This window comes from Sphaerodactylus townsendi, linkage group LG05, assembly GCF_021028975.2.
Source record: "Sphaerodactylus townsendi isolate TG3544 linkage group LG05, MPM_Stown_v2.3, whole genome shotgun sequence".
NCBI lineage: Eukaryota > Metazoa > Chordata > Lepidosauria > Squamata > Sphaerodactylidae > Sphaerodactylus > Sphaerodactylus townsendi.
This window is the reverse complement of record NC_059429.1, coordinates 43302602-43446780: the sequence shown is the minus strand read 5'-3', so window position 1 is coordinate 43446780 and position 144179 is coordinate 43302602. Positions and strand designations below refer to the sequence as shown.

General features: G+C 42.6%; 2 protein-coding genes across 5 annotated transcripts; both read right to left on the bottom strand.

Annotated features, from left to right (window-relative positions):
• Positions 1-19199: 19199 nt before the first annotated feature.
• On the bottom strand, positions 19200-35401 carry GFI1 (growth factor independent 1 transcriptional repressor). Its single transcript, XM_048497639.1, has 6 exons — positions 35287-35401; positions 34701-34892; positions 28515-28921; positions 27728-27865; positions 24651-24816; positions 19200-21593 (listed from the first exon to the last, which is right to left on the bottom strand). Exons 1-6 carry the CDS (start codon positions 35399-35401, stop codon positions 21415-21417), a joined length of 1197 nt encoding a protein of 398 aa, XP_048353596.1. The 3' UTR covers positions 19200-21414.
• Positions 35402-55326: 19925 nt separating this feature from the next.
• Positions 55327-132892, bottom strand: EVI5 (ecotropic viral integration site 5). Of its 4 annotated transcripts, XM_048496508.1 has the most exons (21): positions 132733-132859; positions 115754-115971; positions 109011-109200; positions 108021-108245; positions 106379-106453; positions 102335-102460; positions 101617-101760; positions 101270-101359; positions 101060-101157; positions 100300-100360; positions 98626-98679; positions 95142-95174; positions 94470-94616; positions 87829-87963; positions 85072-85212; positions 84340-84498; positions 81177-81323; positions 80569-80664; positions 74132-74227; positions 59044-59053; positions 56317-56603 (listed from the first exon to the last, which is right to left on the bottom strand). In XM_048496508.1, the coding sequence occupies exons 2-21, from the start codon at positions 115900-115902 to the stop codon at positions 56554-56556; spliced, it is 2226 nt and encodes a 741-aa protein (XP_048352465.1). In that variant the 5' UTR covers positions 115903-115971; positions 132733-132859; the 3' UTR covers positions 56317-56553. The 4 variants fall into 4 exon arrangements, with proteins under 4 accessions (XP_048352466.1, XP_048352467.1, XP_048352468.1 ...); XM_048496509.1 differs by lacking the exon at positions 59044-59053 and having other exon boundaries at positions 55327-56603; positions 132733-132891; XM_048496510.1 differs by lacking the exons at positions 59044-59053; positions 94470-94616 and having other exon boundaries at positions 55327-56603; positions 132733-132892.
• Positions 132893-144179: the final 11287 nt, after the last annotated feature.

Here is a 144179-nt window from a genome sequence, read left to right as displayed (position 1 = left end):
GAGCATAGTCAATGTCACAGGGAGGCTTAGGTTAGCACTTGCCAACTGATGAAAGCAGCTGAAGGGCCTACTTGCAGAGGTGGCTTCTTGTGAGGGAAGGAGAGAATCTGGAGCAATCAGTACTTCTACCCCTCCTCCTCCCACTTTCCCATCTTTCTCTCAGTCTGCTGTCTGAACATAGTATTTGCTCCTGCACCCTTGGGAGGTTTTGGTGTACTTGCTGCCAGATATAGGACAGGATTGCCTGTTGGGAACAATGGGAGAGCCCTGAAGGCCCACTGGATATAATGGGAACTAGGGATGCCAATTGACTTGCATGGTCTCCCCTGACATATATCCCAGCACACACATACAAAAAAAACATTGCAGTGAAAATGCAGAAGGGATTTTGGATAAGGGTCTCTGGCCTGCAAAATGAAATGCTCTTCTCTAGGAACAATAGCATGAGTTTTCTGAGACTGGAATGACAGCTCCCGGAGTAGAGTGGCAGTCTGGGAGTAGCACAAATGGTCTGATCCTGGAATGACATCCTGCGCAGTGGAATGACAGCCCTTGGGAGTAGAAGAAGTGCTCTGAAACGGGAATGACAGCTACCAGAGGAGTAGAATTCTGGTACCTCTGCTTATACTTTTGATGGTGAAAGGTTGACACAGAGCTGAGATGGCCTGGTGCTACTTGGTGAAACTCTAAGATTTGTACATAAAACAGACTGAGATTTTCTGATACATTGTGCTTCTAGGATTACTAGCATCTGAGATTACATTCTGACTGAGGTAATTGCAAATCTAAAATGAAATCCTGAGAAAATTATTTTTTAAAATAAAATTCAAAATCTACTGACTTGAGCAGCCCAATACAAAGGGGGGGAGGGGTGGTTCAATGGAACCAGCGCAAGCTTGTGTGTTCGTGTTTTCTCTCCCCACTGGTGCAGTTTTCAAATGCACCAGCAGGCTGGGCAAACTGGAAGGCAGGCAGGTACTGTAGACATTGACACCACCCAACCCAGAAGGGAAGCTGGAATTCCAAGCTGAGTTGCTGCCCACTTGGATGCCAGCAGAGGGAGTGGGTGGGCTAGGGCATTCCCAGTGGTGGAGCTGATTATAGTTATAGTTAGCTCACATCTGGGCTTTTGTTCCATAGGGTGTTTCCCCACTCACCCCGATCCCCCCTATGCCGCGCGCCCGGGCATCCCCACGACCCTGCACTCTGCGCGGGGTCATCAATAGGCGCCATTTACAAGAGCACCAGGGATGCCGCGTGCTGAAGGGGCACGGCAGCGGCGGGGCGGCTGTGCTGTTGCTGCCCCTGTCGTGGGGAGTGCCGGGGGACTCCGCGCTACTTGAGGAGAGTAGCGCGGGGCTTAAGGTAAGTGGGGAAAGGCCCACAGTCTCCGAGGCCGATGCCCTGGATTTATGCATTCAGAAAGGGTGGAGGAAGTTTATTGAGTACCTAGCTCATAGTTAGGGGGTAAAGAATAGCCGGGGAAAGCAATGGCAAACTACCCCACAAAAGTGGTTTGCCTATAAAATCACCGCTTGCAGTGGTACCCCAGGGTTGGATACGACTGAAGGGGAAACTTTACCTTTACTTTAAGTCCATCCATTTAACCCCATGGACAGCTAGTGGCTGGGGAGGGTTAGGGTTAGTTCTCTGGGTTTACTGGGTGAAGCCTGTTATGTGGTGCCTTTGGGACAGAGCAGTAGTGGCCATTGCTGGCCTCCTGGGGCTACTGGATTGGGCTGTTAGTCTTTATAAATACGACCTTTGTCTGTTGCTTCTGTTTAAATATTTTTAGTGAACTAGCATAGCCCACACAATCTAATGTTTACATTCCAAGTGTGAACAAAACCTAAAAACGAACTTCCTAAATTATAAGAATCTAGAATAAAACTATACAGTCAATATAAATGCTTTCTTCAGCTATCTTAATATAAAATTGCTGCTCGAAAAGGCAACAAGATACAGTAGCACCTTGAGCTGTAATTAATCCCACCTCAGATTAAGCTTAGGTTATACTACCAAGGATATACTTATCACTGTGCATTTGATGAATTTCCAGTTCCCTTTATTTACTCACCTGGAAGTAGACACGGCCTATGAAGAAAAAAATACTACCAGTGTTATTCTCTTTCCTGGGGCTATTTGAGAATCTATGTCAATGGTTCTCAACCAGCAGGATGTCCTTCTCTCTCCCAGAGGATACAAAACACCTGAAGGGAGCCTACCTAGGATACACTCCTGAAGGTGATGGAGCTTTCCCTCCCACCCACTCCTCATCTGGATGGATCTGTATTTGGCCTATATTGGATCTATACTGGACTTGTGTGGAAGGTGACACCTACTACCCCCTTATACCAATCTGAATTTGGAAAAGAAAATCTACAGTCAAACTTTTCTAGTTCTCTTCTCCTGCCACTCTGAAATTAATTTATTGATTTTTGCAAGCAACAGCAGGCTGCAATACAACGGCATGTGAGAATCTCTGCACCTGTGGAAGAGATTGTTAGTGTTGGAATGGGAGTGGGCCGAAGGTGGAGTAAGTTCAAAACAGGCCCAAGTGAATCATGGGTGTTCAAAGAGACAAACTTTACCCAGGAAGTCCCAGGATTATATATATGTATTTAGCACACTCGTGGGCTCAGTTCCAACTCTGATTGAAAGCTGCCAAGCTCTGATAAAGGCCCTTTGACTTGTCTTATATCTCGAGAACTCCATAAACTGTCTGCAGTTTCATGGACAAATATTAACCTTGTGAACCAACTGACTGAAAATGTTTGGTTTGCACCAGATGTGTCGCGTGGTACATCTTTGAAACATTAGCTAAAGGAGTGATTTGGGAAAATAAAGCACTGGGTGGATGTGTTTACTTTGCAGAGCTGTTTGCATTATATTCATATCCAGAGATGATGACTGGGAATTATAACAAATAAAAATCTAACCCTAACTCATAGTTAGATAGAGTGCAGGGGAGTTTCGAAGGGTAAGGCGTTTTTGAGCAAGGAAGAAAATGCAGAGATTATTAATAGAGGCAGATTCTTCTTGCGAGGCGGCAGGGGAGCTATTGAGATGGTGCTTTCATGAGTTTCAACGTAGCTTACACATACATCAAAATTGCTTGGTTATGGTATGCTTCAGCCCTTACTTAAACATTCTGCTAAATATATGGAAGGAAATGATTCTCACAGTTGTATGAGACCACATGCCAAGTGGAAGTCCACATGCAAAGTGGAAATTCTGCAGATAGGACCTACGCGCACAGCTCCTAATATGTGAAGGCACAAACTTACATGATATATAAACTGAAAATAATGTAGTTGTGACAGACTGCACAATAAAGTAGAGATTTAAAAGTGCAAATCCGTCAAGATGCTATCACAACAGAATGGGGGCGGGGGGATGGGAAAGCATCCTGATTGGGCAAGTTGACCTGCACTGTGATTGATGGAGCAACTAGCTGACTCAGAGTGGGAGGAGGTATCTCTTTGAGAGGAACAGTTTTGTAAGCTTTTTGAATTTAAATTCTTGGGAGTTAACATCAAGTCCCTTAACAACATGTGTTAAATATTTACTCTGAAGGAATTTTAGTCAGGAATGGATCAGACTTGAAATATACTGAGTTCAGTGTGTGCTGAAAGCAGATAATATACAGACAGGAGAACTGGGAGTTTAATTTAGTGGTCAAAGCTGAAGACGGAATAGCAGTGAGCCTTTCCACAGGTGGCCATAATTAAAAGGGAAAGGGTCGGGCACCATGGCAGTCAGCAGCTCCACCCCATGGGTGAGCGAGCAAGTAGGAGTGCGTAGCAGTGATAGAGAGACTGCCTCCCACGAGATTCTTCTTTCCCCTCACATGCGTCTTTCTCCCAGCCAATTAAGCGCAGTGGCTCTGAGGTCATGTGGGTGTGACTGGACTGCCTTCAGTTCTCATTTGGCTTTCAGTCACCTGTCCCCATTTGAGACCTTTCTTTGGTCGACAAGGTTTACCCTTTCTATGTATTGGCACCTCTCTCTCTTGGTGAGTCATGGGCCCCTTTTCACACATGCACTTTCAATCCACTTTCAATGCACTTTGCAGCTGTGCGGAATAGCAAAATCCACTTGCAAACAATTGTGAAAGTGGATTGAAAGTGCATTACTCTGCATGTGCAGAGTCTTGTTTTTGGTCTTGTTTAACCTTCCCATGAAAATAATGGTTACTCTGAATATTTTTTTTATAAAGTGGAGAGAGAGAGAATTTAAACAAAACGTTGTGGTTATGAGTACACAATGCATTACTTTAAAAGAAGGGAGGGAGAGAGAAACTAAAAAAGTTTCTTTCCACCCTTTCCCTTCCTGGATCAGATGAGCAGCAGTGAGGGGAAAGTAAGAAGGCAGCCAATCTAAAAGAGGGGGGGGGGGGAGAGAAATCTGCACTTTTAAAGAATTTTCTTTCTACCCCTCTAGTTCCTCTTCCCTTCTCATTCTAGATCAGAGAATCAGCCACAACAGAAGAAAATAAGGCAGCAAATTAAAAACTAGAAAGTGGAAAGAAGGGGGAGGGGAAACACACTCAGCCCAAGTAGTATGAACAGTGTGCAAAAAAGGAGAAAGGTTAAGGACAGTTTAGTAGTAGTAGTAGTAGTAGTAGTAGTAGTAGTAGTAGTAGTAGTGGTGGTGGTGGTGGTGGTGGTGGTGGTGGTGGTGGTGGTGGTGGTGGGGAAAAGCACCTTTCCCACAGTGTTCATTTGACACATAAATTTGGGTTCCTGTGGCAGTCACAGAGAACAACTGTTTACTGTACTTCTCCTCTAGGAACTGTAGCTCTATGAGGTATTTCAGAGACCCCCTAGAAGGTTCAAGGCCAAATGGCTGTCCCCAAGATTCTTTGGAGGAGCAAAGATAAAGTGGAATAATACCAAATAAAGGTCTCTGGTGTGGACCTAAAACAATGCAAAAATATGTTATTTCTCCCCACAGTCCTTCCATGGTCGTCCCCTTGGTTTTTCCATCCCATCCCATTCACCTATTTTTAGTTTCCAAAGGGGGAGAATTAACTCCGAATCTGTTTGGTGGGGTAGTTAAGAGCAGGTGGACTCTAATCTGGAGAACCGGGTTTGATTTCCTTCTCCTCCACATGTGGTAGACTCTGGTAAACCAGCTTTGTTTCCCCACTCCTACATTCCTACTGGGTGACCTTGGCCTAGTCACACTTCTTCGGAACTCTCTCAGGCCTATCTACTTCATAGAGTGTCTGTTGTGAGGAGAGGAAGGGAAGGAGTTTATAAGCCACTTTGAGACTCCTTATGGCTGAGAAAATCCAAACTCTTCATTTGTAGCATCCAGTTTGCACATATTTTGCCCAGGTCCTTTTTTCTTTGAGAAGCACCACAGAGCACAGAGCAATATTTTGTAACCTATGCAACCTTCAAAACAAGACATTTCTGAGCATATTGTTACTATTAATCAGTGTTAACAGTGTCCTGAAGAGACCTCCTCCAGCTCTTCCTTCAATAGCAATAACATAATTTAACAGTTTTGCTTTCCAGTCACCTTGCATTTTCATCATTAGTCACAATTTAATATTTGAATTCCTTATGTGGAAAAATTAACTTTGCCTTGACTGGAATTTTTTCTCTAAGCTGAGCATGTAGTTACTATGGTGTTTTCTCCACATCCAGTTTATTATTTCCTGTGTGATTTTCTATCCCATGCAATTTCTCTGTGTTGTGAGTCAATTTGCGGTGACAAAACAGTTTAGTTTGTTCACTGTCAGGTGCCGGGTAGCAGGGGGAGGTTCATTAACTTCATTTCCTACAGGTTTAGCAATCTCCAAATTGATTTTGTGGGCAGTGTGATTGCTTGGCTGTCCGTTTGTCTCCTTTCCTTTGATTCCAGTCAAATGGTGATATGTTCTAACCGTGTATTTCCTTCCCAGTTTCTTCCCCTATCTAGGTTGCATCACAGAGCTTGAAGATACTGTGTTTTTATTTGCTTCTCTAGTTTTATTCTTTCAGGTCAACCAACCTAATCTAGCCACCATCCAGCATTATTGACCCCAATACCAACACAAATATACATGACAAACCTCTCCAGTTGTGAACACTGTGGCATATTGTTCCCCTTTCTATCTTGCCTTTTGGATGTCTGTTTGAAACATGAGATACCAGTGTTTCTTGAATACATCAACTACCCTGCAGATAAAATGGCTCCTTTTCTTCTGAACCCAGTCAGATAATTGAGTTAAAATAAGCCATGGTTTTTTGTATTACTTCTAATCTGAACCAATAAATCCTATTGCCTATATTGTAGGCCAGGTCATCTACTGTTGTTCCATAGAAAAATCAATTTCTTGTTATTATGAAGAAGAAGAAGAGGAAGAAGAGTTTGGATTTATATCCCCCCCTTTCTCTCCTGTAGGAGACTCAAAGGGGTTTACAATCTCCTTGCCCTTCCTCACAACAAAAACCCTGTGAGGTAGGTGGGGCTGAGAGAGCTCCAAGAAGCTGTGACCAGCCCAAGGTCACCCAGCTGGCATGTGTGGGAGTGCACAGGCTAATCTGAATTCCCCAGATAAGCCTCCACAGCTCAGCGGAGAATCAAACCCGGTTCCTCAAGATTAGATACACGAGCTCTTAACCTCCTTTTCAAAAAATCTTGAATATATCCAAAAGAGACTTTTCCTCGTGGCTTTCTTGGCTCCAATGTGTGGAGAGAAAAAATAAGAGGAGGGGAGAGAAAGAAAGGGGAATTGGCTTGCAGGAGAGAGAAAGAGAAACAAGGGGGATTGGCTTAGGCGGAGAGAAATAGTGAAGGGGTGATTGGCTTGGGGGAGAGAGAAGGAGAAAAAAGGGATTGGCTTGGGGAGAGAGATTGAAAGACAGAAACAGAGAGATAGGATGAAGTAGCGGAGCAAGGGGTAGGAATGACAGCCATGGCTAAAATGGAAAAAAAGAAACAGAGAGAAAAGGAATGGCAGGAGCAGAGAGGCCACTAATTGCCTCTAATTCACCTGGAATTACAACTACTCACCAGATGACAGAGATCAGTTTCCTTAGCGCAAATGGTTGCTTTCAGGGGTGTAATGCCCATTGGGCAAGGTGGGCAGCTGCCCAGGGCACCACCTTGTACGGGGCATCAAAATGCACGGTTCATTTTTGGGTATTTTTAGTGGTTTTCCATTTTTGGTCTGCAGGGGGCGCAGTTTTTAAGCTAGCGGCACCAAAATTTCAGTGTATCATCAGGAGACTGTTCTTATGCTACCCCCCCCCCCCAAGTTTAGTGAGGTTTGGTTCAGGGAGTCCAAAGTTATGAACTCCCAAAGGGGGTGCCCCTATCCCCCATTGTTTCCAATGGGAGCTAATAGGAGATGGGGGCTACAGTTTTGAGGGTCCATAACTTTGCCCCCCCCGAACCAAACTGCACCAAACCTGGGGGTATCATTAGGGCAGTCTCCTGATGAGACTATGAAAGTTTTGAGACTGTGCCTTCAGAAATGTGCCCCCCACCAGCCTGCAATCCCCATTGACAGAATGCAGAAAACTCAATGCAGAACAAAGATTCTTGGGCAAATTTCTGGGATGTTCCTGCAGGGGGTGCATTTTTGGACGTTTCAGCACCAAAATTTCAGGGTATCATCTGGAGACTGTAATGATGGCACCCTCCAAGTTTGGTGCAGTTTGGTTCAGGGTGTCCAAAGTTATGGACCCTCAAAAGGGTAGCCCCATCTCCTTAGTAAAGAATGGGGGTGGGGCACCCCCTTTGAGGGTCCATAACTTTGGACCCCCTAAACCAAACTGCACCAAATTTGGAGGATCCCATAAGGCATTTCATCCCTGGCAGTGTGGGGATGTTGGCATCCCCCCTCCACCTTGAGCTATGCAGGCCCTCGAGGTTTTTCCACTTTGCAAGTGAAACCTGACCTCCCTGCGGAAACAACTTTTCCTGCCCCAGCACCGCCCCCCCCCCAAGGAGTCAAGACACAGCTGCGGATCTTGCAATGAGCTGAGAGGCATGCCATCCCTTGCCCAGGGAAGGGCTTGGTCCTCTGGCTTCAAGCTGGTTTCTGTGACTTTGGTCTTGTGAAAATGTGGGGTAGTCCTGTTTAAAAACAGGGTATGTTTTCTGAGATGTGGGCACCTGGAGGAGCTGGGCAGGGCTGGGAGCAACTGAGGAGGGGGGGAGGGCTGGCTGTCCCTGGCCTCAGCCAGCCCCTTCCCTGCTTTGGCCTTGGGAAAGGAAGGCAGGAGCACGGGACTGGCTAGGCGCACCGCCCGCAGAGGGGCGCCCGGCATGGCTGGGCTGGGAGCGACAGAGGAGGAGGGGAGGCACAGAAAGCATTGGGCGGGCCAGAATGGCGAGGCAGGAAAATACATTAGTTCTGCCTCAGTTCTCCTCCCTTGGTGTTTGCACAGCAGCAGGGTCACCCAGGGATATTTTAAAAGTATCACCTTGCTAGCGATTTTTGAAAGTCACAGAGCAAAGGCAATACAGTGGGGCAGCGCCGGGGCAATAGACACGCTGCTGCTCTGGGAGCCGTGAGGAATCCTCAAATACACAGGTATATTCCCTGTGCTCACACTGGTGGGTGCAATTTCGCTGTGAAAAACTGGCCTAAGAAGCAGCATTAGCGAGTGGAACAAATGGGCATCAAACAGCAATACAATGATGTAAATATCTGGTATATTGTTTTCTGTAATTTCTTCAGCTGCTTTAGTTTCAAGGGAAATATCAATGTAAGAGAATAGTATAATCCAGCTTTAAGTTCCAAAGTGACTTGCAGTATTTTTCCATGTTTTCCCCTGGAAAGCAGAAATGGTAAGGAAGGATTCAAACCTACAAATCAGCACATCTTTCATTTTGGACATTCTCGTTTCCTCCACCCCCTTCTTCATTGCACTGAAGAAATTGAACACAAGAATATTAGAGCATTTGCCACCACAAAGTACTCCTTTTTTTATGAAAGATTTTATTACCAGCACCAAGTTAATCTTTGTTAGACAATGAGTGGCAAATGTGCCCCACATGAGGTGTGCCTGTCGTTTTTATAGATATGAATGACTTTTCTTCCAGCTTGATATTTGCTCTCCGTATGTATATAACAAGCAGGTGTGATAAAGACTTACTGGGCACTCTGAGAGCCAGGCTAGATTGGATGCCAGGAGACACATGAACAGTCTTCTAAACTGCTCTCACTCCCACCCCTTTCATTTTAATCCAGATGGATGGGGAAGCTGTGAATTTGATCAGAGCTGTAGTGGTCATTTAATCCTTTCTCTTTGGCCTGGTCATATGATCAAAATGGGGGGGGGGACTCTGATGTTTTACTACTTGGGGGAGGAATTGAGTTCATTTTGTGCTTGTGTGTGCCTTATAGGCAAGAAAGCAGTTATAGGCATCGTTTTTTTAACAAAACTCTAGCCGTAGGAGACTCCCCACAAGCTGCTCCATGCCATTCGGCTGCTCCTTCACGTACATCTGCATTACTTCCATTTTACAATCACTCTCCTGATTGCCCATCAGTTCCTAGGCTCAATTTACAGGATTGGTGATCGCATACAAAACCCTTCAAGGCCTTAGACCCCCATATCTACAAGATCGCCTGTCTCCCTGTGCACCACCCCAATAGTTTTGCTCATTCACCTCTTCTGCAGGTGCCAACCTGCAAATGGACAAAATCAACCACTACCCTTACACATGCCTTCTCTGGTGTGGCCCCCATATTATGGAACAACCTGCATGAGGAGGTCAGGAAGATTCTCACTCTCTTGGCTTTCCCCAGTGGTGTAGCTATAACAGGGAAGGGTGGAGACAAACGCTCCAGGTGGGCTACCTTGGGTCATGGGGGGGGGGGCAGAAAATCACCCCACCCCTCCCCCCTCGGCCTGGCCCTGCCAGGCTGCCCAAGACCACCAGCACACCTAAAAGCAAGTGGGGCATGGGGGTGGGGTGCAGCCTGGGTCCAGGGGGGCCCAGCAGAGGCCTTCCATCCCTCCAGCCACCCAAAAAGACTAGCCAGGTTCCCTCCCCCCTGCCCTAACCCTCCCCCACCCCTAGCCACCCCTTGCCACACTCCCCCATCCCTAACCACCCCCTAACCACCCTCCCCCACCCCTAACCACCCCCTAACCACCCTCCCCCACTCCTAGCCATCCCTTCCTATCTCCCCCTAGCCATCCCTTGCCACCTTCTCCAATCCCTACCCAACCCTTGCCTCCCCACCCCCACCCCTCGCTCAGCTTGCATAGTTCTGAGATGTGGTGATTTTGGGGTGACTTAGTGCAAAAATCATAAGGATCCACAAGGATCCATGTTTTCCAAGCAGGTTTTTGCACCACTGCAGAGCCATGGAGCATGGGATGCATGATTGTTGTGTTCAGACATGTGGCCAGGGGCTTGGGCTATGATTTGATGCTGATTGGGAGGGGGGGGGGCTTAGTGCAAAAATCAAAAGAATCACGAGGATCCATGCAGTGCCACGAAGCATGGGATGTGTGATCATTGTATTCAGACATGTTGCCAGGGGCATGAGCTGTGATGTGCTGGTGATTTTGGGGGGACTAAGTGCAAAAATCAGGAGGATCCATGAGAATCTGTGTGTTTTAACCATATTTTTGTGCCACTGTGGTGCCACAGAGCATGGGATTCAGAATTATTGTGTTCAGACATGTGTCTAGGGGCATGAGTTGTGATGTGCAGGTGATTTTTGGGTGACCAAAAATGAGGATCCATGGGGATCCATGTTTTTCAAGCAGGTTTTTGTGCCACTGTGGCACCACCAAGATGTGTGATTGTTGAGTTCAGATGTGTGGCTAATGGCTGGAGTTGAGAGGTTCAGGTGATTTTGGGATGACAGTGCAAAAATCATGAGGATCCGTATTTTTCAAGCAGGTTTTTGCTCCACTGTTGCGCCACAGAGTGTGGGATGCATGATTGTTTTTGTGCTGCCTGTAGACTAAGACATATTCTATAGTTTCATTTCATTCTAATGCAAAAATCATACAAATTCATGAGGATCTGTTTAAAATCATCTGGATCCGGCTTTTAGCCAATATTGTGAGTTGGAGCATGTTCTATAATGTGATGGTGTCTTTGAGATGACCTGGTGCAAAAAAACTTTGGTCATGGTGGGGGAGGGCGGCTGCCCAGCATAAAACTTAGATTTTTGCCCTGACTCCATTTTTCCTAGCTACGCCTCTGGATTTCCCCAAATTTTGCCAAACTGAATTCCCCAAATTTTGCCAAACTGAATTGTACAGACAATAGAATTGTACTGTACAAAATGATTCACCAGGTTATTTAGATAACTATCAAGAACTGTGGTTTTTACTACTGTGTTTAGCTTGCTGAAACTAGGATCCTATTATGTAATTTTTGCATATTTTTTTTAGGGTTGCCATCCCTGGGTTGGGAAATACCTGGATATTTTGGGGGTGCAGTTTGGGGAGTATGGAGTTTGGTGAGGGAAAGGACTTCAATGCAGTATAATGCCATAAGAGTCCCCCTTCCAAAGTGACTTGATCTCTGTTGCCTGGTGATCAGTCATAATCCCAGGAGATCTCTAACCACCACCTGGAGGTTAGTAAACCAAACCACTCTGCAGACAAGGCTTACACCTTACACCCTTGTAAAAATACAAGGTTTGTTTCAATGATGTTTATAACATAAGAATATTTAAGTTTGTTTACAAAATGTGAAAATTCAGATGAACTTATTAATTCATACATCAATGTTCAGCTTACCGGTAGTAATTAATATAAAAGTATAGCAAACTGATTGTAAACCAAAAAATTGTGACGTGGTCACTTTAAATCATTTGTGAATCCTTACAAATCCAGCACATTTGCTTTAAGCATCACAGAATATGAATAGTAATATTCCTACTGGCTAACAAAACTCCAGTAGGTTTGGTCTTGGGATTCCTTCGGCTTGATTGCGTGCATAAATATTTGCAAAGTGTTATACTCAGGGAATGACAAAAACAGAAGCAATTGAATTTCTTTTATAGTGAGGTGAGATGCAGCACAGACAGGAGCTATAATACAAATTAAATACAAATAATTACATATAATACAAATTAAATAATTAAATCTGATTAAATAATATCAATAAGACTTCAGAGAAAACCTATCAACACCACCATGTTTATAGTTTCTGACTGAAACTAAAAATATTATAATGGAAAAATGTGCAAAGATTAATCCTGCAGCCAAAAAAGCCTCAATGGATGCCTTAGGAAACTCTGAAAATGGGTAGAGATAGATGAGAATCAAAAGTAAAAGGTGACAGAAACAGAGGCCCCTTCCGCATGGCCCAAATATGCCGTGTGGAAGGGGCCACTGTTTCTGTCACCTTTTACTTTTGATTCTCATCTATCTCTACCCATTTTCAGAGTTTACTAAGGCATCCATTGATGCCGTCCCTAAGGCGCCGTTCGCACAGGCGGCGCTGCTGAAAGGCAGCAGTGCCGACCTGGCTTCCCTCCACCTCCCCCAGGGTGGCATCAGGCCGCCCCAAAAAACCTCCCTCCTGGAGGGAGGTTTTTGAAAAACACCGTGTTCCCGCCGGCGCGCTGCGAACGGCACCACCGGGAACACGCTGTTTTCCCCGTCGTCCCCACCTCACCTCGTCATCCTGCGTCGCTCTGCCGGACTGCTGAGACCCTCCCTCGCTGTCCTCCGACCCCTGGAGGTCGGAGGGCAGTGTGGGCCGGTCTTAGTAGTCCAGCAGGGCGATGCAGGACGACGAGGTGAGTGTGGGAGGGATGGGGAAGAGGCGGCTCCGTGCGGAGCCGCCTCTCTCACACCAGCCTCTGCGGGGGCCACTCACACGCTCCCGTGCGAACAGCCCCCACCCCTCCACCAGCAGGATTCCTGCCGGTGCAGGGGCACCCTTTCTGCAGTGGAGAAAGGGCCAGAATCAAAAATCTAAATGCAGTGTTCAAGTGACTCACACAGAGAGACAAAGAGAACTATTGTACTAACCAATGTAAAGAAATAGAAGAGAACGACAAAAAAGGTAGAACAAGAGATTTGTTCCACAAGATCCAAGAAATCAAAGGGAAATTTAAAGCATGATTATTTAAAGCATGATTAAGCATGCTGAAAGATCATCACAAAAATACATTAACAGAATAAAACAATATAAAGAAAAGGTGGGAACAATACACTGAAGAACTACACAGAAGAGGTGAAAGGATAACAGATTTCTTCCAAGAAAATTTTTTTTTGAAGAAGAACCTACTGTTTTATGAAGTAAAGTGAAAGCTGCACTAAGAACAATTAGGAGAAACAAATCACCAGAAGCAGATGAGATATCAGTGGAACTATTCCAAGCCTCAGAAATTGAGTCCATCAAAATATGCCAACAAATATGGAAAACAAAACAATAACCCACAGACTGGTAGCAACAGTGGTATAGTGGTTAAGAGCAGGTGTACTCTAATCTGGAAGAACTGGGTTTGAGTCCCATCTCTGCCACTTGAGCTGTGGAGGCTTATCTGGGGAATTCAGATTAGCCTGTACACTCCAACACTGCCAGCTGTCTGACTTTGGGCAAGTCACAGTTGTTCAGAGCTCTCTCAGCTCCACCTACCTCACAGACTGTTTGTTGTGAGTGGGGAAGGGAAAGGAGTTTCTAAGCCCCTTTGAGTCTCCTTTCAGGAGAGAAAGGGGGGACATAAATCCAACTCTTCTTCTTCTTCTTCTTCTTCTTCTTCTTCTTCTTCTTCTTCTTCTTCTTCTTCTTCTTCTTCTTCTTCTTCTTCTTCTTCTTCTATTTACTTTCCAATTCCCAAAAAAGGAGACATCAAAGATTGCTGCAACCACTGGACCATCACGTTGATTTCTCACATGAATAAAGTGATGCTCATAATTTTACAACAAAGATTGTTACCATATATTGAACAAGAAATGCCTGATGTTCAAGCTGGATTCAGAAATGGAAAATGTACTAGAGATCATATTGCAAAGTTATCTTGGTTTTTGGAGCATTCAAGGGAATTTCAGAAAAAAATCAGAGAGGCCCTTTCCGCAAGACGTGCAGACCCAAAAGCGAAGAAACTGACCTAGAGGCGGTGGCTAAAACACGCCCCAGGTCGCCATTACAGCACAAATGCTGCGTTGCAGCAGCGCCGCACCTGACTGCGCTCCTCCCTCCCCCAGGGCGGCGTCAGGTGCCGCCCTGCAAACAAACTAACCTCTTTAAAAGGTTGTTGTTGGGGGGAAAGCTGTCTTCCGGGCGGTCGCAGTGCAAAACCACACTGCGGGGAACCGCGCTGTCTCCCTGCCCGTCCCAGCTCACCTTGTCCCGTGGGTCGCCTGCTGGCCCGTCGAAGCCCACGCCGAGCAGCTGTCCTCCGACCCCTGGAGGTCGGAGGGCAGCGTGGGCGAAGCTTCAACTGACCAGCAACGGCTGGGACAAGGTGAAGTGGAGACGGGCAGGGGGAAGAGGCGACTCTGTCGCGGAGCCGCCTGCCGTTTGCCGGCCTTTGCTGAGGCCACCAGCATGCGTTGCGCATCTGCGAACGGCCTTCGCCTCCACGCCTTGGTGCGAATTCTTTTGCGCGTGATGAGGCTGAAATGTGACACGTGCGGAAACGGCCAAAGTGCTTCAAAGATTACAGGAAAACTTTTGACTGTATGACTCATGTAAAGCTATTGTTAAAATAGAATATGGAGAAACAGAATGGCAAGGGTATTAGACAAGGATATATTTTATCTTCCTATCTCTTCCATCTGTATGCAGATCATATCATAAGGAAAGCTGGATTAGATTGAGATGAAGGTGGAGTGAAAATTGGGAAAGGAACATTAACAATTTGAGATTTGCTGATGATATTACATTACTGACAGAAAATAATGAAGACTTGAAACAACCACAGTTGTAAGTGTCAAAGCAGGACTACAGCTGAATATGAAGAAGAGAAAAGTAATGACTACTGGGGAATTACTCATCCTTAGGGTAGAAATGAGGAAACTGAAATTGTTCAAGACTTTCTATTTTTTGGCTCCATCATCAAACAAAAGGGAGACTGCAACCAAGAAATCAGAAGGAGATTGAGACCAGGAAAGACTATACTTCACTCACATAATTGGAAGGCAAGAGTCACTAGAAAAGACATAAATGCTTGGAAAGGTTGAAGGCAGCAGGAAAAGAGGAAGATCCAAAATGAAATGCATTGACTCTATAAAGGAAGGCATGGCCAGCAGTTTGCAAGACCTGAATAAGGCGATTAACAATAGGATATTTTGGAAGAAGAGTAGAAGGTGGATTCCACATGGGCCAAAAACAGCGGTGCAAAAACGTTGTGAAAATGGTGTAAATCTCTTTACACCATTTTCACACCACTGTTTTTGGCTCATGCGGAATTTGTCGAAGAGTTGGATTTATATCCCCCCATTCTCTCCTGTAGGAGACTCAAAGGGGCTGACAATCTCCTTCCCCCCCCCCCCCGCACAATAAACACCCTGTGAGGTGGGTGGGGCTGAGAGAGCTCTGAAAAGCTGGGACTGGCCCATGGTCACCCAGCTGGCATGTGTTGGAGTGCACAGGCTAATCTGAATTCCCCAGATAAGCCTCCACAGCTCAAGAGGCAGAGCAGGGAATCAAACCCGGTTCCTCCAGATTAGAGTACGCCTGCTCTTAACCACTACGCCACTGCTGGCATTGATTCACAGGGTTGCCATGAGTCAGAAGCAACTTGACTTCACTTAACACAAAAACATATATTTAATTAATCTCCATACCTCTTCTTTTGTAATTCCTTTTTTTAACAAAAAAAATGCCATGACTCATTAACCTTCTGGTAGCATTTGTATAGTTCTTAATACACAGGACAAAGTATCCCAAAGAACAAGTTTTCTCATTTATATAAGCTTTACAGTAATTGGGAAAAAAACTCACAGATTTTATTGGCATTATTTTAAATCATTTTTATTGTGTAATGGCTGGTTTTCAAGTAGTAATACACATATTTTTAACTTTAAAATATCTTCTGCGCTGGAGAATCTGGCAATAAACATATTTCATCAGGCTATATTCAGTGGCCTGATCATTTGGTTTAATCATTTGGAGTTGGCAGTTGTTTTGCCATATCCCCCCGCCCCCCACCACCACCCAAAATTTTTTTTACAGTCCAATTATTATTAATTTTGGAGATTTACATAGGGAAAAGTCACAGATTATGTCAAGAGCAAGTGATAGCATCATGATACAAAAGATGCCATTTTTGTTGTGGTTCCGAATTCATCTAGTCCTCCACCACCACAGTCCTCTACCCATGTTTTTTTTAAAAAATCAATCAGGTGAAATCCACCTTGTTCTTCAATATCTTGAATCATGATAGCTCGGCACACTTGATAGGTAATTCAATCATTGTTGGCGTGAATGAACACAAGCTCAAATTAGCTCCTGAAAGGGTTAGTCTTTCGGAGATAGCTCAGCCATTCCACTCTTCTGTGGGCCTAGAGCTTTACCAACTGGCTAGCTGGAGGGGTTATTAAAAATTCAGCAAGAGAAACAAAGGTGTACACTACAGCATCTCCTGTTACCCCTTTCTTCAGTTACTCTGGCAGACAAAAGGTATAGAACCTGCTTCATGAATAATGAGTCACATAATATGTCCAATACATTTTTAATGCAACTAAGTAATAACATTAAGAAAGATATTTACAATCTTCAAATTCACACTGTTAACAGTCTTAATAATTTGTTTTGATTGCTTGCTGGGGAGATTATTAAAACATTTCCCTCAGTTTCACTGGTTGAAACAGACTTTTTTTGCTTTCTTTTTAAATCTGTCCTGTCCCCAAGTCACATTAGTGACCAAATTGCTTGTCACCCATGCAGCAGCTTTGAAGCAGGCAGCTAACTGGCAATCTAAATGCCAAAGACTTCCATTCTTATCTGAGATGAGGACAGGTGGGCATTTCTCATATGATCCCTGCTTGAAAAGATCTTGTGTGAAATGGGTTTTGAAAATGCTATGTCTGACAACATTTACTGTGTATTTGTGTGTAGGAGGGTGGGGGGAGCACTTGTCAATAGACTTGGAACTTTCTGTGACCTGAGTCATGCCATATATCTTGTTTTTCTACCCAGAATGTGGTGGGGCCTCAGATCCCCATGTAGATACTTCAGACATTTTAAAAGTAGAGGCAGGGAATGGCAAACCACCTTTGAACATCCACTGCCTTGAAAACCTTACAGGGTCACCATAAGTCAACTGTGACTTGACAGCACTTTCCACCACCACCACCACCAATTTTGTGCTAAGTGGCTGATGGCCCAAGTTTCTCTAGAACAAGATAGAGTCTTCATAGGTGTGCTCCAAAGGAGCTTTATGATACAACTGAGCAAGCAAGAAGTTGTATGAGATCGAACAAGATTTTGTGGTAGTATTGTCTGTGTTGACCCCTCCACGCTGTACCACTCCTGGTCCTGCCATCCCTGTGGTCTGCCATGCAGACTGTGAATAGATGTTACAGTGGATAACACCTGTAGTTTGTGAGTTTCAGGTATGCTGAGTGAATGGCTGGCTACAACACCTTTAAAAAACCTGTCTATATCAATATTTTCTGAAGGCCAATCCACTGTTCAGAAAAACTCTGTGGTAAAGCAATTCTGCACTTAACTTCAAAATGCTACAGGAGATCACACTACTGAATATTTCCTTACATTTTAAAAAACTACCCTGTACATGGAAAATAACCTTAGAATCCATACTTCCACAAGCAAACAATGTTCAGCCAAGGGGTCTGATGTATCAAAAAGACTGTACCCATAAAATTATCCTGAATGTGTGAAAGAAAGCATTAAAAACCTTGGCCCTAGATCAGGGTTGGGTTTTCTCAGTTTCCAAAATATAACAGAATATAACATATTCCACGGAAATGAAATAGAATCTTTTAAACATTTTGACACACTGAGTTCTTCTGATCTTACACACCCACCCATATGATGGAGGGCTAGAAAAGCACTTTTTTGGCGTTTGCTGGATTTGGTTCCAGAGATTATCACAAAAGCAAAGTATGCCATCAGACTCCACTAGTTAAATAGTGCACCAAATTGGGTTACACTTTGGATCCAGAATTGCTTGTCATGCTCATTATTTTTTTAAAAGGAGCAACTGGAAGTAGAAGAAGTTTCTGCCGGGAATGAAAACTGAGAGGAGCCAGACAGCCCCACACTCTCTTCTTGAGTCAAATTACATCAACCTGCATCAACTTCTTCAAGTAAAGCAAAGATAATCAAAACGTGTGATCTTCCCGTCGTTAGATGTCTTCTCCCTCTCACTTAACAATATCATCTTGGTATGCCTGAAAAATCTTCTTCCCTGCAACCTATAAGTTTTTGCAAAAGCCACTGAAGAACATGTAGACAGCAGTGTCAAAGAACAATATGTGCGGAGGATATTAGGTCATTACTTTTGTTAAAAAATTCTGCTCCACCTGTGGAGCAGTTTTCATTCCGGCTTAGGCCCATTCTGAGTGGTTTTGTTTTGTCTGCATCGTGCCAAACACCTGTCAGGGTGGTGACTGCCAGGGGGCAGACTAAGAGCAGCTTGCGAGCCAAGTGGCCCCTGCAGTGCTCACAGCATCACAGAAGCTACTCGGCCCAGATTTTTCTTGACCACCAAAAAGGCTCCAAAGCAATGGCCCACCAGGAAGTTTCCTGGTTAGTTAAAGGGCCAGTTCACCCCACTTACTGCAATGGGGACACTTGTATGAAGAAGGCGCTTTTATACTGTTTGGCAAATTTTGGCAAGCAAATGCTGTAGAAACTGATGAATAGCACTGACATTTCAGAAATATGTATGACAAAAAGTAATACCACGTTGGTTAATCTGCTCCCTCTCTATCCTCCTCCTTGCACAACATCAATGAACACTTGTATATTTAGTAGGAGCCCTTTTTCCTGCTGTGATTTTATCTGTTTGCATGAAAATGAAAAACATGTTTTGGAAGTCCAGGAAGAGACTGCACACCCCTTGACTCACAGATCATGCTCACGTTATTTTTGAACACCATGCGTGACTGAGTTATGTAACATCAGTGCACACAAACTGGGTACACGTGCACAAAAAAAGCTATGCACACTAATATCTATGTCAATGGAGAAATAAACCCCATTGATTTCAGAGTACAGTATTTCCAAGCAAGTGTTTACAGGATCATGGCATTTGTTTAGTTAAGAATTTCTATTGAAATAAATACTACTTCTGATTATCCTCAGTACTTTATTAATTTAAAATGTTATTTCAATAAATATGTAACAATGGACATAAGACACACTGTAAAATCTAAATGAAGGCCTTTAAACTCCTACTGATAAAATAAAAACATATTATTTTTCTCTGCCATTGAGGTATGCACAGGATTAATTAAGGCAAATTCATACTATTACACACTCATCGTAGTTCCTGGGTCCATCCAAGCACAAGACCATTTCAGAGCAAATAACCCAGATATTCACACCAGTGTATTAGGAGTTCAGCTACTTTTCACCAAAGATGCATTCCACTAGCAGAATCACTTTCCTCTGATAGGAGGAACCTTTTCTTGATGCATCTCCTCTACCAGAACTGATCTGTGGGCTCCAACCCACATAGAATATTATTGACATCTTGGAACGAAAATCAGTAGTTGTCTTTAAGTTTGCCTTTTTCCACTCAGTGGCAAACCACATTCATTTCTAATCAATCAGGTATCACTTGTTTCATGTCTGGCTCTTCCTTTTGAGTTCTCCATAGATTGTTCTCTATAAAATAGTTGCACATAAAGGCCATATACACACATAACAACCAGTACTTTACAAAACCGACAAAAACTCTTGGAAGACACCATAGAAGGAACAGTGACTTTTTCTTGAAGAAAATTCCTGACTTAAAGGGAGCTATTAAACATTTACCATAAAGTGTGCGACTGTAAATAAACTTCAGAGGAGATGTGAACAGTTTTGGACACTGTGTTTGTAAAAACAGTCCATGGATGACTTAGGGTACTGCTGGAATCATACCCAGCCATTAATTGCTGGTTGCTATATTATTCAGTCATTAGACTAGGTAGTAATTGTTATTAGCTTAGGTTGGTCCATATAATGCATTGCTGACATAGCCAAGGAGCTCTTTCCATAACAGTCCCAAACCTGGAGCTCCGCAGCCATTTGCTCAGGGCACGCCTGGTAAATTGCCTGATAAAAGCTGCTGATGTTCAGAATTTGGAAGGGAACACTACAGTTCTCCATTCCAACCACCAAAGCCTAAGAAACATCTAGCAATGCAATCCTATGTGGAATGACAGCCTACAAGGTCTGTAGACTGCAATGGACCTAGACGAACAACTCTACTTAGGATTTCTCTGACAATTCTACTAGTCACTGCTCTGCCTTAGTAGTTGCTTGACAAGAGGTTCAAAATATCCACAATTCTTTGTCACAAACATTCAATGCCAATGAGCTTATGAGTGTTACAGCAGAGACTGCAGTGATGGTGAAGCATAGACACACACTTCTGGAGCTTATTAACTTCTCCTATTCTTCCCACAGCGGATGTCTCCATGCCACAGAACTAGGAAAGGCTCAAAAGCCCTCTTCGGATGAGGCTTCAGCAAATATTTAAACCTGTGTAAATACATTCAGACTGTTGCTTCTGATGTTGCCTTTCCCTGCCTAGTCAGAAATGTGCCATAGACAAACCTCTTGTTATACAGGAATGATTGAATGCAAGTCTGAAACATACATTTGGCCTTTTCTACCACTGATGCATGTCTGATTCTTGCCTGATGTTCTGAGCACTGTAAAAGTAAAAGGGAAAGATAAAAACTGAACCTACTATCTCCTCTGGCTCCATGCCCTCTGAAAAGTGAAGCATTTGCCACTGAAATGTGGGAAGGATTTGCATTCTCAAAGGAAATGGTGAACTAGAACCTCTATTATTATGTTATACAAAAGCAAGGCCCCCTTGTTCTGCTGTTGGTCAAATTGCTGTTCAGTGTTTACTATTATCTCATGTAGTTCAGGTTTCCCACAAAATTAACATAAAACAACAACACGTCTAACTAGGAAATTCATGAAACAAAAGGACTTTCTGGTTCGCAGAAAGGCACCAGGTAGCTTATCCATATAGGGATTCTGGGGTTTAAAGGTGGCAGGGAAGGTTATTGTTTCCAGTGTTTAATTGTAAAGGAAGAAACACAGAGAAATAGAGTCCTTGCCCCACCTTTCTCTACACTTGGCATTCTGCTTTCCTTCCAAGGTTTTTCAGTTAAGTTCTCTAAGTTCTGCAAGATGCCGGCCAGCCAGTTTTCACTTCCTGCTTAGTGAGATTATGGCAGGAAGTGGCTGAAGGGCCAAACTACCAGGGGGGCAGGGTAGCCCACCAGGAAAGAGAGGAAGTCTGCTCACGTAGTGTTCTTTCTGTTTTGAGATCCCCCATGGCTCTCATTTCAGTCCATGCTGTGTCTCACGATGTCTCCGCAAATCCACTTTTCTCTGGAAACCTTTCCCACACAGATCACAGCCAAAGGGCTTGAAACCGGTGTGTTTACGACTATGGGTGATGAGATTGGAACTCTGGCTGAAAGCTTTGCCACACACTTGGCATTTGTGGGGCTTCTCACCTAAGGATGAAAAAAAGACACTTTAGCATCCCTAGCAAATTACCCTGAAGAATAAAAACAAAGTGGAGGAAGGTCAAGTCATGGTATACCCCTCAGAGCCTGTCTTCGGCCTGGATAATTTACTAAATAAATAATGAACAATTGCTACTAGGCGCCTATGACACTCTTGCAAGCATATTCTATTAGGGGCTCACAACAGCACCTGATTGTAGAAATGATGGCATTTTCCCAGGTATAAAACATAGAATATTTCTTGCTGGGAAAATGCAATATTTTTACAGCAAAAATGCAAAAGAATAACAACAGCAGTACATCTAAAAACTGGTTTCTGGAAAGGGTTTGATTTAGGTTATGACTTGTCCAAAGTAATTAAAAATTACATTCTAGCTATAGATCACATTTTTTATCCTGGTTTTTCTCACAGGAACTCAGGATGGTATATATGGTTTCCCTTCCTCATTTTATTCTTACAATAGCCATGTGATGTAGATAAGGTTGCTAAAGAATAACTGGCCAAAAGTGATTCAGTGAACTTGATGCTATGGTAGTCACTAATCTAAATCTTCCCAGGCCTATTTCAACACTCTAATCACTATACTAGAGCAGCTAATAGGTGGATTACCTTACTCTTTCTTATTTTTCAAAGAGCCTAAGCAATAGAAGATAGGTAAGGACATTTGCTTGGGAACCTCTTGGACTGGATGTTCATATCTATTTCTATTAAAAAATGCATCCTTTCAGAAGAATTGGATGTGCATCATAATGAGGATTGCGCATCCATATGACATGATCTGTGCATGTGCAGGTAGTCAAATTGAAAAACTTGAAAAATGTTGAGGGGACATATAAGGACAGGAGAACCCATATGATGAGAGGGCTGGGGAGGAAAGGAAACCATGCAGGGTGGGCCAGGAGCAGGAATATAACTGCCAACAGGTCTGGAGGAAAATATTATGTCCTTTGACTAGAGGTTTAATGTTTGGAAATGAGTGGGTGAAGTTTTTCATGGCATGGGGCTGGGGAATATTACTGTCTGGTAAATGAAATCCCATTAATGGCATATGATACTAGCTCTGTTAGCAATCCTAGCCCCAAAGGGAAGGCTATGGGACTCCACACATATGCAGAACTGTATTAGTTTGTGAATTAAAGAGTGAATCCCCAAAACAATCTGAAGACTGAGCATACTTATTGTCCGAATGCTGAGGGCAGAGGAGCAACAGTTAAAGGAGACTGGAAGAGGGAGGCAGAAAGTGTCTAATCAAAACCCTAACTATTTGTTGTACAAGGGTGGGGAAGGAATAAATGTCAAAGTACTTTTAGATTCATGGCCATTTTGAAGCTAAAACCACCCCACTAGGGATATTAATTAATGAATCAGGATCACAAGAAAAGCACATACTCCAATCTTAACTGTATACCCTTCAGGACTTGTTCATTTGTATAGAGATGCCAGAGCCCAAAAACAGCTTATTGTATAATAAAATAGTAGATGAATTTGAGAGTGCCCAACCCCAGCTCCCTCCTATCAAGCCTTCACATGTAACATGAGAAAGGTTTTTATAAAAATCCTGCCTGCACTACTTTGCTTTCCTCGCCCAGAATCGCTGCCTTCAATGGTTCGCAGCAGTTGTGTTACACTACTGAGCTGCTGAGGTTTGGGGCGAAATGAGCAGGAAGCTATTTATCTAGGTCAGCAGTCTGCATTATTAAGCTATGGGCCAGGGGAATTTCCCTACTGCTTGTGTCCTTACCCCCATCCCACCCCCTATGATTCCTTGTGGTCTCACAACTTATGAAACATAAAAAGCAAATCAAGTTCAAATAATTATTTTTGCCCCTCTCTTGTGCTTCACCTTTTTGCAGCATGAGTCAAACCCTTTGCTAATGTGGTATCTGAGGGACATTCCCCACTCCTTTAGTAAAGTTCTTGACCTCTCTGTAGAAATTAGGAGTACTTTCCACCTTCCCTTCTGAACATGAAAGCTGGACCCACATTGTAGTTACACACATTTTTCAATGCAGGCCTGTCCCATTCACAAGTGAACCTCCCTTGTCACCTGTTTCTCTTAACCCCTTGCAGTCCATACTCCGAAGTTGGAGGGTGGGTTTCAGGCATCCTTATTTCGATGCACACTTTTGGCCCTTTCAACAGCACCCCCACAAATTCTGCTATACTCATCAATGAGTCAGATGTGCAAATCTGGCCCCATCTTGTGTACTTTGGGTTTTTGATATGGATGCTACAGCAGCCACATAGAAGCAGATTTAAGTCATTTTTCGTGGCTATTATCATGTACTGAGCCCTTCCTGTGGACTGGCTTACCAGACTTGTGGTCACTTTCTCCATACCATGCCCACAACAAAATGCTTGCATGGGCATGGCTTCCCTTGCCATGTAAAAAAGTACCATATGGTAATTGTCACAAATTTTAGATGGTAGTCACGTGAAATGAATTAAGAAAAGGAAAAAGAGTTTCACAGGAAATTGAAGGCTATAGTCCTGTTCAGCCACTATGATTTTGGTGCTCCAACAAACATGTTGTCCATTATCCTTGCGATATTCATGATCATCATCTTTTGTGAATAGGATAACTCATTATTTTACAGCTGACCTAAAGATGGAAAATACATGCATTGTGCTGTTTGCATAAAATGGCGATTGTGTGAACTGAGAGTGCTGGACGCTATACAATTTCCTCTTATGTATCATTGGATCACCAAAATCATAATAACTGAACAGAACTAACAGATATATTTACTGTGAGTGGCCAATTATATGCTGGTGCTCTGCCATGCAGCAAGGGTATGTTTCCTTCATGGTAGAGTTTTCATTGCAGACGCTTTGACACTTATGGCATCTCACATTCTGGGAGTCCCATGGGAGTCACATTCTGGGAGTCCCAAGGTTCCTGAGAGCAAGTCAACCCCAACGTTTTCCCTTGGTTTGGGGTTTCCAAGTTCATTTCATCAGATACAGCAAGGCACAATCAAGGAAAATAGATGCTCATTTGTCCAAACAGCAGTAGAATGATCTGAGAAGAATACTGAGCTTACCGGTATGGATAAAAGTATGCTTCTTCATGTCAGATTTCTGGTGAAACCTCTTCCCACAGTACTGGCATGGATAAGGCCGGGTATCTGAGTGAATTAGTAGGTGGGTGGACAAGGTGGAAGATCTCTTGAAGCTTTTACCACAGATTTTACAGTCAAAGCTGCGCTCCTGTGGGAAGAGAAAGGACCTTATACAGTTGCACAAGATGAAGAGCTATGCAAGTGGAGCATTAATTCTCCTCCAACAACGAGCCAATAAGACCACAAAGGTCAACAATTAACATTACAGACACATACTTCCTTTTACTTCCAAACTGAAACCTCATACAGTTGTTTGGCAAGTTAAAAAATGGTTCTCAGACTGATGTACCTCAGTGTTCTGAGAGCCAGTTCACACGCCCATGCCTTTTTATCCGTGGGTTTGCTTCAGAGATGCAGTATTTTACTGGCCCTTCTCCTGTTTTTTAACAACATGAAGAAATTTAGCAAGCAAAGCTTGTCCCGGCATGGAGCTATGGCAGTGAAGGTTCCTGATAGGAGTGAAGGAGCCATTTTCTATGGTAAATGGTCAAGAATCGCAGGCTGGAACACTTTTGGAAAGGATTTGAGCCGAGACATGTAGAATTAAATCCTGAAACAAGTTTCAGAACATTCCCAAAACTCATCTACTAAGCCAAAATTTCTTATACGTGTAAGTTCATGGTGACTTGCACTGCTCAAGTTGAACAAACATAACAGTCAGCTCCAGCTGAAACTCTAGTTTTGTCCTCCATAGGGCCAGTCTGCTCCCTGTTTCCAGTTTCCAAATGACAAAGGCACAGTGACCATATGCTAGAGAAAATGCCTGTGCATTTAGAAACTGCACAGAGAAGTTCTGCAAGCACAGCTTGTCGTATGAAATAGTGCCATTCCAACCTGATGCCACGATACACAAGATATGCGGGAAATGTATTAATCCAAGAGATTAGGTAAAAGTCCCGGGCTGCACAGCTCTTCTTCAGCGTGATGTATGATGCCTCAAAATGAATCACAATAAGCATCTATTTAGGCCAGCATGGTATCTTCAACAGCAGTCAGACTGGTGATTCAGGAAGTTTAAATGCAAGGCATAATCACAGTGACAAACCCTGGTTTGTTCACAACCCCATCTTGTACTACCTCTGCATACGGAGTGGACCCATTTTAGCAACCATTAATTCTCCTCAAAGTTGTCTAACCCATGATAACTACAGATCATCATTTCATCTGGTCTGCACAAACAATGCAAATTATGAAGATAGGATTCCTTTTGCAGGCTCTGAACCTACTGCCAGTTTAGTTATGGTAACAATGTTGTTGTGGTTTGGAAAATCATTATTTTACAAAATTCACATTAAAACAAGGTAGAATGTAGAAGAGAATGTAGTTTTCCAAGTGATGCTAACATTCTAGCCATTTTAAGTGTTAACTATTGCATTTGAGAGCAATGTAAGCCTCATTTATTAAAACTCTGAGTATTCATTACAGAGGCAGCCAATGATTCTGGGGCCCTGATCAAAAGTCCAAGATGGGGCCTGAGAGTCACTGGTACCCACCACCAGGGATCCCCTTCTGGGGATGAGCAAGAGGAGGTCCTCAAACTGTGTCAGGTGGGTGGGAATCATCATCAAAAGTTGGCCTTGGACGGAATGGGGATAAGCGATCAGTGGCAGGCCAAATGGGGCAGGCATGAGGAGCTGTCAATATGAGTAGATGGCCCCAGCCCCAGATTGGCAGTGGTGGGAGCCTACCCTCCCTCCCTCCCCCCCACCCCCGCACAGCCTCCTGAGTAGTTGCCCCTGTTGCCCATAGGCATAGTCCCTGGTTCATCACTTTAATTCAGTTTAAAAGTATAAAGAGTTTATAGGCAGCTGCCATTTATGTTACCAACACAATAAATCAAATCAAAGTGAATCCCTTTCCCCTTTCAATTAGCACTGTGATCTCCCAACACCCTACCCTCATCTCCATATATACTCTTTAAAAATTGCATTCCAGTTTCAACATTTTTTAAAAAAATTATCTTTGACTACAACACTTTGTGTTTATGTACCCACCTGTATAAAACTTAAAAGTTTAGATGTTTTTAGAAGTTTTAGACAGAAGAGGCCTCTTGACCAAAGTTCCAATATAAATTGTCTTTAATGTTCTCCCACTTAGCAAAGCTGCTTAATCATTGGCCAGGTATTTTCTCTATCTATGACAACATCAGTGGAGCTCAGTTGCCCAACCAGGAATCATATTTAAATACATGCGTATCTACAGAAATGCAAACACATACTTTTTCTTTTGTTTTCACCCTGATGCTCCAAAGTAAGTCTGACTAATTTTATGCAATAAGCAAGTTCTCAGCAATGGCTCGTTGGTAATAGTTGATTCACACGCTCAAGCTTTAGCCAACCACAAGATAGCTGTAATTATCATAGGAGGGGAATGAGCCAAAGTCTTTCAATCTGCAGTCTTGGCAAACTGCAAAGAAGTTTGTTGACATTTTCCAAAAGGTTAGGTTTTGTCACTCTTCATCTTGCCTATGAGAAGTAAGCATTCCTCCATACTGTAGCTTTATGAACTTGGCAACTTCTATATTAAACTGATTTGCCAGTAAGTGAATATTATATATAAGAATTTCTTCCATACAGAAATCAACCCAATTCCACATAGTGGTTGTCCCAATGGACAACCTCCTCATCAGTGCTGCAAGGAACATGATGAAGACTCTCCTTGGCCCCTTCCACACATGCAGAATAATGCACTTTCAATCCACTTTCAATGTGCTTTGCTGCTGGATTTTACTGTGCGGAATAGCAAAATCCACTTGCAAACAATTTTGAAAGAGGATATAAGTGCATTATTCTGCATGTGCGGAAGGGGCCATTTTGACAAGAATGATGCACATTTTTATGAGGTCTTCAAATAGTATGCCCCATGATACTCCAGTTCTTCATAGAGGTGTAGCATTGAAATTTAGCTTGGCTCTTTAAGGGCTCTCCTCCTACTTCAATTACAATTAGGCAACAAAGGAATGAAAGGCCCATTACTATGTCTCCCTGTGGCATTCTCACCTGTGAATGCACAGCTTTATGCTGTTCCAAGCTAACTGCATGGCCAAAGGTCTTGCCACACATCTCGCAAGCAAAGGGTCTGGTGCCACTATGTGAACGACGAACATGCACCTCCAGGCCGTGAGGAGTGGAGAAGACCTGATAAAGGCAAGGCAGATAAAGAATATGGTGATTCAGGACTGAAACTTAATAGTGGATTCTGACACTAGGATCTTGGAAATGTCAGAAAGAAAATTGCTCTTCTTACTATTTCTTTATTTCCACCAAAAGGCAATAAAGAAGTGCTCTGCTGGTGGTGGTAATGATCTTTTGACTAGTATTTATTTGCTGCTAAATATACAGGGTTTTTGTTGTTGTTCTTTGGAATTGAATGGAGAAGTTTTCTTGTTTCATAATCGCAATGTATTTTGTTATCAACACCCCATTGATTCCGGCCGTGAAAGCCTTCGACAATATATTTTGTTATGTGATACTCTGAAGGATCTGTGAAGCCATCTAGCAGAGATTTTTTAAAAAACAAATAAATAAATGGTTTACATTGCATTGAGTTTCTATGAGAAAAGCTCTAAAATATTAGTGCAAAGAATAAAAAGTACAAGAAATCCTTCTAGACCTTCTCAGGCAACATGATCAAACAAATAGACCAGGGCAACTAAGGTGAAATGCCTCAAACACCCCTATCAGAAGCCTCTAAGCCAGACCTGCATCTTCCTTTGCTCAGCTAAAGCCAAGTCTGAGACCAGGCTCAATCTAGTCTGCTGGGGTGGTCATAGCACATAGTTCCTACCTTACTGCATTTGACACACTTGTAGGACCCAGTGCTGATCAACAGAGGGCGACAGAGGAGCTCTGATTCCAGCTTGATGCCATTGGCGTTTTTCTCCCGTTGGAGTCCCGGTGGGGCTTCTACATAGATTCCAGGGGTAGCTGCTGGCCGGTCAAAGAGTCCAGGGGAGCTAAAGTCACTGTAGAGTGCCAGAGCTGAGGTGCGCTCTGTTCCATAGAGTGTGGGTTCAGATCCCCGCTCACAGAAGAGACCAAGGGATGAGTTACGAACCAGAGTTGGGCAGGGCCTGTAGTTCTGTACCAAATGTCTCAGATCTGAACCTCCCAGGCTACTGCATGCATAGGGTTTCATGGGCAGGGGAAAAGGAGTTGCCTCATCCAAAGAGGGGCAAATGGAACGTTCAGAAGCTGTGGAGACAAAAATTGATGAAACCAATGACTGGAGCTCACAGTGTATTCAGCATTGCTTGCATTCGTCTCCCAGCTGTTCTTACCTCTGAGGATACACAGTGCTTTAGAGACATCTGACTTCAACAGGGGAACACTGGAAGGTGATTATTCTGAGCCGATATGATTTTATATTACATAACCACCATTTCCCACACTATAATTTCCAAACAACTCTTGCTATCTTCTAGCTGTTGATCAATTTGGCATCTGCCAGACCAATTATTTCTATTTAGGGGCTCCTGCCTTGCAGAATGGGCTCCCTGAAGAAGTGTGTGGAAGCACTATAAAATGGCTTATAATGGGGTTTAAGCTTCAGACCTTTTCCTGGGGAGGACAATAATGGTGTTTTACTGTGTTGTGTAGGTTTTTAATTTTTGGAATTGTAAGCCAGCTTGAGCCGCAGAGGAAAGGCAGAATATAAATATTTTAATAAATAAGCGTACAAACATGCAAGTGATCTTTCTGGTACATCTACTGTGTGAAATAAATGGAAACATATTAATGCATTAATAACCCACTGTGTTGTAATTACGGTAGTCTAAACGCTTCATGAGAACAAATGTACAACAGTAAAAATGAAATCTAATGTAAGGCAGCTGGCAAAAGTACTGAACAGCAAAACTTCCTATTCACACATTTAAACAACCACTTTCCAACATCCCACTCAAACCAGATCTACACATATTTCCTTAAGTTTAGTGGCTTCAAATAATGCAACCTTAGATGTGGTCTGTAAATGTAGGTTGTGTATCAATTTTGCTCTGCATGCAACAGAAACTGATTTCAAATGCATGTTACATTGTGCTGTTACTAAATATTGGAAATTAAAGAATGATAAGTATGGAATTGGGGTTTTTTTTCTGAGACAAAACTGCAACGTTTGCTTTTCTCATAACTGTTTGTCTACATGATTACAACTGCAATCCCAAAGGCACTTTCCCCATTAAATAAGATGGGACTCTTGAGCCGAACTGCTGAGGACTGTTCTATAGCTAGACAATTAATCCCCCTCATCTTTTAGATGCGTAGTAGTAGGATTCTACTGGTTTGAAAATGTAACAAGGGGAAGTAGGCGTCTGCCATTTTGGTGCCACAGAATGTAAAGTTACAGGAAGATCAGTTGGAGTTCAGCTGTTCTGGGGGGAGGGCAGGGCACAGTTTACTTTTGAAACATTCCCCTTGTCTACAGCCAGCTTTGGGTAGAATCAAATGGCAAAAACCTTCACTGTGTATTGTCTCAGATTGCAGGTGAGTGGATGTGTGAGTGACTAATATAGGGGAGGGGGGAATCACCTGGGAAAAATAGAACAGTTAGAAAGACCTGCTCTTTTCCCTTGTCCCACAGGACATTCAAACAGGCAACTTCCCACCTGCAAATTGACTGTGCCCCTCCAGTAATCCCAATGACATGAGGCAAAATCAGGAAAGCCTTGACCTCTACGCCCTGTGGTTTGACCTCCAGAATAACTGGTGGGTAAATGAGACAGGATGCTCGTCTAGATGAACCCCTGGTCTGATCAACAGGGCGTTCTCATTTTTATTAGACTTTGCAAGTATTTTCCTGTCATACATTTGTGCTGATATGTTTTGATGATTTCACTAAAAAGGCTTTGGTGGTTTCTTCATTTCCAGTTAAAGTTACAAGGAGACAAGACCCAGAACAGTAAATACAGGGAAGGTTGTGTTTAGCCCCACCGTGGCTATCAGTGCTGAGGCAGCATTTTCAGTAAGGAGCTGTGTATCCTTTGAGATTCTATCCTAATCATTCCTGCAGGATGCTTTGAGTTAACAGGGAAAGATTCAGAGGCTGCGTTAGTGGGATTCCATAGGAATTAAACAGGATGTGTCATTATGAACCCAGATACCACTCCAAAAGAATGTTGTGCCTGTATTTTAAATAATAACCCAGTTGCATATTTTTACATTAAATTGGGCAAATATATTTCTTTGTTTATGTACTTGATCCCTATTCCCGTTTAGTTGGAAGTGCATAAACAAATTACTAGTGGCAATTTTTAAAAGAAGATGTTAAAAGTCTTCCCTTCACTGATTATCTTGCTGCCTTAAATGTTGCCTCACATTGTTGTTGGATTCTGCAATCCCCTTCTACAATCCCAGCCTAACTGCATTTTTGGTCTTATTCAAATGTTACTGTATCTTGTAATTTGTTTATGGAATTACTGACAAGTTTTTTTTTTAATCATAGTTGTAATCCACCTTGGATTCCAGTGACAAAGATAAGACTATAAATGAAACAACAACGTGGCTTTGAAATTCATTCAATTGTTTAACTTAAGAGAAAATGAGTAAATTTAATTTCAGAGAAGAGAATTTGATTTAAGAGAAAATGAGTAAAGGACAAAAGGGGGGTGGTGCCAATGCACTATTTTACATGTTTTAACAAAAATCTGGCCATTTAAAAGAAATATTTAAATGCCCACTTAAAGGCAGGTGTTTACACCTGCTTTAGCTTCAGGAGTGTAGCTTCAGGCTCTCCCAGACCATGTGGTAATTTTAGCAGGAAAAAAACCTGTATAACTCTGCATCTATGCAACTTGACCTAATTCAGCATAAGGTGCTTTTGTCATTAGGTTGTGTATCCATAACTGGCCTAATAAAAGCAGAGATGCCCTGCCCACCAAGCAAACTGGGGCAGTCCATGTGAGGTAGCGGTTTTCAAAAGATAAAGGTAGATCTCCGTGCAAGCCCCAGATCATTACTGACCAACGGAGTGCATGAGTGCATCGCAACGTTTACAGGGTGGTTTGCCATTGCCTTCCCTGGCCATCTACACTTTATCCCCCAGCAATCTGGGTACTCATATACCAGCCTCTGCAGGATTGAAGGCTATCCTTGAGCTGGCTACCTGAAGCCGACTTCCTTCAGGATCAAACTCAGGTTGTCAGCAGAGCTTTGACTGCAGTACTGCAGCTCACCCCTCTGCAACCCCCCCCCCCACACTGCATCCCCTGTTTCTTTTAGTCGGGGAGGGGTGGGGCAGCCTTTGGACGATCTGCTTCAGGCCCTCAGACATCTTTGAACATCTCGCAATGAGTGTCATCATTTTCTAGCCGCCTATCGAGTTTTGCAAGTTCCTGGTCCAGGAGAGAAGCTGAACTTCTCCCTCCACCCCTTGAAGAATGGAAAAGGTCAGGCTACACTCCAGTCGCATCTTCCACCCCAAAGGCATTCAATGGCACCTACTAAGAACGCTCAGATCTGTCAGCAATTTCCACTTCAGACCACACTGAAAACAACTGATTTTTTTAAATTGCAAACCTCCATTCATTTTTTTTTGTCCTGTGAAATTGTCTTTGAGGGTGCCACCTGGCTGCTGGGGTAGGAGAAAGAGCATTGAAGAGGGAGCGGCTCATGCTGGAAGTTATGGAGGACCAGCCAGTGTTGAGAGAGAGAAGGGCGCAGGATAGCTGGCAGAAAAGCAGAACAGGACCAAGAAACAAATCTCCCCAGTCAACACTCCCGAAGGAACACTCCCGAAGGAATCCCTTCCCACTGCAATAAACATCCTTCCCGCCTTAACAGAGAACATACCAGGGTGATAACCTCCAAGGACATGGGCAGTCTATTGGACCCTTGTTGACTGATACAGGGGTGAGGGAGGCTTGGTTGCCGGGAGACTCCCGGGACCTTGGGTCCGGTTCCGCGGAGGAACTGGAGCTGTCGAGGTGCTGAATCTCTTCTCCTGCCATCCTCAGCATGTAAAACACTGAAAAGTCAATCCCAGTGCATGGGGTGGGGTGGGGGGGGTGGGGGGAGGGCTTCTCCCTAGCAAGCTCTCCATCGCCCAGGGCTCTTGGCGTCCCTACACAGTGTTGACTCCGGAGGCAGGCGTCTCTCTGCCCGCTTAAGGTGTTGCCGAGAGGAAGGCTCCCATTTAAACGGGCTCAGGCTAGCAGTAGCAGTGAAAAATGAGATTTTCTTGAGCATTCTTCTAGGCAAGCAAGTCCGGCTATCTGCAATGGTCAGGTGGCTACGAATACTAAGCGCTCTGTGTGTGTTAGGCGGGTATTGCTGGGCAGGGTGCCTGCCCTGTATGAGCTGCAATCTTACACGTAATTGGTGGTTGTGTGCTTAAAAAGGCACTTGTCTTTATTGCCATTGGCACTTCCCCTGTTTCTTTTGCTCCTTTGCTTAGAGAAGAAGAGGTCCAGGGGCGTTTGGAAATAAAACGAACCACAAGGCAACGCACTCCTCCCTGCGCCTCCAAAGGGGAATGGGGAAAGACCGGGGAAGTTTGGTGACAGATCTATTCCCCGGGGTTTGTGGGGTGTGGGGCGGAGGCGGAGGGAGGGAGGGATTCTTGCCTCGGCTGTAGGCAGCTGAACTCCTGGGTCGCCCTCTGCTATCTGAATGGGAAGGACCCAGCCGTCCAGAATCTCTCGGGAACACTTCATGTTATCAATTGATCCTTGTTTCCTTGCTGGGATGCCTCTTTAGAGAGGCAACAACATATTTCCCTACCAAGTAAGTTATGAAACTTATGGGAGAGAGAGAGAGAGAGAGAGAGAGAGAGAGAGAGAGAGAGAGAGAGAGAGAGAGAGAGAGAATTAGCCTGACTGGACTCTTCATCCTAATGTTTACATGGCTTTTATTTCTTCTGATGGACATCAAATTGTCCATCCATCAAAGAATAACGCTCGCTGTTTAGCAGCAGCCGGAGTCTGCGCATGAAATATACACAAGCCGTGTAGTAGTAATAGTATTAATATGTTAATTCTTACTTCATAGGACTACATTTTCTAGTAGAAGGCTATGAAAAAATAATGCTGCAATTACAAAAAAACAAAGACATGGTTCTGCTGACTTTCGTTGCCACTCAAATGGGCATTTCTTTCTACTTCTCGAGCTTTAAGTAATTTTCCAGACCGATTTTTAAAAAAAACATCTTTTAAAACGCATCTTTTTTAATGAAAGAAAGCAGATTTTGTCTTTTTACAAAAGAAAGCAAATCGTCGCCTTCAATCAGGGCGGTGTTTTTGAACGCGATGGTGGCGAGGCCAAGCGAGGCTTCCTTTCGGGTCCGGCCACATCAAAGGCCAGCCGAGGCAGCCAGAAGCGGCTCCCAACTCGAGGTGTCGCCAAAAAGAAGGGGACGGGAGACCTGCCCGGGAGGGGCTGGTGGAAAAGGAAGGCGCCCCCTCGACGGTTTCTCGTTTTGAGCGGAGAAAGAAAAGATCGCCGGAGCCCCGTCAATTGGCTGAGGACCCCCCCAAACGCGGCTGTTCTCCCCCTCAAGGCCGAATGTTTCAGCTAAGAGCGCACCACCTGCACGCCCCGTCTGGGCGCTCTCCCAGCTGTTGGTGAGCCCGGAGGCGCCCTCCAGTTTCTAATTACAGGTCCAACCGACGTGGTCTCCGTCCCCTGCACACAACGCATAGCTTTTGTCGGAGAAAATCGACGCTGGGGACAGTTTTGGTCGAGAAAAGCGTCCCCGCCCCCCAAAGAAGCCAGCCCCTTCCGATTGAATTCGAAGTCGTCGTCGTTGCCCCCCCCCCCCCCAGTAGCTACTAAAGAGTCTTGTAAAGAAGCCGGATTTTCCTTAGATCCTCATCGCCCCCCCCCCCCCAAAAAAAAAACTCTTGGCATGGTGGTTCTTGTCAATCTCTTAAGTTTTCTGAAGGCGGCCACCACTTGCTTTGGACTGGTGCCGTCTATCTGGGCACGTCTGAATGCCAGCTAGCCAGCCGGCCGACCCCCCTCCCCGAGTGACCCCTACCTGGCGAAGCTGAGGGCGACGGCGGCCTCCAGAAGTCCTCCAGCTCGGCGGCCCTGTCGCACAAGCTGCCCTCGCAGCTGGGGGGCGAGTCCGAAGTGCCGTCCGTCGCTTCGGGCAGCTGCGCATCCGGGGAGAAGCGGCCGCGGGCGGGCTCCGGCGGCTCCGGATTCATCTGCCCCGAAACCTTCGTGTCTGTCCGGAGAAAGAGACCGGGAGGAAGCGGGGGCTTCAGCGGCGCCGGTGGTCCTCCCCGCCCACCAGCCGCGGGCGCCAAGAAACCCCCAAGGACAGCCCGGCCTCTGCCCTAGGACCAACCTGGAGCCAACCTCCCTAGGAAGCCCTGCAGCCCCAAACCCTGTCTTGGCCCCCTCCAGCAAACCGCATGCCCCCCCCCCTCCTGGCCGCATAATGGGTTGACTCTTCTACACAGGGCGCGCCAACTGGACTCCCCACCACCCTCACCCCCTCCGGCCTTCGGAATGGAGAACATGCCAAGCAGTGGGTGATCCCCTCTTTGGACTAGCCGGGAGAGGGAGGGGGTGTTCCTTCGCCCTCCTTCCCCCTACCCCGGAAAGTCTGGGCTCACCTGCGCAGATCTGGGCCAGGAGGCTGTCCGGGCTGAGGCCGCCCTCCCCGTCGGGAGCGCGGGGCTGGTGGTAGCTGTGCGCCTTCTTGCTCTTCACCAGGAAGGACCTGGGCATGATGGTGCCGCGCGGGGAGAGGCAGCTGCCGCACCGCCTTCGCTCGGTCCGCGCCGTCCAGCCCGCTTCGGGAGCCCTTTCACGCCCCAGGCCGGCTGCAACGGATCTGCGGAGAGGTTGGACGAGCCCGGGGTTAGGGAGCTCCCGGCGGGGCGGGGGCGGGGGCAGGGACGGGGAGGAGGGCCAGAGGCGGTCGGAGAGGCGGGACCGCCAGACCGTCCACCAGGTGGCCCAGGCACAGGTGGGCTGGGCCGCCTGGAGCAGCTCCGTCTAGCCTAGCCCCGGATCGCGCCCCCGCGGGATGAGGGGAGGGGGCTGCGATGGCGCTGGCGCTGGCAGAGGAGTCAGGTTTCACTATGTGTGTGTGGGGGGGAGAACAAATCTTATTTTGAATGGAACCAAAAGCAACCCCCACCCCCACCCCACTCCAAAGACACGCTGGGGGACATGAAGCGACCCTTGACGGCTCAGGCGGGACAAAGCGCCCCGCTTCTGAGCTTGCCCCAGGAAAACCCTGCCGAGCGTCTCATGTGGTGGCTTTCGAAAATAGCGACCTCACCCTGGCCACTCTCCTGCGCCCAAGATGTCGCCGCTCTCATTCACAAAGGTGGGCTTGAGACGCAACACAGGCAAAGAAGCCCAACACCCCTCCCCCCCCCGCCACCCGCGAAGGCCTGACATGGCCAGCAAGGAGACCTCAGAAAGGGGGGGGGGGGGCAAATGCCACGCCGGAGTCAGAAATAGTTGCTTGTTTGTCTCTTATCCTTTCCCGGTCCCAAACTCTGGACCACCCCGCTTGGGAAACAGTTCTGTGTAACCCCAAAGCTTCCACCCTTCCTTTTAAACGCCGCTGTGCTTGGTCCAGATGACTGCGTGACTGTCGCTCAGGGGAACCCACACGGCTGCTTTGTCACCCAGGGAAAAAAAGCCAGAGCCAGATCCTGGAAGAGGGACTAAAGGGTGGTAGTAATCTGGAAGGGTAGTAATCTGGTTCCTTTGACGCAGCAAACGCAAAAGGGCATAATGAAGGACTCCGTGTAGTCCAATGCAGAGATTGCTTCGTCCTCCTTATGTGTGCTAGTTGGCCCAAGTCGCTTCCAATTAGCGATCCTGATTAATGGCCTCCTAAAATCCTGGCTCCGGTCTTGCATAGTGGAGGCGGTGGATTCCTTCACTGTCAGTCAATCGCCCTCCTCGTGAGGAGGTCTTCCTCTTTTCCTGCTGCCTCCAACTTTTCCCAGCATTATTGTCTTTTCCAGTGACATAATGGGACCGAAGTAATGGGACAGTCGTTTTTACCGCCTAGGGCGGGTTCAAACTTGATTTGATCAAGAACCCACTGACTTGTCTTTTTGACTCCAGACATTTCAAGGAAATCACCTTTCTTCCCATTACTTTTCCTCATCGTCCAACCTTCACACCCTTTCATATTAATGGGAGCTACTGCATCATGAGCTGTATTGATCTTGGTCTCCCTCGACTAAGTCCTGACAGAAGCATCTTTTCTTGCTCTTTCAGGGCTGCCCTTCGCAGTCTCAACCGCCTTCTGATTTTTTTGGATTGTACTCTGCCTTCTGGTTGGTGATGGAGCCCACAAATAGAAAATCTTGAACAATTTCGATTTCTTCATTGCCTGCCTTAAGAGTTGAGTAACTCCCCAGTAGTCATGACTGGTGTCTTCTTGATATACAGCTATGAGCCTGTTTTGGCGCTTTCCGGTGTGTGTAACCTGCCGCTACAGCCATTTCAAATCTTCTCTATTTCCTGCCACTAATGGGGTGTCATCTGCATGTCTCAAACTGTTAATATTCCTTCCACCAATTTTCTCCCCACCTTCATCACTCTGGCGCCCCAGGTGTTCATGGACTACGATTCCCATCATTCCCAATTGGCCATGCTGGTAGGGGCTGATGGGAATCGTAGTTCATTAATCTGGGGCACCAGAGTTGGACACCCCTGAATCTAATCAGGTTTTCCTTATGATACGTTTGGCATAGGGGTTGAGCAGGCAGGGAGATATAATACATCCTTGTCCAATTGGAAACACTTTGTCCAGTTGGAAACCATTCCGTTTCTGCATTTTCTGTTCTGACAGTCTCATAACTCTGCATAGGACTGCAGGGTTGGCAGCAGCACCTAATCTCCAGCACTAAGATCATTGAGCACTGAGCTCCACTGAAGTAATTTTGCGCACGCACAGGTGCATAATCTACACTTCGATGCTAACTATGGTGAATGCCCAGTTTATATCACAAAAACGTATATTGGAATAAACTTTGGTTGTCTTTAAGGGGCCATTGGATTTTTGAGCATTTTGGTGGAATCCGCCTCCAACTTTAGGACTGAGCTATTAAATCAGTTAACCGAAATTCGAATTCATTGGCCCCCAAAATGCGAAAGAAAACCGGGGGTTGGATCCCACGGTTGCAACTCGTTCAGGAATAAAATGTAACGGGTTGGGGCTACAAATCTAACTCTGTGGTGCTCAGATTTTACCGCTATGGGTGCGGTCCTGTTAAAGCTAAGCAGGTGCAAATGCTTTTTTTGTTTAAGCGGGAGAGAGGGAGGGATGCGCTGTGCATAAATCTAAGCGAATATCAACAGAGATTAACTTTGTGCCGGAAGCTGCCTGGTTTGCCTTTTCCGAGGAACATCAAGACGGTCTATATCCTATCATGCAAATCCCCGCCGCGTCTGGGGAACTGCAGGCCACTGTGGGAGCCCGCCGGCACTCGGTCGCCCGCTTCTTGAAACAAACACACCGAGACTCCGGTCTTTCCCGTGGGGAGCGGGGAGGTTAAAACGGGAGATCTCCCGAGAGACAAACGCCAACCCTCCCCCGGTCCATAATCAATAGGAACAACCTCCCCCCCCCCCGCCCTCCAGGCCCGGGGCGGGGCGGGGGGGGCTGCCGACGCTTTTGTATTCGGAGGGGCTTGTTCTGCGCAATTGGAGGCCTCCTCCTCCAAGCGACTGGTTTCAGCCCCCGGGGTTGGAGTGCGTCATGATGATGATGATGATGATGATGATCGAATCCCCCCCTTAAGGACGCCTACTAAAGATCCTAAACGCAATAATCCAACATGAGAAATCCGAACAAATGATGGCGAGCCCAGCAACTGCGATCCTCCCCCCCCCCCGCTTCTTGACAGACTGTGGCGGGCTGGGATTCTCTGGGGGGGCGGGAAGGGGGCTTGGGGATCTCCCGCGGCCCAAGAGGGCCCCTCCCCCTTCCCTGAATGAAGCGTGGTCCTGGGGAGGTGGGGGTGCCCGGTTGTCCCAGTGGGAACTGCGCGGAGGAGCCGCACCTGGCGGGCGCCCGGGGGTGGGGGTGGGGGGCTGCCGCTCGAGGGGGCCCCCTCCGTTTCAGCTCCTCTCAGGGAGAAGCGTCCTGGGGCGGCGTGCCTCCCTCGCCTGGTTCCGCCGGCGCCCTTTCTCCCGTCGAGGGGCCCGCCGCGCGCCCTCCGCCTCCGCCGGCTCGGCCCGGCCCGGCCCGCCCGAGGGAACGCCGCATTGGCTGGCTGGTGGCCGCGGCTGCCCCTCCTCCGTCACAATGAGTGGATGAGCCCCCGGCATTCGCCCCGTCTCCTCCGGAGCCGCTCAGGGCTTGCTGGCTGGACTCGCGGAGGCGGCCGCCTTCTTGCCCTCGCTGCCCGGGCCTTCGGGGCAGCCTTGAGAGAGGCGGAGCCCCGACGGGAGGCCCCTGGGTCGTCCCAGCTTTGCCGAGAGGCCGGTCGAGGGCCTCCCTCCAGCGAGCGGAGCGCGGGCGGGCGGCGGGGGAGGCGTATTGCCCGCCCTGTCGGCCCCTGCTGGACCGGACCAGCATTCTGGGGGGGGGGGATCTCAGTGCCCCCCTCCCCGCCGCCGCCGCCCTTTCAGGAGGCTGGATTGCCTCTGGCCAGGGAAGCTCCACCGGAGGCGCCCCCCCATCCCCTCTGCGAAAAGGGCGACACGAACTCCCGGGCGTGGGAAAAAAGTCTGCCGCGCCCCACCTGCCTCCCAGTCAGCCTGGAGAGGGAGCCCCGGCAGCGGCCAGGGAGGGAGGGGGCAGGCGGGCAGGGTGGCCGGCCGGCCGGTCTTGACAGACGGTGCGACTGGGCAGCTCCGGCCTCCCGCTCGCTGCCCTCTGCCCTCCGACGAGGAGAAGTACAGGGCCGGCGCTCAAGGCCAACGGGGCGGGGGGAGAAGGGAGGGTTGCCTTTGGCTCTCTGCATGAATCCCTGGTCTAGCCAGGGAGGACTAGCCAGGGCCGAGCCTGCTCAGCTTCCCCCGATAGGCCGACCCATCCGGATCAGGTCCCGTCGACTGCCCATCGAGGCTTCAAACAAGAGTCCACCCGGCCGCCTGCTTCCAGTTCCAGCACGTGTGAAGGCCTGAGGTTCCCCATTTCTCACTCGGGTGCAGAGACCGTCAGTGCAGGGACTGTCTGCACGCCGAGAAGCGGGTTTGACTTGGCCCAGTCCCACCCGAGGGTCCTAAAGCGGGGCGGCCCTGAAGAAAGCGGGAGGCCGGGCACCCCCCTACCCGGGACGCCGCAGAGGAGAACGCGGGCGCATGGCCACGTGTGCACAAGCCCCCACGTGTCTTTCTGCTCCGGCCGAGAGTGAGCGAGGATGCGGCGTCGCCAGAAGGCCGCCTCCCGCTCCCCGAAGTGAGAGCTTCACACCTGCTCCAGATTGCGCAAGTCTGCCTGGGGTTTATCCCTCCCCCCGTCCCGTCCCGTCCCGACAGACACAGACACACACACACAACCCCTGTGAAGGGGAGAAGAAAACCTAAAACCAAATGTTCACGGCATTAGCTAACAACCAAGTGAATATCCCAGGCAGGCGTTGGCAATTCGGGGGGGGGGGGGTGTGCGTGCGCGCGCGCGCAACTACATTTCTTTCCACCTGCTGACGAGGGGGTGGGGAGGTGACTTAAAAAAACAAAACACCCTCCTTTGGGCGGCGGCGGCAGTGGTGGCCCCCCCCCCCCCCGCCCTTCCTCTTGCCCGAGTTGGGTCTGTCCTGCTTCGATCCTGGGAGCCCCTCTCAGGGCCGAAGCTGAAGCGTGGAGATAACAGCCGGGACAAGTGTGAGAAAACGGCTTCCCCAGCCCAGCTGCCGCGCAGACACACAAGCACACACACACACACACACACACACGCAAGAAGGGAAGCACTTGCTCAAACGTGGGTGGGGGGACCCGAAGTCAAGTGCACCAGCGAGTCAGCAAAAGAGTTCAGGCACCTCCCGTGCACAGCTCGCTAAGCTTGTTCCAAAAAGGATTTTCATGACATGCACGGAAGGTCTGAGAGGGCAAGGGAGGCGGAACCAGTGGTGGGATCCAAAAATTTTAATAACAGGTTCCGATGGTGGTGGGATTCAAACAGTGGCACCACCGCCCACATGCACCTCCAGTCCCTATTGGGCAGGGTAACCCCTTCTCGCAACTCAGAAAAAAATTAGTAACCACTTCTAGAGAAGTGGTGAGAACTGGTTGGATCCCACCTCTGGGCGGGACCCCAAGATCTGCTGGCCAGGCTCCCACCGCCCCACCCTGCTGGGCCTGCCATCCTGAATGGGCGCAGGGATGTCTCTCTGGGGCTCCTGCTCTGTGGGGAGGGGGGAGACAGAGGGACAGCGCAGAAGCTGAAGGGTGCTGCTACCCAGGGAGGGTGCTGCAGATCTCCCTCGGAGGCTTCTCCCACTTGCCAAATCAAAGGCTGCTCTCTGGCCGCCCCGTGTGCTCTCTGCCCTCCCCGGACTTTTCATGACAAAGAAGGCAAAGGGAGGGGGGCAGTTTCCACCTCTCTCTCTCCATCCATGTGATTGGGGGAGGGGGCTCCACCCAGCTATACAAATAATGCTCCCCCTCTAATGCCTGGTGAGGGAGAAACAGCAGCATGGTGCCACTATCCCCTGATCTTGGCAGCTAAACACAGTGAGGACTTGGAAGAGTAGACCATCAAGAAACTGCTTCTCAGTTGCCCTGAATGCCCCTTGATGGGATCAGCCTAAATCGGCTGTGACTTTCCAAACTTTCCACACACACAATCCCAGCTGAGCAAAGACTAGCTTCTCATTCGTGATGGGGTAGGTGAAGACATTGGGGCTTGAATCAGGGATAGGACATCTTCTCTGTATGCAGAAGGCTCCAGTTTCAAACCCCCCCCCCATCTCTAGTGACAAGGGTCTGACAGTGAACACTTTAGACATGTTCAGGAATTAGCAAGTGCACCTAGCTCCAATGTGGCAAGGTACCAAGAATAGGGGGTTTTGTGCTCAGACCCTGGCTTCCTCCCAGGTTCTGGAGTTTTCTGATGGGAAGGAAGGTCAATTTCACCTGCTGGCACATTCAGAGCCATTAGCCCAGCCAGTGGGTGGGACCCAGAGTCGATCCCTCCTTTGCCCTGGAGCAAATGTGAGCAAAGATTACTCCTTTTCGCCTCATTTGTTGCTTCAGTTCTAGAAGGCTGAAACTCTAAAAGGCCATAAGAGAAAGGGACACATTGCTTACCATGAGTGGAAGGACGCAGCTGTTCTTCTCCCACTCCTGTGCGGCCCTCTCCTCCTCTTTGCCTCTGAAGAATCGGTGTTCGCCACTGGACTATTCGCTCTCTTTTCTAAACACCCTTTCTGAGCTCAGCCCCTGAAACCACAAATTCCACTTCCTGAGCGTTAAGGAGGTTCTGCTGCAGCAACAACATGGCTTTAAAAGTTGCTTCAAAACCCAACCAAAATCAGCTCCCAGCTCCCCTGGCATCCCCTGCTCTCTCCCTTCAGTATCCCTTTCCCAAGGTGTAACGGCCAAGGGCTGGGGTGAGGGTGGGGGGATCCTCTTTTTTTGCTATGAAACTAGTTAGTTTCCACCAGCAAAAAAGATCCAGCCAATGCTGAAGCAGGCAGGCAGCAGAACCAAATATTCTGAAGACCTGTGAGATAATTGGTTGCTATTTCATTGGTTTCTTTGGCCTCCCAGATTGTTGTAGGGATTATATTGCTAAACTTTTGTATAGAGAGAACACAGACAGTCTAACAGATGTTGGGGCCCACTCCCCAAATGCTGGCAAATGTGTATATATTGATTTGGTGGTAAAGCTATAAAAATAAACTCAGTAGTGGAGGACTTGCTGTCTTTTCATGAGACTCTTAGAATCTGCCAGTTCAGGCAATACACCTTACTTTGCTTACAATTGGGAGAGCAAGAAAGAAGTTGCCTTGTGTTAAAGCTCCAAAATAGATTAAACTGATTAACTGATTGTGTCTTTCCTAGGCCTGTTCTGTGTATGCAGACTTAGAAGTGTGTCCCACTGAGATTCTTGAAAGGTTATACCCTGAAAATCTTCTTGGCCTCTAAGGTGCCACTGGTCTTGAATCTAACTGTTGTACTGTAGACCAACATGGCTGTGAAACTATCCTCTTTTGGAGGTGCCTTAAAATCTGACTAGTGCTTGCCAGCACTCCAGCAGCTATAATTATTTATTCATAAAATATATAGGCGGCTGCTCTCCAGAGATCTGCTCCAGGCAGATCAATACGATTTTAAAGAAAACAATAATAAAATTATCAATATTAAAACAAGCAATAAAACAACAGCGTGCAGCCTACAATGATGCAGTTGCCAGGCTAGAAGCAGTTTATACAAACAACTAAAAAAAGAGGAAAAAGCCTCGGGAAATAGAAATATTTTGATTTGCCACCTAAAGAAAAGAATGGTAGATGCCAGGTAAGCCATAGGAAAGAAGGTTTGCGAAAGGTGAGGAGTCATTACTGGTACTTGCCTTACCTCTGCAGGTGGGGGCGCAGAAAGAAGAGCCTGGAAAGAGGATCTACCCCTTTCATTTTGTGGATACAGTGAGTCCAAATAAAATGTGAACCAAAAAGGATCTGGATCTAGAAAATCCAGCTCACATGTGACATTAATAATACCATTGTGCTTCCATAATGCTATTTGTGCACATATGTCAATGTGGCAACTATGGAACAGAAAACAAGAGATGGGCAATTAGAAATGGTACATTCCAGTAAATTTGATCATGGCTCACCGACAGATGATGGAAATGAAAAGAAAATGTCACTGGAAAATGGTCCAAAATAAAATCACACCTCCTTCCCACCCTGTGTTTCATCTGAATTATATACATCAGAAGTGGGAGGGAGGGGCAGTCAATTTAAAATAGGTAGAAATGACTGGAAACCTGAGTGGTCAGGGATGATGTCTCCCTGAAATCACATGTTTTGCTTTAATGTTTTGTACCTTTAGTCCCAAATATATACAATACTAGCAGCCAGGGCACCTGTGCTTTGCTATGCATACTTCATCACAGGCTGTCTATGAATTTCAGGGTGACATTCAGCATACTTCTTTACAGCCTGTTTGTGAACTTTGGGGTGACATGCAGCATATTTCCTCACAGTCTGTCTGTGGACTGATGGGTTTGTTTTCAAATAGGTTCACATGCATTGTGGAAGGCAGTGTTAGAGTGGTGCACCATGGTGAAGGACATGAAGCTGGCTGTGTTCGTGCAGCATGTCTGTGGACTTTCGCGCAGATGGCTAGAGATGAGAAGTTAAAACAGTAAATGTGTAATAACTCGAGTAAAACTGAATATTTTGAAAAATCCTTTCTTAGTGACCACCTAAACCACATAATGAACCGGTGTGCCAAATTTCAACATGGATCAGAAACAAGAGTAGTGGAGCAGTTAAAGTGTGATAATAGGATCTGGAAGATTCCTCACTCTGCTATGAAAGCTTACTGGGATACCTTGGCCTTGTTTCTCAGCCTAACCTACCTCCCAGAGTTACTGGGAGGATATTATAAATGAGGGAATGTTTTAACCTGCTTTGGGGAGAAGAGTGGGGTACAAATGTCTCAATAAGATCGCTTGTGAGGTTCCTAAGCAGTAAAAACTTTCCCTGCCAAATGAAATCACAGTGCAGAACAGACCTTGTCCTTTGATAAGGAGAGGCAAAATCTCCCTGATTTTCGCTTTAGGTTATTACTGTTTTGTTCTTTTGGCATCTTGGACCATTTTGGGTCTGACCTGGCACTACTGTGGAGATGTCCCCCTCCTTTTCTGCCTTTGTGTGTGTATACATATGTGTGCAAATGCTGAGGACCCATGCCCTTAACCCGTGCCCAAATGCACCTGTGCCCTTAACTGCAGATAAATTCTGTAAGTTCAGTTTCACTCTCACTCAGCATGGAGGTTGGAGGCTAGAGAAAGGTTTGCCCACAGATTTTTAAATACACAAGAGTCCTGGGGGAAGAAAGGAGGGAATCATAAAGCTGAGAACTGTAGAATTTAGAGCAAAACCCTCTCTGGGCCTCCTAATAACTTGTTGTGGAAAGTCTACAGGGATAAACACACCCAGAGGCTGAAAATACCTTGACACCCACCTAGGCCTCCAGGCTTGCTCACTTCCCTTGGGAATTTAGGTAAAGCTTAAATTTGGAAAAGGTGGGCGGGTTTCTCACTCGTCTCCCCCCCCCCTTTGCCTGGAGGATTCATGACCACTGGGGGGGGGGGGCTGAGGAGGGAAAGAAAGAAATCAAGTATCCTAACAGAAAGAGAAACCACTTCCTATCCAAAGCTGCCCCTCTTCTCCCCCTGCCAATCCTTGGAGGAGGGAAGGGCAATTTGGTAAATCTCCCAAGGTGCCTGCGGTTTGTGCAGCCTGGCCAAAGTCATCACGGCTGCAGTGACAGAAGGGAAGGGATGTGTATGTGTGTGTGACACATCTCACTGAGTGAGTGTATCCTTGTGACTACCCCATTTTAGCAGAGCTTTGCTTCGCTCCATGCATGAAATCACACCACCTGTAAAATTAGAAGGGCTCAAACCACAGACCTCACCATAGTGAAAGAAAAAAAATTCCATTAGCAGCCCTGGTTCCTCTCCAAACAAGAACACAAGCTTGGAGGAGGGGGAGGGGCCGGAGTAAAGCACGGCCATTCAGCAAACTACTAGAGCACAGGACAAGGTTTCCCCCCATATCCTGAAGCCACCAATGCAACTGGCCCTGTAAGTGCTGTAGGACAGGCAGAAAAGCCAATAGGTTGAGCTTTCCTTGTTCTTATACCTCCATACCCAGAGAAATCAACACCCATTTATTTGCTTAGATATTGACCTCCCTGTAGAATTCAGGCTTGCTGGGCAGCTGTTAGGGACACAGGCCTCCTGCCTAGGATGGGGACAACAGGAATAAGAAAAGATGATCCAGCATCGTATTCAGCTAAAAGGAGGCACCTTGGCTCAGTGGAAGAGTGCATAAAAAATGGCCAGGGATCAAAGCTCTGCTATGTCCAGATCTGGTAAAGGAAAGCTTCCCCTTATGCTCAGATAAAGAGTGCATTAGTCTTTCAAACGGCACAAGGTTCCTGTTTATTTTTCCTGCCTGAAGGCATGAGAAGTCACTTCAGGACTTTGTATACCAATTATCTTACATTACTAATTTTTTTTAAAAAATGAACTGTTTGGTGAAAGTGATGATGAAATGCATAGAATCATATTTTCAGCTTAGTTTATTATAGCAGATAGGTAACTGTGTAGAGCTGTAGCAGCCAATAAACTGGAGTCCAGTGCGACCTGAAAACTATCAAAATGTATTCCAGTATGAAGGCCCCTTCCACACATGCAGAATAATTCACATTCGATCTACTTTCAATGCACTTTGCAGCTGGATTTTACTGTGCAGAATAGCAAAATCCACTTGCAAACAATTGTGAAAGTGGATTGAAAGTGCATTATTCTGCATGTGCAGAAGGGGCCATGGTCTAGTGCAGTGGTGGCGAACCTATGGCACGGGTGCCAGAGGTGGCACTCAGAGCCCTCCCTGTGGGCACGCGCAAACAGAGTGCCCTCCCCCACCTCTAGGCTGGCCTGGGCCACTGGGCTCAATTATTAGCATTAAACCTAAGACCTAGTTTTGGGGAAGCAGTGTAGGTAACCCTGTTAAGCGCTGTTAAACCCCACTGATCTTCATGCAAAGAACTAAAGCGTGACCCTTTACCTGGGAGCAAGCTCAGTTGCTGGCCACGGGGCTTGCTTCTGAGTAAACCCTCCTAGGGTCGTGAGTCACCGATTGGAAGAGTTGCACAGTTGCTTCAAAGCAAAGCTACCGACTACCACCAAGCTTACTCCTGAGTAACACATGCCTCGGAGCCAACCATTTTTTCTAAACTAAAACCTCAGTATTCAGGTTAAATTGCCGTGTTGACACTTTGCGATAAATAAGCGGGTTTTGGGTTGCAGTTTGGGCACTCGGTCTCGAAAAGGTTCACCATCACTGGTCTAGTGAGTCTGAGTCCACTTCATCAAAGGCATTGGAGTCATCATCAATAGCAGCGATTTGTATTTGGAGTTACAAGCAACAAGATGGGATGGGTATGGACGTATTTGCTGAAGTGAACTCTAAACCTCACCCAGTGCCACTAGATGGGTTTTTTTTATGATGCTTGTCATTTATATAGCATTTTTGTAGTGCAACATGCTAGAATCCAGTGAAATTTTAATATCACTAATCTGCGGCTGGTTACTCTGTGTGGCCTCTGCAATTGTCTTCCCACTCAGGGAGCTGTTCTCAGCTTGAGTGTGCCAAGTGGATTGTGTGCTCTGCAGACATTTTTTGGTTGAGAGACCTGCTTTGCTCTAAAAAGATCAAGATTCCAAAACAGTCCAGGAAAATTTGCCTCCCGCAAATGCAAGAAAAGAAGCAATTACAAAAACCAGAACATGCTTTCCAATTGATTCAGGAATGGGCATGAATCATCCTAGTTGGTGACATGCAGCCATAGAAAGCTAGGAATCAAAATAGTTAAAAGTTTTTTTAAAAATCCCATCTGAAGGGTCAGTCAGAGGTGATGGCACTACAGCAATCTATATCCATCTGCATATTCAGTTTCTGTTTTAGCAAAAAATAAATCTTATCAAGCTGTGAAGCTGTATCAGTCAGCATTATCAGTAATGTCAACTTGAAAGAAAATCAGCACATTTACAGACTCAGATCAGTCATGAAAACTGAAGCAAGAGAGTGAATGATAGAAAGCTGTGTCAAGGGATTTTCAAATGTCATTGTATTTCCAAGTTCCAAGACACATGGTTACTAGTTCCCCCTATTACTGAGGGCCAATTCTTGTACATCCATGGTTTATACAACAACAATATACCATCTGGATAAGGTCTGGCCTTAGCTGTAAGACCTCTGTTACTAGGAGGCTGATCCACATGATAAGCAGTTTGCAAATGCTCTCCAGCACACAGATGCACCTCCAGAAGCTTATCTCACATGTGGGAAGTATGGATGGTCTCGAGTTCTTCCTTTCCCTCTAACAATGGCTGCTGAATTTGTGGGATACATTTTTGACAGTGAAAATACAATATCTGAGAGAAAACTCTGTTTTGTGAAACAAAAAAAATGGTCTGAAAGGGTATGTTGGCAAGCCACACTCTCAGCCCACAAACCTGACAGAGCAGAGCTTCTGTTGTCAGAACTATGATCCCTGTGAAACAATAAGGCAAAGATCACAACCTAAACTTCTTAGAATTGTCACAAACATTGGGTTTTATGACAATATTAGGAAATAATAGTGCTTATGGATCCGAAGAATTCTAGAACACCTATTTCCCAGGGAAATAGAATATAAGGAAAACCTTAGTAGTTGGAAAATTTAGCGCAGCTTCAGAAATGTACATATTTTGTGTTCCTTTGATAACTAGCATACCTCTTTCCTCATAAAATGCCTGTTTAAAGTAGGGCTTAGGAACCCTTGTTTCAGATGCATAAGGCCTTAGCTGAAGTCAAAAGCTTTGATTGGTGGAACACAATTAATGGTAAACTTACCAGATTGGGCTTTTCTTTGGAAGAGCTGGCGATGAAGGACCCCCAACAAATATATAGTCTAATTAAACTTAGATTATATGACCAGGAGCTTCAACACTTAATTAAGAAAGCAACAACCACATGCTCCCCACTGCATTTTGGTATAACTCCGGAACCCGGTAAGATGGCCAGCTACTTATTACTAATCCCTGATCCCAACCAACGACGGATACTGACCAGAGCCAGATGTAATGTTTTTTCACCTGCTCTCTTGCAAGGTCGGTTTGAGAAGCGGCCCCTAACACATAGAGTATGTCCATTTTGTCTCACCATAGTCGAAACATTGGATCACATCTTATACTATTAGCTCCAAAATACATAGCGCACAGAGAGAAGCCCTATTATCATCGATAAGGGGTAAAAAACTCGTCAAAATATCAGCGGTAAAATTACCTAAATAGTAATGATCCTGATATGCTTGGGAGGATTATGCCAGGTACCATATTAAAGGAGTCATGTATACCCTAAAGAGACGTGGTAATCTCTGTATGAATGTAACGTTTTGCAGATTGGAAATTAAAAATGATAATTTTCAGCCAAAGATACTGAACGCAAAGTTGAATGAAATCAGTATCATGCAAACATAAACTATTTATAAATGAGTAATATTCTTCAGCCATGGCACCTTGGGTTATTTTAAAATGCATATGTATAGGCTCATTGTTATTTATTTACTTATTTTAATATTAGGAAAATTTAATTGTCCTGTTGTTTTAATTAGTAATCTTCAGAGCCTGAGGAGTGGATATATCCTTTTAGCAAATAGAACTAAATCGGGAAGTGCCAGATATTTCCTGGTGTTGGATCTTAAATATAGTCAAATGGTATCTGTTTTACAAATTTGTTTTTGAATTGAATGGCTAAACCCTTTTAATCCATTTTATATTTCTACTAACGAACTGTCAAGTGGGAAAGCAAAATCCATAGATGTAACATATGATTTTAAATTTAATAATTTAATAATAGTGTATAACCACTGTCTCATACCTAATGCCAATAAAGGTTTTTGTGACTGTGACTGTTTCAGATGTCTTGGGCTGGGCCAGAGAGGGATACCTTCACACTTGTATCCCTTTGATTGGTTCAGTTCCTCAACACTGGTATAAGGGCTTGCCTTCTGCAGGAGATAGGATACACCAAACTTTGAAAGGTGGTTCATATAGCTTGAAAGAACCAAATGTCCATTATAGATCCCTAATTTACTTGACTTCATACAAAATCCATAAGAATTGATTTTGCAAAATCAGACTATTTAGCTCAGTATTGTTTCTAACTGCACAAGCTCACAGGCAAGGAATGATGGAACTGGCTAGTCTGTCTTCAGATACATTGCTTCTGATAGTCAGATATATTGCTTCTGAATGTGAAATTTCATGTAGGTATTATGCCTTATTACAGTTGCAGAACACAGGGTGAGGAAATAATTTATACTATTTCATTGCTCCTTCCTAAAATAGGCAGCAAACATCACTCATTTTAATATATCCACACGTCACTGTTTGACTCTGCTATGAAATAAGATGTGGGGTTTTGGCAGGAAACCACCTTAGTCATCTCCTTGCTCCCAACCTGCATCCAGAGGCATAGCTACAAGAGGGCTGGGGGGTGCGCATTGCACTGGGCACGCGCCAAAGGGGGGGGGAGCAGCAAAAATTTCAGGTTTGTTTTTTGTATTTTTTAGTGTTTTTCAGTTTTTGGCCTGTAGGGACATAGTTTTTAGGCTAGCACCATCAAACTTTCAGGGAGTTTTCAGCGGACTCTCCTGATGATACCACCCAAGTTAGATGAGGTTTGGTTCAGCGGGGTCCAAAGTTATGGCCTCACGAAAGAGGTGCCCCATCCCCCATTGTTTCCAATGGGAGCTAATAGGAGATGGGGGCTACACCTTTGAGAGTCAATAACTTTGGACCCCCTGAACCAAACTTCACCAAACCTGGCTGGTATTATCAGGATAGTCTCCTAAACATACCCTGAACCTTTGATGCTGCTAGCCTAAAAACTGCGCCCCCTGCAGGCGTAAAACTGAAAAAACACTAAAAATACAAAAAACACAAACGAATATTGGGGAGGGGGGCAAAGATTTTGCTCTGGGCTCCATTTTCCATAGCTACCCTTCTGCCTGCATCCTTTGCTCACTGTACCTTCATTGCTAAGAGGAAAAGAGGGACAGATTTTTCATTAGCTGATATGCATTACAAAATAAGAACTGCACATGAAATCACTGCTGTTTTAGGCTCTAGGATAGCACCTGTGGCTTGACTGATTATTTAATTAGCAAGTTTTATAGCCATCATCAGTCCTGTTTTCGTATCACTCCCAAGGCAAAGATGTAAAAATCTTAGATAATTCTAGCTGGGGTTAAAGGCTAGGAACATCTTTGGACTGGCTGAATGACATCTTGGCTGAACTTCCACTCTTCCTATATTGCAGGCATTTCGTCTTGAGGTGGCCACAGGGGTCAGTTGAGGGGCAAGAAGCCAAAGGTCTTTGGTTCATGGCCCATGGTTTGCTGCTTGAGTAAGCCAGACTAGTGTATGTCTGCGAGCAAAATAATCTACTTTTGAGTCCTCACATAGCCAGGGGGTGGGGGGGGGGGAACAAGAGGACTAGAGCCCTGGGGCCACTTCCTGGGGGGGCACACTGCCTCATCCCCCAACAGTTAAACACTGGTGCGGCTGACCCCATTCTGTGGAGTTTGGGAGGAGGCCAGCACTCTGCCCCAATCTCTGGAGAAGCCCATTTGTTGCTAGCCCCAGTGAGGCTTGGTCAGTGGCAAACTGAGATGGAAAGCTGGTCGACTCTAGTTTTAAACTGTTGGCTCCATGCCAATCTCCTGACCAAAGGTGGAGCTTGGGCGCAGAGCCAGTATAAAACTGGAGCTTGTCAGCCATTGGGGCTGCTGCCCTCACCAAGGCTTGGGGCCAGCTTTAAACTGCAGGTTGGAAACCTGCAGTTTAATGTTGGGCATTTGAACTCCATGTGGAGTTTGGGGGCGGGCAGCTGGAGGCGGGGACGCGCACTTGGAGGGAGCCTGGGCTCTGTTTTAGTCAGCTATGCCCCAGTATTTACGGATATATTATCTATAAAATTGAATAGTAGCTTTCCTTAGGGGCAGAAACCTACTCATTGTAACTTCCACCTATGCATAGACACACTTGGAGAACCTCATTGGAAATAGGTAGGAAAGATTTCTTCATGAACAAAAACTTGTGACCTTTTTTTTGTCCAGAAGGGCAGGATATCATCATACTTATAGGGAATAACATTTGAAAATGGCCCCAAATTGGAAGGCAGAAGTACCAAACTCTTTCCTCTGTACTAATTTCCAACACAGAACAGACTTTCAAAAGTCTACCAACTTGAAAAACTGTCCAGAATTCAAAATATCGTGAAATTATTACATAAGCCCAAGAGTTTCCTTGAACATGCTGTGTGAAAAACTGATAAAGAAAATGAGGAAAGCATCATGGCATAGTGTTTGCGCATCAACTGTTCAAGACAACAATGCTACAGAGGCAGCTTCTTGGATTCTTTGGATATCTCTAAATAAGACTCCATGTTCCAAGGCATAAGTCAACAATATATTAAGTAAGAACTAATTAGTTATTGATATTTTCATTATTTCCTCTAGTTGTGTAAGACACACTTCATTGAAATGAGAATTACACCATAAATTCCTCTAATAAAATGGATAGGCAAAACCCATGTACACTCTGAAGTCTGCTCATCAACCTTTGCTAACCATCTCCTCCTCTTGAGAAGTCCACTCTATTGTTTCCTGGACACTGCGTGCCCATCTCATATAGCCTTGCGAATGGTCTGTGAGACCTGACATCTTGTGCGTGTTGAGGTTTTCCCTCCAATAAACTGGTTGAAAACTACATTTAAATTTGTTGAAACCTATGTTGCCGACTGTAAGCAAAGATAAACTGATTATGCTCAGTCTGGTTTGAACTTTCAGTCTTTGTATTGTTTGAGTTTTTAAATGGTTAGCTGTCACCTTGAAATTTTGGCCGGAAGGGCAGGATATCAGTGTTTCAAATACAGAAACCTCTTATCACCAAAACACTGCAGTACAGAGAAAAGAGAGAGATAAGTGAACATAGTCAGCTAACTGGTAAATATGTTCCATACCAAGAAGTTTTTGAACATGCATTTAGCATCTTTGAGGCACAGTTCCCCACATGGTATAGGAGAAAAAAACCCATTAGAAGTGGGGACATCGTTGATTTTTGGCAACATTTTTAAAAATTTAACAACTACAGCAGTCGTGACAGGCCAAGATCCACAAAGAGAAAATTTTGAGTTTCGATGCATTGAGGTAGAACTGTACATTATAAAAAATGCGGGACTACTACAGACACTAATGGCCTTGTGTCAACTTCCCCCTTTCTCCCAAGAACCCATTCCACGTTCCAACATTTGGATTTTGTGCATTTCCTCCATCAGCATCATTGGCTTCCACTGCGGGAGGCAAGGTAATGCACATCATAATGACATCGTGGGAAGTTAAGCTGCAGGTAACAGAGAAAAGTTCAACTTAACGCAGCTCTACTGTTCTTAGCAGTAATCTTGAGTTTGTACAGCTCTGTCCATAAATGTGGATACAAGGCTCCCAGTGTGGTGTGATGGTTAAGAGCAGGTGGACTCTACTCTGGAGAACCGGGTTTGATTCCCCACTTCTCCCACATGAGCAGCGGACTTATCTAGTGAACTGGATTGTTCTTCCCGCTCCTACACATGAAGACTGCTGAACAAACCGCAGTTCTCTCTGAACTCTGAACCTGGGCTAGTCACAGTTCTCTTTGAACTTTCTCAGTCCCACTTACCTCATAAGGTGCCTATTGTGGGGAGAGGAAGGGAAGGGGGTTGGGAAGGGAGTCTTTTTACAGGAGAGAAAGGTGGGGTATAAATCCAAGCTCCTCTTCTTCTTGATCTTTGCTTTTCCCATAATAGAAACTGTCTAAGTACCATGAATGGGGGTGGGAGAAAATAGCATTTTTTTTTCAACTGAACAAAATACAGACTTTTTAAAATAACCGGGGAAAGTGGTCTGTAGAAGACGAGTTAAATGACTCCCTCCACAATCCAGACTGCAGTTAAAAAACATTGAAATCATTCAAGTTTCCCTTTAAGTGAAAACACCAGCTTTGAAATCCCCAGTCTCATTCGCTAACACCTGTGCAATGACAGTTAGAGCAAGATCATTACACTTCACTGTTCAGTGTGTTTTATGGCCAACCTTCAACTGAATTTCTCATGCCACCGACTGAAGAGCATTGCTTTTGCAAAGTCTTGCAGCTGGTGCTGCCAACGATAGATGGCAGAGGCTTTCTAGACAAGCTCAGCTGCCCAGCGCCAGGTGCAGAGGTTGTGTCAGCTGCTGCTATCTGAATTCCCACTGGGGAAGGTGAAGCAGATGTAATCTACAAAGAAAGTGAGAGATAGAACTCTATTTTTTTGCTTTTGGGAAAATTGCATATTTGAAGAGTACAACACTCACCCCACTGTCCAGCAAAATGTATTTGTTCTGAGAAGCGACAGCAATGATTCCTGTACACTGACAGAAATAGACCAAAGCAAAAACTGAAAGTTAGAGCAGCTCTAAAGTTGTTTTAAGAATTTCCTGGATACAGTCTATTTATGTGAATGAGCCTTCCAGACAAACCTACTTTTTCTTTTTCACTGACAAGGTTTCATTGTTCAGTAACCTAGGTGCACTAGCCCTCTGAACCACAGCAAGTTAAAAAAAACAACGGCTAACAACAACAATGCAGCCCAGTGTGTGTCCACTGAGAAGTCTCTTGAAATCTAGTGTGTGTGGGGGGGCGGACACCTCTTTAAGCTGTCATGAACTCCTCCAAAACTAATTGGACTAATTTCAAGCAAATATAGTTTAGATTAGGCAGTTCTGACAGGTTGAAAGAAAGTCAAGGACTCAAGATCTGATCATATTTATCATCACTATGTCACCTATTTATGTGAACCTTTAGTAGAGTTCAGTCTTTAAGGAAAACAGTTTTTTTTCTGTGCAACTTAGCATCTCACTCATATACTAAGGCTAAAAATGTACTGATGGCAGTTCAAGGCATACGGGAGACCCATGATCATTCATGAGGACCAAATGAGATTGCATTTCAAAGCACAAATTTGTTTTAGGATTATTCTGTACTGATTTGATACATGCAATCTATTTCCCTCCTATGCTTGGAAAAGCTTGCTCTCATGAGACTGCAGCCGATGTTTCAGGAATGCACACCATATCATCTACCACATTGTTGTAAGCCTCCTCCTAAGTGCACGCAGCAAAGGAGTTTCAAAGCTGAAAGGGGGAGATACTACCCTGCATTTGGGAGACCTTTCTTCTGAGAGGGAGCTCCCTAAACATTCTACTAGACAAACCAGCAGCTCTAGTCTCCACATCACTCAAAAACCTATTTGCATGTTTAGTGACTAATACAACACTCCTTAAGGAGAGTGAAAGATATAAAGAAAAAGAATCATAGGCTGCATTTCAAGAGAACATTTGGGGGAAATTTTGATAATATGGCCCCACAGATGAGCTCCAATGGTATCACATTAAGGGAATAGGGGAAGGAGATAGTAGAGAGAGGGTTCAAGCCAGTGGTGGGATTCAAATAATTTAACCGGTTCCAGTGGTGGGATTCAAATAATTTAACAACTGGTTGTTTGCAAGCACCATTTTAACAACCGGTTCTGCCAAAGTGGTGCAAACCTGCTGAATCCCACCACTGGTTCAAGCGAAGTATGGATGGAAGTTACGAGTACAAGGACCAAGAGGAAGCTGAGGCAAAGGAAATGCAGCATACAACACAGCCAGCCTGCAAGCCCTGGCTTGCGGCTCCCTTTCCTAGCCCAGCTAATCTTTGCAGACACATTTTCATGAATATTTCCACCATTTGGTGGTTATACACACAGTTAAAATTCAGGTCAATAGTGTCTTTTGGAACAAACATTTTTATAAGACATGAACCTGTTTGTGTCATTTGGAAAGTCTAGAATGGCTATATATTACAACACATTTGAATAATGAAATCTTGAAAAAATGTTTATTATATAGTTACATATACACACAGTTAAAATTCAGGTCAATAGTGTCTTTTGGAACAAACATTTTTATAAGACATGAACCTGTTAGTGTCATTTGGAAAGCAACAACTGTAAATCTAGGATTAGTGTTCTTGCCACTTGGCCCATGAACTTTAATTAATTTTGATGTATACTCAGATTTTTTGCTTTCCTTTTAAAAGGTTAAAGAAGAGTCATATTGGACATTTACACTTCCCATACAAAATTCAATGTACATTGTTATGTAGGGGCAGGTATATATAAATATATACAAAATAGACATTATTTGTAGTTAACATACCTCAATCAGGTTCATTAGCAACACATCAAAAGCAGATACGCATAAAAGTTGACAAACGGGTTTTGTTTTTATCATTTTGGACAAAGTATGACCACTAACTGTTGTATAAAATAGATGATGAAGGCTAAAGTTGGGAAACTTTGGAGGTCTCCAATCATAGAAGTTATTTTAGTTAAAAATAAGACACTTGAGAAGACTGGATATATGCTGTATCTGACACATCCATCTTGATCACAAACTGTTTATGTAAAAAAGGACATTTGTTCACAGAGCATTAAAATATTGCACACGAACAGTTTATTCTGAAGAAGGATTCCCCAGCTTTATAAACCACAGTATGGTTCTTGAGTAAGAAGAAATTGTGAGTGTACATTTTCTAGCATGAAAAGCGTACAGGAATATTCATTAATACTGTTAAAGAGTTGTCTTCCATCTAGTCTATTCCCAATTTACTATGTGGCAATGGCAAGTCAGGGATAAAGATTTGGCAAATGTACGAGGCAGACAGTAAGATGTACACCATCACACATCAGATGAGACGCAAGACACAGTCAGTCCAAGAGCTTAGTGCAGATTCACTTGACCACAGAACAAGTTCTTTGAGAATTAAGCCCAGCCTCATTCGCGCTGATTACACAGTAGTCGAATAGGACTCCTTTCTTTTTTGGTTCTTTTCCTTCTCAATGACTGCACCCAATGCTTCGGGATCTGCTGCATCCTCGGTTTCGCTATCACTACTGTCTACCACAATCGGATTCAAGTCCATTTGACCAGTCCTTCTGTGCAAGTGAAAGTGAACTCCGGCCCCCTGGACATGGTTTGATACAAAGTCTTCATCTGATGAATGCAGCGACTCATCATCTCCTATCAAGTGGTTCACAATATGAATCCCATCAAAAGTGTGTGGGCCTGAGAAGGCTCTTGGGCCTTTCAGGCATCTGATCTGTTAAAAACACCCAAACACAATAATTAGATAACAGGCAAATCGTCCCTGATCAGCAATTACAGATACTTACATATTCATTTCTGTCCTGAAATAAGGCTGCCAATACAAGATCATGGGTTGAAACCAGCACACTGCTGTGACAGGAGCAAGGACTGCCATCCAAGGAGCATGACATTCTCAGCTTCCTTCATCCCTGAAATGCCCCCCAACATGCTGATCCTAGGGGAGCTCAATGGGCAGAATAAACGCTGTGTGGGATCCAGCCCCACAACTAGTCTGAATGTATTCGTGGATTCCTCAAACAAGTTTAAATGAAAATATTATGGCAAATTGAACCTTAGCTATTTTGGGAATTCTAGTCTGTGTTTTGTAGGTATTCTTAACAACCTTGGTAAATACTTTTGACAGGGCTGCTCACTACTGGAAAATACAGCACTATTCTTCTGAAGTTAACTGCAATTGTGTCTTTCTGTATGTCACAGAAGACATTTAAAAGGGATGGATACTTGGAAGTGTCACCTATACACTGTTACTATAACACAGGATTCAACACACAAATCACAAATCTTCTCACTTCCCAAAAATTATTTCCCATTGTAAATGTCATTCTCATATAGAATAAATGGAAAGCAAGTTTTCACACAAAAACACAGTGTGTCCTTCACAGCTTTTCTACTTAATACAATATCACTGATAAAGAACTTTTCAATGTAAAAGTAGTCAGTTGAAATTCATGTTAAATATGGTAACAAGGTCTGCCCAAGTTACAAATATATAGTCTATTCAACAATGTTAAAAAGCTACTCTTAAGAATGCTGCTGAGGTCTGTTCTTCAGAACTTTTACACTGTGCAACTTTACAGGCATAACAATATAGAACTTGATGGTATCAGAGGGAGACAGAACAAAATATTCTTTTTTTGTGATAGAAAGAAAAGGCTGCAAGAATTCTCAAATGATAAAGCTGTTTTGCTGCCTGGGCTCTGAGTGACACTTTGGCTGCATTCAAACATCTAAATAAACATTTCAGTTTAATCTTTGGGTTGTGCAACAGAGTTATTAGTTTACCAGACACACACACACACAAAATCCCAGTTTCTGCATAAATCATGGTTTGCTTCTTGACTCCCAGAAGGACTGTCCTGACTCCCAGAAGGAAGGGATTCTGGCAGATGACTGTAAGCACTGGAGCTACTCTAACTTTGTGTTATAAATTCAGATGCCACAAAGAAAACATAATTGGTACAAATGGTGGTTAATCAAACAAGTTATTAAACTTACAATTATTTATGTATTCCTAAGTAAAACCATGAACCTTCCCAGTTCTGATTCTTATTTATGCAAAAAACAAACACAAACAGCTTAAAATAATAAAGAGTACCACCTTATTTATTTGATACAAATACTGAAGATTCACAAGACTGTTTTTGTTTTCATATATCTGAGTAACCGAGTTGGGAAGGTTCATAGTTCTGTGTAGAGATACAGACTTGGAAAACCAGTTCTAAGATTTAGTTTTGAATGTTTTCTAGCTTTAAAAGAGACTTTGCTACCAGTCTGCCTTTAAACCAGCTGCCCCCAAACTACCCTAAATGCTATTCCAAACTGATTTACAAGAAAAACACAGCAAGAAAGCTTTCTATACATTTAATGCTCTTATCTGCTACAGAACAAGCATTATCCATAACCAACACAGATTGCTCTGCATTCAAGACAGTGCACAATTCTGGACATGAAGGAACACATGAACAGCAAAACCACTGCAAAGAAATGAAAAATTTGCTTCAAATGCAAAGTGGTAGAGAATTATTGTGACACGTTCTTGAGTTGGCAGGCTGGTCAGGGTTCAAAATATGTAATGATCCGAAGATCCATTTTCTTCATATTTGGCAAGGAAGCCATTCTTTCCAGGTCAATGAGACAGAAGTTAGGTTTTTATCCTCAAAGGAGAATGGAGGAAGTGTGTACTGACTGTACTGAGGAAAGGGGTTATGTGCTATAGCCTAAGTGAAATCACTCTGTTCAGATGTGTGCCACTAGATGTCTCTTGGCACATTAACACCACAAGATTCAGTTTGCTCTCTAAATGAGGCATTCGTGTGCCTTTAGTCAGGCCACAGCTGTAATGGAATAACTATGGCATCTGAAAGGAGCTCTAGCCCAGAGCACATGGGATTGCCCAACTTGAAGAGTGAAGTAGTATTGTAACAATAGCTTTGTTGTTGCCATTCCTGCCTACTGCCAGCCCTGCAGAAATGTCCCTTACCAGCCTCCGAAACCTTTGGAAAAGGGAAGAATTAAGAAGTGACCCAAGATACTAAATACCATCCACTGTACATATTTTTACATTTGTATGGGACTGAGGGTTAAGCATTGGAGAATGCAAAGAACAGCCACAGTTAGAAACATACCACTTGATCTTCACAACATGCTCTTACCTGTTGATGGCTGTCACCCCAAGTATAAGCAAAAGGAAAAAACAGCAGATAAATATTTAAAGGTTTTTAAACAATAAAACTGTCCAGCTTAAAACTATAGCACATCAAGTCAGAATATTTATAATTCAAAAAAGAAGTTCTGTGAAGTTAGCAGGTGGATTTGGGGAGAGAACTAAGTTCTGCATTTTTCACTAAGCAAAGTATGTGTTTGTGTGTTAATGTTATATAGGCAATTGCAGATTTTTAATGTTTTGATTGTAGAATTTGAAAATCTCCAAAATCTCTTGAAAATTAGTATCTTTGTATAATTTTTTGAAAATGGAAATGCTAAGAATTGTAGCTATATTCTTTTTTCCAGTGCTTCAGCAAGGTCTATAATTCCTTTATTGGGAGTTGTGACCGCCACAGGTTTGAATTTGTTTGTATCATCATGCGGAAGTAACCTCTTAGAGATAAAACATCCACACTTCCACCATATCTGTTACTGCCATATGCCTTAAGGCTACTTCAAACATTTCTTTCTCCATCTGAGCACTCAGATATGATATCAGGGTACAAAACGCATGCTGTGCTAGTAAGTGAATTGTGTACATATTTTTAATACTGTCTTCCAAAACTTTATATGAGCAGTGATGAGAAAGGATCAGCCGCTTTCACAAGCACTTTAACAAACATCTTGCAAATATACATTCACTGTTTATAAGTGACACACTTATTTTATACGCTGGTGCCATATTCCAGTGCAACAAGTCCACAGTTAATGCATTTAAAAATACATTCGTATAAATTGCATTTGATGCACAATTTCAACTAGGCAATTCATACAGGTTCAGTTGAATGTTGTTATATACTTCAAAAGGCTTAATTTAGAAATCCTGAATAGTCTGATTGCGTTTCTTCTCAAATTATACTCTTCAATCTTTATGAATGTGGAACAGTATTAGATACTAAAAAATACTACTAACAACACTTTTATATGTAGGTAGCAGTATGTTTGGTTTCAACTATTTAGCATTATGCGTATATTTTTAAAAGGACTAGGGAGCCAAATGGACTGCTAGAGAAAGCTCCAGATTCATTCAAATTACTCCATGGAAATAAACATATCATTTCTACTTTGATAGCAAAAATAATATAAACATAACATAAATTCAGTTAATGCAAACATGCTGAAAATTTTAGTGGAAGCACACATGGTAAAGTTTTACGTTCTCCCTCCTTAATGTTTTGTCAGAAGAGAGGTACCCCATCATTTAAAATACAGGTAAATCTGATGGAGGGAATTTAGTGTCCCTTTTTAAGGCAAGCATTAGATTAGACTAGCCACAATATTCATCTAATATATTATACTCATCCCCCCTTTACACAGGAAGTGCAGAAGGACAAGAAACCATACTTTAACACTCATCTACCAGACATGCCTCCCACTTTTGAAAGTAGGGGGCAGGAGCTCAGGTCACCATAGCCTTCTATTGTATATGTATTTTCTAAGGCCCCTTCCGCACACGCGAAATAATGCGTTTTCAAACCACTTTCACAACTGTTTGCAAGTGGATTTTGCTATTCCGCACAGCTTCAAAGAACACTGAAAGCAGTTTGAAAGTGCATTATTCTGCATGTGCGGAATGAGCCTAAGAGACAGGCAAATGGGGTAGGAAAACAGGAAGAAAAATTACTTTCCGAGAGATTTGCCTATGTTTTGATAAAAATTGGAATTTAAAAACTTAAAGGAAAATTCACGCTCTTGCCTCAGTGAACACTGCAGGGGAGGAGATAAGAAAAAAGGGGGCATTTGCCGAGATAAGCAACTTCCAACCAGTTGAAAAATTCCCAATGAAAGCTGTTTTCTGATGTTACTTTTAGCTCCTTCCTGAATGACTCAGTTTTATAGCAGAAATTCTGAGTTACATGGCTGGAGCCCATGAGTCAGTTCTACCACTAGCCCGTTGAACATCTGAGAACTGGGACAACCATTTCTCCAATATGGCTTGGGGCTCTGAATGTTACCCACGCAGTTTGGGAAGGAGCCACATTAGACAGTTTTAAACACTGTGAAGGGTCCCAGTTTATAACACTTTCCACTTGAATCTGTGGAAAGGGGATTTATTTCTTTTGGTAGATTACAGGAAGCGATAAGGAAACACCTCCTCCCGTTGTGGAGCTCAGGAGGCTTCTTCCTTTGTGAACAGGCCCTCCCAATTAAGCCCTTTTACCAAGCAGGTAAACTCTTTTTTGTGCTAAGGACAGTAAAAATTGAGTAGGTCCTAAAGCCTGTCAAAGGCATCTGGGCCATTCTTACAGATTACTTTCCTGGGCCTATGCAAGACAGAAAAGCCTCATCAGTTACTTCCATAAAGGATGCCTGAAGAGCCATATTTGCAGGAATCCCCTGAAAAGCACTCTAGAAACCTCCAACAGAAAATAAGCCACAGCTGCTACATGGCATCGTTCTTTTCCCAGGCAGCTGCTACCTTCAACCCAATTTCCTTTCCTGAGAGAACTTGGTGCCCAAGACAATGAGTGGATCTCCCCTAAAGAGAATAATTAGAATCCTTACAACCCAATCCAGATTTGGGGGTGATGGTGTTGCAATTGTGCCATGGGAGTAGTGGAAGGTCATGCCAATGTGTTGCCCTCCACCAGAGTAGGGGGCATCCATATTGGCAGAGAGATAAAAAATGCCAGCATCCCACTGTCCCACAGCTCTGTGGCAAGCAAACCCAAAAATCCGGGGGGGGGGGGCGAAGGGGGGGGCGAAGGGGGGCAGGTGGTGAAGCTGACTTTAGTCAGCTTCCACCAAAGTATCAGCCAAGGAACACCAGCTCATGGCCCTACAGGCTTATGCAGCACAAAAGTGATGTGTAAGTCTGCTTGTTCTATGGGGCAACTTCGGTGGCCAGAGGGATTTAAACTTTATCTCCTTTCAGTGCTGCCTTCAGCCCTTGTGGGGCAGCATGGTGCTGTGAAGGCCACCTCCACATACCCACCACTAATCTGGATTACAGTGTAAATCTTATCTTCTCACCACAATAGGGTCCTCATAACAGTGGGTTGATCACAATGTTTAACAGTTCCATTGTTCTCTCTTTTCCACATTTACAGTGGTTTGGATATACTGGAGTTGAAATTCAGCGACTTTTACTCCAAAATGAAGAGACCACCTCTCAGGAAATAATGAAAGAAGCTTCTAGAAGTCCTGCCTTGAGATGCAGAAAGAAGGATCTGAAGATGGTTTCCTCTTCATGAGTGGAAAGAAGTTAACAGTTAAATCTAGTGTTTTGTTTAAGGAACTTCATTCTACTGTGGCTAAAGACAAAGATGGTGGGCAGGAGTCTACTAACGAAAGGTAGCAAATGATGCACAAATTTGCACTGTTTCTCTCCCTCTCCAAGTGCTTTCCAAAACCAGGAGAGTTGATTCCCAGGCTATGGGACTCTTGTAGACCCACAGTCTCATAGGTCAAATGGCTGTGTGGGTTGGGGAAAGAGGACAAAAATCACCCCTCCTATCTCTCATCATCAGAACTTTCTTGGTACTTGAAAGTTCCACAGGGGAGAGAGAATGATCTGTAATAGCAGATTAGCATACTTACCATAGACTGAAAGAAAAAAACTCTTGTACCTTTATGCCTCCCTCTCTTCACGGAATTTAGGGTGATGAACATAAGCCCCCCCCCCCCCCAGCCCTGTTTTTTTTGCAAAAATGATTCAGCAGATCCAAGCTGTGTTAGATCCATACTTAAGGACTGAGGAGAGGACTTTGCATATGAATGACCTCTGCAGACAAGTCACTCAATAGTACATCCTGCACAGCACAAATAAGACGTCTGGGGAACATTTTAAAAAGAGGCAACTTCTTTTTCTTTTTGTCTGGACACCACAAATAAGACATCCTGGGGACGTCTTTAAAAAAGCCACCTCTCATTTTTTTGTCCAGACTGCACAGATGTCAGAGGAGAAAAGAGGCTTTTCCCCACTTGGCTGTTAAGCTCGCTGGTTAGTTTCTTCCTCAGCTTGCACCCGACATTTTGTGTGCTGCTGAAGGGATTCTCCCTGCCTCCATTTGCTGAGATTGCCCCAGGACATTTGCTTTTCAGGCTCTGATCCTGGGCACCTTTTCAGCCCGAAAAGTACATAGTTGTACTCAGTTTGCCTTGCCAATTCCGACAATATGTAGTTTTCCTTAAAAAATTTTTTTTAATTCAATGAGGTGTCTGCAATGCAACACAGTCATGCTATGAGAATCTTAGCTCTCAGAGGACTGGTCTACTAGCTAATGAAACCATTGGGTAGACCTGCCCTCCATGGTCCCAATTTTCTCTGGAAAATGTTATTTGAACTCCAGACTGCTGTGTTAGGGACTCCCTTACATCAAACTCATCCCTTACATCAAACTCATCTGTGCCATTTAAGATGCTTTTCAGCCCCTCTGTCATTGCTGGTATCTCACAAAAGCAATTTTAAAATGTGAGAGAGCATGATTATTAAATCAGTTAATGACCAAATAGGAAAATGCGTATATGACTTCAGATTTATAGATGCTTGTAATGGAATTTTTAAACCACGTATGTATGAATGGATCAATGCCATACAATAGGGACCTAGAAGCTTCTCATATGCATTTTGCAGGCAAAAGTTTGTTTTATTATTTGACTTCATTTATACCCCACTTTTCTCCAAAATGGGGACCCAAAGTTGATTACAACATTTTCTCCTCCATTTTATCTTCACATCAACCCTGTGAAGTAGGCAAGGCGTGTATATGAGAGTGGCCCAAGGTCACGCAGCCACCTTTAATGGCAGAGTGAGGATTGCAACCTGTATTGTATTGGTGTGACAGACAGAAACAATGCCAGCCATGTGTATTTGTACTCGGTTTCACAGCCCATAATATAGTCCTTAAAGTAGAACTGCAATTTGCAGGTCAACAAAAGTACAAAAATCAGAGCTCTAAAACTGATTAAAGAGCCTTGATTCCAAGTTGCTAAATTTCTTTAATATTGTTCTTTGAGTAATTCTGCTCCTTTTAAAAGGAACACAAAAGGAGATTTTGCAACTATTATCAATTATCAGGGGCTAAACAGCCAAAAGGAAACAAGATGCTAAGACGAGGCAGCTATACTGCTATCATGACAAAGATTAAGACTAGTGACACATGGGGATCAAAAGTTTTGAAACAAGTCAGAACAGGAAAACCATAACATGATCAGGCAAGGGTCATGACTTTTTGATCACAGCACAATTACCATATAATAAAATAAGTTTTTGAATTCTTAATAAATAGGTGATTGAAGTGATAGCAAGAAGTCAGAGGAAGGGGCTTCCAAGACACACTTTGTTAAGTATCCATGGTTATTAACAGCAGGTCTAATTTTATTCCATTCTTAGGTTTTAACTAAATTTGGTTTTGGGAGGTCACTGTAAATAACTTGCTGTTAATGTCATTAAGCTTGTCTAGTGTTTATTCTCCTCCATGTAGTGAACACTGCATAAAAATGTCATTTATGAACTTCAGCAAGCATTCAACTGTCCTTTGGTTTCTAGAACTCAACCCTTCCAGTTGAAACACATTATGAGGATGGCAACACTTAGGGCCTTTGCATCTGTAGCCATCTGAAAAAAGGAAATGAAAGTTTTGTTGATCTAGAGTATTTGCATGTTGGACAATATCCCAAAAGGGGAAGAGCTGCCTATGTTTCTTCCCCAATGCATATAGATTGCTACTTGCCTAAAGCATTCAAAGAAAAGACTGCCAAAAGCAAGTCAGTATCCACACTTCAGTACTAAAACTGTGTCCCAATCCATTTGCTTATCCTCATCCTAAATATCTCAGTATTGAGCAACAGCTCCTTATACAGGCACAGAAAATAAATAGATCAGGCTCATTTCACTTGACGAATTTCTCTGGAATAAGTGGGCAGATTCTAATAGCTTCTCAGTATCTTTTTTAGTCAATATTTCCCCCTTTCAAATTTTTCTACAGAATGTGGGTGTTGGTTTGACACTTTGCCCCATTTGTTCCTCCCTCCCTCCCTCCCTCTTTCTTTTTGAAAAGGACAACTGCAAAAAGAACATCTGCATTGTTTATGATACTGAAACATCATGCCCTTCATTAGATTAAGGCAAGAAACTTCAGTAGGAAAGAAACAACAGTGGCAAGCAGATTTCATATTTTGTCAAAACTCTGAGTTCAATGGCTAAATACAAGCTTTCTAGATCCACAGTGCTTTGCTGAGACTCTATATCTGTCCATACCCACTAGCTTTCAAAACTAGAAATAAGTGAACAGTTTACAAGGTACAAAGTGAGATACACGACCGTAAAAGTTGCTACTAAGTCTTCATCCTCACAGTTATCTAAAATGAACATCCCTGAGTCTGACCGCCATCCAAACAATACTGCCCATACAGCTAAGATGCTATATTATAAGAAGGGTCTCTCTCACACACACTCACACAAACATATGCGTGCTTCTATTTATTAAAAAATTTACTGGGTCAACAAAACTGCTGTGAGAGGTTGGGTGTTTGCTAACCACATGACCTCACAAGCGCTATCTTATCACATCACAGGTTCCTCAGACTGACCACAACCATTGAAATCAGGCTCCACCAGCATAGATGCTCACTATCTGACACGTACGAGCAGACCAGCAATTTCTGAGCTGTCCAATAGCCTGGCTGATTTGTGAGAGGCCAAATCTGGTGGTCTGGTCTTACTGCATTTGCAAGATACCATCCTAGGAAAGCACATGATTTATTGCTCTGCAAGCTTTAACCACAAGTTGAAAAACTCACACTTTAAATCTGAGAGCGAGCATGTTTCCTTTCAGTGTCAAGCAGAGGGTTATGGTGCAGGAAAAAAGCTTTACTTTCTACCATAGTGTTGCATTGAATTTAAAAGTACTTCTCTGGTGCCCTTTTCCCACAAATGTGGGCTCATAGCAACACGGCACATGCTTCTGAAATTCTTGATTCTATTGGACAAAGAGTAGCTACACACTACTTTTTATTTACTTAGAGAGTAATCTAATTTTTAATCATGAGAGCTCAGGAAAAACTTTTAAATGCTTATCTTAGATTATCACAATGGATGCACTTCAGTGTATTGAAAACACTTTAGTCGTGAAAGCCTGACAAGCATCACTCTGTTACTGTAAGCTGGTGAGTCCAAGGGCATGCAGAATGAGAAAAACAGCAAAGCTATTATCTGCCTGCAAACCTGGTGAATCTCCTTTATGTGCAACACAACAGGTTTGAGACCATCCAGGACAGCAACATCCTGGGCTATGTGGTTGGGTCGGTGATCTGAACAACTGCAAAGCATGGCCCTCATCATTCCTACCAGTCAGAAGGTATAGTGGGAGCACGGCTCCAGCCCATGGGGATGCCACAAGGATTCATCTTGTCCCCCTCACTATCTAATGTCTATACAGAATCGCTGAGATTTAGCAGAAGTTATTGTAGTAGGCTGATAACATCTAGCTCTGCTTCCATTTGACTCAGGTAAAGACAACAAAGTTTTGAGTCTCAAGTAGATGTAAATGGCAAGCAGTCTAATAGATCAAGAAGAAGAAGAAGAAGAAGAAGAAGAGGAGGAGGAGGAGGAGGAGGAGGAGGAGGAGGAGTTTGGATTTATACCCCGCTTTTCTAGGAGGAGTCTCAAAGTGGTCTATAAACTCCTTCCCTTCCTCTCCCCACCATAGACACCTTGTGAGGAAGGTGGGACTGAGAAAGTTCTGAAAGAACTGTGACTAGGCCAAAGTGACAAAGCAGGCTTCTTTTGCAGAAAGTGTGGAAACAAATCCTGCCCACCAGATTAGAATCTGCCACTCATGTGGAGGAGTAGGGAATCAAACCCAGTTCTACAAATTAGAGCCCACTGCTCTTAATACTATACCATGCTGGAGGATGTGTTCTAAATGGTGTTATGCATTTCCTGAAGAAAGAAGTAAGTAATGGCCCAATCCAGGAGGAGGGGTGAAGCAATTCCTGGAGGCAATGTGAGCAGGCACCAATGGATTTGCCCTCTCTGGGGCATTTACCCTGTCGGAGGGACAAATACTCCAGTGGGAGGTTGCTGCAGCCCCCTGAGATACCTGGACATGATGCTCAGCACCGCATCAGCACTCCCACATGTTAAGCTAGGTAACAGACACCACTGCCAGTCCTGTTGGCACAGCAGGGGTGTAGAATAGGAGTTCCCGGGGGTGAAATTGACATCAGACTCCTACCCCAGGTTTGCAGGCCCTGGCCCTGGGCTTAGACTTATGCCATCTTTTGGAGGGCTTTCCAGCGATGGGGTTTTTTTGAGCAGGTTCTCTCCCTCCCCATGCTGCTTGAAAACCCTCTGTAGGTGGCAGGGTGGCACCACAGTGGCTGCCCAGGGCTTTGGATGGGGTTGTAAGTCTGTCAGCAGCTTGGGCTTCAGCTGCTCAAGGAGAAATGGGATCTGGCAATTGTTATACAATCTTAGGTATCCCCAAGATGAACTACTTGTCACACAATCTAAAGACTAACTGGAAACAGGCACCAAAATTCAGTGGGGATGGCTCTGCTGCCACATTGGTGTACCACCTCCAGACATCTTTCAAGTGGTGTGGAGGGTACAGCCAATAAGAAAAAAAAAACCATATGCCTGAAAACCATCCAAAGGCCGGGTGGAAGCCAACTAAAGTTAGCTCCACCCCTGGGGATGCCTCTGGCACACACACACAGACACTGTCCTGACGGGGCCAGCTGTGTTGTGGGAGAACTAATGCAGTACCCACTGCTGTCTTCAATCATTCTGGAAACCTGCAGCATCTATCTGCTGGCATTTTTTGCCCCTCCACCAGGGTAAATGCTCAGAGGAGGGCAAATCTGCCTGCACCACATCCAGGAGATGATCTGGCCTCCCCTCTCTGGATTGGGCCATTAGTTTGTTCAAAGTGTGCTAGCCTGTTTTCTTGGGATGGTGGAGAGACGTGGGGGAGTAGATCACAGAGAACACATAGCAGGTCCTACCAAGAACAATCCAAAGCACTTTACACACTTTAGACAATTAAGAATGTCCCCTTTAGTATGTAGCTGTCTATGTGCTTGGTAGGGTCAGAAGTAACCCCGCTCTGTGCACTAGCACTTTCCGATGTAGTTGGCTGGGAACACAAGAGCGGGACATTTCCCCGTGGTGGCACTCCCATTGTGGAATTTCTGCAGATATGATGGACTACACTTTTGTTTTTTGATGGTAAATTAATATCTTATTGCTCCAGACAAAACTGATTGAAGTCACATTTTATTAGAATTTTTAAAAACTGCTGCTATGCATTTATATCCTCTACCTTTTAACTAAAATCTTCAAGGCAAATAAATCAAGAATCAACTTACAAACTAAACAGTGCCATCCTAGAAAGAATTATCCACTTCTATATCTCTTGGACTCAAAAGTTTTGAAGCACTGCTCTTTTTAGGACTGCACTGAAATCATGTAAAAACCCACCATTGCCAAAAGAAAGCAATATATGCCAGTCAGAAAAAAAGTCTAATGACAGAAGTCCAAAGGAAGGCGTGAAGTCATTCGCTTGGAAGAAGTCTTCTGAGTTTGGTGCCTAAGTAATGGGGAAAGAGTGAGGCAGACTGCCTTTGTGAGGGATTTTCTTTCCAGCTTTTAGCTGCTGGGAGATAAAAAGAACGCCCATGTGGTAATTTGATTACCCTCCAGGTCAATACAAAACAAGCCAAAACAGAATGAGATGTTTCATTTTGCCATTTTCAGTAACACTGACTTTTACACAAAATCTCAGAATGGTCAACAGGGTACCGATGTCTTTTTATATATATATATATATATAAGCCCCAGTAGAAAACCACTTCCTTATGCAGACACCTTAAAGTAGAATGAAAAAGCAGCACCTGCAACCATATTATAAACACAACACACCAATGGTCCATGTTTATATAATACTGAACCAATAACTTACACTAGTTAATCTGATCAGCAGTTATTAACCGTGGCAGCTAGTAATAGAGTCTCCACGTTCAGAAGCAATTTGACCAATGATCTGATGCCAGGGTAAGGGTGGGTAACCGCAGGAGACAGCTCTCCTGCCACGTTAGCAGGCATCTCTGGGGCATCTGGCTGGCCACAAATGTATGACTTAATGTGTTTTTCCATACAATTCTTCTAACGTTCTTGATCTTTAAAAAATCTACATATATCTGAAGAGGCAGTGTGTCAGCTGAATCACTTACAGGAAAAAATCCCCCTTTTAGAACATCTAGATAGGCCAACTCTTCTTGCTAACTGTTAGCAACTTCTGATGCCTTACACTGGAATCCCTTTAGTTCAGTTTCTTTTGCTTAGTTCTCTAGACTACCATTTCCTTACACTGAAGTTCTACACACATACTATTTAGTCCCATCCTAAAGTAGGCCTTTGTACACAGTATGAATTATTTATCTAAGAGTAATCACTTAGTGTTTACAATTTTATTTCTACAACCAGAATTGTTTAAAAGCATGGCATTTGATCTTCAACTTATGTCAATCTTCATTAAGTCCATCTTGTATTAGCTCTGCAGAAGCATGATCTAAAGAGATAGCACCTATATCAGAATCTGTTACCAGTTGCATTAGGTTGTTAGGACGTACATATCAGATGGGTTACGGCATAAGGTGCAGGGAGATAGGAGAAAGAAAGACTTGTTTGCTAAAAAAAAGGAACTGTAATTGTTGCACAAAAACCCTTCCTTGTTTGACTAATCTATGCTAGTATTGATAATGTGGCTGAAAGCCTTCTGCAGAGCAGATTCTAAATACTCAACAATTATTTACCAAGTTTACAGTTAAGAAGTACATCCATCCCATTTAGTTTCAGGGTAATCCTCTCTCTTTGTGGCAGGGAAATACACTACCATATGAAAAGATGTGAGAATTCCATAGAAATTGTTATATAAAAAGCTATTATGGATACAGCAATGCAAAACAGCTCAATTATAGTCTTCCTAGGGCTCTACATTTATCTGCTTTGTACAGACATCCATCAAACTGGAAAGGAGAACTTTTTTTAAAAAGTCAGGCATTACTGCTTATAGTTTTCAGAAAAAGGTAATGGTCATTGGACAGATTGTGAATTACTAGCAACTTGAAGCTAAGAACTCAAATTTCTCTGAACGCCCTACAGGAAAAACTTGCTGTTCATTCTACCACCCTAATGAGGAGATTCCACATATTATAAATAAGATGCTAATGTCATTAACTTTAGAACAGAAAAGCCGCTGTTTTATTGTACAGAAAAATGACACACAAAGATTAAAAGTGAGAATCGGCACAATCAAGAACATTAAGAGAAATGTAAAAAAAACCAAACTCCCCCTAGGCAAATTTCCTGCAACACAACTATCACTATTCTTTGCTTCAGTCTCCTGAGGTATTTTGTGGCCTATCGGTGTCATCTTTTTAATCTTATGCACCAGACCATTAATCTATGCAGCACATTCATTTCTTACAACATCAGGAAACCAGGCTGGCTGCTTGGAAATACAGAACATAGGAAGAAACAGTACAACATATAAACTGTTTAAAGTGCCTTAATTCCAGAGCAGTAGCCGTGTTAATCTGCAGCAGCAAAATAAAACAGAGATACAGTAGCACTTTATGCTGAAACAGGTTTTGCTGTTTTTTAAGATCTTGCTGGATTGATTAAACTGGCTTCCTATAAGCCATTCATTTCAAGAAAGTTCAAGGGGGAAGGGAATTCCCTACCCTGACTAAAAGCCTTCTATAGTCCAGACTGCGTGAGGCCATCCAATTATGAACCTTGGGAGAAAGTCAGGTGAACAAATGTCTAATCAGAACAGATACCAGTATAACTTTCTAGTGCACCAAAAAGAAGCACTGAAAGTTGAACATCCGAACAAAATGGCAAAAATGCCATCAGATTATTTCTTTAAAGCTACAATGGTGTTGTTGTGCCACGAGTAAGAAATGCGATTTTACAAGTAGCCTTAGTTTGAATTTTTTCTAAAATGGCCATACATGGTCCTTAAACCTTTTAATATGGACAAACATTCTGTCTCAGATCTTGGAAGAATAAATGAACTAGTACAACACAGTGAAAATTTATTTAGACCAGCTTGAAATCTACACAAACATACTTAAGTCTTCCGTATGAATGAGAAAGACTACCCTACACTGCTTTCCAGTTTGAAGGCTGCAGGCCCAGTGAAGAAACTTCCATTTGACTTCCAGTGCTTCCACTTAGTCATCTAATAATTTGTCCCACATCTAACTGGATGAACATAGTTTAATTGTGGAACGACTAAGAATATTTGGAGAAGCCAGAAAGGAGCTTTCAGTAGATCAGGGAGGGGAAATCCCTCAGTGAAGTACATGTTTATTAAGCAGAATCGTGAATGATCTGCATTAGATATCACAGTTCAATACTGCAGAGAGCCATCTCCATAATGAATTAAGCAAAACTAAGAAAAATCCAAAACTTAACACATGTTGTTTGAAGTTGCAACATTTGGCTTCATGGGACCAAAATCTTTTTTGCAAAAGTTTGGGTGGGTTAAAGCCAGACCAAAGGCAGTATGAGAAACAAGCTACTGTGCTCAGCTGAAAATCGGTTTTGCCTACCACTTTGTATATTTTTCCCAGGCCATCTCAGGGTGCTGAGTCTTTAGAAGGCAAATCCATATGCTTATACTTTTCTATAAATGTGAGAGTTGAAATTCTCATGATTCCAAATAATATCCTGGAGTCCATAAGCTGTCTTTATGAAAAATGTTAATGTAATTTGCTTCTTCAAAATATGCCAACCTCCAAAAACTGAATCCAAAGTTCTATGCACCAACTCTAAAACATTTGACATTCTAACTTCTTCGATAAAAACTTTTTTGTGGTATTCCTTTGATGAATGTTGGTAAGCCTTTTATGTAAATTTACAAGACAGAGTTGTAACAAGCCTTTATTGGCATAAAATAAACATACAAAATCAGCATACAAAATTTGCCCATTATTGCTCACAATTATAGACACTGGTACTAAAATACTAAATACTAAAATATATACATGGTCCTTCTGTAACTATAGGACATTCCTTCAGCTAAGTTAACTCACTTAAACGTCATCGGATGCTGACAGAAGCTAGAAAAATTACAAGACAGAGTTTATCAGCTTGCAGAATCTTCCATATAACAATGCATAACTTTTTATTAACACCATCATTCTTATAAAGGGATTGTATAGTACTAGGATAATTACTGTAGACTGCCAGTTAACACAATGACTGACAAAGTCCCAGCTAGCAAGTACTTACTTGACATTCTCAACAGCAGATTATTTTGAATTTACCCTTACATAATTTGAGCCAGAAGGTCAGCGGTTGTCTCTAAACCTAGCTATTGTTAAGCATCTCTCACACTTGGATACCTACACACTATGAATGAGAATACACTGTATAGATATCATGACTGAAGCAGTTATGACTCTGTTGAACCTTGAGCAGATGTTCAAGGGAGTCATATGTGTTTAAAAGTCTCCATTACAAGTACATACAACATCAGGTACAAGATGCATATAGCTGCAAATTTGATTGGACTCCCTGTAGTGTATGCAACAGTTTCAGGAGCCATGAGTAACTTTCAGCTATCAAAACAACTGAAGTATAATAGAATGTTTCTTTTTTTTCAATCTAGCTTACATATGTCCATATCAGAACTCTTCTATTATATTACTTCTACTTTATTTCTTTTTGTCTCACTATTAAGTAGGCTGATAGGTTGTGATCCAGTAAAGTCCTATTTAAACCAGCTTTCAGTATGCAATTAGTTGCATTAGAATATGGAAGGGGATGGACATCCTATTCAAAACAATGAGTTGAATTCATGCAACATTTTCTATCAGTGGAATGGCCTTTTCCTGTCTCTCCTCTCCCATGGCATCCCACTGATCTCCACAAAATGCTGTTCCAGGGAAGATAAATGATACTGAAGGACAACATTGGGGAGGGGGGTTGCAGTAGGACAGGGGAATGGGTGGAAGTTGCCATTTAGTCCAATCCAATGCCATGCCATGTACATAGACTACTTCCTCACACAAATGCAGACTTGAGAGGATTTTCTGAAACACACCCCATTTAGGCTTAGTGGTTCCCAACCCAGCAAGTGATATACATGCATAAACCAATTATAGGTGCAGATATCCTTAGCTGGATTGGGACATAAATGTTTAATGCAAGATGGCTGGATATTGATTTCTTTCAAGTGAGTTTAGTGGTTGCTTTAAGGTACTGGAATGATTATGGCCTGCACTATAGATAAAGGCAAAGATTCCTTATACCCTCAATTGGCCCAATAGAAGTTCCAAGAATCTCCAATTGTTTACTGTTCATTTAGGATGCGACATCAACAGAAACAGTAGAGACAAAAATAAAAGTGAGTGTATTCTATCAGGCTCAGTTTTGAGAAGAACAAATTTATTATGCACACTGCTGTATTTTAACAGTGCAATAATAGTCGTACAAGAGTAAATACTTATATGGGTATTTCTTACTTATTTTTACGAAGTGAATCTGGATAGACATGGAATGGAGCTCAAATTTTGATCTTCATCAGGTTATAATTAAGACCATAATTGCAAATCATAGGGAAAAAAATCGGTAAGATCAGTAAATTCTGTTCTGATAATTTCCCAGTTACACACATTTCCCCCCTATAAATATGTTATTCTTAATGTAAGAGTATTTTCAGAATAAGCAGAAAGAGCTAAATAACATAATTACAAAACTCATTTAAACAGAATAATTGTATAACAATATCATCACACACACCAACTATTGGTGATGCAGATATGGTTACACATCAGGGAGCACTGCACAGTATTCTCATATATAAAGTGGAAGTACAGGTAAATTCAATCCAAGATCTCATTATTAGCTTACGATTTCCCCTATGTATCCCATTGCCAAGGTTACAAATGTTTGCAGTTGGTAGGAATTATTGATAGAGATAGATAAAACTGTGTTATAACCGCTACCCAGAATCGATATAAACTGATTCAAGGAAACATTAAAGTGAAACAAAAGTGATTTTTAAAAAAACTTACCTCATGATTCAGCTCTGCTATCTGATCTTTCAGTTCTCTTATATACTGACTAGAATCGGAATTATTTAGCTGCCCTTGAAATTTCCCTTCTTCTTTCTGTTTCAGAAGAAAGAGAAAAAAATAATCAAGGACTTTTTTCCTGAATATTTTTACCAATAATTCAGCACAGCGTAAATCCACAAAGCAGCTCCCACAATTTAAAAAATCACAACACAAATAAAAAACCTACCACAATCTGTTACACAACAGCAAAGGAAAAAGAAAAATAGCCAGTGAAGTTAGATATTAATCATTACTTAGGGTTATATGCAGCATTATTTATTATTTACTTACAATATTCATTAACTGCCTTTCTTCCACACAGAGTTCAAGGCAGCTTACGACATTAACAAAACACATAAAATGGACTACATAAAAACATAAAACCACACGTTAAAATTACATATAATCAATGTAGTCCTAAATAAAACTGTCTTCAGCTGCCTCCTAATGGTTGCAAGTGGGGCAGGGGGAGCTTGTTCTATAATTGTGAGGCTGCCACTGGAAAGGCCCTTTCTCGTGTGCCCACCAAACACGCTTCTTTGATAGATGTGTTGGTCAGGAGGGCCTCTTCCTGTGATCTTAATTCCTGGGCAGGAACATATGGGTCACATGCTCCTGATAGCTGATCCCAACCAACAATTCTTTGCTAGCTGCAGCTCCCAAATACTCTTCAAGGGTAATTCCAAGCAGAGTGCATTGCAGTAGCCCAGTCTAGATGTAACTAAGGCAAGTATTACTGTGGATAGATCTGATTGACAGGATGCAGCTGATGCACCAGTCAAAGTTGGACAAAAGCCCTAGACCACCATAACCACCTGGTTTTCTAAGGTGGCTGCCGTGCTGAGTAGCGCTCCCAAGCTGCAAACCAGGCTTTTCAAGGGAGGGTGTAACCCCATTCACACAGGAGAGATCTGAAATCACTGATATGCCTTTCTACTAACTCACAGAACCGCTTTGTCAGAATGAAGAATTCACATCCTATTTTCACTTGTGCCCTACATGCCAACATTAAGCAAGCAAGATAAATTTCTATGACAAGGCTTTTCTATCAAAATTATGGAACCCAGCTTTGGAATCAAGTCATTTTGTAAACCTCATTATTATCATGGAGAGACACAAAAGATTTTTAAAAAGATGCTCAGAAAAAAAGGATTTTAATGTCACTGACTGGATATCAGCTTTAACAGTATAATAATATATCATTGTACATCATAAGACTTCGTTCTATGCACATCTTTATTTATTAGTAGAGTTACATTGAACTTAGTGGAATTTGCTTCTGTATAAACATGCAGTGAAACAAGGCTGAAATACTTCATAGAGGAAGTTATCTGCCCTGAAGCTCTATTTATTTATATCCCACTCAATTTGAGCAAATAAATCCTTGGAAATACTAGCAGAACTAAAGTTTATTTCTCTAATAAGTGTATGAAAGATCCAGCGCTTCTGATTCTCTTTCACTTTGAGCTTCAGAAAATGGATGGTCTGTATAAATTAAAATCAGATTCTCAATTATTTCACATGAACTTTGTTCCTTGAGCATGTACTTCCAAACATTCATGTGTTTATTTCAGTTCACGGACAGTTCTTATTTGCCTCCAACTCCTCTGAAAGGGCATTTGTATAATATAATTGCCGCCACATTTATGAGCAATATGCGTGACAACTCCTAGTTTGGATTCTGCAACTTACCAAAGTTCATTTCCAACATTAAGTCCTAAAAATCATTGCTTATTTCTTAATCTAAGCAAATGTAATAAAAATGCTGTTATCACTCATTCAAACTAGGAGGTAATGCAACTGGCTAATTAGACATAAAAACTGCTGTGCAAGAAGTGGCTCAACAGAGTCTTGAACTGCTCTCATATAAGAATTTATCCACAGTTTAATATACTTTTATTTACTGACTACATGAAAAATGCTTCATAACTACATTTACAAAGGAAAATTCTCTCACCATCAAGATAATTCTTCTTTGTAAATGTAGTTTTAAAACATTTTCATGTAGTTAATGAATAAAGCCAGTCCCTTAAGCGTTTGTTGGCAGCAGCTATCACCACAACACAAGGATCTGCATTGAGTTACTGAAGTTAAGCTGTGGGAATGGTTTTGTGGCTGGCTCCACCTCCTGTGGCAGCCATTTTGGGAGTAATTGTTCCCCCCACCCCACCCCACCCCCATGCTGTATCAGAATTCTAAATGTGCCCACAGGCTCAAAGAGGTTGGGTACCCTGGTCCAAGATTATGATGGACTGAGACTATTTGAGATACGCCAATGATACCACTTTAATTGCAGAAAATAGCAAAGACTTGAAATTACTACTGGTGAAAGCTAAAGCAGAAATTGCCAAAGCAGGACTACAGTTGAACACCAAGAACACAAAAGCAATGACTACTGGAGAATTACTCAACTTGAAATGAGGACCAATGAGGAAATTGAAATTGTTCAAGATTTTCTATTCTTTGGCTCCAGCATCAATCCAAAGGGAGACTGCAACCAAGAAATGAGGAGATTGAGACTGGGAAGGACAGCCATGAAGCAGCTGGAAAAAATTCTTTAGAGTAAGGATGAATTGCTGGCAACCAAGATCTAGAAAGTTCAGGCCACAGTATTTGCCATTAATATGTGTGGGTATAAAAGTTGGACAATGAAGAAAGTCGACAGGAAGAAAGTTTGTCTCTGAACTTTTCAGGGCTTCTTGTTGGTCACTGCAGGAAACAGAATGTCGAGCTAGATAGATCCTCTATCTGATCCAGCATGGCTCTTGTGTTTTTTGTGTGGTTTTTAAAAACATTTTCCAGACGCTTGGTGGCATATGGCAGAAGAATATAACATAATGCCTTCTGAGAAAGTGGAGTTCTTGTTATGTCTGCTCATATCTAGAAATCTGATTTTTCTTGGCTGATGCTTTGGTGTAACTAAAATCAAGAGGGCAAGCATAGTACAACTCCTTAAATTACTGCATGGCAGATGTATCAACAGTACAGAAATGAAAATGTTCATTTAAAAATGTTTTAGACAATTTAGGAATTAGATATATTAATTTGCCTCGATCTGGGGTACTTCATAAACCTTTTCTGTATGATAACTGCTTTTTTGCATTAGAAACCCAAACTTAGTTGATTCATCTGGGCAGTTATGGGGGACTCGTGGCCTTTTGGTGACTCTGATGATTCATTCTAGACTTTCAGAAAACGCATCACACTGCTGAAGAGTGAAAAAAAATGTTTCCTGTAGTTGCAATGATGGAAATTATTTTTGAAAACATCAGAACTCACAGAGTGTTTAAATATACTTAAAAGGAGAGTGTCAGATTAGATTTATTTCAATGGTGGGTATTTGATTAGATTTTAAAGACAGGCGTGCTTCCACGGCAGGTATTTGATTTCGCTGAGTGATGTTAGGGACAGTAACTTTATTTTTCCCGTCAAAGATCATTTCACTAATTCAGAGAATGCTAGCGGCCACTGATAGCGTATTCCACAGCACGCACTAAACATCAATACGGATGCAAAATAGATTCATTATGTGAAGCCTTACAGTTCCCACTTGAAATATCTAATCATATATATTAACACAAGGAGAAAGCAGAAAGCAAGAACACAGATGTGCAACAATAAAGTTTTGCCTCAAGATTTAGTATGCAATTCACTGCGTTGATGCAAAAGGCAACATTTGGAGCAGAACATCTAGCATGAATTCTGCCAAGTAACTGAAAAGTTAAATGCCTAATAAAGGTTGTTGTGTTGTGAATGGAAAAGCTGCAAGGTGAAGCCTCAACAATGCACAGTTAGCTAAAACAAGAAAGCGTTCAAATCACTGGATGAACTGTGGATTAGAGAAACAAAAACTGATCTGTTTGCTTAAAGCCATAGTCTATTTTTCTTCAGGTGTCCCAAAACTGTGATTTAACCTGCAGGCATGAAAGTAAAATCATTACAGTAGTAATGTGAGTGTAGCAATATCAAGCATGCCTTGCAGGTTTAATACCAATGTGTCTTGCACTTAAACCTAGACATTTCACAAAAAGCAGCATGGTTTAGGGTAACTGATAACTGGTGTGGTGTGCCTTAACTCTAAATACAAATACTGTAGCTCTCTTAGGAGATTACAGCAATGTTGAAGTGGAAGGTTAAGAAGAAGAGTTAGATTTATACCCCTTTCTCTCCTGTACGGAGACTCAAAGTGGCTGACAAACTCCTTTCCCCTCCCCCCCCACAACAGACATCTGTGAGGTAGGTGGGGCTGAGAGAGCTCCGAACAGCTGTGACTAGCTCAAGGTCACCCAGCTTGCATGTGTTGGAGTGCACAGGCTAATCTGAATTCCCCAGATAAGCCTCCACAGCTCAAGCGGCAGAGCGGGGAATCAAACCCGGTTCCTCCAGATTAGAGTGCACCTGCTCTTAACCACATCACTGCTGCTCTCAAGAGCAAAATTTTCTTCCATAGCATCTTTACCAGCAGTTGACACATAGCAAATTAGCTGTACTTCATTGAAACAAACATACAGTGCTCAGAGGCACCAGCCTTAACACAAATAAATAGTCGAAGCTTTCACAGCAATAGTTACCAAATAACCTAAGATTGTTCAGTGGCGTTGAAAAATCCAAGCAGCGGACCCTGCATTAGTGGGATAACGCTGGGAAGAAGAACCGAGGATTGTTCAGTATTGAGCTGGTGTAAGGGCCATTTACACCAGTGCAGGGGCACATATGCTGGTGTCAGAGAACTGTGTAGCAGCATGATGCCTGGGCGCCAATGCAGTCGTGGTGCCAGTACTCCTCCGGCTCAAGAGCCCTTGAGTTTCCGGAGGGGGGGGGAGATGGGGGGCGGTGCCAGTCTTAGTTGGCTTTTTGAGCGCTTTTGGTTGGAAACACCATAATTTGCTGGCGCACACTTACACCAGCAAAAAGGTAGGTGCTGCCTATTGTGCTGAATATGGAGATTTCACCGAGGTTGGGGAAGCATCACTTTTGGCTTGCTGGCTGTAGTGCAGAGAGCCTCTTAGGAGGTGGCACACCTGCGTTATCCCCAGGCACATCACAACTACCCTGAATTTCAAGGTTAGTCTACTTTTCTCACTGATAATCAGCCTTCCACAGAAAGCTTCACATCTCTCAGAGGAAAGCAGTTTACATGATTTAAGTGGCTGCTACATGGTACAGTGTACAGAGTGCTGGATCAGGAGCTGGGAGGTCCAGATTTAAACTGCCACTCAGCCACAAAGTTTTCTGGATTACCTTGGCCCAGTTACTATCTCGCAGGCTAACCTACCTTACAGGGTAATTATGAGGATAAAATGGAGGGTAATGTATAATATGCTACCCTGGGCATCTTGGAGGAAGAATGGGATACAATTAATTCTCTGCAGTCTTATATTGTGCTGTGGCAAGGACATCCACCAAAGCAGCAAGACCTGTCAAAATAAGTTTTCCCCACTTAGTGTATACACAGTCTCATCCACGTTTTATGTAACTGTGTAGCTTGATCAATTGTGCTGATCCAGCAAGAAAAACTGTGAATACACAGCCACGCCAATTAAACTCAGACTAGCTCCACAGATCTACTCATGCAAAACAGAGTGTGTGCTCTCCCCCAGGCTTCCTAGCTACAAATAATACATGATGTCAAAACCAAACTGTAGGTAACAGCAGTGGCGGAGCGGCAAGGGGACGGGGTGTGCGTTGCACACCGGGCGCATGCCTGGGGCATGGAAAATCGCCCCCAGTCCCTCCCCCTTTTCCTTGCGACCCCATGCGCGCAGACCCCTTGCGGCGCCCCCCCTTCCCACATTTACCTTAGTTCCTTTTCTTTTTCTAGTACTTTTTCAGGCTGAAAAAAGTGGCCTATTTACAGTTCAGGCTCAAAAACAGTCTGAGGAACTACAGCCCTTGTGGGGTTCACAAGATCTCCTGGGAAGTATAGTTCCTCAGGCAGTTTTTAGCCTGAACTGTGAAGAGGCCGTTTTTTTCAGCCTGAAAAAGTACTAGAAAAAGAAAAGGAACTTAAGTAAGTGTGGGAAGGGGGCGGGAGGGGCGCTGCAAGGGGGGCATGAGAGGGGCGGAAAAAACACACTGTGCACCAGGCACAGTTTGGCCCAGCTACGCTTCTGGGTAACAGCTAAAAATGGGCCCATTTACATGTTGCTATTGCTGTTGAAAAGTATCCCTGTAGCAGCACTCCAAATTATAGGTGCAGTTCCAGTTTCAGGTTCTAGGTCCAGATCAAACTGTGATAAGCCATAGTGAATGTCAGTGAGAATATTATATCAAATCATAAAGATGAAATTTACAGAAAAAAGAGTAAACATATGACCCCACAGCCCATTGCATTTGTATTGTAAGGCAATGTTTAAAGTTGACAGTCTTGTGACACTGAAGATTTTCATTCGTACCTGGATCTCTAGTTCTGCAATATGCTGCTGGAGTTCTGCCACAGCTGCTATGCTGTCTGCTTCTCGGAGTCTTACAGCCATCACCTCTTCCTTATTCTACAAATATGGAAAGTTTTAGGAACGGTTTATTAGCCATTTTTTTTCTTAAGTAGTTGCAAACAGCTAGCCAATTCTCATTTCCAGACAACTGGTTTGAGGTCACCCAGATACCAAACATTATTTGAACATAATAAATTCAGTAAGAAGAAAACTGTATTGCAGTGGTTCCTTCCTAATGCTGCGACCCTTTAATACAGTTCCTCATGTTGTGGTAACCCCCAACCCTAACATTTATCCATTTTACAGATGGAGAACACTGATGCAGAGAGTCTTAGGCGACCCCTGTGAAAGGGTCGTTCATCCCTCAAAGGGGTCATGACCCACAGGTTGAGAACCACTGCTGTATTGGCTTCACAGTGATTTTCTTGAAATACATATTCCTTGTTCACCTTTTTCATTACTAAAGTCTATAGTTATGATAACTCTGCATTCAGTTGGATATTCTGCTGCTTTGTTTAACAGTATGCATATCCTATATTCATCACATATTCTGTACCCATTGTATGTACCTTGCATTCAATCTCTGCTTGCTTTCTCTTTGATTCAGTAAGTTGAGCCAGAAGTCCTTTGTTTTGTGCAGACAGATACTGAACCTTCTGTTGCAGACTGGTAATCTCTTGTTCTGCCCTCCGTAAATGGTTACTATTTATCTGGTTCTGACATTCAGAAAGAGAGGAAAATAATTACCCTAAACGCCAGCCCAGGATATGTCACAGCAAATACCTAGCAGCTTGTACATACTTTATGTTCTTCCAGCTTATGCTTGGCATTTACCTATTGCTGCAATATCAATGTTCACCCTAGAAAGTTAGCAGAGATAGATGGTCAAGTATTGTAGATAGGCTTAGCAATGGGTGCCTGCCCTGATATTGCCAGCAAGATGTAACTAGAGACAGCAACCACAATCAGCTTCTGACAACAAACTGCTGTTGCCTCATCCTTGAATCCTACTTGTCTGTCAAGCTGTATTTACTATAGCAATGGCTTTCAAGGCTAGAGAATATATCTATGGGAAGGGCTGCCACAAAAAGTCCTAATATGGCTGTCTGTAAGGTCTGCCCCTATCAAGTCCAGAAAGAGCTTAAGGTATCTGGTAACTGGTTCACTTAAGCTGTGCAACCTCATCCTTGATGAATCTCATTTTAATTCAAGAAAAAATGGGTGCTAGGAGGCAGCTGCAAGTGGTAGCCACAGGATTCAAGCAAGATGCACAGTTAAGAAAATGGCAAAATACAACACCACCAAAAAACTGTATACTCACTATGGTAAACAACCACTGCAAACTACAGTCAATTAACCATCTTATTGTGACATGGAACATAAAACCTTGTTGTCTATGAGGAGATTTTGCCTGTTGTCCATATTGGAATTTTTCCACATAGACAACAGGAGTTTACACACCATGTCATATCAGGATGGTAGTTTGGAGTTGTCAAATTGTGTGATTTTTTAGATTAAATGTAATGAAATCATAATTAACTGCTTGTGATTTGACTGGTAAACAGTATATACAGTATATATTTGTTTCCCACAGCGTGTATACACAGTGTTTTTGGCTCAGGGGTTGGGTGTATAGGTGGAGAGGAGAATCTGCCACCACAATGCTCCTGGAAGATCATATACCTCTGAATTACATAGATAGAGAGAATGCTGATCTCATATTTTCTCTTCTAACGAGACATATTTGCTCAGTATGGCCACTAACAGATCAGGGATTTTATGACTAAAGAAATAATTTTTCACAGCACTATAGCTCAGTTTCATGCACAAATACAGTGCATTAGTAGGAATTTTAATTGTGTGGATTATTCAGAAGCTGGCTTTTATACATGAAATTGGTTATTCCCACTCCTTTTCCTAATATCCAGAATACATTGTGAGTAATGCCAAAGTACTACATTGATAATATTAACATCACTGGTGGCAAGTTGTATTGGGCAAGAATTTGCTTTGATCAGAGCAATACATTGTGGAAAGCCATGGAATGTGGACAGAAGTTACTACAAAAATCTCAGTTAAATCAGTTTCCTCTTTTTCTTGGCTGGGGGGAATGAATCAATTAAAAAGAAAGGTAGGTCCATCTATAACAGCATGTGTTTTAGAGGTATATGTGACACCCCATCACACACAACACTAATTCATCCAAATGTTCAATCTTTATTCAAAGCAAGCTATTTGTACTCTACACCCACATCTGTCTGTCTTGCTGGACATAAATCGCCTGTGATCAAATAGAGCAACTACACCTCCTACTGGTTGAAGGGGTTAAGAAATATATTTGCTATTTGCTACATTGCACTAAATACATGCTAAATTAGATTAATTGATAATGGTTTTATTACCAGAGAATGAACATACTGGCAGTACTTTCTCTGGGTCTACATTCAGTTTTATATTAAACAAAATACACTGCCAGGATTATACATACAAGGACCAAAACCCACATAAAAATACTCGATACAGTGTGAGTCAACCTATTTAAGGCTAATATGATCTTTTTAAAGTATGAAACATTACATTTTCAAGAGCTGATAATACTTAAACTATGCACCCTGCCAGTCTGGAGAAACAGAAGCTACATTATGGAGTGTGCATTTATAATACAACAGATCATCTAGTACTGCTAAAGTTCTCCAGTGGTTAATTCCATAAAGTCCTTAATATAGACCTTAATCCATAAAATTCCACAGAAAATGTGACCCTGGATCCGTGGTGGCGAACCTATGGCACTCCAGATGTTCATGGACTACAATTCCCATCAGCCCCTGCCACCAATTGGTCATGCTGGCAGGGGCTGATGGGAATTGTAGTCCATGAACATATGGAGTGCCATGGGTTCGTCACCACTGCCCTGGATTCTGAAGATTTGGTGGAGTTCTGGTAAGAGTATAGATTCAAGTAATCATTTTTATCAATAAGGAGCATGATAAAATTAATAATCTGTAAACATTTAAAACTGCATTCTGGAAAGAGCCTTCTACTCTGAACATGTGTGTTCCCATGTTCCAGAGTATGGAGAAAATAAGTTATGTGTTGGACTATATCATACTTATTTGAACACAGAGGGTTGTGCCTTACTACTCAATACAGCTAAGTACAGAGTTTTTCTCTGTCTCAAGAGAAAGGACCTCTTCTGCTACAGGGAGGTTGTACAGTTAGCTGAATGGGCTGGAAGAATACAATACCATCGCTTTCCTCACTTTAATCAGGGAGCAAATAATACACACACAGTTCAGTAATTACTGTCTCCCAAAGGTGACAGAAAGTAACTTCCTGATTCTCCCCAAAATGTTATTCCCTGAATTGTGCCAGACATTTTTTGTTCTAGATCCAGATAAATAACTAACATCTAAAAGCCAAACCAGTGCAGCTCAGCTCTTATACTCCCATTGACTTCACAAATATAGGCTAAAAAGTAAAAATGTACCAAGCAGCAGCTCCAAATTACATACTTGATATTCACCATGGAAACCTAGTTGCCTATAGACATTTTATTTTGAAGAGGATAATTCAGAGAACAGTTATTGGAAATGAATGGTCATACTGAAAGTAGAACTCAAAGAAAAACCAAGAACACAGGAAAGGCAGATTTCAAAGCTGGTTCCACAGCATAGTTGATGGTCAGTGCTACTTTCCAGCAAGTAATATTCTTCAGACCATTTGTGTTCTTACCTGCGTTTCTGTTTCCATGATCCTTTGTTTTACCTCTTTCAGCTCTGCTTGAGTTTCTGCTTCTCTAAGTCTGACTGTCATGAGTTCATCTTGCAATTCATTTATAGCGTTCTTTTTAGGAGGATCTTTCCATCTTCCACTTGTCCGAACTAGATGGCGCTAAAAACATTGCTATGTTTTAACAACAGAACATCTTAGAAATCATGTTCGCTACTACTAAAGAACTGGTCCACGAAGAATCCTCGTGTGCAAAGACTATGAAGGAGCCATCCTCAACTTCATCTTTCAGACACATTATGTGGCTTTACACTTCTCAGAGAGATATAAGGAAACTGTTCCCATCTGCAATTTCATAAAGACTTAACTGAGATTAAGTCTTAGTGTTTAGTGGAAGACACTTCTCAGTAAACATGCTGGGAACTAGGCTGCAAGTCTCTGTGCTTAGAAATCTCCATGTTACCAGAATGCTTAAGCAATCAAAGCTGCAGAAAAAAGAATGAAGATTACCGGTGCAATCGTAAACAGAGCTACTCTTCTAAATCCATACATATCTGCTAAAGAATCAGAATGCTCTATGTAAAGGTGGGATGATTTCTAGCATCTAGAAGCAGATATTCATTTCCTATCCTTCCTTATGGACACTTTCTCCATGCACATCCACCCCATCTAAATTCCACTGTACAATGCATTATCACAGTATTTTCCCATTATCATGAGACATTCTACTCTTACCTGCCAGTGTTCCTCCAAATCTTTAACTTGCTGTCTAAGTTCTTTTAGACCCATCAGAGCTTCAGCTTCTCTTAGCTTCACTGCAATCAATTCTTCTTGAAGTCTAGCAATATTATTCTCATCAGGCAAATAACTATTTCTCTGAAACAAGATAACCTCTTAAGAAATTGACTGCACAAATTGGTTATTGGCATTGTATGATTCATAAACAGAATTGAAAGAGGCTCAAAGCTCATCTTTCCCAAACTGGTTTGTAAATACAGTATATTTTTGGATTTCTAATTACCTTTAATAGCATTCATGAAACTCAACATGGGCTGGATGGAGTTTTAGAAACCCAAGGGAAAGAAAGCAAAAATGCACCCTCCCCAAATAGGGAAACGTTTGTTTTGGACAGCAAATCTTATTTAAGTATTAGTAGCAGAATAAAGAAACCATAGTTCAAACTGGTCTTATTTATGTTTTTTTTTAAAGTCCCTTTCCATTTTTTAAGCCAACTGCTGACCTGCCTTCATGGGGTCACAACTGATATTTTAAGAGTCACAATTTCTTTGGCCATAAGGATTGAGTATCAGCTAGGTCTTTATATGCCCCTCTTGTGATAAGATTCTAACAGCATTAGTTAACATAGAAGAAATAATTAGCACTTTTCTTGTGAACATTTGTATATATTCAATACAGGACTCTCAAAACTCAAATAAAAAGGCAAAAGTGTATGTCCACTCTGAAGCTCCCTCTGATTCACTCCAATTTAGGCAGACATTGTCACAAGACACCTGCTTACAGGTACCAATATTGCTTGGAACTGAGGCATTCACTAGAAATCCCCATCACATGTGGATTTACATGTGCATGAATAATGTGAAAAATGTAGATTTTATACATGATGAAGCATGCCCTTGAAATGATAAGTTATATTCATTTCCATACCATAATTATTCTATGCATGGTGGTATTTTGATATAGTATTTAAGAATTGATTTATATGTAGTAAAAGACTTTTATATTCTATTTTTATGTTCTGTTTTTATACTATGACAATATGCTTTTTTTAAAAGCTTCTCGGAAGAAGACTCCTCAGTTTGCAAATGCTTCCGGTTTAGAAGATGCTGATCAAAGAACCTTTAAGGGTGTGTTGGAGACAATGTCCCATAAATAAAAACACTCAACTGGCCCTCATCTGCCTCTCCAAAAGGCAAAATAGAATGAGGGTTCTAAAAGGGGAAAACTATATTATTTTTCGACTGGTGGCACTGCATTATGACAGCTAGCCACTGGAATTCATTCAAAAACCCCTCCCCCAATTAATAATTTGCAGGCCCATTCTTCATCTACATAGTGCAGAGCAGAAATTATTTACTCCTCTGGATATGCAAATCTGGATACGCAAATTTACTTCTCTGATATGCAAATGCTGGTTGATGCAAAAAGGTTTGTGATGATGACCAGAGATTTCCACAGTGGCATGACAAGCTTACATTTTAGAGATGATATTCCTGTAGTTGAAGATTGCAAGCTACAACAGACATAGAAGGGGTGCAGGGTGGGGTGGGGTAGGGGAAGGAAAAAGAGTGGTAGAAAGATAGGGCAGAATTTCTAGAGACAAGAGTGAGAGAACTGCACTAGTTTTTATTTATAGTTTTTGCTCCTGACAAATCAAGAAAGCAGTCAGAGATCCCACAATCTTTTCATGCTAAATGCTGTGATTCTATATGATATAAACAGTTTACAGATAGTCCCCTGAACAAAACTGTCAAGAACACTCCAGCAATGTGGGTAAAAAAAGATATACCACAGTATAATTATATTTGTTCAAAGGTTGTCTCTGGACATACCTCAGGACAATACTGAAAGTACAAACAAGAAGTAAGCTTTGTGTATCTGATGGCATTATTTAATGATAACAGCAATGCTGGAAGGATGTAATAGATAGTATAAAAATCATGAGTTACAATATCCAACTTTTCCATTGTGTATGTTTATACTTTTTAAAATGTAGTGCTAAGCTGCAGCAAGGAACACAATTATAAAAGGTAAAAAGTGACTTCATCATGGATGAATGGAGAAAGATCTCACAAATTACAGCAACAAATAATCTAACTTACTTTTAAAAAGCTATAGGAAAGGAAAGCCTGAACTGACAGTTTACTATTAGAAACTGGCAGCTTTTATGAGCTTCCGGAATAGTGTTAAACCACAGGAAAATATTAGATGACACTGCCATCATGACAGGTGTTAGTGATGTTATATTTTTGCATGCGGTGTTCCTGGGTTGCACGATTTTTATTTTTTATGTTGAGTGCATGTCAGAAAATACTGAGGAATGGATTAAATCTGCAGAATACAAACAGATGACAGGAGATAATATAGAACGCATTTTATTATTTATCCTGTTATCAGTTGTTATACTTTACATTAGATTTTATTAGTTTAATGAAGACAAAAAATTAAAATTATAAAATTTTTAAAAGACAAAAAATTGTCAAGAATTCATCTGATCCATAGGATTCAAGGAAAACAAACCAGAGCGTCATACAACAAATTCTGGAAATATCTGTGGGAATTCCCAACACCTTATTTGGGACACACATGGCAAGCTGGTCCTGCAAGACAAGGACATTTCTAGAGTAGAATAGCAAAATGGAGTGCTTCTCGTTAAAGGGATTTTATAGGAAGCGATGCCATGTCTCAAGGACTCATAAGATTGACTAGAGAGAAACTCTGGTTCATTCTACAAAGCATCCTGGTATGACCTGCCTTTTCCATCTCAAGAACCTTATCTTGCATTTCCTTCAAGGCACAGTGGGATTCGGCTTCACTCAGTCTTGCTTGCACCAACTCCTTTTCCAACTGCAGCACGAAGTCTTCACTATAGCGGGAACTGCATTTATGCTATAAAGTGAGTAAATCCAATAGAATTACATAAGTAAAACTCAGACAGTAACACATATATTTAGTGCCCCATGTGCTCAGAAAACAAGAGACAAGACTTAAAAAAAAAGACATTAAGTGGGACATTTGGGGAATGGCAGCTTACTATGTAATCCTACTAACAAATCTTCACTCAGACTTACAGCATCACTGCATGCAAACAGAAACAGTCAGTCAGATATCATCAGCCTGAAATGAACTAGAGGAATCCAATCCTAAAATATTTTTCATAAAACCTCAAACCTGAGGTTCATTACATTCTAGCTCATTCTGAAGTAGTATTCTTTGTTTTCCTAAATCTCATTTCAACCACAGTTAATCAGAATGCTTGTGGAACCACTAAAGTTCTTTTCTAGTTGGCAAACTGCACCCAGTCTTCATGATAGGACAGACATATTTTAAGACTTGAGTATATTTACTTCTCCAGCTAGCTGTTAAGTCATTGTGTTTTTTTTATCCAAGTATAGATAATTTGAGTCAGCCAGTCTGCTGCGGTGACTAATGAAAGGCCGGCCGTGCGCTCTTGGGTCATCTTTATTTGGCTCCTAGAACTACCCTCTTCTCAAAACCACCAGGGGTGTAAGAATACTCATGACAGTAAGAGGCTTATTTTCACAGTTACAATCAGATATGTATTTCTCCTCTTGCTATCAATACTAAAGTTAGAAGATAAGCAGCTAATTGCCAATGCTCTTCTTGCCTGGGTCTCTCTAACATCCAGTAGCATGCATAAGATGTTAAATTTGATGAATTTTCCTCACCCATTGCAAGTGACTGGGGAATGGGAAAGCTCTGAACACAATGATATCTAAACATCATGCCTTTCTTTCACGAGATATTACTGGCGAGTTTCATGATGAAGGTGTGGATTGGGTGGAGCCATGAATCCCTTGGAATATCTACTTAGGCCCAGAGTTGTGCCTTCTTCCTTATGACTTTGCCTATTTAATAGGTATTGCCAAATAAGTCAAGGTTGTATTAACTAGAGGATAGCTGCAGGCATCTCAACTGGCATCTCCAGTATGACTATAGTTCATTTCATCTTATGCTTTGACTTTCCTTTATCAGTCAGTGATAGCTTATTATGAATATGCAAGCACTACTATTTTCTCAAACTTAAATACTACTCACTATTTTCTAGTCTATGGCAATCATATATCCATATATAATACTCCGAACTTATGTGTCTCTGTAACAACTGAATAGCATCTTTATTATGCATTTAGTCATATAAATAGGAATCTCTCCAGAGACTAGTTTTTTAATAGGATTTTTTCCATTACAAAGTATCAGTCATATTTTACACAGATGTTATAGGAGGTCATTCCTAGCGTCACTTAATGAAAGGCTGCCCAAGTGTTTCCAGGTTCACTTCAAATGCTGCTCCTGACATAGACATGAGTTGGAACTCCAAGATGGATCTCTAAACTGCCTGGGAACAGGAGATCTGAAGGAATGTCTGATCTCAGAATCAACTTGTTTCATTGTGGTCTTAAATCTACATTACACTTTATTTTATTGCAGTGCAATTTTTACCGCTATATAAATTTGCCAATACCTAAACTTGAAATGTAAACATGAGAACTAATAATTTTCTGCATTTTACTAGATTTTAGCATTTACAAAGTTTTTGAGTGACTTTTGGAATACATTTTAAAAGGAGATAAACCTACATAAACATTCTCATTCCTCTTTCAAAAGCCAAATATATTTAAAACAATCATGGCATTAAAAATTGCTATACATGAGGATAGAAGTAACTTCACAACAGCGTAGCTTACTTAGGTTGTAGCCCTAAGTTATCCTTTTCCACAGTACTTCCAAATGAATCCAACTAATACAAAGTTATGTAGAAGTGATAGAGTTTAACAAGTCTGGTTAACACAGTGTACATTAAAATAATCCCAAATAAAAAGGGACACATGATTAGGCTTCTTAGGAATATCAGTAAAAACTCTAGTCACCTTAGCTACAAAATCTAAGATAGATAAATATGCTGAGAAAATTCAGAATTCTGATACATGAACAAAAACTCCAACTAAAGCTGAAGTGAAACTCGTACATTTGGATTTAGTGATTATAACATCCTCTAATAGCTTTTCCCGATACATTACTTTCATCAGTTCCAATAGTCTGCATATCTAAGCTATCTCCAAGCACAGTGTAGTAATCCAAAATATTTACACTTAATACTACTCATTCTCTATCCCCACTGTGATATGGAACCCAATAAAGATAAAATGCATTTGTCTACCAGCTTTCATCTGTGGAAATACCTTAGGATATTGATTCAATGCTTAACATAATGAAAATCAAATTACACTACCTTTACACAGACACGAATTGGAACAATGGAATAGGTGCTCAGAGAAAATAATGGGATGGCTAAGCACTAATAAACTGAAGCTCAATCCAGACAAGACTATGGTGCTGTTGGTCAATGTAGAAGATGCTCAGGAACTGCACAGCCAACATGTCTTGGTGGTGGATGCACTCCCCCTGAAGGAATGTAGTGGTTGCTACTGGATCATGGCCTACAGTTATAGGCTCAGGTCTCCTATGTGGCACATAAGTGATCCACATTTTGATCACATCCAAATTATATTACTGTGATATCATGCGGGGCTACCTTTGAAAATGATAAGGAAACTTCAATAAGTCCAAAATGTGGTGTCCAGGCCAATGTCAGGGGTTGGTTACAGGGTTTATATCACTCCTGTGCTGAAAGATCTGCAGTGTTTATTCATTTACTTTAGGGGTTTCATCATATTGACTTTTTAATGGGTTCCTTCTGTTTATGGATATATTTTTTATGCTGCTTATGTTAAATGGCTCATTTTTTAATTGTAAGCCTCCTCAAGCTGGACTCTGAAAAGGCACTGTAGAAATATTCTAAATAAATACATAAACAAACAAATAAACAATTTGCTTATTTTTACATATGTTTTTTGCAATATTACTTCTGCCACAAAACAGCAGTGTTTTAAAAACATTAAGATTCCCCTTTCACACAAAATTAAGCAGGTTACAAACTTGTTAGAAGGGGATTTGCTATTCTTTTCAGACTACAGAATTACAGAATATAATAGACCCCGTTGTCAGGTAAAACTAAAAAAAGGAACTAATTTTTAAAGGATAAGTAGATATCGTAAAGGCAAACAAGTTCAGTTGACAATTATGCACATTCTCAACCAAATATTGCAAGAATAAGGGTAAAATTATAGTTAATTAAATAATAACAACAACAGGCATTATTCAGTGTTTAATGTACTTCACTAAGTCATCTTGCATTATTTTGAACTCGGGAAGATTTACTACCTACTGGGGATGTTTAGGATTGCAGTCTCAATTTTTTTAAAGCTATGATTCCTATTACTTCCACTAGGTGGTGTCCTGCAATTTTGGAAACCATTCTTTCCCTGACAAGAGTCACAAATCTGAAAAGCTCCACTGTACCAAACAGCTTCCATTTGTCAATTTTAATAAGCTACAACTTCAGCATCACCCGCAGAAACCCGTGATAAATGTAAGGAAAACAAGAGATCCCCCTATACCTGCAGGTCTCCACGTCTTCCTCCTGTAATTTTTGCCCTCTGTTGCTCCCCCTCCAATCTTCCACCTCCTCATTTCTTTCTTCACTCCCTTCATAATCGCTGCTTCTCTCCCTCTAGTGTGTTTACATTCTCTTTTCTTCACACTGTTCTCTCACGGCTTCTGCCATGGCCCTGTCTCCTTCAGTTTCTGGCCTGCTGCCTCTGTTTCCTTCTCATACGTCTTTCTCTTGCTTGCCAGCCTGCCTGCAGCATGTACTGCCAGCTCTTCCTTGATTACCACTGCCTCCTCCCATCTTGTTCCTCCTCTCCTGGTGGTGGTAACAGCTGCTTGCAATTATGGGGTTGCCAGGCAACCTTAGAAATGGTGGCTGAGATCTTATGACATACCACTGCATGATCTTATTTGCCCCCAGGATATTACAGTTTTGACGTTTAAAAAATTATCCTCCATACCAAGGTACAGAGGGGAGGAAAACAGCATATGGAAGCAAAGCTGAACTGTTCAGTGGCAACAAATACAGCAGCAATTTATACGTGGCAATCCTAGGAAAATCATTCACTTGGTTCAACCCTCACATTGTGTTATTTAAGTTAAGTAAAATTAGTCTTAGTTCAAACTGTGTCCTTCCACTTGGCTAGTCCAGAGCAAACCATATACACATGGAGATGGAGGAAACTAAGAAGCAAGAGTGGCTAGGAAAACATGGAGACTGAATTTCTGGAAGAGAATTAGAGGCAGGAGGAGGAAAACCATATCCTACCAGCCTTGACAAGGAGGTTCCAGCAATTTCATGCCCTTGGTCCTGGAAGAGCGTTGTGGGACAGAATCAACAACAAAAATGGAGGGCCTGCAATACACTTCTCATGCATGTGAATTTGCCAGTGCACCACAGGAAATCTACTATTTACCCAATTCGGTGCAGCACTTGGATCTGCAAAGGTATTGGATCACAACCTAACTGACCATCAGTGAACTTTGTGTTGTATGTTCTGATTTATGCATCTTTCAGTCTTGGATACTACTGGTGTAAATGCAGGATCCTGGCTGCAACAGGAATGAGTAACCAACCTATAGTAGAAGGGGCATCTGAATAAACATATATCCAAAACAGGTGACACAGGTTTGCCTATAATAGGTCAGGAAATTGATAATTTGCCCTTCCTGGGTATACGACTGCATCATCTAGGAAATGTTTCAAGAGTTTTGTCTATTATCCTACAAATCTGAGACTATTTATGGCAAGAGGGGACAGGAGCTTGGAGGATCAAAGAAGCTTTATTGATCAGTGTCATTCTGGTGTACTCAGGCAGTTGGCTGCTCCCTGCTGGGTATCTAATGGAATTACTACCTTTATTTGAAAGATCCTATTTTAACATCAAAGTAGTCGCTTTCCCCTGGGAATTTCACCAAGTTTGTAGATAAATTATCCCCTATCTTATTTTGTTCGTTTTTCAATCAATATTTTTTGGTCATTTTCAGAGTAAGATACAATGAGGGTGTAATTGTTACTGTGACACTGGTTCATGGAACAGTAGCATGTCTCAGCTGGGAAAGACAAAATGTTTGGTTGAGGAGAAGGCCCAAACTGTTTTGCATCTGCACTTTGGAACATAAATGGTTATGAACAGCTGCTCTAGACATACTAGGGCCACATTTTCACAACCTTGCCTACAACATACAACAGGAAGCCAGCAGCAAAGTGTCCTGAATCAACACGTACCATCAGTGGTGGAAGGAGGAGGAGAATGAGAAAGGGTAATAGTTCGGATTTATACCCCAATTTTCTCAACCATAAGGAGTCTCAAAGCGGCTTACAAACTCCTTCCCTTCCTCTCCCCACAACAGGCACCTTGTTAAGTAGGTGGGGCAGATAGAGATCTGAGAGAATTATGACTAGTCCAAGGTCAGGCTTCATGTGTAGGAGTGGGGAAACAAACCTCGTTCACCAGATAAGAGTCTGCCACTCATATGAAGGAGTGGGGAATCAAATCCAGTTCCCCGGGTTAGAGTTCGCCGCTCTTAACCACTACACCATCCTGGCTCTTAACATGACTAATAACCCTGTTTCAAAAAGTAGTCATGTTGATCTTCAACAGAACAGCTAGATGCAATTCTAATATAACATTAAAGACCAACAAGGTTTTGAGAGTATGACCTTAAGAGTTAAGGTATCTGATGAAGGGGGTCTTGACTCTTAAAAGCTCATACCCCTCAAAAGTTGTTAGTCTCTAAGGTACTACTGGACTCCAATCTAACAAATAAAATTAACCATGAAAAGCAGAAAAAAATGGGATTGCCAATGCTATTGACACATATATGTCCCAACTACTTTTTAAACTGAAGACAAACTTCAAGTATACCCAGTTAATTTTCATCCTGCTCTTCATCTAAGGAACTCAGGGCAGTATACACTGGTCCTTCTCCATTTTATTTTCACATCACTATGAGGCATGTTAGGTATGTGACCACACAAGATAACCCAGTGAGCCTACTAATGGAATATGGTCATGAGCATGGGTCTCTCACACCCTAATCTGACTGTCTAGTACAGCACACTGGCTGTTTCATGGGAAGTGGAGAAAAGGAGAAATATGACTCCCTAACAATGAACATCTTACGTTGCTACACATACAACCAGATGGACCCTAAGCATATTTACTTGAAATATCATCCCATTGGTATCAATGGGATCAGCTTTGGAATCAAGACGGTTAGCGAGAGACTGCAAGTACATTGTTATCTAATGATTAAGAATATACTACTAGGCTTGTTCAACTGGATCCATTTTTATGAATGCAAATAGCACAACAAACAATCGATTTGGAAGACCCAAACAGAGATCATGTCATCACCAACAAAAATAAACACAAGGGAATGAGAAAGATGAGATGAAGTGCTACCAGGTGCCTTACCCATTGCTGCTGCTGCTGCAGCTCCCTGATGGTATTCTCAGCATGCTCCAGTTTAGTAATGGCCTCATCACTCTGCTGTTTGATGGTGGCCAGCTCCCGTTTTATGAGGTAGTTTTCCTCAGCCTCTTGGGCCCTTGTCACTTGTCCCTTAGGACATAATTTCCTTTTTAAAGCAATTGAAGGACCGATCCAGGAAAGACGGATAGCTTTATACATTTACTCTGCCATATTGTTAAAATCTTGCAAATCAGCATTGAACCAATGCAGCCAGTATTTAAGTTTTAGTCAAATATAGCAGCTTAGTAACTGCGTCACATTAAAATGTTTAGTACCCACCCCCCTCCAACAAGGTCAATTGTGTACTTGCATTCAATAAAACTGTTCATGCATTTATTACTCCACTGGGCATGCACATGTTTATTACTACCAGTTTGCAGTGGACTATAGAATTAGTGTTAATGCAAAATTAGAGCTCGCCAATTACTAGGAATTTCAGGTGCCATTAGACATATCGTGCAGGTGTGGATCTAAATTTTATTCTAACAATTGCTAAACAGTTTAAGAAGCTAGGGTAGATATTTCATTTAAAATGCATGTAGTGCACATGCATTAAAAACAAAGGTTTTTTTGAGGGTGGGAAAAAAGTTTAGGGTAAATACTAAAGAAGTATACCTGTATCAATCTATCTGCCAAGGAAGCACTTTCCTACAAAAAGGAAAAATTCAGATAGGAATAAGAGAAAAGGGAAAACAAAATGACAAAATCAAGAGTGGAGAATTATGCCCAAATTCTACCTACTTTCCATATGTCTACAATAAGCTTCATGTGTATATCTTTCAGAATTTAATTAAGGTAGAATTAGCCTATAGTCAAGCATTTCATCAGCACAGGGAATATACTGAAGGTTTGACTGAATCAGGAAGGAAACATTCCAAATTCAACAACACTTTGTTTAAAAATGAGAGTGCTTTTCCTTCCTCTTTAGACCACAGTTCTTTGCAGAGGGAATTATAAAGTTTCACGCAGCATTCATCTGCCCCAAGTATGATTAAGTGAAGTGAAAGATGGTACAATTTGAGCACATTTAAAGTTCAGCTAACCAAGGTCAGAGACATTTGTGCAACAGCAGAATCTAACTGGAAACAGTTCATTGATGCAGATATGAAGCACAACCAAAATATGATAGTTATACTGGAATAATTTCAGTCAATTCTAGTAATGTCATCTGCGATTTTACATCTGTGATTTTACATTAGCTCTTGATACTAGCATTTTTAAAAGTCTTCCTAGAGAACAAAGCATTTCAGCAGATTTCTGTCTAATGAGGTTCACTTCAACCTTGAAAAGATATCTGATGTTTTTCTACTGCTTTGCAAGAATTTTCCTGGGAAGGCCGTAAGGGAATGGGGTACAGTGGAGGTTTCTACACAAAGACAGCCAAAGCAACCCTTGCTTTGGGAATTAAGAGAAAAGTGCAGCAGCCTCCCAGCAAAGGCTCAGAAGGAAACCTGGTACATAACATACAAAAGGAATGTACTGAAGATTATAGGTTAGTCACCTGGCAAACCTTCCAAAGTAGAGAGCAGCTCTGAAAGCAGCTGCCCCCATTATAGGAGTGTGATTTCATACTGTCAGGATACAGGAAACCCTGCAAGTTATTCATAAGCATTCCTTAAGTGACCTGATTACAGTGGCTCTGTGTTGGGGGGTGGGGTAGAACACATGAATTTTCTTACCATAAACTCCTGTTCTTAGGAAAAGAAAGAGTATTATTTGAGAATGACCCTTTCCCAGTGAACCAGAAGTCAGGGCCATCGTTGAGTGGCTCATTTCTACAAGAAGCTGAGTTGCCTTTTTTGGAGCAGATTTCTTTTCCCTGTGCCTCAAAAGGGATGATGATTTCAACCTTTCTCTACACCTCCTGAGTGCATGCCACATTGTCTCTGAGGATATTTTGGTGCCACTGATCAGCATGGAGAAGTAGATTGCACCTAAGGAAACAAGAGTCCCCCTACAGTAGAGAGACCATTCATTCATATGGATCTAGAATTCCCTCCTGCCTCTGCTGAAGAAGAGTACTGTTCTTGGTCTCCAGTTATGTTTGGGCTGCTTCTTTCACTTGGAGAGTAACAAAAAGATATAAAGGAATCAAGTTCTTAGAACATATAGAAAAGTGTTGATATTTCAAAAACAAGAAGGTGGTCTGATCTCTTTATTTCAATCTTTGGAAGACCCCATATTCCTTAACTGCCAAAAGGTATTTCAAATCTGCCATTTGGACTTCATACTAGAAATAAAGACCAAATCCATTGCATGTTTCACTGTGGCTGGGAAGAATACCATCCACCTGCCCCAAAAATTGCTTCTAGAACAAGGCAGAGAGCAAGGAATAGAGATCTGCAGATTTGAAAGCCATCGTTCTTTAAATATTATTAAAGGCAATCAACAGACTCCTTATTTTTGAGAACCTTTTGTATAATTTACAATATGGAAAAGCATGCCACAACTTCACCCAACCTACAGGAGGAAAGTATTATACAGTCTCATGCTACTGAACGAAATGCAGAGGCAAAGAGAACAGGATGTACAATGGATGCTACTGCTCCTTTTCTTTCCCAGCTGCGGTTGCCCACAGCAGGAAAAAAGGGTAAAATTCCCGTGGAGAACAAAATGTTGCAAACAGTCATAGGACAAGAAAAGCAGCAAGGTTAAAGGAACAGAAAACCTACTACATGTTGAGTGTTTTGGTATTTTTCATCAAGGAAGAGCTATTATAAGCACCAAGGAATGGACTCCCAGTTGTCTAAAAGGGAAGCATTTTAAGTATCCCAAGGACAGGAGACTGTTCATTGACAGGAAGACAGTCTGTAAATTTCATACCATTATTATACTTTGCTGTATTTCATTAGGTAGGGGGAAGTGGGGGATTTTTCAAACCACAGCAAAGTATTCCACACTTTTAGCAGAAGCATACTAACATCCTGCACTTGATTTTTTAATGAAGTTCCTCATATTCCTTTCTTGTTCAATATTTGTTTCATCCCTATAGTAAAATGGCCATTTCATTTGTTGGTCAGTTGCCCTATTGTAACATCTTTGGACACAGAAGATAGTGTGCAATGATCAGCAATGCCCATAGGCTTAGGATGAAAAGTAGGGATGATAGAGCTTAGGAGAGAGAAGAGGAGGAGGAGGAGGTGGAGGAGGAGAAGAAGAAGAATTGGTTTTTATAATCCACTTTTCTCAACAATAAGGAATCTCAAAGCAGTTTACAAACTGGTTCCCTTCCTCTCCCCACAACAGACACCTTGTGAGGTAGGTGTATCTGACAGAGTTCTGAGAGAACTGTGACTAGCCCAAGGTCACCCAGCAGGCTTCATGTGGAGGAGCAGAGAAAACAGATCCGAGTCACCAGGTTAGTCTGCCGCTCATGTGGAGGAATGGGGAATCAAACCTGGTCCACCGCTCTTAACAAGTACACCCCACTTAACCACACAAAAGCAGAATGGCAGACAAACCCCCGGCTTCACCATGGAAAGCTAAGGAAAGGGATGGGTGTTCTGTTCCTGTTTTGCTAGGGAGTCAACATGACCTAAGCTCAGCCACTTTAACAGTCACAGTCTTTTCAGTATCAATCTATATAAAGATTTTTAGTCAAGCTTCCTGACCGAAGGCTTGTATTTGAGAGAACTGTAATAGAATTAAGGAAGAAAAAGGAAAACTAAAAGCAAGTTTTTGCAGTTGTTTTACACTTGGAAATACCAGTCTACCACACAGCCTGCACAATCATCTCTGACGTCTGGATTGGTTTCCTACTGCACTGCAAGGTTATGTAGAGCTGCAATGTGAAAATACAGCTGGCAACCCCATCAACTCATGCCACAATGAAGCTGCTAGTCCAAGCTGTTGCAGAACTTTGTAGTTTCTTAAGCTGTATATCAAATGATAGCAGCTCTGAGCCTGCTGTGTCAGGGAGAGTGGAATAAAAATCAAATAAATAAATAAATAGATGCCAGTAATCTGAATTGTACACAACTGCCAAGATATCATCACAGTAAGTAAAAGTTAGTACTCATATTGTTATGCTATTTATCATACTGTAGATATACCAATACTAAAATAAAATTATAGAGAATTCATTTATTAGAATACTTACTTTTTCTAGTGTATCTATTCGCTGTTTTAAAAGTCTATTTTCTGTTCGTAATCTCTGAAAAGAAAGCAAAATCCCTTTTACTATAGAAGCAAGGCCATGGATAAATTGACATGCATATTAACTGCTACCCCGTAAAATAGAGCAGTTTGAAAGACTAAACCCAAGGAGACAAGAATAGGGTGTCATTGTTCACTTTCATCAGTTCTGCTTTCATACATATTGAATAGAGTGCTCTCAATGCACTATAGCAATGATTTGCAACTTGATTTTCCCATTTTACACAGGAAATTCTAGTTGCTATAGTGAATTGAGAGTACGTTACCCAGTTGTGTCAAAGTGGTGTCCATTCTCTTCCATACACATTCCCAGTGCAATCTGAATTCTCTTAATTTCTTTTTTTGTGTGATATCTTTGCCACATGCAGAGGCGTAGCTTCAAGGGACCAGGGGGAAAGGGTGCGCGACACACCGGGCGTGGCCCTGTGGGGGCGTGGTGGGGGCATTCTAGGGCAGGGGCGTTCCAGGGTGAAGAACACACCAGTGCACTGGGTGATTTTCCCTCTTGCTATGCCTCTGGCCACATGCTTGCCACCTGATTAACTTTGAATTAGTTGTACAAAAGACCGTTCACTTCATACCTGTATAGACTAAGAACAGGCACAAGCATGAGCTTTCTACAATGTGCAGATACTGCATTTTTTAAATGCAGTTTTAAATGCTTAAGCTTCACAGTCCTTCCCAAACCACATAGCTGGAAATGTCCTTAAAATGTAGATTTTTCTGAAAGGGCAGGAATTATTGGAGAGGAGGAAGAGAGCTGTCATCTACAAAAGCACCATACCCCCAATACACTTCTTACGGCAGACCCAGGTTGTGGTCTGAAGTCTTTTGATACAGCACTGCTGCTGAGTCTAAGTAGTTCCGTGATAAGTCAATGCCTGGAATGTGAGACAACCTGTGCATCCTATGTACACAACTTGAGCTATGAGAGAAGACAGTACAGTGGAACCTCGTTTTTCGGTGACATTGTTTTTTGCCAATTTTGGTTTTCGCCGATTGTTGCCAGCTGTTTTTTGCCTCTGATTTTGTTGGCTGACTTGGGATTTTGTCGGCTTGCCGACAAAATCCAAGGCGACTTTTGCAAAAATTTGCTGCACTGTTTGTGTTGAGCATGTGCAGACAGCGTAGCTTCAGTTTTTGTCGGTTTCAGTTTTTGCCGATAGTTGCCAAACGGATTACTGGCAAAACCCGAGGTTCCACTGGATATAAATGTATTAAAATAAGTATCTTTCTGCAGTTTTGCTTGAAATGAAAGCTTTCAAGGTACCAGTATCATACAGAGTTTTGCATAAACATATTTATCTAGTTCTACAATTATAGTTATCCTGGGCTGCATTCATACTTCTTTGGGTGTTGTGCTATAATTGCATGGTAACCATTATTTGCAACTGGATCGACTTGTCCACACAGGATAGTTCAGTTGCAAAAGGCTGCTAAAGTAAAGCAATAGTACATCATCCAGTGATGTCTGGATGCAACCTTAGGGTGGGGCAAAAATGAAGAAAATAAATTATCACAGATTTTCATTAACTGTAGAAAATACTCCATAATTAACTAGTTTTTTGAGTAATGATGAAGCCTTAGCTTTATCCCACTAAAACAACCCTCCACTTACTTTAATTTCAACTTGTTCTTCCATTTCCTTGGTTTTTATAGAAGTATATTCCTTTTCTAATCTAAAGAAAAATGGAAAGCCATTGCAAGTCACTAGCATTGTTTGTTTTTGCTTAACAGGTAACAAATGGATTAATTCCTGAAATCTTTCATTTCTCTGGCTGCCTAAAAGGTGACCAGAATATCCACTAAAGTAACTCAGACAAATTCCACCCCCCACCCCACGTCTTACTCCCCTGCCCAAGTTTGTCATTATTTTTCCCATTACTCTTGCTCCCTCCCTTGTCCCTCGGCTGCAGTTAGAACTATGTAAGGCAGTGGAAGCTGCATCAAGAAAAGGGGAAATCAACTGAAATGCTCCCTCCCCTCCACAAGGTTTTGTTCATGTGAACATGCTTGCTCCTCTTGTGCAGGAGTGATAAAAGGAGAGAATCTTAGTTCTATCTGCAGTTTCAGTACTATCTGCAATATGATGTATTGCTCTGTGCAGTCTCCTGGCTCCCTAAGCATCAGCTGAGACGGTATGTAGAGGGAAAAGGGAAAGCAGTAAGAGGTGTTTTTTTTTTTCAAACCAGCTTCATCTGCAGAAGACTCAGAACCAGCTTATTTTCCTAAACATTGTAAGGCAGTCAAAAGCACAGGCTGATGGTGGTGGTAAATTAACACTGCAAACCAAGGAACACCCAGGATATGATTTACAGGCTCCACCTCTTTGTAATACCATCAAATGCAAGCTATGTTTGCACAACAGTAGTACTTACTTTTTCATCTTTTTTGCATTGTATTTGACCTGGTAAGCTGTTTGGATTAACTTGTCTGGCCCACTGTCAAACTGGTGCGGAATGACCTTTTGAAATTGCTAAAAAAGAAGTAATAAATACACCATGTAGTCACGAGTGATTAATCCAAACATTATTGATGGCTACATTTTCCTAGTGAGCTGACATTTGGATACTGTAAACTTTTCTTACCTGTAACATCCCTTCCATGTCAAGTTGCATTAATTCTGCTTGATTCATCTGGAGAAGTGCCAACCCGACCCGAAACACAATCTCTAAACCCTAAAAATCAGGTAAGCAAACATTAAGTAAACATTCCTAATATTTATAGAAAGTTTATTATGGTTTGATTTCTAAGAACCTGCTGGAAAGGGAAACTGCTTCAGTACCACTGCTAAATTTTACAGTAAGTGGGACTGAAATGTGCAACAAAATGAGTAATAGACAATTAAGCAGCTACCACATCTTACACCAGAAACAGCATCTTGGACCAGTGTAATTTTTCACTGTGCCAGATGTGATTTTAGACAATGGCTTACCTCAGACATAAAGATATCAAATATTCTTGTTGCGATTGGTAACGGAAAAGTAGTAAGAAAAATAGTCAAAAACCACGATGATGCATACATAGAGGTATGGAAACTCTGGGCCTGGAAATGCACATAAAGTTCAGGCAGCTGCTCCTGGAAAAGAATAAAGATTGTTATTATTAACTTCATGTATTGCCCACCTTTCTCACTGAGATTACAAAAAAACCCCACATCAATATAACAGCCAAGAATGCTAGTACGAAACGACTTTGTAAGATGGGTGTTTCTTGATAAAACTTCCAGGAAGCTATTCTATTAACTATTATAAAGCAGTGACATCTTTGTACCGATGACTTGGTGGCAGAAAAAGCTATTCAAACTGCTCAGTTAAAAGGAGAGGCTGCTGGAAGGAGCGGCAGTCATCCCTCATTCCTATAATTTGGTGATATTTCTGAACCTCAGATAGCTTTTGTCAGGGGAAGACTTCTTGTGTTGGGAGTTACACATCACTGTTAGCAGAATGGATTGGCAGGATCCAATCCAATATTTCCTTTCACAAAAAAATCAAGTTATACCCTTCAATTTTATTTCGACTCAGATTTTTTTCATCCACTGATAAGGGTGGGGGGAGAAATGGGGAATTTCTGTAACCTTTAAAGAACAACAACAACAACAACAAAAATCATAAACTATTCAATGTATAAGAGATAAAGGATCAGAAATATACCTGTATCATGCATTCAAACTGATACATACAAAGGCCCAGCTCAGCCATACTGGGTTTGAAGAGTTCTCTGAGTCGATAATCTTGCATCAATTTTACAAATACACAAAATGCTTCCTCCTCTGGCATCTATTTTGAAGGATAGAACAGTTAGAACATCTATATAATAGTGAAATCTGGCCTCTATCTGCATATATCTAACTCTGTGGATCAGGGTCACGAAAATAAACATATTTCCCCCCAAACCTGAACATGTGCAGACAATGTACATATCTCTTCCAGGCATCTGCAGCAGTGATGGGGTGGTGCTCAGGAGTGGTGGTAGCCCCAGAAAACCCCACAGCAACTGCAATTGACCAGACAGCAATGCCAGGAGTTGCACTAGGCCCATCAGCAGTGTCTGCAATGATGAAGGCTAAATGTAAGTCACTGTGGCATCAGCAACAACAAGAAGCTGTGGAAGATGAGGACCTGTACTTGGTCCACTGGAATTGTCAGAAATGGTTGAGGGCAGAAATTGTGGTGGGGGAAGGAGAAGACGTTTCAGCAGGTCCAGCAGCAAGGCTAGGAGGCCTGCCAGACCTGTTGCCAGTGTCAGCAGTTGTGGAGGAGGGTAGCCAAGAGATTTGGCAGTTCCAGGAATGGCAGTGGTGAAGTGGGGGGTGGTAGTGTCAAAAAGTTGCATCAGACTCAGTGGCAATTGCCAGGAGCTGCGCCAAATCCACAGATGATCAGAGTGTATGGCTGGGGGCCACATCAGCCCTGGAGAGCTCGGTAAGTCAGAGGGAGACCTCCATGAGTATGGAAGTTAACCAGTTGCCTCTACTGTATTAAGTGCACATTTAAAGTTCCCAAGAAAACAGGTAAAAGCTCCACAACACGGGCATATTTTGAAGAAATGAAACTTCCACTTACTGGTTCTTAATTAGTAAGAATAAGTAGGGGACTCACAAGAACATGCCAAGGGGAAATCTCATTTTCCTTCTGTATGCCCGTCCCACTATTTCCTTTTCTATACTCCTGGCAGCCCCTATAAACAATCTTCATCCCCCCTTTCCTTCTCTCTTGTACTTTTTCCAGTCTCTCCCCAGCCCTCTCCACAAATGTTTGCTGACAGAAACCAAGACTTGAAAGGTTTGGCAATACTGATGCAGTTGCCAACGATCCACCAATATCTTAGAACTTAACCTTCTGAGATCTGAGTGGGAGTTGGTCTCTTAAACCTACATACATTGCTTCAGTTATTGGGGGATGTTACCATACCGCCCTGAAATAGCAAGGGGGAGTGCTTATTCAACAGTAACCCTGCCTGCGTGCCAGCCTAAAGAGTGATGCTGGCATTGCAGAGATGGAGAGCCAATTCTCTGGCAACAGCCAGGTCTACCTACAAGAAACTTCCAGGAATTGTTTTCCTGTTCTCACGCTCTCAGCTTGCTTGGCATATCAGCACATTTTCAACTCCACAGCCATGGAAGAATGTGTCCTCAACATGATACAGCAGCCTTGCTGAATGGATACTCATTTCCAGCCACAAGAACACTCCTGATGTCATTGCCTCCCCTGGTTATCTTAACCCAGATACTTCCTTCTGTAACTAACTTCTTCTGACCACCTTACAGTGCACTCTATTGTTTCTCAAACAATCCATCTGGACGCCTCCCAGAGGTTGTCCTAACATCCCCCAAAGGTTGGCCTAACACCCCCAGAGGAAGTTCTTCGCCCTATAAATATTCTACTCTCCAAAGGGTCAATCGCCCAATGCCATTGATACCTTTTCATCTTTGTCACTGTGTCCAACGCATTACTCCCAGGAACCAAACGCTGGCCATTTGGGTCTGAACGCTGGAACTTCTTCACATAGTGATCAGGTCATATTACCCATATATCCCAAACCCCTTTCTATTCCAAATTTATTTTCCAATCTCTCTATATCTTAGGAACTCTGGGTGTGCATGTTTGCTGCATTGAACCAAGTGATTGTAAACCCCTTATCCCTACAATGAAGATGGTCAAATTTGCATTATATCCTTCTCTGTGGATTTTCTTCCAATAGCTGCTCTTTGAATACATTGGTATTAAAGATTCCTTACCCAGCCTCTCACAACATTAATAAGCAGTCTGCTCTAAGCAGTCTGCTCTAATATTCCCCACATTATTGAGAGACTGTGTCTCCACCCTGGGTAACAGGGGGAGCAAGTTTAACTTCCCCAATGAGTTTTAAGAACTCAAATTTTCTGCAAATCTAGAATTTGCAGAAAAAAACACAGTATTTGTCCCTGGCTCCATTGTATGGATTTTAAAATTCACAATCTAGGGCCTGGTTCAGAGTTAGATGTAACTTCTGTGTCACAAGCCTTCTTAGAAGCTACCCATCCTGATTAGGAAACCCACTGTGTGTTAGCTACAGGGGCGTACCTAGGCAAACTTGAGCCCTGGGCAAAACCTGAGTTTGATGCCTCCCCATGGGTGGCCACCCTCCCCCACCATGACCAAACAATGATTTTTTTCCACCAGGTCGTTTCAAAGTCACCATCACATTATAGAACATCCGCCAACTCACAAATCTGAACATAGCAATGGGCCATGCCACACAGCCGAAATAATTTTTGGAAAACATTTTCAAAATGCTTTCAAAATGTTTTATTACTGCTATGAAAACATTTTATGGTGTTGTATCCAGTCCCCCCAATTGGGGGAAACAGCATCACTTTCAATGTTATTTAAACCAGGGAGCCCAGATTCTCCCTTTAAGGTGGATTTAAAAGGAGAATCTGGGCTCCCTAGTTTAAACAAGTGATGCTGGAATCCACCCCCAAACAGCATCATTTTCAATGGTGTTTAAACTGGGGACCTCAGATTCTCTCTTTAAATCCATGCCGAAGGGGGTAGATTTAATAATAATAATAATAATAACAACAACAACAACAACCTTTATTAGGCACTGAGAGAATAAAAGAAAGAAAGAAAACAAGCATTGGTGGGAAGGGAGTGAATTTAAAAAGAGAATCTGGGGAAATTGAGGGGGTGCCTGTTGACAGGGGTGCAATTATTAAGATAGAAGCACCGAAATTTCAGAGTATCTTCGTGAGACCCTACTGATGATACCACCCAGATTTGGTGAAGTCTGGTTCAGGGGGTCCAAAGTTATGGACCCTCAAAGGTGTACCCCCCATCTCCTATTAGCTCCCATTGAAAACAATGGGGGATGGGGGAACTCCCTTTGGGAGTCCATAACTTTGGACTCCCTAAACCAAACCTCACAAAACCTGGGTGATATCATCAGGAGAGTCTCCCAAAAAATCCCTGAAATTTTGGTGCTGCTAGCTAGCCTAAAATCCACGCCCCCTGCAGGCCAAAAACGGAAAAAACACTGAAAATACAAAATCCCCCATAAACCTGCAATTTTGTCGCCCACCACAAGGTGGCGCCCAGGGCAGCTGCCCACTTTGCCCAATGGGAGGAACGCCTCTGGTTAGCTATGATTATGTGATAGAATTTTAAAAGGCATCTCAGATGTACAAAAGCATTCCCCCATCCTCAACTAACTCTAAAGAAACACTATCTTAAGCAAGCACATTATACTGGTGCCCAAACTCAGGATCTAAAACACAGCCTCTTAATGCCCTTGCCAAAATTAAGTACTACCTCAAAACAAATTCTTCTGTTATTAGGTAACACAATATTTGGCTATAAAAACCTTGCTGGAGGATCTTAGGAAAATTTAAGTGACTGTAGCCTGTGGAACAGCTAATTTCTAGTCCTGCCTTCTAGAACTACCTAGCAGTCATTCCTCAAAAGCTGCTAGCAGTGTTAGAAACTGCTACCGGTACTAGTCCCTTTTTAATAAGGCTCTAATGAATTCATATCCCATTTATGTTTCAGGGCCCAGATCAAGTTACTAAACCTCTGTGAGAACTGCACAATAATATAAAGATCAGTTATGTTATTACCAAAGAAGTCCCCTTTGCTACATTTAATGAGACAGAGCTTCAAGAATAACATGTAAAAGACCCAAAAAGCGTTAGCTACTTGCATAGGGTTACCTACCTGCATAAGCAGCAATCCTACAATAAAAGCACTTCCTTGACAGTAGCCAACCTCACGATCCACTAAAGAGTAAGCCTATAAGAAACAAAACTAATAAGACATTGAAAAGCAGAACTCCTCTCATAAACACAAGTGAGGCCACTTCCTATATCCAAGGTATTATTTAACCTAAAAATCACAACTTTTCACTTATCTCTGTGAACATGAATTCAAAAGGCGTAAACAAAGCTTAAGGAATTTATGTGCTCAGAGGCAAAGCACAATGTCCTTTAATGTCTTTTGACTAACAAAGGCAGAGCATACCAAGTAAGAACATGGAATAATTTACACAAGTTAGTGAATAGCTTTTCAAAACAGAGAATTTCTAAATAAGGGTATACAAGCTTATATATAGCTCTGTATCAGATTAAGTGCATGATAATTTAAAGGCGAATGGCTGAAATACAGACTGGCTGTAACCCGAGTAGTGTGAAGTTTTTCTGATACTGACTCTGATACTGTGAGGTGTCACAGAAGTCTAGCAAAAAGGCATAATCGCTAACATTCGGATTTTTAATCCATCATGCATCTTCTAGCATTTCCATACAAATGACCACATTTTGGGAAAGTCTACCTCCTTTGGGCTTTTTGCATGCCCTTTTTTGGGTCCATAACCCCATTCATGTCATTGAAGATTATGCTTTTATTCAAAGGAATCCGCAATGAATAGGGAATGTTTGAGTGCATTTTCTTGGAGAAAGTCAGTTGACAGTTTACACGAGCTCACTGTCTTGGTGGTCTTCGATTTCTACAGCAGATGTGCCCAACTTTAAACAATAGGCTAATTGTTCCCTTGACCTCACAGCTTTACTAAAACTCAGAATGCCACTGAGAACAAGTAATTGACAAGGGCCCGTTCACCCATTACATTTTATTACTCCACTCTTGGAAGTTCCTTCCATAAACCACATAAATTCAAGTCAGAAGCTCAAAGATTTCTGATGCATCAACACCTATAATCCTCAAGGTTTTACGATGTATCATATAGACTGCAGGGGTAGGGAACCTGCGGCTCTCCAGATGTTCAGGAACTACAATTCCCATCAGCCCCTACCAGCATGGCCAATTGGCCATGCTGACAGAGGCTGATGGGAATTGTAGTTCCTGAACATCTGGAGAGCAGCAGGTTCCCTACCCCTGATATAGATAGAAGGTCACTAACTAGGATTTGTGAATTCCTGGCTCATGTGAAGATGGAACACTTCTGTAAATTAAGAAAAGAACAGAAAGCATCCAAGACAGGATATCTGTCAAAGTGGTCCTCACATACAACTATTACAATGTTCCCAATGAAGATAACTTGCCTTCCATAAACTGTCCCTACACTGTAAACAAGTCAAACAAACCATGATATTTATAATTTTACATATTTTTAAACATAAGAACAAGAGTGGTCTGCATGAATATCTAGCAAAGGACCATCTAGTTCAGCATTCTGCCCTGGAAACAAGAAGAGGAGATGATAATCTCTTCCTGCTTGAACTACCAGACTAAGGAACAAAAGAAAACTTTCAGCATAATTACTGCATTTTATAGCTGAATGCAAAACACCATAAGCATCCAATATGCATTTTTAATGAAGAGGTACAGGCTGCTGACTTACCTTCATTACATTAAATAAAACCTCCTGTCCAAGACTGTCCTTTTCTTTAAAAAAATCATGTTCAGGGTATGTTCTAGCAATGTCCCTTCTTATAAGCTTTTCACAAGGAGAAGTCATTTTCAAGAGTTCTGAATATTGATCCTTAATTGGCATATTTTGGGCCGTGCATAAGAGCTGCCAAACTATTGCTCGGAAGTGATGGGGTATCCCTTTTCGAACAAGTTCCTAAAGCATAAAGAAAAAAGCTGATGGGTATTTTTCAGTAACAGAGTGTATTTCTATTATTTATTTATTTTTAATCATATTATTTATAGTATGCCTTTCTCACAGGGACTCAAGACGGATTACACACAGAGGATCAGTACAGTCAACAAAATGGGACATTCAATAAACTTTACTCTTGCTTTACTTTGATTTTGATTTCTATCCCACCCTCCTGCAGCTTCAGGCCTGGCTCAGGGCGTCTTACAACAGCATAAAAAGAAAATGATCAAGATAAATACAAATACAATTTGATAAATAAGATTTTAAAATGTATATTCTACTAAAATAATGGTTCAATTTCATCTGGCAGTGGGGAATCTGTTTCAAAGATCTACTGACGATAAAGAGGACAGGAAAAGGAAAGGGAGAGAAAGGGAAAGGGAAAGGGCAGAAGAAGGGAAAGTGATGGAAGGAGAGAGGGGAAGCCAGACAGATGAAACCATCTAGAAAGAACTAACCTATTATGTTTTAGGTCAGTAGTTCTCAACCCCTTTAATACAGTTCCTCATGTTGTGGTGACCCCCAACCCTAAAATTTACCCATTTTACAGATGGAGAACACTGATGCAGAGTCTTAGGTGACCTCTGTGAAAGGGGTCCCCAGGTTGAGAACCACTGTTTTAAGTAGTAGACTACATTAGACAGCTTTTCACATCTGGCATTATTGAGAAGGCAATATATTCAAAGCAAATTGAAAAAATAAAAAGGAGTTTTGATCAATACAAACCTTTACTTGTTTCTCTTTTTTTTTGCGCACATCTTCCCACTCATTTACAATTCTCCCCCAGAGGATCCAGGAATCTTCTTCAAGATGGCTGAGGTTGCTAGAAGCTGATGAACTAGACACAAGAGAGGAGCCACTGTTTCTTCTTGACCCATTTACTGATCGCAGTGATTTGCAGTCGGTCTCCAGCAATCTGCAGCAAATATAAACTGTGAGTCTATGGACCCTGCTGAAATGCATAGCAGTCCAACGTCTTTGTTGCAAAACAGTAAAAACAGTGACACTTCCCAAAGAAATGCCTACTGCTCTGACCTGACTGAACACTCCTCAACACTAACTAAAGAAATAAAATTTATGATGTTTAATTAAGCAGGTTAAGAGTTGGGGGCACTGCTCATAGACGCGGGCTTGCTCTTTGAAAAGCAGGTTAGAATGGTGGCCAGCAGCATGTTCTATCAGCTGCATTTGATTCGCCAACCTACACTCAGTCAATCTGGCCACGTTGATTCGTGCTTCTGTAGCCTCACAGAAGGAGTGCTGTGGGCTGCTTTTGAAGATCACCCATAAATTACAACTGATCCAGAATGTGTCAGGGCCTGGCAGCTATTGTTGTTGCCCATTTTGAAACAGCTGCATTGGCTGCCAACCTGTTTCCGAGTTCACTTCAAGGTACTAGTTATGACCTCTACAGCCTTTCATGACCTGGATCCCACACATTTGAAGAACCACCTTCTTCTATATGTCCCTATGCATCAACTATGGTCTTCAGGCAGTCATCAGTTGACTATCCTGCCACTTAGGGTGGGCCATCTGGTCTGAAGGTTGACTATCCTGCCACTTAGGGTGGGCCATCTGGCATTAACCATCATGGTTCCTGCTCTGTGGAACATGCTGTCTGAAGACAGAGTCATCCCAGGGCTTTTGAGGGGTGTGAACAACAGGCATCTTTTGGGGGAGGGGGGTGGGCAAGAGATTTGAGGTTTGTTATTTTATTCTAGTTATAAATGGAAATCTTTTTTGAACCATTATTGTAAGTTGCTTTGAACTGAAGGAAAGGTGAGCTACAAATGTTTCTATAAATAAATAAGTAAATTACTGGAATCAGGATGGCATCTTACTTTTAAAAGTGAAACTTCAAATAACAGGAAAAAAACAAATCTAATTAATTAGTGCCTAAAGAGGTAAAGGTCATTAAGAAGAACAAGGTATATTTACTGAACGTCCCATTTTGTTGATTGTACTGACTCACTATGTGTAAAAGGGGGACTATAAATAATGCAAATAAATAAATAAATGGTTGGAGATTTTCTATTTTCTGTACAAAATCAGGAAGTGACGGGAATCTCCTCGTAGGAATAATCAGAGATAGCTGACCGGTAAACTCTTCAACCACCTGCAAATCCCCCCTTTCGAGTGTGCTTTAAGACACACACACAATATTTTCCCATAGCTGGCCTCCAAAAACAGGGAGGAATTAGCAAGCACATCCTCACTCCTTCTAATTACACCTTTCAATCAATCATAAAACCCCACCAATCAAACTGTTGAATTCATAAGCATTATCGGCAGAAATGCCTGGATCACTCAATGTATTTATATTCAGAAGCAATTTTTTTCTCAACAAATTCAGCTAGAACTAATATTTAGGTATAAGCCGGCTGGCTGCATACACATGCTAAATTTATTGAATAAGATGCAGATATTTATAAGTTTCCTCTGTCTTCCTTCCTAAAAAGCAACTGTTTAAACATACTTTTAATGTGAAAAAATGCAATATAAACTCTGATGTTACTATCAATAAATTAAACATTACAGAACCACAATAAGGCCAACCAATGTGCTATAGCTATTTGCTTAAGCAATGCTGCTAATATAGAGGAGACTGCTAGGTCCCAAAATAGTTGAGAGCAGCACCAAATCACCTTTATGATAAGGCTAGGTTCTTTGCTGTTAGAAGTGTAAGATTACTCTGGGGAAGCTAGAATAAGGGCTCCTAGGCTGACCTCTCAATAGGAGTTCCTCCATGTTGCGCTTCCTCTGTATGTAGACATTTGAAATAATCTTAAACTTCATAGGTTAACTAATCCAGTTTTAGGCGGCCTCTTGCTAAGTTAAACAATTCTCTATTTACACAGACAAACGTGTGGATTATTTTCAAATACATATTAAATAGAGAAGGTGAGGGGAACATTAGACCTGCAGCAGAATTGAATGATAACAAGAAACTCCAGCAGATGGCAAACACTGGACTAAAATACGTACTCAGAATCAACACAGCTCAGAATAGCAGGCTCTGCAGTAATGTAACCCCCAGAGTGGAAGTGACTGCTATAGCAACAATATTTTAATGTAAATATTACTGAGTTACTAAAGCTCTTCATTCTGTTTGGTTCACAAGACCAAATGTAGTAGTCCACAGGTTTGAGGGAACTTCCAGTACAACCTCCGTGGTAAACAAGTCCAAACTCCACATAACATTAAAAGGTACATGACGGAGTGTTGACATAATGAGATAAGTGCGTAATATAGCACGTATTAACTTGAAAAACTGAATTATAGAGAACTTTCATATTTTGAAACTTTTCCACATTTCTGTAGCATAAACCTTACCTTGATAAATTCATTGCCCTTCCATTCGACAGCTACAGTTTTTAAATACTGTACGCACATAACAGGAAACTAATAACTTTATTCCCATCAATGATTTACTTTCCTCAAACAGATAATTCGGTCATAAGGACTGAACCATTCAAGCACATTCTGGAGGGGAACTTATCCCTCTATTGTAGACCAACATCACTATAAAGTAGAGATTTCTATTACTTGACCAGATAAAGTTTCCCCATTTCCCTTTGTCATACTTCCTGTTTCTGTCAACTCTCTTTCACATTCTCAGGGCAAAGTTTCTCTGATATCAGTAATATGAAACTTCTATAGTCATGAAGAGTTATTTCAGTTCATATGCTTGGTGAAAAGAAATATATTAATTCCTCAGATAGCAAGTTTCAAGGGGCACGACAGCCACCTTTGCCAGATGTTACTGCAAAACTGAAAGTGTAGAAAATTTTCAATTTTAAAATACAAAGAGACCTATTAAATTATGTGTTTTAGCCCCCACCCCTGTTTCAGAAAACCTATTTAGTAAAAACAACTAGCCCAAAGTATATTAGTCAGAAAACCAAGGCCGTTTCCGCACGGGCGGAAAATGACGGCCTGGAGACGGTAAAAACGCCGTCTCCAGGCTGCCATTCGCACGGGCGGCGCCGCCCGGCTGGCCCGCAGCTGGCGTATTCCGAGAACGCTAAGAAGCGTTCTTTTCGGAATACGCCGCCGTGAAGCCGCTGCCGAGCGAACGGCAGCGGCTTCATGGCGCCTCCCCGACCCGGCACTCACCTTGTCCCTGGGCCTCCGGCGCGTTGCTGAGGCCTGGGGACACGCCCTGCCCTGCGCCGCTCGAGCAGGCGTGCAGGGCCAGAAGCGTGTCCCCAAACACCGGCGACCAAACGCCGGAGGCCCAGGACAAATCTTGAGCGCCGGCGCTCCGCGGCGCCGGCTGCCCGCCTCTTCCCGGGACCGTCCGTGCGGACGGTCCCAGTGTCTTCGGGTCGGCGCAAGAAGCGCCGACCCAGCCGTTTCCACCGCCGTGCGGAAACGGCCCAAAATAAGAGTTGTAAAATTAACAATTCCTGAAACAGACTTCTTAGGAGCTAAGCAGCATCTTTTTTCAAAAGACCCTTTATACTGAAAATAGACATTCAACCTACTAAAAATAACTTATAAAAAATAGAAAATGCTGATGATGAAAATAAAGACAGAAAGAAACTGCCTGTATGCATACATAGCTGCATCTTTGCTGGCATTTACCATTTTATTCTACATTTTTCAAATGTCCACATAAGTATTTTATTGAAAATGTGTAATATACCGACATAAGAAAAGCAACCTTGAGTATACTGGGTCCCTAACATAAAATTACCTGTTTTACAATAATTCCCACTTCATTCACCAGATAATCTGCTGTTTATTATAAACATCCTTTATTCAAACTTTGATGTACACATCATGGGAGGTCTATTATACCATGTTGGACTATTGACCAATCTTTCCTAGTATCGTCTGCTGTGGCAGCACCTATCCAGAGATCAACCAGGCGGCAGGGGGAGACACAAGAACTACTATCCAAAATTATTTAACTAAAATTATTTAACTGGGGATTGAACCCAGATTCTTCAGCACTCAGAGTACTTAGTCTTCCAGTTAGCCATCACCTAACAGTACCAGTTTCTTTGGCAGGTACACAAAATCTTCAAAAACATGAAAGGACTATGCAGAAGCCCATGTATTTAGTGTAAAAGACCTCTTCTGATATTTCAAGATTCGAAGCCTTGTATTCTCTATCACTGACAACTGAATACCCTGTACTCATAGAAGCTAATAAAAACAGTTGCTGCCTGTTAAGGGAAGAGAGACTTTTAATTTGCTTCAAGAAACTTTGGTATGGCTATCTTAATGGTGACTGGAAATACAATGCAACTCAATTCATTTACTTCAAATTAACTCTGATCCATATGCTAAATGATCAGGCAACTGTGTACAAAGTGAGCTTTATGTGATATGGTTGAACACATCATTATCACAAGGACAGAAGGCAACACTGTATTAGCCTTTCCCTGCCCATGCTAAAACAAAAGCCCCTTGTGAAATGAAGATATCACTCAAGTCAACTGGGAAGAAACTAAGGCAGCCTCCTTCCGCCCCCCAACAAAGTACAATCATCTTATTCTGGGGAGATTGTAATGCTGCTATTCTTTCAAGTAAAGCTATGATTAGGGTGCCTTGGATGCAGTATGTGGCTTAGCCTGAATAGAAAGAATATAACCTGGCTAGGATATAGCCAGGAATCTTTCCCCAGAGGCTCTGAACTAAAATGGAAACAGAAATAAAGGAAATATGCATACTATTATTTCAGTTTTTTTTTTTAAAAAGGGATTGTTTTGTTTCAGATCAATTGCACATACTTGGGTCACTGGCTGTCCTAAAATCACCTACCCACAAGCAGTGCAGTTCACAGAGAATAGGACATCCCAGGCATCTGGCAAAGTGCCAAAATGAGTTTATCGCCTAACACTGCCAATTATATGGGCCATGGCTGATGGCCAGAAAGATCAAGTGCAAACATACAGAAGCTGACTTTATGCTTCTGAATAATTTTGGAGCTCAGTAGCACTTAAGAACAGTAGAAGAACGCTGCTGGATCACCACTGGTTCGCCCCATGCAGCATCCTGTCTCACACAGTGGCCAAGCAGTTCTTCTGGAGGAACAGGGCACAGAGGCTGAAGCCTTCCCCTGGTGTTGTCTCCTAGTACTGGTATTCAGAGGTTGACTGCCCTTTCGTCACCACAGCTAGTAGCCACTGATAGACCTATCCCCCAGGAATCTGTCTAATTCCCTTTTTAAACTGTCTATACCTGTGGCCACCACTACATTCTCCAACAGCAAATTCCACATTTTAATTACCCACTGTGAAAATTCCATGTTTCAATCCCCCACTGCAGGATCTTATACAATTCTGCAAAGCCTGTAAGACAGAGTTGTTCCATCAGGCATACGGTTGAGGCAACCATAGTACCATCTGACCTCTTCCTCCTCCCCACCCTTATCCGTTTTTTCTCCTCTCCCTTTCCCCTTACCCTCCTTTTCCTTTTTCTCTGTTTATTCTGCCCACTTGTTGGGACACTGATGTATTATCTATTCCACTATAGGATTGCTGTAGTTGCATCCTGGAATAGCTGCATTGCTTGAATTGAGGGAATGTTTTTAAATTTTTTAGATGTTTTATTTGTATGTATTTTTATAATTATGATGTAAGCCATCCCAAGCCCGAAGGGAGAGGAGTGGTCTATTAAGCCTAGTACATTAAACTAAATTATTTCCTTTTGTTTGTCCTGAATCCACTGCCCATCACCTTATTGCATGCCCTCAAGTTAAAGTATTTTGGGAGAGGGAGAAAAAGTTCTTTGTGAACTCTGTCATATACCCTCTTAGTCATTACTTTTGTAAACTGGAAAGTCTCAATCTCTTCAGTCTTTTCTCATACCATGTTTCTCCGAAAATAAGACAGGGCTTTATATTAATTTTTGCTCCAAGAGATGCATTAGGGCTTATTTTCAGGGGGATGTCTTGTTTTTCCCCCATGATTTTGTGCCCCCCCCCCACATGACCAGATCAGCTGCGCTGGGAAATCTGTAACTAGGGCTTATTTTTGGAGTAGGGCTTGTATTTCTAGCATCCTCCAAAAATCCCGAAAAATCATGCTAGGGCTTATTTTTGGGATAGGTCTCATTTTCAGGGAAACAGGTTAGGAAGGTACTCCAACCCCCAATCATCTTGGTTGCCCTCTTCTATACTTTTTCCAGCTCTGCCATGTCCTTTTTGAGTTTCAGTAACCACAACTGCACACAGTATTCCAAATGAGGCCACACAACAGATCTAGAGAGGGGCAATATAATATCAGCAACTTTAGTTTCAATCCCTTTTCAAATAATCCTCATCACAGAGTTTGCATTTTGACATTATAAATGAACAATTCACAGCTGCATAATAGGTTGGTACTTTAATTGAACTATCTACTATGATCCCAGGCTCTTTCCAGACTGTGTTACAAACTGTACTATACCATCTTGCAATACCAAGAACTGAGATCTTTATTCTTTTAAAAAAGTATCAGTGTCAAGTTTCCACTCACCTGTTTTGTTCTTCTAGTTTAGCCAATAACTCAACCTCATCAGGACTCAACTCAGCTGGTGATGATGGAGACAATGCTGGAGTAGAGACTGTGGTAGAGGAGGATGTAGTGTGTAACGAGGCCGATGGACTTGCCACCTGACTGGCCATTTGACTGACAGTGTTCTTCACCCATGAGAGAGTAGAACTCAGTTTTCCTGTAACCTTGTCTGTCGCCACCTAAGTGAGGGGGAGATGCAAGTGCATTTAACAACTCTGATCAGCAACAGCAAGCAGACTCACAGGCATATAAGCGCAACACATACCAGTAAACTTTTTTTTCTTTCCTTCTCCGTTACTGCATAGAGTAACATATGCAAAATTTATCTTATGTTGTGGATACAACAAAAAGAAGAAGGGGCAGTTTGTCAAGCACCAAACCGGAGGCAGCAGGTTGCAGTGCCAATGTGGAGCTGCCCCTCCGCTCTCATAGAGGCTTCCCGGCAACATGGGGAGGCTTGCACAGGAAAAAAGCCTCCCCACTGCCAAGAAGCCTCTATGGGCCTCAACAGACTTACACCTTTTCAGTGGCTTAAGTATGCAGTGTGACCACCCAAGGTGGCTCCTCCCCTAGCCACATCCCTGGGCCACTCCCACTAAGCCGGTGGTGGCAGGGGCCCTGGAACACTAGTGCGGTGTGGCATCCCAGCACTGGGGGAGCTTGCAGCAGCTGGACACTGGCAAAATCAACCCTCTGCCAGGACAATTGCAACAGGGAGGGAAATCTACTGGCCGCACGCTGCTCCCACAAGCGGATTCAGCCCCTCCCTTTGAATGGAGCTCTAAATTTTAAGTTGTTCTATACAAGCTTCTCAAATATATTTGCATTTTCCAGATATGCTCTGCATAAGACAAAGCCAATAAAGTGACACAGAGAAGTCTTAGCCCGTTCTGGGAAGTCTACCTTTAGACTAGCAGGGGCACCAGCTTTGCCCATGTCCAAAAAAGTTACTAAAGAACCTTTACCAGCATGTCAGTAATTTGTGGTTTATCCATAGCCTGAAAAGAAATGAACTATTTCATATCTATAATTGCTGTTCTTCATGACCACCTAGAGGTGACTTGCTTGTTAGAACAGAATAAATGGCTATTTCAAAGGATATGACACAATCAAGAGAAAAAAAGGTCAAGTTGTAGTAGTGCAACACAGAAACAGTATGGAAAGCGGCAATGAGAAATTCTGAAGCACCTGTTTATTACAATTCCCTATCAATAGCAACCAGACAACATATGCACAATTTAGGGAGTAAGAGAGAGAAATGTCAGAAGGCCTTATAATTCTGAAATACTATGCAAGCTAGGAAAACAAAGTATGTAGTAAGTAATTTACTTACAGTATTCTAGTCCCTTGCCACAAGCCAGGGCCATCTTTTCATCAGTAACCTCTGCAGATCAATCTGCAACATCCATACCATTCAAGAAGAAAGATGGGCTACCCACAGACAGTGTTTACAAGCCACACAGCTGAAGATGAAACCTTGGGTATTAAGTCACATGGCACAGGGTTGGGCAGCAAGAAAGAACATCTGCCAGGCTAACCTAAACAAAAATTCTTTTTTATTTACTTCATTAACAGTCTGCCTTTAATTCAAAGGTGCTTCCATTGTGTTCCTCTCCACAACCCTGTGAGGTAGGTGAGGCTGAGAGTGTGTGACTGGCCCAGGGGTCGGGAACCTTTTCCCCTCAAAGAGCCATTTGGCTCACCCTCCCCCGCTCACCCCCCCACCCACTCGCACGCCCCCCTCCGCTCCCCTGCTCACTTGCTCGCTCGCCCCCCCCCCGCGCCTGCAGGGCAGGCAAAGATGGGCCCGGCGGCTCGGCCTGGCCGGCCGCCGGAAGAGCACCCACCTCGCAACCAGTGGGGCGGGCAGGAGGTAAAGCCTGCGGCGCGGCCTGGCTGGCCATGGGCAAAGGATGCGCCCGCCCTGCTGCTTGCAGGGCGGGCAGGAGGCTGGGTCCGCGGCGCGGCCTGGCCAGCCGCAGGCAAGGGATGCGCCCGCCCTGCTGCTTGCAGGGCGGGAGAAGACAGGTCCGGCGGCTCGGCCTGGCCAGCCGCCGGGAAAGCGCCTGCCTCGCAACCAGCGAGGCGGGCAGGAGGCAAAGCCGTGGCGCGGCCTGGCCGGCTGCGGGCGAGGGATGCGCCCACCCTGCTGCTTACAGGGCGGGTGAAGATGGGCCCGGCGGCTCGGCTCATGGAGCCGCAGAACAGCGGCGGAAGAGCCGCATGCGGCTCACGAGCCGCGGGTTCCCGACCCCTGGACTGGCCCAACGTTATCTAGCAGGCTTCCGTGGCAGAGTGGGGATTCACACCTGGACCTCCAGTATTATTGTCTAACCCACGAACCCTTACCCAAAGCATGGCTGTCAATCAGTTCTGAAGCAAAAGCAGTATTCATTCACCAAGTTCTATTTTCCACATTTCATCAAGTAGATTTCTGTCTCCTCTTGGGCATTACAACTGTCACTGAAGATATGGAAAGCAAGTCAAACACTCTTAGTCTCACCTACTGGCTGTTGTGAGAATAAAACAGAGAAGGGGAGAATGTTGTAAGCCACTTGGGACCCCCGCTGGGGAGAAAAGTGGGGCACAAATGAACAATCCAAAAATAATCCAATATCCAGAAAAGATCTTTGGGTTGGGGTGAAAAGTTCATTAGACAAACAGCTCCTCCTAGTTTAGAACTGAACAAGGCGAAGTCTAGGGCAGTCTCAACGCACCTCTGTAGATTTTATTATAGAGAAGATCAGCCCAGTGCAGACTACTGTGCTTGCCAAGAGTATTTACATGCAAGATGCTTCTTCCTGTTGGTTCTTGTGTACAAGCCAAGAGATTTGTTTTCTTTGACACAATAGAGGCAATCGAGGATAAGGCAGAAATTGCTCTGTACTAACCCTGCGATTAAATTCTTGGAATCTGGCACCACCAGAACCTTTTTCAAATAGCCACTGGCTGAATGCAAAAACAACAGAAGTTCTCCTGTACATTTTCCAGTGCCTATGGCCTTTTAAGAATAGCAGCAAATGTTCTTCCCCTCTTCTTTTAGACAAAGTGGGCATTTATTTCTTAGTAGAAAGTTTTTAGAAATATGAGGAAGTTGTTTGGTTACATGTTTTTTTTTTCAATCTGCATGATATATAAACATTCTCATTTGACTTCTAAGCTTCTGCAGAATTGCAAAATACAATCATCTTATTTGCAAATGTCACCACTTTTACTATTAAGCAAAACATAGCTTCAAGGAAAAAAACAAACTAAGCTGCTAACTCAATCATGATTCAACTGATCTGCCTGAAATTTGGCCAGATCACACTAACTGTGGAATGGATTCTGTCTGCCGGTTTTCAAACCGTTGTGGTGTCTTCCAACTCACAATGCCTGACTTTATAAAGGATTCAGTTTTCAGGTATTCACATGTTTAGAACACATGGCTTAGCTCAGGGGTCCCCAAACTACAGCCCGGGAGCCAAATGTGGCCCCCTGAAGGCATTTATCCGGCCCGCCAGGCATGGCGGCGATGGCTCCATTCATGTGCAGTGGGGGCTCGAGGGAGAGGAGGAACCGGCTCCAACGGCTGTTAATTGCAATTACATGATGGCACCCCCAAATCTCCATGAATTTTCTGACCCAGAGTTGGAAACCTTACATGTGGCAGCGCCTGCTCCGCCCTTCCCTCTCAGCTACTCCATGTGTTGCTCTCAGGCTTTCTGTTCCGCCTCACTCCCATTGGCATCAGCCAGGCTGGCGAATCGCTCGCTGGCTGCTAGGGAGGAAAGAACCCAGGAAGATACCTGATCCTGGGTTAGATGGAATGCTTCATTTGGAAAGTTCTGCTTTTTTTTTTTTTACAGGGGAAGGTATTCCACAGCCTCCCCAACAATATTTGGAGCCCACCCTGTACTTGACATACTTTGGTTACTGTTCTAAAAATAGACCATGACAGAAAGGCTGAAAGGTAAAATCAAACATTTTACAATCATTTGTGCATAGGAATTTGTTCATAGTTTTTTTTAGTCCGGCCCTCCAACAGTCTGAGGGACAGTGAACTGGCCCCCTGTTTAAAAAGTTTGGGGACCCCTGGCTTAGCTAAAGGGGAACTCTTTCCTGCGCCTGTCTATAACTTAAAGCCACCTGGGGGATGTACACTAATTAAAGCCTGAACCAAATATATCTTGTTCTTTGTAGACTTACTGCAGTACCCAAATTGTTGATGACCTGTTCCTGTGACCAAGGAGAGGGGCACAGCAGATAAACATAAGCAACACACAACGAGCAATATAGTGCACACATATTACAACAGGTATGCATTCATAGTGCAATAGTGCATTCATAGTACACCAAAACATCTCTCTCAGGGATCTAAAGAAAGCCTTTTAGATTCTATATAAGAAGAAAAAAAGATTTTGGATTTATACCCTGCTTTTCTCAACTGTAAGGAGTCTCAAAGTAGCTTACAAACTCCTTTCCCTTCTTCTCCCCACAACAGGCACCTTGTGAGCTAGGTAGGGCTAAAAGAATTCTGAGACAACTGTGACTAGCCCAAGGTCACCCAGCAGACTTCATGTGAAGGAGCCGGGAAAAAACCCCAGTTGACCAGATTATAGTCTGCTACTCATATGAAGGAGAGGGGAATCAAATCCGGTCTCCAGATTAGAGTCCACCGCTTTTAACCGCAACACCATGCTGACTCTTAACCAATACACCATGAGCAAATATCAGACAGCCAGGACCACCTACCTACTAGGAAATTGTTAAATATTACGCAGTCCCGGCTGCATGAACAAGAACTTACATTTCTATAAAATGGGGTACAAAAGCCCTCCAGGATTATCAGAGCACCGATGCAAAGCAATATCAAAAGCTTGAACTAGTTTTGCCATACGATATGTACTGGAAACATACACACACCTTACAGATTTCTTAGCCAGTATTCCAGCCACTAATATCTTCAAAACAAAAGTATACAAAATTATCAATTAAATAGGCTGAAGAATGAAGCATTCAGACCAGTATTCAACATTAGGAACGGACACTGAATCATCTCATTAACTTCGTGACAGAAAATGCATGCTTGAAAAACAGAAAGCTAGAAAGAATTCCATCCAATGTGGGAATTCACAAATAAAACTAATTTTCCCATTTCCTGTGGTACAGCCTAAAAGTCTCAGAGCAAGCATTTCAAAAATCCAATATCTTGAAACTGTAAAAGAGTAATGGCTAGCTAAAAATAAAAAGAAAATTTTGAATTAAAGACAGAAAAATCTTGGACAAGGACTGTGTGAAGCTTTTGTTGGCAGATAAGAATGGAGCTATCACATCTACGATTTTCCTATCTATAATAATTTCCTATCTACAATAATGGTTGACAGATCTCACTACGCCTACCATAGCAGCAAGCCATAGACATAGTAAGATGTTCCCCTGCCGTAAACAAACTTTTAATCTGTTTATGATTTCCTTCTATGCACTTTGCTAATTATTGACATTATGCCATTAAAGGTCTTTGATTTGACAGAAAAATCAAAGCTCTGAAACTTATAGTGGATAGCTATTATTCTCATCTTTTATTTTTTTTAAAAAACAGAGAACTATATGCTATGGCAACTGTGTTACTGAGTAAATGTAAATGTGGATTCCATCACATTTCAATTTATACTTTAGGATCCCAGGAAAGAATATAATTCCTGCAAATCATCAAGGTTACATTACAATTTTTAGGTACCCAGGCAAAAAGGCAACTAGGATTCTTCCAACACAGGCGCCAGAACATTTATTGTCTTGACCATCTTTTATTGCAAGTGGAATCATTAAACACAAACATGGCCGGTGTGTTTAATTTACTTGATGAGCTTCTGGAAGCTCAGGCAATAAAGAATACAAAGGCACCCTCTATTTTAAGACCAAATGTGATAAAAGACAGACAGTTAACCCTTCCTAAAAAGGCTTTAGTTCGTATAAACTGTTTCTGGTAAATGGTTTATGCTGTTGCTCATCTCATTTTCTCTAATAAACTTAAATATAACTCTGCTATTACCAAATTAGGTATTACTGCATTGTACTTGAAGAACAGGCTTTTAAAAACAAAGTATTGATCTAATTTTTCTGTATTATATATGATATTAACATTTTAATGATAATTCTACATGCAATTTCAGTTAGAAACTGCCAAGAAATGGTCACCTTTGTATCAAGCAACCTGATACTTTAAACATCAGCGTTTGGACCATGTCATAAATTTATAGAAATAGCCTGTTTCCTGAAGTGTCTGTCAGCCAAGTGTAAAGAGTGGCGGGGGTGTGTGTGTCCATATTAAACTGCTGAAACCCTTCTGCTGTTCCCAAGCCAGGATAAAAAACTTGAGATCACAACTTGCATTTGAAGTGCTATCAGCAATGTCAGATGGGAGGGGAGAGTCTTGCTCTTCTTCACGAATCATCCTTTGGATCATGTTCTTGATTGTCTTATGCTAGTCTGGGGATCAGTGATGCAGTTTCTTACAAACAGAGGCCCATTATACACTGGTGCTCTGCCCCAAGGTGAAGGTGATTTCTGTTCAGTGCAGTTTCTACTACAGATGCCTTACCCCTCCCCCCACCCCCACCCCACTCACCACAGCACAGATCCAATAATCTCCGCAGTTTGTGAGAATGGGCAAAGAACAATCTTATCCCCAGCTTCACAGGGAAAACAAAACAGATGGCCCAGTGTTGCTCTTTCTTCAGGTTTTTTAGCTCCACCTCGCCTCTCCCGCTCTGCTTGTGCCTTTGCTGATGATTGGGAGGGCTTTTTAAAAAAGCTTTAAACACATGGGGCATACTAGATGTATTGAAATAATGCTAGATCTAATCCGGTTAACAATTATATCAGTGATTCTAAAGCCATTCATCCCCTCAGGGGCAAACGCATTCAGAACTTTGAGAGGCAAATGGGATGTATTTAATAGAAAGAAAAGGAAGAAACAGGTAGTCAAATGTGCCAACTTCTATTTAAGCCTGTTTAACACTTTTTAGAAACCTGTTTCTTCTTTGTCTTATGAGCTTCTGGAATCCATCACTTCATGTTCCATTTTTTTCTCATCTCTACCATTTTTTATTCCATCACCTAACAGTCATTAAATGATCATTCACCCAGCCTTCAGCCCTGACTCTTCTTCCAATTTCAGTGCTTCAACTTGAACACTACGATCACCAACACACTTCTGCTCAATAAGAAATGGAGTTGCTTGGATAACATGGCTCATGGAGACTTCAGGTTTAAGTTTTCAACCAATAACAAAATTAAGATTAAGGAATTGACTGTTGGGCATCAAGAACAAAGGTTTCACGGAATGTGTATATGATAGACAGATTTGAGGCACACATGCTATTAAAAAGTTGCCTCTTATAGAAGACTGTTATGTCCTGACCTCTAAACTGGTAACTGGGGGTGGGGACATGTTAAGGGAAACACTGCATACTTGTTGGGCAGTAATAGACAAAAGTTTAAGAACCACTGCTGCGCATTTTCTTAGACAAAGTAGGAACACAAATTAACAGTTGCAAGCATGGATTTTCAATTTTGTTCTAAGTAAAATCTTACGCTCACACCCCGCACACAAGGCAAAGCTGCAAAAAATATGTACTAGCGTCCTTTTTCAGCTCAAGCAGGAAAATCCAACAGGCTCAGGCAAAATACTGTAAACTGAGAACACAGAACATTTCCCTGAACCACTGGAAACAAGCAAGGGCAGACACACGGAGTTTTAAGGCAGACAAAGTAGTGGGGAAAGGATTCCACAAAGCTAGAGATAATGCATTCTACTGGTTTAAAGTACTGAATAAAAGTACTTTTCCCCCACCTCGGCTACAAAACCTGGAACACCTTTTTGGAGCATCCATATGATGATGTGCTCTACTCATCCCAGTTTTCTGGAAAGAACTGGAGAGAGGAAGCTACAAGATAGCCAGAATGATACTATCAGTGTGTCAATATCGTGTTACAGAATTAGAACATTGTATGGCTATTTCTCTATTTCAAATTTTAATACCATTGTTCCAGAGCTATAGTGCATGGTGGTGATGAACTCCCTCTCTCTGGCAGACTTCAAACAGTGGGTGGATGAACATTTGTCAGGAATACTCCAGGCTGATCCTGTATTGAGCATAGGGTTGCACAAGATGACCTGCATGGCCCCTTCCAACTCTATTATTCTGTAATTCTAGGGCTGCCATGATACCCACACCACAAGAGTCTATGTGGAATATGTGTAAATGTGGGGGGGGGGGGTGAGAGGAGAGATAAAGTGTGCAGAGCACCTTCCGATATGGAAGCTCTGTTACCAATATACATGCTTCTGCATTTGCAAGTGGTAATAAAAGCAATGTGAAGACTCATCATTGTATGTAAGTGGTCAGTGCTATGTAGTGAAACCAGAGGTGTAGGGTGAAAAAATGGCACCCGGACAAAAATAGTGCCCGGGCATCCCCCCCCCCCCACACACCGTGTCCCCGGCCCCCTCCCCCTTACCTTTTTCTGCCGACAAAGCTGCTTTGCTGGATAAAAAAGCAGCCTGGGTGGGGCAGGGGGAGGAGTTGGGGGCGGCCCAGGCCAGCCCGGCCTTCCGCCCCCCTCCCACTTAGCTTTTTCTGCTGGCAAAGCAACCAGCTGAAAAAAAACAGCTGGTTGAAGAAGAAGCCTGGCTGGGGCAGGGCAGCGGAGGAGGGGTTGGGGCGATTTTCCACCCCCCAGACGCATGCCCGGTGCGCGGTATACACACCCTACCCCCTTATAGCTACACCTTTGAGTGAAACAGCTTTACTACCACATCATGTAATACTAGCATATCATGAAGAGATATAGTCATTTGGGTACTTTATGCAGTATGTGCTCATATCAATGTTTCTAATTACATTGCAAATTAAGTTTTAGTATCTCATACATAACATGAATGTAATAAGAGGTACGCTATTTTGTGTTACCTGAAGACTAATATAACTTCCAATAGGTATGTGTCACTCAAATTTAAACTCTGTAGGTGTTTATAACTAAAATAAACTCAAGCTACTAAGGGCGGTATACAAATCCCAGAAATAAATAAATAAATAAATAAAATAAAGTGATAGGCCTGTCTAGAAACTCTGGTCATTGCAGAATTTGTTATTGTGTTAATGCTATCTTACAGAGTCCCATGAATGCTATGCCGTGAGTGAACAAAAGGTCCTTGTGGCTGTACTTTAATATGCAAAGCTTAAATAATTCAAACAATAAGAAGCTACAATGATGTTTTGCTGACATTCTGTAACCGCAACAATTTTGTTTTTGACCCGACAAAGTAAATGCTAGAAATGTAACCATCTGTAAACTTATTCCAGCTTCCCATGGTTATGTGACAAGCATTATGACATCTATCAATTTAGGCTTCATCTTCCTTATGTGATAGATGTGTGGGGGAGACCTGACCTCAGCAACAATTCTCAGCCTCAATCCATCTGTAGAATGTGAACAACGATTACCTGCCTTATGAAACTGCTGGATTATCAAGTATTAAATTAGCAATCTTAAACATTCTTACTAATTGATTCAAGTTAGCTGGACTGACTTACAGTGAAATGTGCAGGTTTGTGCGGTACAGAATTTGTTATATCTATCAATCCATTTAATCACTATTTCAAGTGTAAGGCTTTGAAGCCACTGGGAAAATATCAGTTTTGCATTTGTTGGAGCATGGTTATATCTGCATGTTATTAAAAAAATGAGCATTCATGTATGGACCAGCATTTAGACAGAATCACTTATTCAGTCTGGTTATGGACTGGGGATCGTATTATTTCAAATTTTGTATCAGCTTAGTAGTTTCTTCTTCAGAATGCTCTGAAATGACCATACTACTTATGCTATCTAAGGGGAAATATGTTCATGTGCAGTATACATGCATGTCCCTGGAAAATTAAATCCCCTTTGGTTTGGTATGTATTCCTTGCTTTCCCTGTACCATTTAGAAGAATATGCCTCCAAAATCTAATAATTTCAAAAACAATTTTAATGACTTATTGAGGCTAATGGAATCACATTTCAGAACCCGCCTATTTTACATCAGAGCATTATGCAAACTTCTTTGATTCTAGCTGACACAGCTAAACTTAGATTTCCCAGCAGGTAAAGCAAAGCCCTTTGGGGGAGGGCGGTATAAAAGTGGAACAAACAAACAAACAAACAAACAAACAAACAAACAAACAAACAAATGAGATCACAGTGAAAATATTTCTAACTATTTAAGAAAAGTCACCCCCACCCCCCGCAGAACATTTTCAGATTTTATCTCCCAGCAGCTAGTACATCCTCACATATTTGTTGCAAAGCCTTGAATTCAGACTCTCATAGGTAAGGATGAAAAGAACATGTTGTTACTTGCCAAATAACACATAGCCAGACAATTCCAAATTATACTGCTGACAAAGCCACAGCGAAAGAAGTTATAGAGTATCCTGCACTATCCTGCACTGGAATCCTGCTATCTACCTACGTAACACCATGCTCTTTCTTAAAAATTACTCTGGAGATCAATATTGGAAGCAGCAGCACCTGCTATGGAATCTGCCACCTGAAGTAACAGCCAGATACATCATCATGGAAAAGCTAGATGAGACTTAATTCATTTCTGTCCTCCCACATACGGGATACAAAGTACAGCTTTCCCCCATAAGAACCAACATGCCAATTAAAAATCTGTTCGGCAGTTTTGTGTACCTGCGAGGTTTACTCAGCCACAGTAAAGACTATGTGAAATGGGTTGTCTAAGTAGATAAATGATTCCTCGCTATCATACATTAAAGAACATGCAAGACCCAACTATTCCACAGGGTTTTCAAGGAATTAATTAAATGTTATCACTGGAGTCTGGTCAGTGGTGTACCTAGGTAAACTGGAACCCTGGGCAAAACCTGAGTTTGATGCCCCCCCATGGACGGCCACCCTCCCCCACCGTGACCAAACAATGTTTTTTTCCACCAGGTCGTTTCAAAGTCACCATCACATTATAGAACATGCCCCAACTCACAAATATGAACACAGCAATGGGCCATGCCACACAGCAGAAATATTTTTTGAAAACAATTTCAAAATGCTTTCAAAATGTTTTATTACTGCTATGAAAACATTTTATGGTGTTATATCCAGTCCCCCAATTGGGGGAAACAGCATCACTTTCAATGTTATTTAAACTGTGGACCCCAGATTCTCCCTTTAAGGTGGATTTAAAAGGAGAATGTGGGCTCCCTAGTTTAAACAAGTGATGCTGGAACCAACCCCCAAACAGCATCATGTTCAATGGTGTTTAAATTAGGGAGCCCAGATTCTATTTATAAATCCACCTTAAAGGGAGAATCTGGGGTCCACAGTTTAAACTATAGGAAAATTACAGGAATTCAGAATATCCTTACCCTCCTGAGTCTCTTCCATTCCTTTAAAGAGCTATCCTCAGTCCTTCAATATTTCCAACAGCATCAAATAAACCTATTTTAACTTATTCTCAGAGAATAGTAAGCTGACACACACAAGTCAACTCATACAGGGCCAACTCATTAGCTAATGTTCTATTCTTCGCATTATTTTAATGATGCTTTTCCTCAAACCTTCTCACAATTAAGACCGTGATAAATTATTTAATAAGATTTATTTAACGTGTTACCCTTGCAATTATCAATAGATCTGAACAAATCATTTAAGCAGGAAAAACTCAAACGACAGTGGATAGAAAAGTGACAAAAGTTCAAGAAAAAGGTCCATCAGATAGCATGGTTTGTTAGGCAGGCACTTTGGCAGCCAAGCAGAAAACAAGCACGTACAGAGCAGGAACTGATGTTAAAACAACAACAACAATAACTAACAACACCATCCCATCCTCAATTTACACCTATCCAAATAGGAATAGGATATCCAGGACATTCGCACATCAGTAGAGTCCAAATACACATTGGCACAACTGTGATGCAACCTCAGTATAACATTACTCTACTATAACCACAACATTAGAATGATTTCGCTGGAAAGAAACAAAACTTCATCAAAATACCAACAGCCTTGCAACACCTTAAATTTCTATTTCAAACAGAATTTTTCTACTCCAGTGTAAGAGTCACATCAGAAAAATTGGGCTCTAGTCCATGGATAGTTTTTCAGGAACAAAATGTGTCTTTAAAGTGCTACTAGACTCTCTTTTTTTACTTTGCAAAAAACCAAAGCAGCTACCTGCCAGTTTGCACGGACCCTTTCACCTCAATGAGAAACCTATGCTAATTCATATTATTCTCTTCTCCAATAAGAATATAATTTCACTCCATCAACAGAGGTTGCATGAATTAAAATGCTTCCACTGAATCCAATGGGTAGCCCAAACCACTGTCCTCTCTCAACTCCATTTTGCCCCTACAATCAAAAAGGAAGGCAGAATTAAAATAAAATCTGCAGCCAGTCACAGCAGTGCCCCAGTACATCTCAGATTCATACAGAATGGGGTCAGAGGACTCTACCTTCATCTGCAAAAACTGTAGAATACGCAAGTATGATTTCTTATGAAAGAGAACACTTTGTACAAATGACCAACAGCGGTCTTTTCTGCTTTTCTTTATTTCTACAGCGTTTCTTTATTTCTACTATATATTCTCAGGATCCTTACAGTATCTCTGACTCGGGACTCCAGGAACTCAATGCCATAGGATCTCCAGATCTAACTCTGTAACCAGAGACACAAAGAACAAGCACCCGAAACAAGTAGAACTATGCCTCAAAATGGGACTCCTCCTACTCCCACACATCCTCTCATTACGATCCTCCCATTATACAAGTAGTGGCCTATATAGTCCAGTCGTTAAACAGGTAATGGGCAACACAGAATACACAAGGTAAGCATGCACTGCATTGGCAAAGGAATGGGGCCTGCTTGGCATCAACCTCCAACGATACAGAGTCTCCCACTATGCACTGATGGAGGCAGTACCCAGGCTCTGCCTATTGGTACTGCAGGCTAAGCACTTCTTTTTCCTGATAAGATCAAAGCCATAACAACAAATAGGCCACACAGTAACGGCAAACAGAAAAGTGTGACTCTACAGTAGATATGTGACTGCTCCAGCTTTTATTCCTCCATTTGTTCCTCCATGAAGTTCAGGGTGGTGTGTATAGTCCTGCCATTATAACAACACTCTGAAGCAGGTTCGCTGAGAAAGACTGGCTCATCTAGGGCCACCCAGCAAACTTCATGGTTAGGTGAAGCCTGTCTTAGTGACACTACCTAGCCACCATTAGGCCAGTCACCAAATACAGACATCTGATTTACCAAAAGAGTGGGAAGAAATGCAAGAACCAGTAGAATGCTTAGCTCAGGCTACTGTGATCTTTCCAAATCTCGACAGCTTAGCAAGGTCAACCCTGGCAAATATTTGGACAGGAGACCCCCAAGGAATATGAGTGGAGGTCCTTGGGAGACCCCCAAGGTCATGAGTGGAGGTCCTAACTTGGAGGTAGGCACTGTCAAAGCACCTCTGAACGTCTCTTGCCTTGAAAACCACACCAGGGGTCACCATAAGTCAGATGTGACTTGATGGGGAGGGGGGAAAGTGCTTACCTCACTCGTCAACTCCTACTAAATATTTAGCTTGTTGCCTATCTGTTGGAACTGTTTAAGGTAATTCTGCTGATTGTACCAAACGTTTTTGTGACCGTGTTTTATCTATTTTACCATCTGTACTTATGACTTTTGCAAGTTGCCTCGAGGGCTTTTTAAACTGAGATAAAACATTTTTTTTTAAGTAGCTCTGATATTCACAAAGGTGTCACGTGAAATCTTAAAAACTAACTGATTATGGTGGCATAAGGTCTTGCACACGAAAGCTCACTGAAGTCAGAGTTACTGCTAGCACAATGATTATGATAGTTAAGAAAAATAAGCAGTGTTCTCTAGTGGTTATATTGTTAGATTAACATCTAGGAGACCCAGATTCAAATCCCCACTCTGCCATGGAAGCCTGAGTGACTTTGAGTCAGTCACATACTGTCAGCCTAACATACGTCATAGGATGGTTTTTAGAATAAAATGGAGGAGAGGAGAATTATGTAAGCTCCTTAGATCCTTGTTGGGGAAACCGGAAGAGTATAAATGGAGTAAATAAATAAATGCCTTATATAGAACAAACTATTTGTTTGGAATCTAACATAACTGTAGAATGAATCAAGAGCCATGATTTCCTGGTCTAACCCTGTACAGTCTATGCAGCCAAATGCATGCATTTTGAATATTCACACATTTTCATAGTTTTATGAGTGAGCATACATTTTGTATCAAACTAAAAAGAGCGAGAGGAGTTATACTGAAAAGACTGACTAAGTAAAAATGGTGGAATCAACTTTCAAATAAATATAATTTAAATGGTGTGTATCACTGATACTGCTTTCAAGTAATCTCAGTCCCAATTTCATTTTTGCTAGAGGGGGTTCTCACTGGACTGCACAACTCTTCAACTATGAAATCCAGACCTTCGTAAAATCCTCCATGTTGCCTTTCCCCAAGACTATACTTCCCACAACCCTTTTGTGTTTATTTAACCAGACCAAGTAGTATCTATTTGACCATATAGGACTTTCAAGCAGTTTATACACTTGAGTTCTGCATCCAATTGTTAACTGCTATGTTTATTTTCAAGGAAATGCATGCAGTGGCTAGAAACAATTCAGAAGCTAGAATCCACATTCATTACATATTCTAACTAAGAACTGTACTGGAAAAGAAACAAATCATACATCTTTGTTTTCAATTATCTACCATTCTATACTTTGCATATTTCACTACTTTAAAATGTACGTATTTTGTACAAGGCAGGGAATACATGTCTACAGATTATTCCTTCTCTTAAGCAAATTTCATAATTACCAGTAGAGTCTCATTTGCTATGCAGGCATCTATGCAGACAAGCGGTACTACTGTTACAAGCACTCTTTACCCAGTTCTATTCTAAACATACAGCACATGTGTCAGAGTGAGGCTCAAGTAAGACTGTATAGCAAAAACAGATCATCACCCTGGGAACTTGAGTTGAGCAAAGGATCTATAGCCATGTCTCAAACTGCTCTATGGTGGGAAGAGGCCAGAAGACCTTTAACCCCAGAGTCCAAATTCTTCCAGACTCTTCCTCACCAGAAAAAAAAACCCAGTATAATGGTTAGAATATCATACTAGAATGCCAGAAATTCAGGTTCAAATCCTCCCTTGCCGTTTGACCCAATGGGAGACTTTAAACCAGATTCTGGTTCTCAATCTAACCTACTTCCCAAGGCTATTTTGAAAATAAAGCAGGCAGGAGGGATTCATGCATGCTGCCCTGTGTTCTTGGGAGAAAAACCAAGATAAAATCTCTAGTCCTGGTTAATAAGAATATCACTAATAAATCTCAAGCATCTCTTTTGCAGGGAAATGGGTAAATGTGCATTAAAAAGTACCTAGCATGAGCATATATACATATAGTACACTACTATATGTAAAAGTCTAGACTGGAGCACTAATCTTTTCTATATATCTCCAACCTTCCTCCTAAAACACCATACAGGGGAAAAACATTAGGGGGGAGAGAGAACCTCTTCAATAATTCCCTCTTTCAAGATACCATTAGAACATTAGAAGAAGAAGAAGAAGAAGAAGAAGAAGAAGAAGAAGAAGAAGAAGAAGAAGAAGAGTTTGGATTTATATCCCCCCTTTCTCTCCTGCAGGAGACTCAAAGGGGCTTACAATTTCCTTGCCCTTCCCCCCTCACAACAAACACCCTGTGAGGTGGGTGGGGTTGAGAGAGCTCAGAAGAGCTGTGACTAGCCCAAGGTCACCCAGCTGGCGTGTGTGGGAGTGCACAGGCTACTCTGAATTCCCCAGATAAGCCTCCACAGCTCAGGCGGCAGAGCAGGGAATCAAACCTGGTTCCTCCAGATTAGATACATGAGCTCTTAACCTCCTACGCCACTGCTGCTCCTATTAGACCATTAGACATGACAGTGGCCTACACCTTCCATTGCAGATTAAAGTCATCTATCCTAGGAAGCATTCAACTCCTTCATTTGGTGGGGGGGGGAGGGGGGTCCTGCAGCTGAGTTCTCTCCCTTCCCAAACATCACACAGTTTGCAAAGCTATTTCAAAAACACATCCGACACAACTCAAGGATGACCTGAATGCTCTTGTTACTTCATACGTAGGAACTGGGTGCTATTATTTGGCAATGAAAGGTGCTTTGCACATGTTCAGGAGCCCTTTTGTTCTACAAGTCCCAGGCTGTGCCTCTCTCCCCCTGCATGTAATCTACCCTCATACAAAAACAAAACAAAACAAAATTCAGGAAGGTCTCTCAAGACTTTCAGCTTCTGAGCCTTTATCCCTGAGCTAGGATAAGCTCCCAAGGACGCGACCACAGGAAGAGAGCGGCCACCTCCACCGGGCTCTCCCCACTCTTCATCACCCCCACCAGAAAGGAAATCCGGCGGACTGTGTGGAAAGAAAAAAGGAGGAGGAGGAAGTCCAGGGTTACCCTGACAAAATGTAGGAGGCTGAAAACTGAATGTGGGATTCATCCACAATAGGAGCACACCTTCCCGCACAATTTTACGCAAGGATTCTGCAGCCAGTTCCAAGTGCAGGGAGACAGCCCGGGGAAACCTCTTTTCCGGGCCAAAGCAGGCCTGGGGAGGGAAAGCGACAAGAGCAGAGAGAAAAACAGCGACTGTGCCTGTCCCTATCAGCCTGCTCCGCAGAAGACTTGCACCTCCCTCAGAGGATCCATTAGCACTATCCCCCTCTGTCTGCCCAGGAGAGTGGACGGGGGGGGGGGGGGGGGGTCACCTCTTGCGCCCTCCCAGATTGGAATGGCAACAACCGGTGAGGCTGAGCAGAGCCAGTCTTGACCCGCTGCCCCGCCGCCTTTCCTTTGCTCACCTTGGAAGCGTTTGCCGGGGAGGCGAGGTGCAAACATCGGTTTCCTGCGCAGCCCGGCCCGGAGCCGTCACGGCGGCTGCTCGATCGCAACTCCCCGCTCGGACAGTGGCCCGCCTCCCGACTCTTCTTTCCCTTCTCCCTTTCCTTGCCTCCTCCTCCTCCTCCTCCCCCGCTCCGGAGCCCGCGGCGCTCCTCAAGGAACCGGGCCACGTCCCTGGGAGAGAGCCGCGCGCACGCGCCGCAGACAAGCCCCTCCGCCCTCGAGCTGGCCAAGGTGTCCCCTCCAATCTCGACCAGAAGGAAATGTGTATTTGAAAAGAAAAGAAGGAAGGAAAACAAAACAGAAGCATACAAGCTCGGGCGTGAGCCCCGTTATGTGCTGGGGGGCTTGTTTCTGAGTGGGAAAGGTCTGGGATTGCATTTGTGGCGTTCTCTTTCCCAAACAAACACTTCCATATAGTTTTTAGCTATTTTCTGCTCTAGGTGTAAATGAGCTCTGCTTTCCTGCTTCGTTTAACGTATGATCAAGAAAGGCAGTTTTCCAGGGAAAGTCGGGTCTAAGATGGAAGAAATTGTGCTCTCCCAGCTGAAGACTGCCTCCCCCTCACCCCCCACCACTCGCTTAACCATTTATGAAACTGCCTGGGCCACTCTCAAACCTGGGTTTTCAGGTGAAAGGAGAACCTTCTGCTGCTATTTGAATACAACCGAATTAGGTAGTTCTCCTGGATTTATTTCACCTCAGACAAAATGGGTTGGATAGATAAGCCTGGTTCTGTACAAATCACACTTCAGACCTTCTGACCAGGGCATCTACAGCTAGAAGTGACAGAAACACTGTAGGAATTACTACTTGGTACACATCTAAGGCTGCAGTCATGTGCATTCCTGCTAGAGAGTATTCTGAGATGTGCATCCCAAAAGGAGCTCGAAAATTTTCATTAGCGAGACAAATTTTCACTAGCAAGTATAGCGTAGAGCAGATCATCGCAATCTAAGCTTGACTTAGGGCAGGGGCAATCCCTAACCAGATCACACAGTGCAGGGGTTTTGTGGCATTAAACTTTGTAAAGAGTTTTCTGTTCCTTGGCTCCATCAGTAATCAAAAGGAAGACTGCAAGTAAGAAATCAGAAGGAGATTGAGACTGGGAAGGGCAGCCATGAAGGACCTAGAAAAGATTCTTAACTGTAAGGATGTGTCACTGGTGACCAAAATTAAGTTAATTCATACCATAATATTCCCCATTGCTATGTATGCCTGTGAAAGTTGGCCAGTGAAGAAAGCTGACAGAAAGAAAACAGATTTCTTTGAAATGTGGCATTGGATGAGAGTTTTATGGATACTTTTATGTGGACTGCCAACAAGACAAACAAGTAGGTTCTAAAGCAAATTAAGTAGGTTCTAAAGCAAACTCTAGAAGCTAAAATGACTAAAGAGAGGTTGTCATACTTTGATCACATTTTGAAAAGAGTCAAGACAAAGAGTCAATGAAAAAGACTATAATGCTAGGAAAAGTTGAATGCAGCTGGAAAAGAAGACCTGACATGAGCATCTTGTCTTTTTTTCTACCAAGCACAGACTATTCTGCAACATATCCTGTACTCCATTTTAAAACTACTACACACTGCATACGTGACTATACTACCATCTCCTGAAAAATCTGTTTAACTATATGGGAGTCCTGCTTCATCACACTAATGGTCCATATAAACCAGCATTCCATTTGTTATGGCATCAAATTGCCCTGGAAAAGCCCAAAAGCAGAAGCCAGATTCACTTCCCTTCAGCAATTTCCACTGGCATGCTACTCCTGGACATGGAGGTTCCATTTAGCCATCAAGGCTAACTGCTGTTGATTAATCTAGCCTCTATAAATTTGTCTAATCTAAAGCCCCCTATCTGAGCTAATGACCAAGTTTTCTAATTATTACTTTCATAAAACATAGTTCTACATACATCTCTGAGTTTTCCCCAGAAGTGATGTTATATCACATTATTCCAGCAGTTTTGTACATTTTTTTCTACCAGGTAATAAAGGTTGCCAGCAGGAGGTCTTCCACCTAGTAGAATTTTTTAAAATACATCAGCATTGTGCACAGCATGGCCATAGGACATCCAGAACCAACATCACGTAGCTCTAGGAATTGTCAGAGACCCTATGGTAAGACCATAGAGTGGTGATTCCTAGAGCAACATGATGTCACTTCTGGTTTTTCTTTGAAGTAATATGGTAAGCACAACTCCACATGTGTGCACCTGATGCCAGGCACAGCATGGTAATTCTACTGCTACCACCAGATTAACCATGGGCATCGTTGATTGACCCAAACTGATTGCCTAATTACTGCAAGGGTGGGCAGGTAATTGTATTGAGAAACTACAATATTGCTGATTGGACTGGGTGTCCGGAAAATTTGGGTCAAATTTCAGGATCAAAGATTGCCACTGGAATAGGGAACTGGAAGCAGAAAACTTATGTACAACTTCATGGCTCCATAAAGGACACCTAAAGCAAGGCACCGAACCCCATAACAGGATCTCTTATGGAAGAAGGCAAGCATTCTGCAGGAGCAATTAAAAATGATGATAGCATTTAACAGCATAAAAAGAGCCCTGCTGGATGAAACGAGTGGACCATGACCATCTAATCCACCATCCTGTTTCAGAGGCCAGCCAGTGGCACAGAGACCACGTCCTGAGCTTGATGTTGCCTCCTTAATGACAGCTTGTATTTTTGACAGCATTTGGTATGTTTCTTTAATTTTGTTGGCATAACTGTAATTCACGTCAGTTACTGTTGATTTTACTTTCTAGAAATATCACTAATATTTCATACTAGCGGGGCCCGGCCACGCGTTGCTGTGGCAATTGTCCTTCTCATCACAGTCTGCAACCCACACAGATGTCCATGCAGGTGCAATGATCCCCAGCATAGCCTTTTGGGGTGGTCAAATGGAATCCCTCTTTCCCTTTTCAATTCACATTGTTATATGGTGGTGTCTTGTTTTTTTAGTATAAGGTAACCTTTTCCATTCCACAACGGAACTGTCCAGAGTGCGAATCTTGCTGTCCATGAGGTTGGTTGACACGCACAGTCCTGGCTTGGGTAAGGCAGAACTGGGGCAAGGAGGCTATTCCAGTCAGGTAGCAGAGGCAGGGTGGTGAGGCGCTCAGATCGAGGCCAGCTCCCTGGGTTCTTAAAGGGCCACGTGCAAAAGAAGCGGAGCCAGTAGTGTTGGTTCGCCCCCACCCCGTGGATTTTCTTAGAAGAAAAAGGCAAACTCCAGCTCGCTTTTAGTAAAAGAGAGCTGTGGCAAATATGGGTGAGGAAGTGGGTAACTGGTGGTTGGATGTGAGGGAGGCCAGAGTTAGGTGTGTGAGGATGAGCTGGATGTGTGTTGTGTGGTAGTAGTGGATGAGGCACAGAGAATGAAAGTTACCTGCATGTGAGGGGGGGGACACCCCACCTGGTGTCTCACACGGCAAAGTGTGTATGTGTTTCACTTCCACTCGTATTACCTAACAGTGTTACCTATTTACTGTTTTCAATGCTCATCTCTGCCCATCTGCGCAAACATTCTAAGCCCTCATCCCAAGCCCTCAGGCCACAGACAGACAGGCTGCACGAACATTCTAAGGGTGACAGTTAAACACAAACAGCTTCATGGCCTGGTGCGCCAGGAAAAAGACGTTTTACCTGGCTCAGGTATGGACTTTAGGTGATTTGAAGGTCCGATTACCTGCCCGCAACAGGGAGGAATGTCATGTGAAAATGTGGGGGCGATCCGTCCAGCCGTTTCGGCGTTAGGGAGTGACTAACAAAGTCACTGTTAGCTTTTTATATATATAGATTTTCTAAGTAATGGCTGGAACTCACTTTTCCTGGGTGTTTTAGCACACACATTCACAGTTCTATCCATTTACTTTTACAGTGCCATGCCTTTAGTAGCTCCAACTTCACTTCCTAAGTGGGTTAATCTTTCCTTATTCAGAGGATGTCCCACTAAAGAAACAAGCTATGACACAAATTGTTGATGACTGATCCACTGGGGAGAAATCCAAAATCCACAATAGGCTGATAGCCTTATTAGTAAACTAGAAGCATGTTTTTTTAATTCATCAGACTGAAGCTGAAACAAAAGTGTCAGAGATAAAAGGATATTGTCCTTTTTGTTTTTAGTCTCAGTCTGACAAAACAGCTGGTAGGAAAGGATGTTAGAAAGTATTAACAGCACAGGAACAAGCTATGTTGCACATGAGCGCCAGCTGGATCAGACCACTGTTCATTTAGTCCAGTATCTTTTCTTACACACTGACCAATCAGTTATTCTGGAGGACCAACTAACAGGGCATAGAGGTCAAGACTTTCCCCCAGCATTACCTCTCATCATAGGTATTCAGGGATTTACTGCCTTTGGTCTTGGAGGTTCCCTTATGGCTAGCTAGTAGCTACTGATGGACCTTTCCACAATTAATTTTTTTAGTTTTCCTTTGAAACCATCTGTTCTATGGTCATCACTACATCCTCTGGCAGTGAATTCTAATAACTAGAAATGCTCCAGTTATTTGAAGTCTTCCTCAATCTGCATTCATATTATATTTTATGAAATACCTAAATAATGTGTGTACTGATGGGGGGAAACAGACACTGTCAAAAGATATTAACAGTAACAATATGAACAAGAGGATGGGAAACGAGTCAGCTGTACTTCAATTAGTTGCTGCAGTTCAGCTTGCTCTCTTAGGCAAAACTAGCAGAGTATGGTCCTACAAAGAGTTATTCCAGTCTTGGTGGTGACTTGGTGGAAGAGGAAAGTGCCACCAAGTCACAGCTAACTTATGGCCACCCCACAGAGTTTTCAAGGCAAGAGAACACTCTACAGTGGTTTGTCATTGCTTGCCTCTGTGTAGTAGACTGAGAGAGTTCTGAGAGAACTGTGGTTGGTCCAAGGTCACCCAGCAGACTTCATGTGGAAGAGCAGGGAATCAAACCTTGTTCTTTGGGTCTGCTGCTCTTAACCACTGTGCCACACTGGCTCATTCCAGTCTTAGCCAATTGAAATCAACAGTTTTTGAGTGAAGTAATGCTACCTAGGATTGAACTGCTATCAAGTAAAAGATCACCAACAGACAGTGTTTTAGTGAGAAAGTTCTATTTCACTGAGCAGTTTCCTGAGTAGACACCAAATTTGGCTGATGTAGCAAAAAAGCCTCAAAAATGCTGTGGCACTGAGAAGGCTAACAAATACAGCATAAACTTTCATAAACTAAATGTATGTCTCAACAACTGGATTAGTTCTTTAACCGATGGATTGAGTATTTTATCTAGAGATAACAGTATCTTTTTCTATTAGTACCGGAAGCTCTAACAAGTTGAATCAGTAAATTAATGAACTACAGGTTTTACTCAGCAACAGTAAAGTATAACAGGAGAGCCCACAAGTTAAAGTTATGCCAAGGGGCCATAAACTCACAGTGAGGTCCACTCCTATACCTTTAAAATAACTTGGTGCTATACACTCTCACTTCCTAATGGCTGCAGAAAGTTACTACTTAAGGCAAAAATCTTGGGCAGATAAAAATGGACTATCCTTGTTTAGAACATTCTTATTTCTTGAATAAGAATGGCTCTGCTATGTTATTGTATGGGGAGATCAAAGGTGATTGGTAGCTTTTATTCATTCAGTTATGAACTCTTGTTATTTCTTTGTATGCTAAAGTATCTGCGCAACTGTATCAAGACTTGGGTAACATGCAAATTTGCCTAAATGAAATCAGCTGGTTAAAAGGCTGATGATTAATGTGATACACTTGATGGGTTCTTTGACAGTTTAATTGTTTATTGTCATGACAATACCTACTCTTGATATTTTTGTGAATTTCTGCAAAGTATATTTTATTAAGCTGTCAGTTCAAGGGTGACTTTATAACTGTTTTAAATCATTCCCTCTTTTCATGGAACAGCAACACAAACTTATCTGACCTTTACTAAAGCTGGAGAGTTCTTGTTATTTTAGAAAACACTTGTGATGTTACTCCCATCTCATCACCAAAGAATTAGTCAACACTAAGTAGAGGCAGTATTAAATATTAGCAACAGACATTACTATCACATTCATATGTGTGCTTGTATTACTAACAGCTCCATTTAAATGACAACATTGCTGTAAACTCAGAGGCAAGTGGTCTTTTCACTAGTAAGTTCAAAGCTATCCCTGTAAGAGAAAAAAGAAAAGGATTTTAAATAATTGGGTTATTTTTCATCACCCCAATATACTCATATGGTCCCTACAGTGTCTAAAAACTAACTATTTAGTACAATGGCCAACTACACAAAAACATTCATTAATTTTAAAAGATGCAATAGAAATGCGTCTATTAGAAATATTTTTAATTTACCTGTGGAAAACTACGGCGTCTGGGAGTAGCAGCCATGTTAGATACAACTCTTTTCCTAGACAAGGTTGGGGCAGAGGAGGAGAAAAGTGGGCTTGGTTTACATTTATAATTGCCTCTGAGGGGTGGAGCAGGCAGCATCCCTTAATTTGCCTATAGAGTTCTTTCTAGAGTTCCAGTCTGCAGCACTGAGTTGCGTTGATATACAAATAAAATAATAACTTTTAAAAGGTAATACACTTCAATTTGCTTACTGAATTTAGAGCGGGAACTCACTGTGGTTTACTCCTGGATGAAAGTACATGGGGTTATCTATGTGGCTGCAGTCCCGTCCCTGCTTAATTAGTAGTAAGCACCAATGAATTCAGGATATTTCTCATTAATCATGCACTTCATACATACTGAAAGTAATTTCTTGGAAGTTTTTTTTAAGGTAAATATTAATTTGCTAGGCAACCACAACAGCATCATCAGGCTTTGGCCTTTGTCAGTGAAAGGAGGTGGTGTGCTATGTGTGATTCTGATGGATTGTGCACAACCTAAACTGAGGCATTTTATAACTAAGTGACCTTCTTGTGCTCAGTGGCCCTCACTCAGACACATGTAGGATTGTAAACCTTATTAAATTACAAAAGTGAAAGGTTAGAGTTGTGTTTTTTTTAAGTAATCTGTTTGTAAAGCATTTTTAGGATCACCTGACTGAAAGGCAAGGAATAAATCTTTAGAGTAAGAGAAGAGCTCAGCTTTCAGGAGCTCTTCACACATGCTTCTTAAACACATTTTGGTGCAGCAGTTGCACACTTAGCTGTGAATGAATTATCAAGGCAGCTCTCTTTCTTTTTCATTCCTGGTGTGGGGAAGACCAACAAATTGTTGGGAACAAAGGTAAGCTGCAAGGATTGAGCTTGATAGAGCCCTTTGGGATAGGGCAGGAAAGATAGATCGATAGATCGATAGATCGATAGATCGATCACTACCTAGAAAATAGGATGCAAGGCTGGGATATCAACATCTTAAATATGCCAGCCCTAATTCTCCTAAGATCTTTTATTTGTTGCTGATCAGCTTTTCTGTGTGTGTTGTGTGTATCTCCTTTCAGGGGATTCTCTTTAGTTATTCCACCCTGTTCGTCTTTAAAGTAAAGGTTTAACTAAACCAGTTTAGGGAATTGAGATGCTTCCCCTTCCTTCACTGTCTCTCTCTGTTTTATCTTAGATAACCATACAAGAAGTTTTTTTCAAAATTCAACAACTAAACCATAGAATGTTATTAAAAACTTCAGGGCAACTAGGTTAGAAGGGAATTTTGTCAACAAGGAAAGCAGCAATTTTATTTATAGACATGAAGATGTTTTCAAAGTTCAGCACAGATGATAATCGGCTTTCTGAAAAGATGACAGTCTGTCTTAATCCTTTAAAAATATGATCGACTTCAAGATGTTTCACAGATTATATGCAAACTAGCACCCAGATGTCAATGTGGTGACTCTGGTGCCTGTAAACTATACAGAAATGAGTATTTTCCAACTCGCTTTTCCCTTTCAGTCTTCTCAAACCTTAGGATTACCTCACAGCATTTGAAGCAAATCTTTCTAAAGAACTAGGGTTGAGAATTCTTCTCCCATACACAGGGAGGGTAATTTGCCTCCCGACAACAGAATAGTCCCTCTCTGATGCAAACTCTTTCTAAGTCAGTTCCCTCAGTTCTATCCACTATATCCAGAAGATGAACTGGCTCTACTCTAGGAACATGGACTAGGAATTCTTCTCTCTATATAAGTAAATCCCTTTTTGGCTAGAGTAGGGTCTCTCTTTCACCAGTACTCTCTTCCCATCAATGCCACTGGTCTTTTTCAGGCACTAAACTCATCTACTCCCTTTGGAACTCAGGCCCCTTCTGCACATGCAGAATAATGCATTTTCAGTGCCCTTTCAATGCACTTTGCAGCGGTGCAGAATAGTAAAATCCACTTGCAAACAATTGTGTGTAGGGGTGAGCCCGCGAACCCAGCAGAACCGTAGAAAGAGCGCCTGGAATGCTGGTGCCGGCTACAGCCTTCTGGGCGCACACGCTCCCCCAACCCCCATTCCCCCCGTGAGTCACGGGTCATGAACTACCTGACTCGCGGTCACCAGGTGTCCCATACAAAGGGACAAAAGGGCTCTTGCCCTCAGGTGAGGATTAGACCCAGGTTGTACGCTGGATGCTTTCCTCTCCGGTGCACGTAGCAGGTCCAGATGAGATCATGCATCACATGATGATCTCCCGCTTCTCCGCTCTCCCGCTTCTCCCGCTCTCCCGCCTATCCGACCCCTTTACAAGCCCCCTAATGAAACCCTAATAAAAGGTGCAAGAGACGGGCACAAGACAGAGTTGCTAGGATCACGGATCCCGCTTCCTGTTGCTGGCTCTCTCCACCCAGATTGGCCGATATTTCCAGTCCTAGCCTCAGCTTCCCTTTATGCGACTCCAGCGAGCACGACTTCAATTGTGAAAGTGGATTGAAAGTGCATTATTCTGCACGTGCGGAAGGGGCCTCAGAATTGAATGCCTTCAAATCTTGTCTGAATCTAACTCCTCCTAAAACTCCACCTACTCCCAACTTGTTACTCACACATTCAGGCTGTGTGAGGGATTAATACTTTACAGTCTGCCTTTTCTGCCTCTGCCTGCTCTGAAGTCCATCACAGCCTATTTTGAAGGAAGCGGGGAAGACATTTAAATTTGGGCAGGGGAAGGAATAATAATTCAGTGAGAGGGAAAGTGGCCCGATCTCATCAGATCTTGGAAGCTGAGCAGGTTTGGTACTTGAAGGCAATGGCAAACCACCTTTCTTTAATCATTTGTCTTGGGAGACTCTTGCTAGGGTCACTGTAAGTCATTGCAACTTGACAGCATTTTATATATACAATGATTCAATAATAAAACTCGTGTGAACTGGAGGAACTCGTATGAATTGTAATTTCGCTTAGGATTTTCCCTTTTAGAGATGATACATTAAATAAAATGGACATGTTTCACAGTATTTTGTACAAATTACACAAAACATTCTATACATAAAAGAACATGAACCTGGTAATAAATTCTTATTTATTTGTATTGTCGAAGGCTTTCACGGCCGGATTCAACTGGTTGTAGTGGATTTTCCGGGCTGTGTGGCTGTGGTCTGGTGGATCTTGTTCCTAACGTTTCGCCTGCATCTGTGGCTGGCATCTTCAGAAAGAGAGGTGTGATTCACCTCTGAAGATGCCAGCCACAGATGCAGGCAAAACGTTAGGAACAAGACCCACCAGACCACGGCCACACAGCCCAGAAAACCCACTACAACCAGTCTTATTTATTTGTTTGTATTTTTGATTACTGTAATGTTAACATTCAATAACTGTGATGGTGTTGAATATAGTAGTATGCATGTATTATTCTTTTGGAACACTTGTTAATGTTTGGAAAAGACATTATGATCTGCCAAGGCATTTTAATTTGCCATTTGGAGACAGCACTTGAAGATCACCTTGTGAGAAATCAATCAGATTTACTTTAGTGCTTTCCAATAACTCCTACAAGGTTTTTGGCAGGAAACATAGGATTCCAGTAGTCATTTTAGTATGTTCCTGCCATCAGTGGGATGGTATTGCTGTGCCAGTGCCAATTTACAGCACTGGCATATAATTGTGTTCTGCTGGTACCAGGGGATTCACAGCGTACTTCTAGGTTGAGTTACACTCTTCTAAGCCAATTGACTCCAAAGTATGTAGAAGGCTATGATTTTTCTGGGGATGGCAGTTTGAAGCAAGGGGGTAAACACTGTTGGACAAGAGTGTACTGTGAGATGCCTCTGCAACCAGCCTCATGGACAGCAGGATTCGCACTCAGGACAGTTCCGTTGTGGAATGGAAAGGATTACCTTATACTAAAAACCAAGACAGCACCATATAATAATGTGAATTTAAAAGGGAAAGAGGGATTCCATTTGACCACCCCAAAAGAAGAAGAAGAAGAAGAAGTAGCAGTAGCAGTAGCAGTAGCAGTAGCAGTAGCAGTTTGGATTTATATCCCCCCTTTCTCTCCTGTAGGAGACTCAAAGGGGCTTACAATCTCCTTGCCCTTCACCCCTAACAACAAACACCCTGTGAGGTGGGTGGGGCTGAGAGAGTTCCGAAAAGCTGTGACTAGCCCAAGGTCACCCAGCTGGTGTGTGTGGGAGTGCACAGGCTAATCTGAATTCCCCAGATAAGCCTCCACAACTCGAGCTGCAGAGCTGGGAATCAAACCCGGTTCCTCCAGATCAGAGTGCACCTGCTCTTAGTCACTACGCCACTGCTGCTTCCAAAAGGCTATGCTGGGGATCATTGGACCTGCATGAACATCTGTGTGGGTTGCGGACTGTGATGAGAAGGACAATTGCCACAGCAATGTGTGGCCGGGCCCCGCTAGTGTGATATAAAAGCCTTGCCTTTATATACACATTTCTGTTGTGCCACTGTTCCTTCTATTGAGGTTGGGCCTTGATTAATGTTCTGTGCTCAGGCTGCTTATTATGGGCTGTGTGTTTGTTGGGACGTTGACTGGCTCTCATGTGTTAGGAGGGCTTCTTTCAAATTGTCTGGTTTCTTTTACTGCTGAGTTTGCACTTTTCAGAATGACTGTTTACTGGATGCCAAGTGAAGCCCTTAAATACATGTTTTAGCCTGCACAGTCACATCTACAGTGGCTAGATAACTGGCAGCATCTCTTGGGATCAGGATCCAGCTGTATTCCCCCTGCTGCCACATCCATGCAGTACTGAGTTATCCCACTGGGTTTGGGTTCCTTTGTCCTTACATATTTTTTTTTTGGGGGGGGGGGTGTTGTTGTTCCCTTCAGTGATCGTGTTACCATAGTCCTGTATCTCTATGGGTTTTCATTGGAAAAAGATGGTTCAGGGGATTCTTGGCTTGAACTGAAAAGTCTGAGTGAGGGCACATGTACACACAGGGAGTAGTGCTTGAACATGTTTATTTCATTTATACCCCATCTTTCCCCCTTGTCCTCCATAGTTCTCTTGTCCTCC

Excerpts from the sequence above, each read along its gene's own strand:
- GFI1 (XM_048497639.1), bottom strand. The coding sequence starts at position 35,401 with ATGCCCAGGTCCTTCCTGGTGAAGAGCAAGAAGGCGCACAGCTACCAC. Across the intron at positions 34,893-35,286 it reads CCTGGCCCAGATCTGCGCAG|ACACGAAGGTTTCGGGGCAG; the intron begins GTGAGCCCAGAC and ends TTCTCCGGACAG. Across the intron at positions 27,866-28,514 it reads AGTGTGTCAAATGCAGTAAG|GTCTTCTCCACTCCTCACGG; the intron begins GTAGGAACTATG and ends TGCCTTTATCAG.
- EVI5 (XM_048496509.1), bottom strand. The coding sequence starts at position 115,902 with ATGGCCAGTCAGGTGGCAAGTCCATCGGCCTCGTTACACACTACATCC. Across the intron at positions 109,201-115,753 it reads AAACTAGAAGAACAAAACAG|ATTGCTGGAGACCGACTGCA; the intron begins GTGAGTGGAAAC and ends TATTTGCTGCAG. Across the intron at positions 80,665-81,176 it reads AAGCAGAGATTGAATGCAAG|AATAAGGAAGAGGTGATGGC; the intron begins GTACATACAATG and ends CCATATTTGTAG.